Source organism: the organism of the source record quoted next, unplaced genomic scaffold, assembly GCF_019419815.1.
Source record: "Pyrus x bretschneideri cultivar Hongxiangsu unplaced genomic scaffold, Pyrus_bretschneideri_v1 Contig31, whole genome shotgun sequence".
Taxonomy (NCBI): domain Eukaryota; kingdom Viridiplantae; phylum Streptophyta; class Magnoliopsida; order Rosales; family Rosaceae; genus Pyrus; species Pyrus x bretschneideri.
Window position 1 is genome coordinate 4,740,580 of NW_025999624.1, and position 144,179 is coordinate 4,884,758.

The 144,179-nt window shown below is 37.2% G+C and overlaps 12 protein-coding genes, 2 long non-coding RNA genes and 1 pseudogene across 28 annotated transcripts in view; 10 read left to right on the forward strand and 5 right to left on the reverse strand.

The window, feature by feature from the left end:
- Positions 1–792: 792 nt before the first annotated feature.
- On the forward strand, positions 793–1,125 carry LOC125480075. Its single transcript, XR_007260484.1, has 2 exons — positions 793–841; positions 927–1,125. It is a non-coding gene; the product is annotated as an uncharacterized LOC125480075 (long non-coding RNA).
- Positions 1,126–10,633: 9,508 nt separating this feature from the next.
- LOC103963908 (E3 ubiquitin-protein ligase BIG BROTHER) lies at positions 10,634–15,486 on the reverse strand. Of its 2 annotated transcripts, XM_048590207.1 has the most exons (10): positions 15,279–15,486; positions 15,078–15,109; positions 14,310–14,403; positions 14,045–14,214; positions 13,505–13,751; positions 12,832–12,866; positions 12,441–12,485; positions 11,724–11,851; positions 10,955–11,063; positions 10,634–10,846 (listed from the first exon to the last, which is right to left on the reverse strand). In XM_048590207.1, the coding sequence occupies exons 4-10, from the start codon at positions 14,183–14,185 to the stop codon at positions 10,790–10,792; spliced, it is 762 nt and encodes a 253-aa protein (XP_048446164.1). In that variant the 5' UTR covers positions 14,186–14,214; positions 14,310–14,403; positions 15,078–15,109; positions 15,279–15,486; the 3' UTR covers positions 10,634–10,789. The 2 variants fall into 2 exon arrangements, with proteins under 2 accessions (XP_048446164.1, XP_009375062.2); XM_009376787.3 differs by lacking the exon at positions 15,078–15,109 and having other exon boundaries at positions 15,279–15,485.
- A 19,148-nt stretch (positions 15,487–34,634) lies between these two features.
- On the forward strand, positions 34,635–36,877 carry LOC103963910 (pentatricopeptide repeat-containing protein At2g22410, mitochondrial). Its single transcript, XM_009376789.3, has one exon. It carries the CDS (start codon positions 34,831–34,833, stop codon positions 36,838–36,840), a length of 2,010 nt encoding a protein of 669 aa, XP_009375064.3. The 5' UTR covers positions 34,635–34,830; the 3' UTR covers positions 36,841–36,877.
- Positions 36,878–37,660: 783 nt separating this feature from the next.
- Positions 37,661–40,930, reverse strand: LOC103963909 (annotated as a pseudogene).
- A 5,410-nt stretch (positions 40,931–46,340) lies between these two features.
- LOC103963911 lies at positions 46,341–48,845 on the reverse strand. Its single transcript, XM_009376790.3, has one exon. The coding sequence runs from the start codon at positions 48,040–48,042 to the stop codon at positions 46,702–46,704; it is 1,341 nt and encodes a 446-aa protein (XP_009375065.2). The 5' UTR covers positions 48,043–48,845; the 3' UTR covers positions 46,341–46,701.
- A 5,438-nt stretch (positions 48,846–54,283) lies between these two features.
- Positions 54,284–55,188, forward strand: LOC103963912 (protein TIC 20-v, chloroplastic). Its single transcript, XM_009376791.3, has one exon. It carries the CDS (start codon positions 54,299–54,301, stop codon positions 55,040–55,042), a length of 744 nt encoding a protein of 247 aa, XP_009375066.2. The 5' UTR covers positions 54,284–54,298; the 3' UTR covers positions 55,043–55,188.
- Positions 55,189–68,126: 12,938 nt separating this feature from the next.
- On the forward strand, positions 68,127–69,798 carry LOC103963913 (fasciclin-like arabinogalactan protein 1). The gene has a single exon (XM_009376792.3). It carries the CDS (start codon positions 68,291–68,293, stop codon positions 69,524–69,526), a length of 1,236 nt encoding a protein of 411 aa, XP_009375067.2. The 5' UTR covers positions 68,127–68,290; the 3' UTR covers positions 69,527–69,798.
- Positions 69,799–75,178: 5,380 nt separating this feature from the next.
- LOC125480042 (zinc finger MYM-type protein 1-like) lies at positions 75,179–77,307 on the forward strand. Its single transcript, XM_048590260.1, has 4 exons — positions 75,179–75,196; positions 75,378–75,456; positions 75,592–75,900; positions 76,655–77,307. The coding sequence occupies exons 1-4, from the start codon at positions 75,179–75,181 to the stop codon at positions 77,305–77,307; spliced, it is 1,059 nt and encodes a 352-aa protein (XP_048446217.1).
- A 2,200-nt stretch (positions 77,308–79,507) lies between these two features.
- On the reverse strand, positions 79,508–85,173 carry LOC103963929 (nudix hydrolase 10). Of its 4 annotated transcripts, none has more exons than XM_048590334.1 (9): positions 85,096–85,173; positions 84,452–84,654; positions 84,144–84,209; positions 83,416–83,553; positions 82,990–83,082; positions 82,842–82,892; positions 82,713–82,747; positions 81,996–82,104; positions 79,508–81,856 (listed from the first exon to the last, which is right to left on the reverse strand). In XM_048590334.1, exons 2-9 carry the CDS (start codon positions 84,617–84,619, stop codon positions 81,647–81,649), a joined length of 870 nt encoding a protein of 289 aa, XP_048446291.1. In that variant the 5' UTR covers positions 84,620–84,654; positions 85,096–85,173; the 3' UTR covers positions 79,508–81,646. The 4 variants fall into 4 exon arrangements, with proteins under 4 accessions (XP_048446291.1, XP_048446292.1, XP_048446289.1 ...); XM_048590335.1 differs by lacking the exon at positions 85,096–85,173 and adding an exon at positions 85,003–85,085; XM_048590332.1 differs by lacking the exon at positions 85,096–85,173 and adding an exon at positions 84,957–85,085.
- On the reverse strand, positions 79,601–80,053 carry LOC125480043 (splicing factor 3B subunit 4-like). Its single transcript, XM_048590261.1, has one exon. It carries the CDS (start codon positions 80,051–80,053, stop codon positions 79,601–79,603), a length of 453 nt encoding a protein of 150 aa, XP_048446218.1.
- Positions 85,174–93,743: 8,570 nt separating the features above from the next.
- LOC103963915 (NAD-dependent protein deacetylase SRT1) lies at positions 93,744–101,623 on the forward strand. 2 transcript variants are annotated; one of them, XM_009376795.3, is made up of 14 exons: positions 93,744–93,979; positions 94,951–94,980; positions 95,082–95,174; positions 95,902–96,021; positions 96,412–96,512; positions 96,692–96,800; positions 97,459–97,538; positions 97,991–98,069; positions 98,180–98,233; positions 98,474–98,570; positions 99,318–99,400; positions 100,151–100,218; positions 100,800–100,902; positions 101,044–101,623. In XM_009376795.3, exons 1-14 carry the CDS (start codon positions 93,881–93,883, stop codon positions 101,380–101,382), a joined length of 1,455 nt encoding a protein of 484 aa, XP_009375070.2. In that variant the 5' UTR covers positions 93,744–93,880; the 3' UTR covers positions 101,383–101,623. The 2 variants fall into 2 exon arrangements, with proteins under 2 accessions (XP_009375070.2, XP_009375071.2); XM_009376796.2 differs by lacking the exon at positions 93,744–93,979 and having other exon boundaries at positions 95,897–96,021.
- A 14,228-nt stretch (positions 101,624–115,851) lies between these two features.
- LOC103963930 (nuclear transcription factor Y subunit B-1-like) lies at positions 115,852–116,710 on the forward strand. The gene has a single exon (XM_018651567.2). The coding sequence runs from the start codon at positions 116,144–116,146 to the stop codon at positions 116,708–116,710; it is 567 nt and encodes a 188-aa protein (XP_018507083.2). The 5' UTR covers positions 115,852–116,143.
- Positions 116,711–121,661: 4,951 nt separating this feature from the next.
- LOC125480056 lies at positions 121,662–122,159 on the forward strand (the record flags this gene model as incomplete). The annotated part of the gene is made up of 1 exon (XM_048590297.1): positions 121,662–122,159. A coding segment is annotated over one exon (498 nt), but the record flags the coding sequence as incomplete, so codon positions are not given.
- A 13,238-nt stretch (positions 122,160–135,397) lies between these two features.
- On the forward strand, positions 135,398–137,626 carry LOC125480068. Its single transcript, XR_007260479.1, has 2 exons — positions 135,398–137,091; positions 137,198–137,626. It is a non-coding gene; the product is annotated as an uncharacterized LOC125480068 (long non-coding RNA).
- Positions 137,627–140,554: 2,928 nt separating this feature from the next.
- LOC103962123 (LRR receptor-like serine/threonine-protein kinase EFR) overlaps positions 140,555–144,179 on the forward strand; it is an 8,464-nt gene continuing 4,839 nt past the window's right edge. The window contains exons 1-5 of one of the 10 annotated variants that reach the window (XM_048590342.1): positions 140,555–140,858; positions 141,010–141,075; positions 142,001–142,162; positions 142,993–143,400; positions 143,526–143,852. In XM_048590342.1, coding sequence (XP_048446299.1) covers positions 143,729–143,852 — 124 coding nt within the window. In that variant the 5' untranslated portion in view covers positions 140,555–140,858; positions 141,010–141,075; positions 142,001–142,162; positions 142,993–143,400; positions 143,526–143,728. Of the gene's footprint in view, positions 140,859–141,009; positions 141,076–141,339; positions 141,472–142,000; positions 143,401–143,525; positions 143,932–144,016 lie in introns of those variants that run through there. The other 9 variants (XM_048590343.1, XM_048590341.1, XM_048590348.1 and 6 more) reach the window with 9 other exon arrangements.

Sequence of the window (144,179 nt, forward strand, 5' to 3'; positions counted from 1 at the left end):
TTGGTCAGATTGTGAATTTCAATTTTGATTATCTTAATGTACTATACGTGTGCTATGGTAATTTTAAAAATTATTTGTTTTCATTCTTAGGACATTTACAAGAATACCCACAAAAAATGAAGAAGGAACCTATTGATAAGATCTCAAACAGACGTGTCTGTATTTTTACACCTGGTTGGGAGATATCTGTTGGAGTAAAAACTACTGATCTAAGCCAACTGATTCTCAAAGAGTGGAAAAAGAAGAAGCATGAGCAGTATGTATCCTAAATTATATACAAATTTGTTACAAGAAATCTAACATTGTATATACCTTCAATATATAGGTGGCGCATGAAAAAGGCTGTGGAAGAATTAAAACCTTCAACAACTCCTCATATCATATGTATTTGGAATAAAGTCCAACAAATAAGGTACAACACCATTTCTTACCTATTTATTTTTAATGGCATTCTCTATATCATTCTACAAATTAATTATCTCAAATTATAAAATAAAATAAAACAATTTATGGGTGCAGAAAAAAGATTAACAGTGGCCAAACAACTTTTCTAAATACGGTAAGTCTTCTCTTATTTTCATACAAAAGTATACTATAAATTCAAATTGCATTCAATTTTCAAATATAAATAAAATTGCATTTTTTGTCAATTTTACAAGCATCACACCCGTCTCAAAGTACAAAGGTTGAAGTACAAGATTAAGGTAATATTTCTTATTATTTAATTTTGTAAATATTGTTACAATTTGATACCTCAAACTTGACAAATATATTTATCTTTCAGTATTCTACAAATAACTGGAGTAAAAGTATTGCCATGAGAAAATTGTCAAACTTAAAGGTATTTAGGTTAAGTTGCTTACAATCTTTATAGTTGGGATTGTGCATTATTGTTAGACTTCTTATTTTATCATCATTGCTTGCAGATTAACCATGAAAATCTAAAGCATCAAGTGCAAGCAAATGGGTGGCAAGCATGGCTTTGATTTCACACGTAGGCGCTATGTTTACATATGTACATGTTGTCCATATTTTGCTTTGCTTCATATATTAGGAGTTCATCCCTAGCTAGCCTATAACTTTGATTGAAAACTTATGAATCTGAAACATTTTGATTTAAGGACATTAAGTGTTGTCAATATGTATTTAGAAATCAAATTACATGTCATATTTTCAAATTTTTTTATTTATAAATAGTATATGTTTCCCATTTTATCTTCGTTGTTGTTTTAAAGAAAAAATAGTAAAAAATGTATGAGAGATTACTCACATATGTGCAAATTGGATGGAATATATGCTCCTAAATTATTCAACAAATGTGGCAATATGACAATATGGCATGCGATAACACCATTATCACTTTGGAATGATGGGATGATTGTACGGTAACACCATTATCTCATCAACCTTTCTTCAACTCAAGCAATTGGAACTACGTAGCCTGGCCCATGCTCTAATGTTGAACATCTCAGTCCCAACCCAAAATGGCACACCCATAATTATGTACTCACTCCTCTAACTGCATCAACTATCCCATTCACACAACCATTGAACAAATGATCTGCCAACCTGCTCGAATGACGCCAAATATTGCCCATAATACCTTTTTGTCCACCATAATAAAAAAATATTGCCCATAATTAAGGAACCTAACTCTTGATCTTCTGTACAATATATAAGGGTAAAATGGTACTGATGGAGATAACAAAATTCTAACTAGACTGAGTAACTTAATTACCAAAGTCATAATAATGATCAAGCATAGCTCATTTCGTGAAATCAAATTCTATCAGCCAAACAAAAAAAAAAGACACCATAATAATTAGCAAGCAGAAAAAAAAAAGAAAAAAAAGGTGGATTGGTTAGTGTACAATTCATAAATTTCATTTTTGGGTACAATGGGTAGGTGCAAAAAGACTAAGTTAGATGATTGAACATAATAAAAAATTGAAAATAATAAGAAATTGTTGTGATGGACACAAACACATTTTATAAAATAATCACTTAAGAAATATAAGAATATCTAAAACAACACATCTTTGGGGCGCGTAGCGCCCGTGATGCAAAAATATCTCTCGCACGCACGCTAGTGCGTGCAGAGAGGCTAGTATATAATAAAACTAAAACTAAAGATGTGGTATGTCCAAGTAAACTGCCACATAGAGTAACATAGAAATTATGGTAGAATAACAGGGTAATAACAGTATTACTCATATTTTCATCATCAGAAGTACGGCATTCCCAGTATATATCCAAGTGTTTATTTTGTAATTATGCGTACAATATTCCAGTTATATGGGGGCATTTTCTAATTATTCCTCATTTATTCTTTGACCTTAAATTCCGGATTCTTTTCCTAAAGATCTTAGAGATTTTGTGATCGTGATCGTTCATCATACACTGTGCGATCAATTTTCGTTATGTACTATTTATATTTAATTTTAAATTTTAAAATGATTTTTGACCGCACGATGTACGATGTATGATGAACGATTACGATCACGGGATCGTTAGATTTCTCTGGAAAAGGATCCGGCTTAAATCCATACACATTTTCTGCAGGTCAGCAAAAAATAATCCATGTCTATATCTCTGCAATTCCTTGATCGGATGATCTCACAAAATCCTAGTCTAGTAAATTAAACAAGTGAAACCAAATCCATAATTTTAGACAGCAGCTCTAAGACAAAATTAGTATGTAAAAGATTGGGAAGAAAGACAACCCGCGTTTCAGGTTAGGAAGCTTGTTGCGTACGCGTTGGAAAATAAAATTTAAAATTGAATATCATATTCGTTTTATTATATATAACTATTACATATATAAATTTGTCTCTTTTGCCTATTTATTTTATAGTAACTTTGACACAAATAACATAACTGTCTTTGGCTGCAATGAGAGAGGATCCTCGGGAATCCTCTAACACATTCGTTCATTATGCATTATGTAATCAATTTTCGTCTAGTATTATTTATATTTAATTTTAAATATAAAAATTTATAATGATTTCTAACCGCATAATATACGATGAACGGATGTGATTTGAAGATCCCGGAATCCTCACAAAGAGAATCCGACGAGGATCCTCACTCTGCTGCAATACTGTTAGATTAATTTTTAGGGAACTGTTATTAACACTCTAAAAATCTCATTCTACACTCCTCACAAGTGTATTTTTTTTTCTAATTATAGAAAGTTTAGAATGCTAAATAAGATTTTTAAAGTACTAATAACAATTCCTAATTTTTATTATAGTTAAATGTAAGTGGCATCTCGGCGAAGAACGGGCAAAAGGCAAAATGTTACATGGATCCCAAGTTTGTATGCTTATTGCATGACATCAGAGTAGGTAAAGGAGCTGGAACGCAGCTGCACAAATACAGTTTTTATTTTTTATTAAACAGTATCTTTACATTAAAAGGTGAAATGAGTTAACACATAATGAATTAGACATAATAGTTTGATTTGAACTCATCATTTACAGGAATCAAACTAAAAAATTTTCACTTATTAATGAAAAAACATACCACTAAATTGTAGTGTTAAACGACCCACTTACAAGCCGACAAAAATAATTTTTAAAGATAAATGTACCTCTCTTAAGTCTGAATTATATTAACAAGGTAACATGCAATCCATTATTATCAATTAGGAATGTGGTGGTCAATGCAAGGAAGAGTCGAAAGTCAAAGGCTGAAGCCTGCCGGTGTTCATTTTCTTGTTTGTTCGTAACCGTATATGCTGGGTCAGCATTACTCCACATTACTAATTTTCTGTAATATCTTCTTAATCCAATATTTAGTAAAATAATCTGACTGCTACAGAATGGCACCGACAACAAAGAAATTTAGTAAATTGACTATATAAGTACATATAGTGCATAGCTGGTTTTTTATTATTTTTTATTATTTTTTTATTTTATACTGACCCCTAATATAACTAGTTGACTAATTTGCATAAGAATTTTTGTTACCGACTTCGCTGATTAAATTCATGACTAGTTATGTTGTTTTTGGGGACCTTGGAAGCATTAGACTATGAGCTTCCAAAAAAGCAAATATTATAGATTAAAAATTCTTTGTTGTTTGCCTTTTGTCTTTGATTTGCTTCATGAGCTTTGTATGAAGTACTTATCTTCATAAGTGCTTGTCTTGAAAGTTTCTTTGTTATAAATATGTAGAAAATTTTATAGAAGACTCGAACTGCATTTGGTAAGCATTTAAAAGTACTTCTTAATAGGAGTGGGTTTGGAAAACCGAAAACCGAATAGAATATTGAACTACAAACGAAAACAATTGAACTAAAAAAAAATCAAACCGAACCAAAATTGTTTGGTTTGGTTTCGGTTTTCGGAAACCGAAGTAGCACCTAAATTGGCGTCGTTTTTTGGTTTTGTATAACTCGAAAATGATGTCATTTTTTGTCTGCTTATAACCCTACGCCGCTCATGTCCTTGGTTTTCTTCTGTGCCATCTCACTCTCATCGACTCACTCACTCCTCAAAGCCGTTCCAGCGTGTTCAATCTCCTAGGGGATTGGGTGTGAAATCCCCTCCACACCCCCACCCCCAAAAAAAAAAAAAAAAAAAAAAAAACTCCTCTAACTAGGGGTGGGCACACTGCGGTTTGGTGTGGTTCTACCCTCAAACCGTAACCGAAATAAAAAATATCAACGGTTTGGTTCGGGACGGTTCCATTTAAATTTATTACGAAAACCATACGATTCTTTTTAAACTGGTTTCCGTTCGGTTTAAACCGGTTTTGGTTCAGTTCATGCTAGTTTACGATTCTGAATACTAAATCATTTGAGTACCAAATCAAAATGGTATTCAAAGTTTACTTGATTTTTTTTTTCTTGTGTTTTTGCATGCTTGCATTCAAATACGACTTCTAAAATGGTTATACAAAGTTACAAACAAAAAATATCCTTTTGAAATACTAAATCAAAATGCAAATGTCCTTGACACCAAGCAAATAAAAAAGGAAACATAATTCAAATGTACATATACATTTATAATACAAATTACGTACAAATACATCCACTATGCAGTAAGAATGTTAATACGAATACAATAATTTAAACTTAAAAGGGACTTATCAAGAGATTAAAAAAATACCCAAGAAAAAGGGAAAGAAAAAAGCAAGATGTAACTGAACACATTAAGATCATTTTATTCCAAGAAAGAGATGAAATCAAAACCTAAATGTCAAATTTGGAATTCTAGGAGAGAAAATGACCTCCTTTTTTCAAATATGTGCCTTATCTCAATAGGTGAACTATGCAAGTGAATGACCTAATTGAGATATGTTGTCGCACTAGGTTAAACCTGTTTGGTTTTCACCACTTATTTAGTGACACCTGTATCAGTTATTAAATTTAATTAATTATTTATATTCATGATTCGATTCGGTTCTAAGTTGTTCTACCAACATGAAAACCAGAATCGGAACCGATATGAACGGTTTGGTTCAATTTTTGAACCTATGTTGATTTTTTTTGTCATCACAGTTTTTTACGATTTATTTTGTCGCAGTTTGATTCGGTTCGTAGTTCCACCATTTTTATGCCCACCCTTACCTCCAGCCCAATTCAATTCACTGGGCTCCAGGGGAATCCAGTTGGTCACCTAGGCAAAAATCAATAGGCCTAGCCCCTAGGTGGAGTGACGCAAGGTTTACGTCACCATGACGTCATCTACTATTAAAAAAATAAAAAAAAATTAATTAAAATTAAAAAAAAAAATACATATATATATATATAAAAGAAATTATTTGCTACCCCACTCGTAAGGGTGGTGCACCCTTACTAACCCGAGGGGCGTAGGGCGTGCTTAATGTTACTTTAGAAGAGTGGTGAACAGATTCAAATAACATGCCTCACTTGACCAAGGCTCCATCACCTATTAATTGCTTTAATGCCTTGAGCAGTTATTGTTCACTAAGGGGATTGAGTTGCCTATAGCTCAGGGGAGGCTATCAACGCTGGAACTGCTCTCAACTTAGTCACCCTTGCAAGCTTCCTCTCGACATTGAAGTCACCCAGCTCACCGCGACGTCGTCGCTTCTCGATGTCGACCTCGCCCGCCTCGCTGCCACCCCTGTGAGTTTCCTCCCGCCGTCTCGACAACCGACCTCACCCAGCTCGATTCGCCGAGGCATGATTTTGGTATTTGCAAGATGTTTGAGCTTGGTGAATTTTTGTTCTAAAACTATCTACACCACTCTTGTAATATATAAAGACAATTTGTGTATCATTCAGAACGGAAGTATTAATGAAATTATAATAAGAATGGCAAGATAAAGCCTTTGCTCAAGTTTGATGCTGGGATAGAGGATTTAATTAAAAGACTTACTTGGGCTGACCAACTATTGACCCTAGAAATTTCATAACCTATGAGGAGCGCAGGCTAAGTAACTAACGAGCTCACAACGTCCTTCTGTGGATGGTTGTTGATGTGGGTGTGCCGATTCGCTACTGAGCTCAGTTGGGCGAATGAGATGAATGTGGTGGTGCGGTACCGAAAGCGCATGCTGACTTCTGCAGCGATTGACTTCGGCATAAGAAGGAATACTCTTGGCCTTGGGTTCTAAAACCTGAAGAAAAGGTTTTGCAATTCACTACTAAGTTCATGACCTTCTGCATCGGGTTCGGCCTCATCAACTATGTTTATTAAAATATAAGTGTGTCGAATAGGAATCAAGTTGTAGGTAATAGGATTTTTACCACCTGCAAAAGTAAAGATAAAAACATTTTAAAATACTTGCAAGAGAATAAGGTAGTTGTAGTATAAACAACTCAAGTAATGTCATTCTCCATAAGGATTGAACGAATCATTTGTATTTAAACAAATCCTTACTAATTATTTGAAACAAAGTTTCGAAAAGGTTGATTTTGAAATTTAAAATCACAAAAACAAATTTTAAATAAAAACAATTAAATAATTGGCATAGTAAAATTTACTAAAAGAAAATGGTTTTGAAAATCAATTGAAGCACTAGGATTCCACCGTCACCATTAACAATCCTATGCAATTTTACTATTTATTTATGAATTTCCACATACATGCTTTAAAGGTTAGATTTTCCTAGTGCATATTTTCCTCGTGATGTTCAAGTGAAAATATATATCTAACGCAACATGTTTGATGTTCAGATCAAACATATACATGCAAGACTCATTAAGTTTTGTGAAAACCCTTTGAAAAGCCATGCAACCCCTAAGAGCGTGATGTTCGCCTTAAGGGAACTTATAATTGCTAATCACAAGAAGCCCTCCTCAATTTCAGGGTGATGTTCCAAGTTTCCAACATAAATTGCATCAAATTACTTGTTTAAATACCCTAATGGTCGTGAATCATTAAGACAATTTGATAGTTTAAACACGGTGATTAATAATTCAAAGCAAGCATGCATCCATTCATAAGTAAATTAATAAAATCACATATTCATTCTAAGGCTCATGGCCTCGTTCGAGAAAAAGGACTAGTTACGCAAAATCATAATAAAAACTAAAGAAGATGTCATTAACTAGAAAAATGATTGAAAACACATTGTAGGTAAAAAGTCTGAAATTCTCCAAAGCTTTACTAAGTTCTCTCAATGTGGCGTATAGAACTTTAATGGCTAAAAAACCTTATTTATACTACTACAAATTAAAATCCTTAGTAGAAAATGATTTTTAAAAACTAGGAAATATAATAGCTAAAGGATAACTTAAAAATACAATCCAAATATGATTAGGAAATCTGCCCATCAGAGAAATAGCTACGTTTCTAGATCTTCAGGGCTCCAAAATGACTTGAATTGATAAGAACCTCCTCTTCAAGTTTCAAAAGGGACCCAAGTCCAAACTCCATCATCTTCCAGCCCAAAAGTCGCAAATAAATTCTGTAACTCAATCTACCAGCACCACGTGCTGGGCACAAATCAATTTGCCACGATCAGATGCTTTGGGAAAAAAATTATGAAATTTTGATACAACCTTCTTGACATACTCACAAATCCTCTATAATTGGAATCACTCAAAAATTTCACCGTCTAATGACTTTATGGTCAAAATGGATTCACACGTCCTACATCGAAAATACATAATAAAGCATCAAAATCTCGCCAAAATATACCAAGAATAGGAGAAAATATATAGTATAAAATCGATTCATCAGTAGGGACAGAAGATACTCAAAGGAGGTGAGTGTATTTACGGTAAAAGTGGTTTAGTCGTCTAAATGCTTAACTCTGAAATGCACTTATGAGCAACTGCTTATAGAACACCTCACTTCGCAGGGTATACTGATGAAGTGACATCTTTCGGTGAAAGAATCAAAGGCTCTTTATTAGCTGAGACTTAGGATAAATAATCAACCGAAATAGAAGTGGTGTTGTTTAACCAAATTGAAATTACTCCTAGGCTGACTAATTCTACAGCTCCAAAGATGTTCAACCAAACTGAATTTTTGCTTACAGAGATTAGTGAAGCAGTTAGAGTTTTTCTTAGAATATGAGAAGGTTTTATGCAGAGTGTTTGTTTGTGTGCTGAGTTGGAGGTCCTCTCTATGTTGTAAAACCGCTTGTATTTATAAGGGTTAATTTCATGATGACCAAGTCTTCTGAGTGGTACAATGCTATCAGGACAATGATTCCTTGGCACTTATCTCATCAAACCCCCTTCCTGCCGAGACTGTATCTCTACCTAGTCTCAACCTCTTCGACTTGGACTAGATTTTGAACCTAGTCCCCTTAGATGCTTAATTCAGTCCATATCTGATAAACCATAGGTCTTTGATTCTTGGAATAATTCAAATCTTATCAAAACTCATTCTGATCCTTCAAAATTTCTAATTAATCCAGAACTCGACCGAGTTACACCTAAATCTAATCCTTTAGCAATCTCAATTCCACTAGGATTCGTTTCATCTGGACCCAAATCCTTGATTTCGGGCCCAAACACTAAATACACAATCCATTCAGCTATGCTATGTTTTTTTTTTTTTTGTTACTCCACCCTGAGAATAGTCAAACAAAGAACTCATATTTTTGTTAATCTTCTTTCCTCCCTCTACTTCTGCTAGCTCTATATGTGTCTCCATCTTCAAATAATCACTCCATATTTCCTATACTTTGTTTCCTTCCTTTTCGTTCCAAATGACCAATTTTCAGATTGATATATTAAAAAACTTTAGGTAAAAAAAAAGGAACTGAACCCGTACTGAGTTGGATAAAAAAAAGCTTAAACAGTAATTTTGGTTTAGTTTTCAATTCCGACAAAAAACTGAACTGATTGGAATCAAAATCATGCTTACTTCTTAAAGAAGCACATAACAGAAAACACTTTGAAAATTTGACAAAGTTAGAATCAAAAGTTACTTTGGTTCTATGATTGAAGGGGCATTTTGTCTTGTCATTGGTCTATTTGGGCCTTTTGTTACTAATTGTCATGTACAACTATTTAAGGCCCATTTCAGCATTGTATGCTCTTTTATTTTACTAAACTTTTTATTTTATTTTTTTGAACAAATTTACCAGAAAAACATCCGTAAATGGGTTAAGGATAAATTAATTTACTCATCTCCATTGATTTTTCCAAACTTAAGTTTATGATTGTGTGATCCATTAGATTCTAGCTAGCGAGGTTTTGAGCAATTAAAATTCTTATTAATTGATTATGTATTAAAAGTACTAAAATTCTTCATTTTATGATAACTGGTTATGGTTAATTCGCATGGCTCCCACAAGCTATGAGCAACACCTCGTACTATATCATGTTTACCTAAACTAAGAAAAATGATACAAAATCTATTTAGTTGGAATTGCAATGCATACAATCTCTTTATAATTCATTACTCTTAACCACATTACTAGTGCACTAAACAAACCTGTGTCGATCCCCTAATATGAATTCTCAAGTCCATATGATTCACATGAATATGATTGAAACTCTTAATCATATTCAAACACTTTGACCGGTGATTCCTAAATCATATCTTAGAGCATGTCGGACTCTTTACCACAAGTACAGATTCCTCATTTCCTTCTTGTACATTCTCATTCCTTGTTGGTTGAGTTTTTATGTGCATGTCTTTTTTTCCTTCAGTGCAGTTTCTCATGTCGTTTAATCCAAGCAAGGTTTTCTATAAGCTACTCTTTTATACATGCTACATACTCTTGTCCAAAAATTTCTACACATTTCCATCAAGAACATTAATGCACAACTTTCTAAACACATTTGAAAACAAAATATACATTAGAGACTCTTGTACTGATAACGCGTTGTAAAATAAGCATAACATGACTGCCTGCGAGTGCGAGGCGGGATCCAGTGTGAGAATAGGCATATACCTTGCATAACATTCAATTCCATGGAGCGAAACTCAAAAACATTGTTGCTACCCAACACAATACAAATGAATAGTTGTAGCATGCAGAAATAAGAGGAAGGGAAACTATACCTACTGCAACTAGCTTCCATATTTACAGGATCATTTTTGTACTCCACCATAATTGCGTAACATTACCAAATCACCTGATGTTATGAGTCGATTCTGGAATTTACGAGCAGTTTGTGAAGCTAATGTATATGACAAATGCATAAAACTCATTGAAAACACCATGCACCTCACAGAGCCGCAACACGATATAATGATCGGAATCCTTCACTTCGTAACATTCTCATTTATTAAAATAGCTCAGACAATGCTTCTACAAACAACGTGGAAAAGAAGCAAACATGCACCTCTGTTAACCAAATTTGAAGAAAATTTTTTCGAGGCTCTCTTCTTTAAGCTCATCGGGCCTCCTATTTTGCGCGCTTTGACGCATCACCAAAAACCTCAGTGTAACATATTGGGCAAGCCTGATACAAGAAATACTTGTCAGCTAAAATTGAGGCATTGCTAAAACAACTCCAATAAGTTATAAACACCAATATATTCCTCTTAAAAAATTAACCACAACAGCTTGCCTTGTTGATGCTAAGCCATCTGGTCCCACAACCAGCATGATAGAGGTGTTTGCATGGTAGAGCAATCCGCCGGTCCCCTCGTTTATATTCCATCTGGCAAATCACACATCTACATCCAACAAGGGAATACAAGTAAATATGAAGTACATTTGGAAAGCTGCTCATACAATAGATGGCCTTTACAATCAACAGATGGCATATGAAATGAAAGGCCTCTCGGTAGGAAGCACAGAAAGATGTAATTATGAGTATTCATCAATTTGAAACCATTAAATTTACCAAAATCCTATCCCATCCAATATTGTTGTCTCTGTATATTTTTCAAAGCAAACCACAAAATTGCATAAAACCAAGTAGGTCACTGAAGTATGCAGCTGAAGAGCTAAAATCCAATCCCTACTTTTACGCTCCACAGTGCCAATACATGAAAAATCTAAAGTCAGGTCCAAAATTTACTTCAACATCCTACCAAAAAATGATCCAACATTTTATATCCTTGTGCAAACAGAACCATTCGAGACTCATAAAATCATACAACCTACTACAAGTAATCAGTGTTCTATATGTTCTCCACAGAACACCCTACTAATGTAAACAGCAAAATCCAGGACTTTGAGATTTGATCAAGGGAAAAAGTTGTTCTTATCAGTAGACATTAAACTTCCCACTTCTATATCTAACCAAAAGAGATTCCATAAAACAGGACTTCAGAGAGAGAGAGAGTAATCACGTTTTATCAAATGAACAACAAAATAAGGGCAATGTATACCTCTCGTCTCGTGATTTCTTTCTCGAGAAAAAGCTGCATTTGTACTTTGAGATTGGAAGCAACGAGATCTGATCTTGGGAGAGACCTCGATTTTGAGTGCCAACCGTCTCACCTAACTCAAGTAATTCCTGAACGTAAAGAACATTGTCAGTAACAATATACTAAATATATGTTAAGAAGCAAAATCATAAGCATGCACATAAAAGGTTTTTAGTAAGCACTAGATGTTCCCATACAACACAAGACATTACAGACATACAACTACTAAAACTACCATCACAACTCAAGAACATTGTTCTGCTTTAGAGATTCACTCACTAACAATTATATAGTAAGGTCCCCACCATGAATACAATTCTATAGCCAGATCCAACGTCACATTGACAAGTGAAAGTCAGATACTTAAGAAATTTGCAAGAATCTCCTCATTAAGAACAGAAATTACAAAAGGAGCCGTGCAATGATTGTTTGGCACACAAGCAATCCTCCCAAAAATGAAGTAAATCTGAACCACCAAGAAAACATACACAAAACACAATTTAAATTTGTTCCAGTATAAACCATGGCTAGTGTATCCATTTGTTATCATAAAATCTAAACAATACCTAATCCAGAGAAATGTTAAACAACAATTCAATAGATAAGACGGATTACTTGAAATTATAATACAATTGTGTTATCCAAATTCTCAGGAGGAGAAGTGCAATTAGCTCTAACCTCGTAACTCATGATGTCAGGATCAATGTTGTCTTGCCAAATAACCTGCATATTTCACAGAAAATGCTCCAACTTAGTAATCTATTGAGCTCATTTTGTTTCACATAAAAAGTTTGAAAATGATAACGATGTAGAGAAAAATTCCAGGTATAAAAGCTTTGGTTAAGGTAATTTTTGAAGTTATCACTGGAAACCAGGAAGAGGCCTGCCAAGGCTGTGATGATTTACTCATCTAACACTTCCATTCATGTTAAACCAATCAATTTTACTCAGCCTCCAATATAGGTGCCCATGTGCACATTTGTTGCACATACGCATATATGAATGCATTCGTAATTATATGTATATACATACATTTAGAGAAAGACCCAGAGTATGGAGAAATAAATACCTGGTTATCATCGGAATTTTGATGTCTCCGTGGGCCTGAAATGTAAAGGATGATACTTAGATTGATAGAAAATATTCAAGTCTCAAGTGTATAGAAGTGACTTGGAACAGACCAAATGACATTGGGAGCAAAGAGGATAAAAATGGAGTAAATAGCAGCCACACCAACAACTTTGGTTAGAAACATGTCTGTAGTGCACAGTCCTTAAACATTGTAAGTTTATAATAAACAGTCACTGGGTAACAATCAGTGGTGCTACTACTACCTTTAGGCAACAATACGAAAAATGACAAACTTTATACCAATCAAACAAGTAATTCTTATCTTCTTATTCCCTAGAGGTATTATATAATTCATCTAACTCTATAAGTCACCACTAAGATTAATTATTCTCTATGTCACTGGTTCATCCAGGCCCTGTAATGTTTTAATCCACAATTTAGGAAAAATAGTAATAATAGAGAACGCTATTAGACTTTCATAAACTGTGGAAACTCTATTGCCAGTGAACATACATGGTCACTTATTTGTTCAAAATAATATTTTTACCAGTCTTCAAGGCTTCTTACAGAAAAGAGAAAACCGCAGAGCATAATCATGAAACTCCTCACCACCTGCAGCATCCATCCCCACCCCAAGAGAAGAAAGGAGAAAAGCAACACTACTAACTTACATTCTCTGGGGTTGTGGCGTGTAGAATTATTCGCATTTCCTTCCCATTCTGAGTTCACAGCCACATTCTGTTCATTAGTCATTGTTGAAGCGCTCTGCAAATGCCTTCTTTGTTCCCCACTTCTTGGGTCAGGACCATTGATCTCATAAGCATGACCAAACCCAAGATCATAGTATGAAGTAATATTCCCAGGTTCTGACAACCCAAACTTGTAATAATTTGTATTCATTGTTGGGTAAGCACTCTCCTACAAGTGAGAAGGAAATTGAAATTGAAAGAAATTTAAATAGATGAAAATACAGATAAACATTCCAAGGTTCAAAATTTGCATTATTAATGGTATAAAATTAAATAAAAACTTGCTACTTATGACTTATGAGCAATCCTACTATGGAAACCCATATAAACTCCTTTCCGATGATGTACAACAATCCTACAGATCTAAATTTTGGAAACATAATAATTAAAGACTAACTAAACAAATCACCATGATTAGTGGTTGAAAAGAAAACCTTTGCGCAGATATTTAAGGTAAAGTACCTGAGCATGCGAATCGCCTGAAAAAATAAAGTTCACATGTTCATAGGTAAGACCCTCAAAATACTCCATAAAGCTACCCGCTGAGCTATAAGGACAGTTGGTGTAGGTGTAATGAACCTCCATGTGTGGGTTCCAACTCATTTTCAGCGACCACAAGACAGACGAGTAATCTAAGGGGCACAAAGACAATACAAGAAATGAATATTTTACACTGAAGAAGAGACCATAAGGTTCACAAATAAAACGAATCGGGAGAGATGTAAACCTGATCTTTTGACAAATTCTAGCACCCAATATCATATAAATAATCCCAGACAGGCAACCGAAAAATGCAATCAGTTTCTCACTTTCAGAAATTCCTGCAAATCAAAACGAACAATCAAAAACTCTCCCAAGAGAAAAATTGAGTTGCGAATTAACAGACAGAGCACATAAATCAAGAGTTTAAGAATGCAAGATTGCTGAAACAATGAAATCGAAATTGTTCCAAATTCATATAGCTCCCCTTAGCTTCATACTTCAACCGGCATTAGTAGATCTAAGCAGATGTGTGAAATTATTCATCTCCATTACATCTATCTATGGGAAGAATCAAACTCAATTAGTTACGAAAAGAAATTCATTACTAACAATGAATACAGATATAGTTTGCTTGTACTTAATTAGGAAGCCTCCCGTCATTATAGCCGAAATTTTCCTTATGGTTAACTTAACTCTCTAATGGAATAGTTTTTCGTTTAGACAGACACAAAATAAATGGCTAAAACTAAACGAATCGCTATCGAAACCAAGGCATGGTTATCACCACAACTAAATGTAAACTGCCGATTCCAACCAGATTGTTTTAATTTACAGATTAGCTAGAAACAAATTCCTAATTACGAAACAGAAACAAATTAAGAAATAAAATCACTAATAATTTGATCCAAACACCAAAAAATTAGAAATAATAATAATAATATCGTCGCATTTCCTGTGCTTCCCTATCAACTTTCTCGGCAACCAAACGCGAAAGGAATGCCGCCAAATCTACCTAATTAGACGGCATTGATCTGAAAGAGCTCCCTAATCACACCAAATCAAGCAAAAACCAAGCCGGACAGCAGAGAAAATCCGAGAAAATGCGACGGAAAATGAGATGGAATGTATCAAACGGATCAGAGAAAGCTAAAACCAAAACAAATTAACCAAAAAATAAAAAAAGATTGAATCAACGAGGGATCAAAGAACCGACATTGCTGGATCCTCTCCTCAGAAGCTCTTCTTCTTCAGCTTGTGCTTTTCTTCCCTGCTCTCTCTCTAGGTTGAGGTGAGAGAGGATGATGTTGGTGTATTTAGTAAGGGTGATGAGGAGAGAGAAAATCCCGAGTGACTGCCGTGGCTTTATGCAGTGGTTTCAGTGACACGCCAAGTCCGTTTGATGACAGAAGGTTGGGATCTGCTGTCACGCGTCATATGCTAACACAATCATACCTCGCATCGCATGTCTCTCTGAGTCTGTTGTGTTTCGCCCCCACCCACCCAACCCAAGTAATGACTAATGATCCCACTTTCCCTTTTTTATTGACGTAAATGTAGTCATATTTATTCGAGTAGACTAGTTTCTTTCAGGTATCTGGGTTCGAATTTATCCTTTCTCAATAACAATTTAAATTAGTAGTATTTCTTTTACTTATGATGTGCCAAGTTCGAAGTACTAATAGTATACAGACGAATTTTTAGTTTTCATTTTATTTGGTATCTCTAACACAAAAATGAATTAAAAACTAAAATATCTCAAACATGATCTTCTTTCCGAGCAATTTTTAAGTCTACAATCTAGTTTCAAGCTGTAACATGAAAAAATACAAATTATTCACGAACTTTATGAGCTGAAGGAACCAATGTTCAAGCTTGACTTGTTTCTTAATCGAGTCAAACTAAGCTTGTCTTGTTTCCTTCTCGAGCCGAACCCGATACAAGCTCGAGCTCTTTCATTTCAACTTACAACCCTAGGCTAAACTTATCATTTTATATTCAATTTCTAGGGTCATATTTGTGATACCATATATATTGTTCGCATACACATTAATTGGTTACACAATTCAATAAATGTGTTAAAGCGTGTAAAATGATGTGTTGGGACTCAATTATTGAGCAAGACAAGAAAAAAATGATAAAAAGAGAAGAAAAGCAAGCATGCGAATGCGATGTGTGTAGATCGTAGGATGCGTGAGATGAAACATTGATCATCGGAGTCATGAAAGAGTTTGAAGCATGGGCTCCACAAGTCGAACCAAATGATCCAAATCCAAGATTGTGGTTGGAATTGCAATTAGTGGTTGGTTTACCGAATTGCCATTACATAAAAGGGGCATTAATTTGGTTGAAGACGGATCACCAAAACCATCTAACTCTCAACCCCAAAAGGAAATTAGTGTCGGATAAGGTTCGTTACGACTCAAGAAAAAATTGTTATCCGTTATTTAATATCACAATTTAATGATATTTTTGAGAGATTTTAAATTCGATTCTTGCAGATAACAAATTCGATGCGAGTTTAATATAATTAGCTTTTTGTGTGGCTTAACCACAAATCCTGCACACCTTATAATAAGCAGATACATGTACCGTAATGAGGTCCGAGAAGGAATTGGTTGTTTCTTTCTTGTGACGAAGACCTCCATCCATGATGTGAAAGGGGGTGTAGGGGCCACTATAAGTTTTAAAGTTATGATTGGCGGGGTGGTTCCCTTTAGACACATGATTCAACAAATAAACTATAAACGGAGCATGCAAAAGTTCGTGATGATTGCTTGTTAGTTGTTGCCACTAAGAAACATGTACTTATTTTTTCTCTGCGGGTGGCTGCGGTGCTATTTTCAATCTTACATATTTTTTAACCTTTTGGTTGAGAAATGTACGAAATGACTTCAATATAACCACCTACAAACCATTTTTAATCAAGTGTACCAAACTCTTATCATAATCTTTTGGACATGTTACAAACTCAAATAGCACGTCGAGTAAAGAGTCAAGCATATTATATTCATGTTAGAACGATAGAATAAAGGTCGAACGTAGGGTCGAACATCAAGACATTTTTTATTAGAAAAATGACCAAATGGTTAGAAACAATGTAGCTTTAGGTTAGACAATACAAATATCATATCACTCATTAAACGAGGTCATTTGATATATATAGTCCCCCTCATTTTTCCCACTTCTGAATTTGAAGTAATATTGAAGATCTACCATACAATTCGCATTATACATAATGCAGTTGAAACCTTGCAAATGACGTTAACGTTGAAATTTGACTAAAATACTTACAAGTACTTAATATTATCAACATCTAACGATCGGATATATGCTGTAATGACATCGCATAGCGATAGTATTAAGTACTACGTAGCCAGTTGGCAAAATTTGTGCTGCTTCTCCCAATTATGGGGGAGAAAGATTACTGTAGTTTAGTCGTTGGTGAGCTTTTGGTCTGCCATGAGAGAAGAGCAGGTAGGTCTGATCAAAACGGCAAAGGCTAGGGGCTGGCAAGGCATGTGACATGAATGAGTGATAGAGGGATGGAATCAAAACCTGGCGTGCAAGACAAGTCAAGGACAAGTCATCATATATTCTCTCTCTCTTTTTTTTCTTTTTTTTTTCTTTCTGTTTGCCTACGTGTCGTGACCAAATTAAAGATTGATCTTCTATTTCTGCCCCAATTGCTACCTGGGGTGGGGCCTCAAATACACTTTCTTCTTCCTTTTGATTACCGTAAAATCATCGCTTAGTGTTACAGTTTATTCATCTTCATATATAAATACTGACTAAACTTTGACACCCGTAGATGACGAGTTCAATAGTAATTTATCGTGGTGGACTATTGCGTAATTTAACTTAAATCATTCACTTCTTAATGTAAATATAGCGTTGTTTAAAAAATATCTAAAGTAAAAAAAACAAAGAGATTTTGCCTCTTTGTGATTGGTAGTTGGAACTCCACAAGTGACAAACCACGTTTTTAGATTTGTTGGGACCAAATCTTAGCCAAACAGTTTACCAACATAATTTATTAGGTTGTTTTTTCAAACGATGAAAAAGAAAGCATTTATTCTTACGAACAATGAACAAGTTTGGTGAGAATAAATGCTTTTATTTTTAAGCTTCTTTTGAAGAGATTGTAGAGATAAAAGAAATGCTGTCACTTTTAACTTTTATGTCAATGGCAAATTTCTTGAAAACTAAGCACTTAAGTCACTTTAATTGCCCACATTGGCCTTATTTGGCGCGTTATGTATAATTTTAGTACATAACTAAATATCTGATTCCACCATTTTAGTACACTTCACGCCTGCTTAATTATCCCTTTCCCCTCAAAACCTATGGATAACTAGTCGGGAGAAACAACGCTCACATTCGTGAATTCCTTCCTAGGTTCGATCGCCCAGACTTTATAATTTGCCTTGTGAGGTTGCTGCTAGACTTTATAAACATTTTGAATTTGATGTATGGAGTTTACTATTTTTTTTTCTATTATTGTACATTTGTGTGGTTTCCAATTGGTATAAATATGAGAAAAATTCAACAAACAGACAAGGACTTGTCAAAAAGATTTTTTTTGCTTATCCAGGTGCAGTATCAAACATAATACAAATAATACAGTCATTAGTCGATTGTTGCCTTAGGGCTTTGAGTGGGCAATAGAGAATAGAGCATTTTAATTTCTTCTTAAAATACATTCCTACCTTAGATCAACAAGCTCAATTACAGGAAATAATTTAGGTATAGTTTGATATTGCACCAAACGCAAGACTAATTTAGTCAGTACTATCTGATGACTATTTGTCACGCCCTAATCCCGACATACATTTAAGATCGATACGTGACGTCACCAAATATCTGTATCTCTAACTTACCCCGCCTCTGGGATACGACAAAGCAAAACTCAAAAATCAAATCACATAGTAATTTTTTGTGCACTTTATGGCTGCAACTAACCTCTTCGTTAGACTGCCTACGTACCCTCAATAGGGATCAAGCCATTCGTAGTTCACCATTCGTCAAACTTTAAACTTTTCGTAAAATACTTCTAGCAAAAATCATAGAGTACCACATTACACATCAACCATACACCAAACAACAACTATTACCTTATCATGCACGCATATATGCCAATCCCATGCATATGCATTCCAATTCATCCATCATATAAATCACTATGTTTCACATAATACTGCAATTCATAGTATGCTACATCTCAAAGAACAGTCAACGAAGCACAATTTATTCTCTAGCCACATTGATCAACAAGTCTATCATAATAATAACAATCATATCTAACGTCATTCCACAATCACTCCAATTAATCAGTACTATGAATCACAAATGCATGATATTAACATTTAACTACGTTAATCAATCATCAAGATCACATATCAATTCATGAAATTTAAAAGAGAAATTCAACATAATTCCCTGCACGGATTCCAAGTAATAACAAGGTAAATCCAATTTATAAACACAATGTCTACTGTGAACAATTTATGTTTACTCAAATCTAGGGGCCGGACTAACTTTATGGAAGTGAGCAAGAGTAGAGATTTCAGACCACTCCACAGAATCCAACCAAAATGGTCCTACTTGGTATATTCGCGTTGGGGGACCATACGTATTCAGGGGTGATCATGCTTGATATATTAGCGATGGGTGATCATGCTCGGTATATCAGCGATGAGTGATCACTACTTGCATGATTAGACTATGCATATGGTTATGCTTGGTATACTCGTGTTGGGGGACCATACGCATTCTAGGAATGATCATGCTTGGTATATTCGCGTTGGGTGATCACTACCTAGAGTTATAGGATACAGTCCTACTTGGTATATTCGCGTTGGGGAACTGTTAAGGGTGCTCATGCTTGGTATATCCGCGTTGAGTGATCACTGCCTATATTATTAGACTATGCATATGGTTCTACTTGGTATTTCTACGTTGGGGGACCATACGCATTCTAGGAGTGATCATGCTTGGTATATCCACGTTGGGTGATCACTACCTAGAGTTAGGATGTGGTTCTGCTTGGTATATCCGCGTTAGGGGACCATACGTATTCAGGGGTGATCATGCTTGGTATATCCGTGATGAGTGATCACTACATGCATGATAAGCTTATGCCTATGGTTCTGCTTGGTTTAACCACGATGGGGAACCATACGCATTCTAGGGGTGCTGAGGATTAGTTGTACTTGGTACATTTGCAATGGTGCAGTAAATTCAACACACAACCTACCCATACCTCAACCCCTAGGAGTTACAACGTAGTCACCCGCACCATCAACTACTCATGGCCACCAACTAATATGTCATACTTCATATAAGTTCCACATAATGCTTCTAATATGATTCTAGGATCACATTGTCATAACCTTTATCATACATATTATCAAGAAGGTAAATAAACACATATACATCACAATATGACATCTCATACACGTAAACCGATGTATATATTATCTGGGATAACTCACTAACCAATACAGGCCCACTAAGCCCTACATAGTCTCGAGTAATACTGATTTTAATATTTAAGATCAATTCGTTGTATATTGACCAAAAGTAAGCAGTAATTAGATTAATACATATAAGGTTTCCCAGACCCCCCTACCTTGAATTCGATTAATTTTGTTCCTTTGAAGAACCTAATTGGAACACAACAGTACAAACAAAAGTATAAATACAAGTAACATACATTAATAACCGAACTAAGTGTTTAATCACAAAATTAATATTATCTAAAGAAAATACACTGATTTTGGAATCTTACAACTCAAATAATATCACTCAAATAGTAGTAAACAAGATTAGAAAGGAATTTGGAAAAGAAAATAGGTGTGGTAAAAACAGTACTCTGCTCCTCCACAAAATCTGCAGAAAAACAGCACTATTGGACCAAGTTTAGGCTCCCTTTAGAACATTCAAAACTAAACCAAATTGTGTAATATTATATGGGATTTGAAGCTTGTGTTCTGTACTTTAAAAGCATATAAAGTTTGTAGAAAACGGAGCTCTAAATTGGAAGTTATACTAAAAAGAAAAATGGAGCCTCGAAACTGGAAACCCAGTTTTCCGCTGCTGTTTGGCAGCTCGCGACACAAGTTTAAATAAGGTTTTGATCAACCAAAACTCAACGGAACTAAGTGAAAACAATTGGGTTACCATCATGAACATATGTACTTTCAACACGCTAAAAGTTTTCTCTAAAGGAGCACATAAAGACCTAGAAATTAAGAGCCAAAGAAGGCTACTTGAAACTTGAGTTTTCTTTGCAAAGAAATCAATTTTCTTCAACTTACGTACAGGGCCAGTCCAGAGATTTTTGAAGCCCGGGGCGACATAAAAAAATGTGCCCACATTTCATATAAAAAAATATTTGTTTTCACACGTAAGACATCGATAAAATTATATTTAGAACAACACTTCAAACTCAATAATTTAGAAATACGGAATAATTAATTTATTTTGTATCAAGAGAAGGAAACTAAAAAACTTCGGGCTTACAAGTAGAAAGATTATGAGTTTTGTTTTCCATCTGAACTTTTAAAATGTTTTTGTATAAATCGTGAGTTATTTTTTCTTATTTACCAACCTCGTTAATATAAGACTAAAAAAATATTAATGTTTTTGAGTCTTTAAGGATATGTAGAAGTAATGAATGAACAATAAATTAAACCTTTTGATGGCACATAATATTATTTGCAAATTTGGTCTAAAAATTTAGTCTACGCATTACTCTTTGCTAAAGATTAGACTTGAATTGGAACATATATTTAAAAATAGCAACCCACATAGCTACTAGCTAGTAAATAAATTAACAACCAAACAAAAATTTGTAAAAATTGAAAAAACATAAACATGCATATAGCATTTCGAACTTAGGACCTCTCGTTAATTTTAAACAACAAAAACCATTGCTTCTAATTAAACTTCTTGATCATTTAGCCAAGTTTTATAAATTTATACTATTATGAAAAGAAATTTGTAAAAATTGGAATCTAAATAAGCACACATGGTGTTTTGAACCTAAGACCTCCTCATTCATTTTAAACAACAAAACCACTAATTCTAGTTAAATTTCTTTGTCACTAAACCAAATTTTATATATTTATACTCTTATAAAAACATATATAAATATACCACCCTAATAATTTTAGTGCCCCCAATTTTTTTGGGCCCCGAACAGTTGCCCTGCTCGCACTAGGCCTGGGACGGGCCTGCTTACATAACAACATCCAAAACTAACATGACTCAAAATTAACAAGAATTCGACCTTTTAAACCAAACCCTTGATCAAGAAATTTGATCTACACACCCAATCTGAATTACCCCACTCTAATTCATGTTCAGACTGGTTCATTGAATGATAGAAAACCCTAAATAAAACTAAGAACTCCAAATATATCATGGCAGTTTCAATTCAACTTAAGGAAATTAAATTTGAAAATCAAGATAATCAAGGAACAAGGAATTTACCCTTTAAATCTCTGAATCCTTCCTTCACAATCACGTTCTCTAACTCTCAATTTCTCTGCCAAACACACTTTCTCCGATTTTTGTCTGAAGAAAGAAGAATTTTCTTCCAAAAGCTATGGAAGAGCCACCTCCTACCAGTTTCTTTGCTTATACCCAGCAGGGGAACATTTATGTGTATAATCTCTTGGTTGTCTTGCTAATCTGAAGGACATCGTAGTGACTGGACCAACATGGAGTCCCTCGAATCTGCATCGGCATCAATCGAACGGTGAAAGAGTGTGTCTGAAAGAGAGAGAGAGAGAGAGAGAGAGAGAGAGAGAGAGTCGGTGTAGTGTAGCTTGGGGAAAAGTGTGAGCCGAGAGAGAGACTCCTCCCCCCTAGATTCTTCCTTTATTTTCTTCATCCACTCCCCCCTCATTCTCGAGAAATTTTTAGTTGTGATGGGAACACGGGTAATACACTATGTGTTTTTATATAAGTGGTGGGAAATTTTAGTTTTTAAGTTGTTAACTTTTTAACACACATATCCCACCATTTATATAATGACACATGGTGTACCATCCCGTGTGACGGTCACACTGAAAAATCTCTCCTCATTCTCGATAGTTCCTCCTTTTTCTCTCCCTTTTTTTTTCTTATATTTTGTTTTATTATTTTTTAATTTATATTATTATTTTCATTTTATCAATTGTTAGTAAACTTTCTTTTCACTTTTAAGAGTACTAAAATGCCCTTCACTTTCGTGTTTTGTAAAATCTTTTTATTTTCTAGCCCTAAATTTTGTTTTACTTATTCTTATGCGTTGCCGTAGCCTTTAGCCAACAAAAGTTCTCCGGGAAAGATTAGTTGAGCAAAATCCATAGCACGAAACCTTAAACGAAGATAACACAACTTTGTCAGGCAAAACCTAGTTAACCTGATGAATGACCCAATGAAATCTTTTTGCCCGAGAAGGATATCTCGTCAACCAACAAAGAATTAAATAATGTAGTGAACTTGACCCGACGAAAAAGTAGTCAGACCAACTCTAAGATTTAAAAATAATATAAATTTTGAGCGATGAAATCATCTGTCGGGATAACATTTTTTAATATAAAAAATATTAAAAAACAATATTTATAATAAATAATTTATTCATTCTATTTTTTAAAATTATCATAAATATTTTAAAAAATGATATTTACATTTGAATTAAAATTGTTCGTACGGTTATATGAAAAAAAAAATTAGATCAACGTAAACTACTCGGTATGTGCTCGGGTGGCTAAGGGAATGGCTCTTAAGGCCATCTCCAACCGATTCGACCAAAGGGCCATAGGGCTAAAAATAGCTCAAAATGACACAAAAACCGTGTCTAACCGAGGGTTGGGCCAAAGGGCTTGTGGGCGTCATCGAGCCAAAACCACCAAATCAGGCCAGTGGGCTGGCCATTTCCAGCCAGCCAACCTGATGAGCCCAACCCACTTTTTTTTTTTGGACGAATCACCATTTCTCACGTACTTTTCACCATTTCATACTATCTTACCTCATTTTATTTCAATTTTTCACATTCTATTCTCTTCCAACAATCTTTCCTTTAATTTTTTCAATAATTTTCAAATGGCCACCTCTTTTAATAATCTTCCAATATGTCCGAAAATCTTATTTTAATATGTTAGTTTAATTTAATTAACTATATTAATTCAACTAAAATAATAAATTATGTTTGTCCTATGAACCTTTGGTCTCCTCGGTTGGAGATGGTTTTTTGTTAAAGGGTTATGTTTGGCCTATGACCCTTTGGCCTCCTTTGTTGGAGATGGTATAAAATACGGTCTGGCACTATTCATTAAAATATAATTTCTTGCAGGGCTATAGGGCTAAACATAGCCTTTTGCCCCTTCTTTGGTTCAAGCCATCTCGAATCGACCTAGTTAAAAGGTCATATGGCTAAAAATAGCTCGAAATAAGACGAAAACCATCTCCAATTGAGGGCTAGGCCAAAGGGCTTGTCACCCACCCCCAAAACTTTATGTAATTTCACATTTTCCCTTAAAAATATATGAGATTACATTTTCACCCTCACTCTTCTACCCAATCCGGATCTAATTTATAGATTGTCTCTCAAATTCTCTCATCTTTCTGCCTGCCACATGGCAGCACCCTCACCATATCTCTCCTTCTATCTCTTCTTCCCGAGCACTCTCCCTTTCACTATCAGATCTCTCTCGCAGCTCAGCCTCTCATATCCACGATTGACACACACACTCAACCACACCCAAACCCAAATGATCGTCTGCACCATCACCATCATCGTGCGACTCTCTCTCTCTCTTCGTCTCTGTGAAGCTCTAGGGCACCCAAAACCAGGTCCGGCGAACCCGCACAATTTTCAAGCTAAACTCGGCCACCTTCGACCATCCCACGGTGTATTGAAGGTAAGAAAACAATTCCCCACGCCTTGCATTTCATTTTAGTACTTGAATTATGCCCTAGGGTGGTAGATCGCCATCGACAGGAGTTCGGGAGGCTCCAACCTTCATTCCACCTAGAACTAGGTCAAAAGACCCACACTCGGACAACCCATAACCCACCAAACCCAAGCCCTTCGGGTCATGACCAACATCGGGCCTTTGGCCTACTGAATCTCCAACCTGCAAAATCCTAAACCCAAACAATATTTAAACCGCAAAACCTTTACCTTGGGCCAAGCTTTCAAGCTCAAGGCCAAATGGAACCCAACCCAAAAACCCAAAGGAACTGGCCATCCGGCTATACAAGCTTGGGCTTTCAACCTAGGATCCCAAGCCCAAGCCTAGAAACCCTAAACCCAACACCCTTTGGGCCGGACTACAAAGCCCAAACCCGAAACCCCTCAACCCAAATCCCAAGCCCGTTGATCAGCCCGTGACCCGACCCGGACCTGTTAACGCTGACTGTTGGCTTTGACTTTGATCGATCAACGATCAATGTTAACTTTTGTTGATTTTTTTTCGAGTTTTGTCCGAGACCCTTCCTAGGCTAATTTCGTCATCCTAGGACCATTTTTTACTCCCGTTTTTTGAAATTCAATCATTTGAGTAGAGTTTTATTAATTGGACCCTTTGTGTTCTTAGGTGTGATTATTAGCTACAATTATGTCCTTCCTATTTCGTATGGCTCTTTGACGACGGAGTATTTGTGAGTGGATCCCTTCTAAAATGTATGTTTTAATAGTAGAAATGCATACATGAAAAGCATGATTTAATGGTTACGTTTTATGAGTAAATTAGATTTACACTTTATGATTATCATGTTTTCCTGAGAATATTTTGGATTACCATATTTTATCAAATTTATGTTCTTTGTAGTATATATGATGGATGACTATATACTATTTATGAACATGTTTTTACACTACTTTGTAGTATATATGATGGATGACTATATGCTATGAAGATGTTTTGATATATATGTACCTAAGTTTGGAAAGACTATGTTCAATGATTTTGTGCATATCTAGTGGTCACTGTTCTGCTTATGGGCAAAGATACTATTAGATGGCTTTGGGCTGAGGGAGATATATTTGGATAGCTTCGGGTTGAGGGAGATATATGTAGATGGCTTCAGGCCAAGAAATATATGTATTGGCTTCGGGCTAGGAGATATTAGCACAACAGGCAACTATGACACCACTACTTAGCACACTATATATGATATATGTTTTATGAAGGTTTTATGGCATGCTAGGGTTTTTGGAAAACCTACTACATATTATGCTATTGAGTTTTCATAAAACTTTGGGGGTTAGTACGTTGATAATTGTTTCAGTATTTTATATATATATATATATATATATATATCTACTTGGTCCACTCATGTTTGTTTTGCGCCCCTCAGGACATAGGAACGAAGCCTATGATCTGCGTTATGAGGTATTCCTCTAGCAGTGATATCTTATCATCCTCTCTGCTTTGACATATATTGTAATAGCACATCTCTATTTTACCTTCCGCTTGTACTCTGGATTAGTTGTATGCTCTGAACATGTCATGCGTTACCATTAGATTCATTGTTGGCAGTTGAATATTATTATTGTATTTTGTAAAACTTATATTTGAATATTACTTTGCATAGTTATGTGCAAAATTTATATGCATGTTATACTTGTTCTCGGCATATGCATTCATTAAATGGCTTATGTCACCCTAGGGTGTCGGCCAGCACGTGGCCATCCCGATGTCCCTCGGACATCGGGATCGAGGCATGTTAGATTGGTATCAGAGCATACTTAGGACTTCATTCTTCCATTTGGTAATCATAGGCTTTCTTGTATCCATAATCTTTCATCTTTCTAAATCTTGTTTGCCTCTTATTAGAATCATGGACCATCCTGGTGGGAATGTACCTCGACAACCTTGTTCTGGTTTAATGGGAGGAATTCAATAGTTAACCTCTGCTTTACGGAATGCTTTCTCTAGGAGTAATAGACTAAGTCGTACATATATGGAGATTGCTTGTAGCCATGACGTTACGAAACTTAAGGCAGTTGGAGCTTGTGAGAATGCTGATGATTGGTTGGAAAAGATGGAGGATACCTTAAAGAGCATGAAATGCCTAGTGTCCGAATGGGCAAATACTGCTGGTTACTTCCTGCAAGGGGACGCGAGGTTTTAGTAGAAGTCAGAGAAGGGCTCTCCCTGAGTATTACTGAGTTTAATAGTACTTTTCGACGTCTGTCGAGGCACCACGAGGGAATCTATGGGAACCAGCGAGAGATGATAATATAGGTGCAGATTGCTATGAACCTGGAATATCACGAGTTTGTGGTAGCACAGAGGCATGCATCAAACAAGGAGATGATTGAGATGACCTTGAGGATTGAATAGTCGAGGTGGGATAGACTTAACCAGGATCAGCCTTAGAGTCAGAACCAGCCTCAGAGTCAAAACCGGCTTTGGAACCAGAATCAACAGGGTCGTGGATTCCGATCCTTGAGTATGAGGGAGCATTCTACTTCTTCTCGTCCGTCGGCCCTAGACACTCTCAGTCGTTCAAGCGACAAGGCCAGGCAAGCGATCTTTCAACCATTTTAGCTCGGCAATAGCACTTTGTACACTTTGTGGTTTACACCATCGGGGAGATTGCAGGGTGAATTTTGCAAGGTGTCACAGGTGTGGTAGCACGGGGCATTATATCCATGATTACCCTTCAGCATCACCATCAGAGAGTTATACTTCTGGCTCAAGTTAAAGTGGGGGTGATTATTCAACTACTCAGAGGTATGGCGGCAGTAGTAATTAGAGTACCTAATTTTCTGCCCAGCGACAACCACAGTACTCTAGAGTAGCTTTGGGCAATCGTGCCCGGGGGAACTGAGCGAGCCGTAATAACCAGGGTGATAGGACATGTGGCGACCGTAATAGTGGATTGGGACGTTAAGTTCATGGGCATATCAACACCATAACTCAGCAAGAGGCGAAGTAGGACCCCCGAGTCATTACTAGTACGTTACTTGTTTGTGGTAATTAGGCTTGTGCACTGATTGATTCAGGTGCCACGTATTCATTTATATCTTCACCATTTGCACAGGCTGTTAACCCGTAACCTACATCACTTAGTTTCTATATGTTCATTCAATTGCCACCTGGAGATCTTTTCTGTGCATAGTGGGAGTATAAGTATTATCCAGTTGTTGTCGAAGGGGAAATCTTGGAGGCCAATTTGATTCCCTTCAAACTAGTGAAGTTCGACGTCATTCTAGGAATGGATTGGCTATTTGGGCATAATGCTTTTGTTGGATGCAAAGAAAAATTTGTGACTTTCAATCAGCCTAGATAACCGTTAATCACATTTCAGGGTGAACAACAGATCCTTCAAAATAGTATCATTTCTGCCATCCAGACAACTAAATTGTTACAGAAGGGTTGTGTGGGATTTTTAGCCCATATAATCACACGGGATGAGCCTTCTTTGTGTGCTGAATATGTGTCAGTGGTGAAAGAATTCACCGATGTATTTCCTGAGGATTTGCCAGGGTTACCACCTGCGAGGGAAATCAAATTCACCATTAATTTACTTCCAGGTACCAACCATATTTCCTTGGTACCTTACCGAATGGCACCAGCGGAGTTAAGAGAATTGAAGATTCAACTTTAGGAGCTTGTGGATAAGGGTTACATCTAGCCTAACATGTCTCCCTAGGGCACAATTGTATTGTTTGTCATAAAGAATGATGGGTTGATGAGACTTTGCATCGACTATAGGCAACTGAATTGAGTGACGGTGAAGAACCGTTATCCTCTACCTCGTGTTGACGATTTATTTGACCAACTGATGGGTGCTCAGGTGTTCTCAAATATCGATCTTCATTCGAGTTACCATCAGTTGTTGATCTGGAATGAAGATGTACCGAGCACTGCATTCTACACTAGGTATGGACACTATGAGTTTCGTGTCATGCCTTTTGGGTTGACGAATGCACCCAAGCTTTCATGGATTTGATGAACAGAGTTTTCAAACTGTATCTCGATTAGTCTATAATTATGTTCATTGATGACATCTTGATATACTCCAAGAATAATGTTGAGCACATGAAGCATTTGAAGTTGGTGTTGGAGAGATTGAGGAAAAACCAGTTGTATGCAAAGTTCAGTAAGTGTCAGTTTTGGCTGGACCAAATTAGTTTCCTCGAGCATGTGGTCTCTGCTGAGGGAATTAATGTGGACCTTCATAAGGTTTTGACAGTGTCTACATGGGAACAACCGAGGAATGTTACTGAAATAAGAAGCTTCATAAGGCTGGCAGGCTATTATTGACGTTTCGTACAGGATTTCTCGGAAATCGTTTTGCCTTTTACTCATGTCTTCGTCATTGCTCTTTCGAATGATGGCAGTGAGTTTGAAATCTACAGTGATGCATCTTTATCGGGAATGGGTTGTGTTATGATGCAGCATGGGAAAGTCATTGCTTATGCTTCTACGCAGCTAAAAAACCACGAGAGAAACTACCCTACTCATGATTTGGAACTCGGAGCAGTGCTCTTTGCTCTAAAAGTCTGGCACCATTACTTGTACGGTGAGAAGTGCTGTATCTTTACCGATCATAAGAGTTTAAAATACGCCTTCACCCAGAAAGAACTGAATTTGAGGTAGAGAAGGTGGATGAAGCTCATTAGTGATTATAACTACACTATCGAGTATCATCCTGGACACATCAATATCGTAGCGGATGCACTTAGCCGGAAGTCTTATGGACAGCTTGCCTCCCTTTGAGCTATCCATGTTCCGTTATTGTTTTCTCTTCGAGAAACTGACGTCATCATGATGCCAGATCCACAAAGAACCTTGTTAGCATACTTCCAAGTTAGACCTGTTTTGGTGGATATGGTAGAGGAAGCTTTGGAACTTGATCAACAGTGTGCAAACCTAAAGAAGCAGGAACTGGATAGGTTGAGACGAGATTTGAAAATCTGAAGAGATAGAGTCTTGGTGATGGAAAATAGGCTGTTTGTGCCTAAGGATAATGAAGCGGTGAAGAAAGAAATCTTGATGAAGCCCACATCTCGGCGTATGCTATGCATCCAGAAAGCCACCAAGCTATATCACACTATCCGTCCATTATACTACTATTATGAGAAGAAACGAGATGTGGCAGAGTATGTGAAGAGATGCATTATTTGCCAGCAGGTGAAGGTAGAGAGGCAAAGACCTGAAGGGTTAATGCAGAATCTCCCGATACTAGCATGGCAGTGGGAAGACATGACCATGGATTTCGTGTATAGGTTGCCGAAAACGCAGTCGAGGTTTGATGGTATTTGGGTGATTATAGACTGACTCAGCAAGACTGCTCATTTCCTGCCTGTTTGACAGACCTATACACTAGAGAAGTTAGCAAAGTTGTTCATCGATAACATTGTTAAACTTCATGGTATACCTATCACTATCGTTTTAGACAGAGATCCAAGGTTCACTTCTAGGTTTTGGAGAGCATTCAATGACGCCATGGATACTCAGCTGTTGTATAGCACTACCTATCATCCACAGACCGATGATCAATCGGAAAAAAAGATTCAGATCTTGGAGGACATGTTAAGAGTGTTTGTTCTCCAGTGAAAAGGTAACTGAGATAGTTATTTTTCGTTGGTTGAGTTTGCCTATAACAACAGTTATCACTCCAGTATTGGCATGGCACCATTTGAGGCATTGTATGAGAAGACGTGCTGAACACCGTTGTGTTAGACAGAGGTTGGTGAACGGTTGTTAGTGATGCCAGAAATTGTGGACAGTACCAATGCTAACATCCAGTTGATAAAGAGGAACCTAAAGGCAACACAAGACCAACAGAAAAGAATTGTGGAGCGACATTCTAGGGATCAGAAGTATAAGATCGGTGACTTTGTCTTCTTGAAGTTGTCTCCCTGGAAGGTTGTGGTTCGATTTAAGCAAGGGAAGTTGAGCCATTGATATGTTGGTCCCTATCAGATTACAGAGAGAATTGGTGCAGTTGTCTATATATTGGAGTTACCACCAAAGTTGGCACAAATTCACAATGTTTTTCATGTTTCCATGCTTCATAAGTATGTGCCAGATCCCTCTCATGTTATTCAGTTGGAATCGCTAGAAATGAATCAGGATGTGAGCTATGTTAAGGAACCAGTGGTGATCATCAACCGGTAGGAGAAAACTCAGAGGAAGAAAGTCATTCCATTGATGAAAGTGTTGTGGAGAAACCATGCAGTCGAGGAAACGACTTGGGAAACGGAGAAACTGATGAGAAGCCAGCATTCGTATCTATTTATTCGAGATTGTAATTTCCGGGATGAAATTCTTTTAGGGAAGTAGATTGTGAAACCCCACCCCTAAAACTTTATGTACTTTCACATTTTCATTTAAAAATATATGAGATTACATTTTCACCCTCACTATTCTACCCAATCTAGATCTAATTTATAGATTTTCTCTCAAATTCTCTCATGTCTCTGCCTGCCACGTGGTAGCTCCCTCACGTATCTGTCATTCTCTATTCTCTCCGAGCACTCTCTCTCTCACTCTCGAATCTCTCTCGCAGCTCACCCTCTCCTCTTCCCGATCGACACACACACTTACCCAAACCCAATCCCAGACAATCGCTAACACCATCACCATCATCGTGTGACTCTCTCTCTCTCTCTCTCTCTCTCTCTCTTCGTCTCTGTGAAGCTACAGGGCACCCAGAGGGCACCCAAAACCAAGTCAACCAAACCCCCACGATTCTCGAGCTAAACCCGGCCACCTCCGGCCACTCCATGGTGTATTGAAGGTAAAAAAACACTTCCTCTTGCCTTGCACTTCATTTTAGTACTTGAATCGTGCCCTAGGGTGGTAAAACGCTGTCGACCAAAGCATAGGAGGCTCAGCCTTCATTCCGTTGAGAACCGAGTTAAAAGACCCACACCCAGACAACCCATGACCCACTAAACCTAGGCCTTTTGGGCCATGACCAACATCGGGCCTTTGGCCCGCTGAACATTCAGCTCACAAAACCCTAAACCCAAACACTTTTTATTTAAACCCCAAAACCCTTACCTTGGGTCGAACTTTCAAGCCCAAGGCCCAATGGAACCTAACCCAAAAACCCAAAGGAACCGGCCTTCGAGCCGTGTGAGCTTGGGCTTTCAACTCAAGATCCCAGGCCCAAGCCCAGAGGCTCAAGCCTAAGAACCCTAAATCCAGCATTCTTTGGGCCGGACTACAAAGCCCAAACCTGAAACCCATCAGTCCAAACCTTAGGCCTGATTGACCCGACCCAGACCCGTTGACTCATTATGACCGTTGACCTCAATTAACGCTGACCGTTGACTTCGGTCAACGTCTGATCGGTTAACGGTCAACGTTGACTTTTGTTGATTTTTTTCGAGTTTTGTCTAGGACCCATCCTAGGCTAATTTTGACGTCCTGGTCCCATTTTTCGAAATTCAATCATTTGAGTAAAGTTTTATTAATAAGACCCTTTATGTACTTAGGTGCAATTATTAACGACGATTCCGTCATTCCTATTTTGTACGGCTATTCGACGACGGAGTATTTGTGAGTGGACCCCTTCTAAAATGCATGTTTTAATAGTAAAAATGCATACATGAAAAACATGATTTAATGGTTTGGCTTTATGAGTAAATTAGATTTACACTTTATGATTATCATTCTTTACTGAAAATATTTTAGATTACCATATTTTATCAAATTTATGTTCTTTGTAGTATATATGATGGATGGCTATATACTATTTATGAACATGTTTTTACACTTCTTTGTAGTATATATGATGGATGACTATATGCTATGAAGATGTTTTGAGATATATACACCTAAGTTTGGAAAGACTATGTTCATTGATTTTGTGTGTATCTTGCGGTCATTGTTCTGCTTATGGGCGAAGATACTTGTAGATGGCTTCGGGCCGAGGGAGATTTATGTAGATGGCTTCGGGCTAAGAGATATATGTATTGGCTTCGAGCTAGGAGATATTAGCACAACGGGCAACTATGACACCACTACTTAGCACACTATATATGATATATGTATGAAGGTTTTATGGCATGCTAGGGTTTTCAGAAAACCTATTACATATTATGCTATTGAGTTTTCATAAAACATTGGGGGTTATTACGTTGATAACTATGTCAGTATTATATATATATATATATATATATCCACTTAGTCCACTCATGCTCGTTTTGCGCCCCCTTCAGGACATAGAAACGATGCCTACGATCCGCGATACGAGAACGAGGCCTATGATCCACAATATGAGGCATTCCCCTATCAGTGATATCTTATCATCCTTTTGCTTTGACATATATTGTAATAGCACCTCTCTATTTTACCTTTCGCTTGTACTCTGGATTAGTTGTATGCTCTAAACATGTCATGCATTACCATTAGATTCATCGTTGGCAGTTGAATATTATTATTGTATTTTGTAAGACTTATATTTGAATATTACTTGGCGTAGTTACGCTCGAAATTTATGTGCATGTTCTACATGTTCTCGGCATATGCATTCATGAAATGGTTTGGGTCACCCTCAGGTGTTGGTCAGCATGTGGCCATCTCGATGTCCCTCAGGACATCAGGATTGGGGCGTGTCAAGCCCCATCTGGCCAAAACCACCACATCAGGTGGGGCCTAACACGTGGAAATGGCTAGCTCGGTGGCCTGATTTGGTGGTTTTAGCCAGGTGGAAATGGCTAGCTCGTAAGCCCAGCCCACCTTTTTTTTTTGGTCGAATTATTTTCCTATAAATACTTAAGTCATTCCTACACCATTTCTCACATACTTTTCCCCATTCTATACCATCTTACCTCTTCCAATAATCTTTCCTATAATTTTTTCAATAATTTTCAAATGACCACCTCTTTCAATAATCTTCCAATATGTCCGAAAATCTTATTTTAATATGATAGTTTAATAATTAACCATATTAATTCAATTAAAATAATAAATTATTTTTGGCCTATGCCCCTTTGACATTCTTGGTTGGAGACGGTTTTTTGTCAAAGGGCTATGTTTGGCCTATGGCCTTTTGGCCCCTTCGGTTGGAAATGGTATAAAATATGGCATGATATTGTTCATTAAAATATAATTTTTGCAGGGCTACAGGGTTAAACATAGCTCTTTGGCTCTCATTCGATTGGAGATAGCCTGAAGGTCGGCCGAGAGCTAGGGAATCCTATTGCCAGAAGCTAACAAGCATTAGGATACGGCAATGAAGTACATGCGTACTAATTTTCGGTCGCGCGCAACACTTATGTCAGTGCGCCGCGTCTTCTTGTAGGTGCTCACCTTCTTTCTTTTGGCACACTAGCTCCATCTCCTAGGCCGCAAAGTTTCTTGCCTTCCATTGCCCAACCCCGTCCATTAGCAACTGTAGAGACACCTTTGGATCATATCTTAGCGCCTTCATAGGCACGTTCAGTTGATGCTGGAAGAGGTTGGTGAGATATTCGTTCTTCTTCTGCATCATAAAAGCCTACAAAATAAATAAATAAACAAAGGAAACCAATTAAGATTATCAATCATAATTTAAATCTTATTTATTGTAATGAAATTGACAATCAAAACATAGAGGGTGATATACTTACAAAAATGTGGTTCCCGATCCCGTTGCCATAATGGGCATGCGTCTCCCGCCAAACCTCCGGAAAGGCGAACCAGCAGCCCCCAATTTTTTCACGACACACACTACCCACCACAATTTCCAACCCTCAATTTCCGTTTTCTTTCATTTCATTTTTTACCTGTGAAGAATTTATGCTTAATTGGAGCTGATTTGTAATGTTTAAGCTTGTTGGTAATTTTTGGTGTGAAGTTTCAACTTCAGTCCCAAATCCCCTACAACGTCCCCTCTTCTCTCTCTTCCACACTCGCTCCCTCTCACCCCACAAAGACAAACCCACCAGTTGGAACACAACCCACACTTCAGTTCGAACAAACCCACTACTCTCCCTGTTCGAAACATGCAAATCCATGTCCCAGCTGAAGCAAATCCAATCCCAGATGATCCTTACCGGCTTAATCTCCGATGGGTTCGCTTCGAGCCGCCTTATCGCCTTTTGTGCGCTTTCAGAGTCTCGAAATCTTGATTATTGTATCAGGGTTTTATGCAATGTGCAGCACCCAAATGCGTTCTCGTGGAATGCGGCCATTAGAGGCTATTCGGAGAGCAAAAATCCGAGGGAAGCGATTGTATTGTATAAGAAAATGTTGAGGAATGGTGGGTCGAGACCGGATAATTATACTTACCCGTTATTGATGAAAGTTTGTGCTAATTTATCGTTAAGTTTTGTGGGTGGTGAGGTTCTTGGGCATGTGATGCATTTGGGTTTGTATTTGGATATGTTTGTTCACAATGCTGTGATTCATATGCTTGTTTCGTGCAGAGAATTGGAGGCTGCACAGAAGGTGTTTGATGAAAGTTGTGTGAGAGATTTGGTTTCTTGGAATTCTTTGATTAATGGGTATGTCCGATGTGGGTTGGCATGCGAGGCGTTGAGGATTTATCGGGAAATGGAGGTGGAAGGAGTGATGCCGGATGAAGTTACAATGATTGGGGTGGTTTCTTCGTGTGCTCAACTTGAAGATTTGAGTATCGGGAGACAATTTCATTGGTTGATTGAAGAAAATGGACTAAGTTTGACTATTCCTCTTGCTAATGTGCTTATGGACATGTATGTGAAGTGTGGGAATCTTGAGGTTGCTCGAGCTTTATTTGACAATATGAAAAAGAAAACTATTGTCTCATGGACTACAATGATATTTGGATATGCCAAATACGGGTTTCTGGAAATTGCTCGCAGGCTTTTGTATGAGATTCCGGAGAAGAATGTCGTGCCATGGAATGCAATGATTAGCGGCTATGTCCAAGCCAAGCATGGGAAAGAAGCTCTGGCTCTGTTTCATGAAATGCAAGCGAGAAATATACGTCCTAATGAAATAACCATGGTTGGCTGCTTATCCGCATGCTCACAAATTGGAGCACTTGAGGTCGGAATATGGATTCATCATTATATTGAGAAACAGGCTCTTTCGTTAAATGTTGCATTGGGGACTGCCCTTGTTGACATGTATGCTAAATGTGGGAACATCACAGAGGCTCTCAAGGTTTTCTGGGACATGCCAGGAAGAAACTCTCTGACTTGGACAGCTATTATTTGTGGTCTTGCCCATAACGGACATGCACATGATGCCATAGCTTACTTTGCAGAGATGATCAAAACGGGATTGGAGCCAGACGAGATCACCTTTCTTGGGGTGTTATCAGCTTGTTGCCATGGAGGTTTGGTTGAAGAAGGTCGTAAGTACATTTCGTTAATGAAATCGAAATTCAATCTTTGCCCCAAAGTTAAGCATTACTCTTGCATGGTGGACCTTCTAGGTAGGGCTGGACTTTTGCGTGAAGCAGAAGAGCTTATCAATAGCATGCCAATGAAGGCGGATGCTGGGGTCTGGGGTGCATTGTTCTTTGCTTGTTATGTTCATAAAAACGTTTTGATCGGAGAAAGAGCAGCTTCCAAGCTTCTTGAGTTAGACCCTCTTGACGGCGGAATTTATATTTTGCTTGGTAAAATATATAGGGAATCACATATGTGGGAAAAAGCAGAGAAGATACAGAATTTGATGAAGGAGCGAGGAGTAGAGAAGAGTCCTGGTTGTAGCTCAATAGAGGTGAATGGCATTGTTTATGAGTTTATCGTCAGAGATAAATCACACCCTCAGTCGAAACATATATATGATTGTTTGATTGAGTTAACAAGACAAATGGACCTTTATTTGCCAAACATTTAAATTAACATCACATCCAATATTATGCCCTTTTTGATCATTTTACTCAGTATCAAACACTATAACATTGCATTTTTTGGTACCCTTATATGCAATCTCATTCTAAAGGTAGTACATATATAGTTTAACTTAACTATACTTCTAAGCGCCACTTAGTATATTATTGTCTAGTGGTATTCCTCTTCACTTGTAAGTGAGAGGTTTTAGGTTCAATTCTTATCGAAGGAAAATTCGAACCAGTTTATTCTGACCGGCCCACTTCCTTAGTTTAAATACATGGTTATATTAAACATCAGGACCAAAGTGAGGAGTTAAGCTAATCTCATGATTCATGAACCATTTTGGTTAAAAGCCTTAAAATAAAATAAATAACAGTTCTTAGTACTTTGCCATGACCACCATGGTAGAAAGCAAAGACGCTTCCTATGATTATTGCATTATGTGGTGCTATTCACTCATTTTTACTTCTCACATATCCTTGTTGAACCTCTTCAATTCATTTGAGCCGACGGTCGGAAATTGAGAGGAGTGTGTAAAAGATAAAAAGGGATGGGTGGAGAGCACTACCCTTGTCATATATAGTTCTAATTGCTTCCCCGTTACTAGTCACCACAGGGTTTAGATAGTGGGTTATAGGTAGTTAATTGTTAGGGGAGGGAATTGATATGGACTGAACTTGCAGCAAGGTACGTAGACATGATTGTTTTCTGCCACTGTAGAGGTAAGGAGAGTTCAGCATTGTTAAATGTGTATGTTTAACGTGGACTGATGCCATCAAAACATTCAAGAAACAAAGAGCGAGAGAGAAGATTATGACAGCATATGAAACACAGCCTCAGATACCAACATTAATACATATAATTAAGCCTAAACATTTAACAGTAGGAGGTTGCAACAGCTCTTATAGCCAGGATAATGCGAACAAAACTCCCAGAATATGGTGTTTAGGGAGACGAAATCCTCTAAACTAGGTTATTCAGTGAGAATCCCATTAATTAATTCCAAAATTTTAAAATATAACTCAAGATATGAAATGATGTTTTCTTTCATCAATATCTGTAGCTATCTGGGGGTGCCGTTGTCCGTTCAGTTTTACTTAAGCTCCACCAGAACCATACTTCTTTCCGAACACTAGCACCTGAAGCTTGTCGTAACCTGCAAGCACACCCGCACCAGCAACTGCACGAAGAATATTAGCACCAGCACCCTTGAAGAGAGACTTCGCACCCTCGTTCTTAAGGATTTGAGAGAAAGCGTCGAGCGAGCTCTTGTACTTGACGGCTTCACCAGATGTCATCATCATCCTTCTACGGACAGTGTCAATTGGGTAAGATGCAAGTCCAGCACCGTTGGTGATAACCCAACCAAGACCAAAGCTAGCAAAGAAACTATCCTGAAATTTCCAAAAAAATGTGAGATAATCCCCATTAGTTTGTGTATATGGACAGTGGAAATATGACTTAGTGCACAAGCAATCCACTTACCTGCAACTTTCCAGTGAGGATCACAGGCTTCAAAGAATCATACATTCCAAAGTACAGACCACGGTACACAATGATTCCGACACAAGAAATGTTGAAGCCACGGTAAAGGCCAGCAATGCCATCTGACTTGAGAGTCTTTTTGTAGACATCAACCAGGCCATTGAATTGCCTCTCTCCTCCCTTCTTTGCAGCCTTGGAATCATTTGCAAGACGGGTACGAGCATAATCCAAAGAGTAGACAAAGAATAGAGAAGAGGCACCAGCAGCACCTCCAGATGCCAAGTTACCGGCAAACCATTTCCAGTAGCCATCCTTGTCCTTTCTGAAATTGAACAGGCTTTTGAAGTAATCTTTAAACGCAAAGTTTAAGGCCTGAACAAAGGGAAAACAACGTAAGCACACTGCTGTAAGACTCACAGATAAAAGAGATAGAGTGCGATAAAAAGATGGACGTAGTTACCTGAGTTGGGAAGTAACGGATGACATTTGCTGTGTTTCCTCTCCACAATGCTACCATCCCCTCAGTCTTTCATTGTTCGGCTAAAACAATCTCCAATTCCCTTGTAGGGTTCAGAAAGCCTGCCAGCCTTGATCATCTCATCCTGATTTTGAATTAAGAGCTTTACACGCTCAATTGGAGCAGCAGCAGTCTTGGATACAGCAGCAGAAACGCCACCCATTAGAAAATCAATTGCAAAGCCCGAAAATCCTTTCTCCTTTGGGGCTTCGATACACACAGGCAAGGCACGTGAACCCACCAACGGATCATTAGCTCGACATGCTTGGTTCATGGGATATTGCAATGCTGCATTTGAATAACTTCCATATGAAAAGCGCCTTTGATTGATAGAAGGCCTCTGGATAACCCCATAGTGGCTGGAACTCAGATGTAGCTCATGACCAGAAAACTTTTCCGTGATAGTTGGGTGCTGGCGCCTATCAGCCATTACTTAGAAAAGAATCAAACACCTGCAAACTCATCCGATCTTGTAATCAGAAAGAAGGCCAAGGGAAAATATCCACTACGATTCCAACAGTTTGACAATGTCATGCAAAATATAGAATTCGATGTTTCCAGACAGCAACAAATAAAAATTATACAAGTGATCAAACAAATTATAACAGAAACTCCAAGGGATTAACAGATCAGCAACAACAATGAACCCTAAGTTAAAAATTTTGAAAATATATGACCGAAACAGTTTTCAACTGTTGAACAATGTTAATCACGTAAGAATAAAAGGAACCAGCTGACAAATTGCTTCTCGATAACTCTAAAGCTATCACAATCCATCTGTTGCATTCCAAAGTTATAAAAACAACGTAAACTCAACATTTCCAGCTTGAAGTTAGCAAGATCATATGGGAATTCGTTGCTTAAAGTTTTAATACATTTCCCTAATAGACCATTTAAACTCATAAATAAATAAATAAATGAATAAAGATATTGGTTGAAATGATCATTTTACAGATCTCAAATGTTGGAATGACTATTGTTCAATCAATATGTCATCAGTATTTAATTTTGATCATATCAGCAATCGGAATAACCAAGCAACCGGGATTTGTATGATCACTTCAGCCAATTTCCCAAAAAACAAAAAAAATTTGGTAACACTGAGTCACTAACTGAATATGAACTTCTAAACATTATGATAAGCTTAATTATATGGTAAAAGGAATGAGTAGAAAGCGAGTGAAAGGAAAACTATATCGTTAAGAAAAAAGAAAAAATAAATAAACAAATCCACGCTTCACATAAAATGATAGGAGTAAGCAAAAAAAGGTTCAAAACCAATGAAAGCAATCGACCAAACGTGGATCACAAAGGGTGCCAAATATTTAGACTACTATTTTGATAGATTGGCACTTCTGAGTCCTGATCCAGCTTATTTTTGTGCTTGGTAATTGAGTTAACCAAATGAGAATGCATTAAACCACCGAAAGAGCACAAACAGTCGACGAAATGGAGTGCAAAAATCGCTACCCTAACCCTAAACAAGAACCAAAGATACATTCAACAAAATAGATATACCGTTTACACCAGTTGATGTATGCGATGCAGAGAGAGGAAGGGGAAGAGTGGTAGATTTATGCGATCCAAAATAAAAAACAGAGATCTGAAAAAACCGTTTTGATGATGGTTTATAACAAAAATGAAAATACAACAAAATATGTGAACTCCGAAAGTTAAGCAACATACAAGGTCAACAACATAAACACCACATAAAAAATATTAGGTCACAGAGAGAGAGAGAGGGGTTACCCTTTGAGCTTGGGAAGCGGAAGGGGAAAGGAGGAGAGGTTAAGGAGGAGATATGGTGGGAAGGCCAATGACACTCACAAGGGTTTGAAACCGAAATGAACACTCCCTCTTATGCTTATGGCCTCTGAATTTTTTTTTATTTAAATTTTTTGCCAATAGAAGAATGATTTTTTATTTTTGCTTCTTTTAAGCAAAGAGTTCTACAATATTTCCCTAGTGGCCCAGTGATTTGGAAGATAATCTACAGCCGTTGATATGGTAAAAATTAAATGTTTGTTTGGGAGAGATGAATGAGTGGACTTGGTGAGTATTGGATGCACCACTTTTTTAGGAAAGTTCTGCATTTGGCATGAAATTATTTTTTAGGAAACTAATGAAAAGAGCTTGAAAACATTGAGTTTTAATGATAAGGACAAAATAAAGGGTAAAGTGAATAGTATCAGGATTGACTTTTTAGTGTAAAAATATGGTTTTTCGTTAAAGTGAACAGTACCGTGAACTTTTCATTAAAACTTCCTTTTTTTTTCCTTACAAATTGGTATGGGATTAAAGTGATTCTTCGAATTTAGTTTGGTTGGTTCTTGGTTTGATTCAACAATTAGGTTGTGTTTACGAAATATCTTAGCTAGTAGCATTTTCGTGCTTTGAAATGACCGTTTTACATTTTTTGTTGACTGGAAAGTTCTTCGCTAGGCAAGTTTTAAGGGAATGTAAAATGCAAATATGATTGTTTTCCTCAAATTTACATCTTTAGGAGATGAATCTTGCCAATCAAGAAAAGAAAAGTAAATGAGATTGTAAATTTACATCATTCTCACTGGTGTAGATTCACATCTACATTTCCTGAAAATATGATTTTTACATTTCAATTTGAAGATGATGCTCTTGACAATTTGAAAAGCCCATTGAGTTCACGAACTAGATATTCAAGAACGAGTATGAAATTTCCTTCTTGTTTGGCAAGTACAATCATGAGAATGCCAATTGTGTTGCGTGGGTTTCAAACTCCCAGAATTCGAAGGCTTCATGGGCATTATTGGGATATGATTTATTGCATATGTGCACGATATTTTACACTAATGCTTCGTGATAGTAAGATGTTGATGCTAATTAGGCCACGTGTCTTGTAAAAAGACGTAGTTATAGTTTCTAATATTCATGTCTGGTTACAAATATTTTGTATTATTCTATTTACATTATATTGTACAGTAGTATCACGTCAATCATAATACTTCTGCTTAAATTTCACCATCCTTATTTTCACAGAGTTAGGAATTTAATTTCATTTTGACCTTTTAAACATATCTATCAAGCCAAAATGAACAACTACTTTAAATGTATCTATCAATCCGAAATGAACCTAACAACTCCAAGAACCTTCCTGGCCCACACCTTAAACCTTAAACCTTAAACCATAAACTTTCCCCACACACAGGAAAGCATGTTGAGAATGACATCTGCGGGTCTTGAATGACATAATATTTCAACATACACAAGACTAGGGATATTCAAAATATAGATCAATGCCCCAAGCACGCACCATTGACAGAATCACCCTTTCAAGTGACATTAGTATTAATTTTTACATAGAGTAAACATCAGAAATATACGTATTCTTGTAGTCTTCAGTGTACAATGAAAAGTACAATCTAGTCTCCTCTAAGCCTTCCTTTTATCATGGTCATACGCATTTTAATCATCACATAGTGCCTATCTTGTACATTGTCTAACAATTTAAAATATGCATATCTCCATGTCTTCTTAACAATTAAAGAACCAAACACTCCCCAAAATCGTACAATGAAACCTAGTGCGGTGAAAATATACAATCATAGAAATTCATGCTCATTGTCCACACCTTGGTTGTTCTTACTATCTGCATCAATGCCCTTTATTGGTAGACACTCATTCGGAAGTGGAGCACCACATAGTTTTGTATTCCCCTCAAACGTAGAAGCATTGCAACTTTGGAGTTGAGTGCTTGTTGGGCTTGGTCCTTCAAGATTATTGTACGACACATTGAAATATTTTAAGAAATTAAGGCTTGCCAATGACAACGGGATGTTTCCAGACAAATGATTTATGCCTGTATTTTTAATCATGTTTCTCATAGATTACACACACCAGGACTACCTGGTGTGAAATTATATCTCCCTAAAACAATGCATACTATTTTATGTGCACACACACCAGAAACGGAAGCATCGATTTTTATCGTGGTGGGAAGTGAAAACGCGAACTTCATGGCCATGGGATGCAAGTTCGACAGCCGCGTCCACGATCAGTCTTTCAGCTCCACCTACCCATCACATTCACAACATAAAAATCTCAATCCCAAAAACTCCTTCACAAAAACAACAGAAGGAAAGGAGAAGAAGAAGTTACCGATACCCAGATCGGGATGAACGATTGCAACGTTCAACTTGGAGCCTCCTTTCTTCCCCGCCATTTTTTCAGCTCCTTCTTTCTCCCCGTTTCTCTGCAGATTCTAATTCATAATCCAAGAGAAACCATTTCTGCTATGATGAACGAACACGATCAAGTGATCCTCAAAAAAAGAATCCGGATAGGATCCTCATCCCTGAATAAACAAATAAGTAATATGCAATGAGCAATTTAGGTCATCTCTAACCAAAAGAGCTAAATATAGCCTCGTCTAGAATTATAACCATGCAAAAAATTATTTTTAAATGAATAGTATCAGGCCATACTCGTATACTGTTTCCAACCGAAAGGGCTAAGCATACACCCCACAATAATTTATTAGTTTTAAGTTTTATATTTTAAATTTATTGGTTAATTTATTTAAACTACCTTTAAATGTTTTTAAATCAAGTCGTTAGATTTGAATTAATTATTGTATTTGAGGAGTTGTGCCCCAAAAAAAAAAAAAAAAGGCTAAGAGGAGGGTTATGTTTGGCTAGCCTGATGCCTCTTTGGCCAAATAATGGTCTGGTAGGCTCCATAAAATTATAGTCTAGTCATCAGTTTGAGAAGAATTTTTAGGCAAATCAGGATATTGTTTGGCTTTTGGATCTTGAGCCCTCTCCTTTGGAGATGATCTAAGGAGAGGAGAGATTGGATCACACATGGCCAATCAATAACTCGATTTTGAACTTGACACAAATGTTATACCTCCTCAACATCATATGCTAGTTGAATTTAAAATCTCTCACTTATAAAGTAAAAATGAATACTACTAAACCTTCGTACTAGTTGCTGGCCTCATTTAGTTATCGAGACAAGTACACTTGTAACCTAATTTAGTGATTGATTCATAAAACCTTTATTATCGAACCCAAAAAATCTAGCGAGGATCTAAGTTGAGAACCTTAACTTGAAAATTACATGTGGGATCCAGTTTGTAATATTTCATAATTTGAATCAACTATTTTTAGGGTCAGTTTGGGAAGAGCAACTTACTTGGCAGGAGCCGTGACATCATGTACCAATAATACAACGTCATGTAGATAGAAATTTACACGTGCCGTTATACCATTGACATGGAACATCACGATAACAATGTACTTGTATTATGTAAGTCCTCCTGTTTAGAGTAATTTTTTAAGAGTCAAATACTTGGGAAGAGGTTACACAAATAAACGCATTGAAAGTGTTTTTTTTTTCACAAAGTGATTATAGCCCTCTTAAGAACACTCTCAAATGAGATGAATCACACTTCAGAGTGACCTTTTAAAGGACATAAATTATCAAATACACACCATATGTGAAAATTGGTACGGAATATACGACCCTTGTAGCTTGTCTATTTTGAGGAGAGCAATTTACATGAATTGGCTACAGCACCACAGTAGCGTCCCAGTTCAATCACAAAATGTCATGTATTAATCTAGCTACGACATTGTGTTATTAGGCCAAGCGCTACTGTGACGTTGTACCAAGTCCATCTAAGTCATTTACCTATTTTCAGGAACTATCAAAGATTGTTCACACAAATCATTCAAATAAAAAATGAAGAAACTTACATGTGCCGTTATACCATTGGCATGAGACATCATGATGACATTATACTTGTATTATGTAAGTCCTCCTGTTTAGAGTAATTTTTTAAGAGTCCAAATACTTGGGAAGAGGTTACACAAATAAACGCATTGAAAGTGTTTTTTTTTTTCACAAAGTGATTATAGCCCTCTTAAGAACACTCTCAAATGAGATGAATCACACTTCAGAGTGGCCTTTTAAAGGACATAAATTATCAAATACACACCATATGTGAAAATTGGTACGGAATATACGACCCTTGTAGCTTGTCTATTTTGAGGAGAGCAATTTACATGAATTGGCTACACCACCACAGTAGCGTCCCAGTTCAATCACAAAATGTCATGTATTAATCTAGCTACGACATTGTGTTATTAGGCCAAGCACTCCTGTGACGTTGTACCAAGTCCATCTAAGTCATTTACCTATTTTCAAGGACTATCAAAGATTGTTCACACAAATCATTCAAATCGAAAATGAAGTACTTGTTAAATTGTAAATCGAATAAATAGACGGACATTGTGCACTTCATAAACCCAACCTCAAACCAACCAACGATGCAGTGAGGCACACCATTAGCTTCACGTCTCGTCCATTTCCGTTGGAAATCCTCAAATACGTGCTGCTTGTGTCTTTGTCAACAAGAGACGAAAGAGTTCCCAAGCACCCGTAATTATTTCACCGTGCTAAGCATGTTATAAGGTTGGAGAACCCCAAACTTGCAGCAAGATTCAAGCCTTCAATAGCAGCACCTCCTCTGAAAATACCTAACTCATCTCGAATCGCTACTCCGAAGCCAGCACTCTCCAAAGAACCACACCAAGCACCATCAGAATTCACCTTAACAAAATTCTATCAGCAGGGCACCAAAACTCATTAGTAGCATTAATATGTGGAGCCTCATGTCTCAAGAAAGCCGATGGCCGTGCAGTCCTATAAACCTCAAATGCCTCTCCGATTATCTAAATTACTCTCTTTGGCTCTTGCGGCACATCATTGAACAAAAACACACACCTTGCTTTTCAAATCTCCCACAAGTAACGCTAGCTAGTGAATGAAAAGTGTCCAGCTGCTCTCCCTTTGGCCATCGCGAATTTTTTTCAAAACCAAGAGCGGTAACTTCATTATTTTTCATCCTGTAATTCATAGTACCAAAGTCCATGCACACTGAACATAGGCCATTCGAGGTGATATGCCAGCTACAAATATTCTCTCATCAGGAACTCGAGGAAGCACTTTAATCTTCCATAAATCTTCCAAACTGTGCAGTTGTTAATAAGTACAACAGCACAGTCACTGAATCCTAAGTGGCCTTCAGCTACAATCCTTTATAATTTGCATGACGATGGTCCTTTTCAGCTCAAATTTTAAAATTTTAAAATAAAAAAAATTAAAATATAAAAACATAAATAAGAAGAAGAGTGCAGTATTTTACACTACAATGTCAAGGTACCAAGCAAAGTAGAAAAACTTCTAGTAAGTCATCTAAACATTCCCACCATTTGACAGCGGTATGTAACACGTTGATTCCATCAGAAATCTCCAAATAGTTACTTGTAACTAGACCATGAAAGAAATCAATGTAAAACTGCAACTTATACAGAATTACTATGTACGAGAAATAAGAGCTAAGCCTATGATCTTCTACGGATTTTGTTGAGGTAAAGACCAAAAGAATCAGACCACAACCAAAAAGGATGCTGAAAGACCTATACTTTACGTGAGGACAGCATCATTCACCTTCATTTCCATAACTCAAATTAACAAGTTTTTTATTGAGACGGTAAGATGATTAGCAACAATGACAGTTTGAAGACTAAACCAAATCAATATATAACACCTACTACATGCCTTAAACAAGTAGAACAATACAATACTAACTTACATCTTTACAGGACCGCAGCCTACATCCACAAAAATCTCTGTTATTCAAAAACTAAACTCGATGGATAGGGGTTTTAGTATTTTTCCATAAAACTAAACAAAAGGGCGAGAGAGATCTCACAAGGTTAGAGAGCTTCAAAGGTCTTCTTGCAGAGTATTGACTAAGCACGGGATGTCTCTCATGATCCAGGTAGTGCTCACACAGACAGCACTTGCACTCTGAAGCTATTAGTGCCTTCCCAAATCAATATGGTCTCTTCCTAGCCCAAGCGAGGAAGGCTCTAAGGAAGCTTCTGACCTCCTCAAATCTATTTCCAGTTCCTTCTGTCTCAATTGCAGCACCCTTCTCTCGTTCACTAATTTCATTCTCTGATTCTCTAGTCTCAACCTCTCCAGTTCCCTGTCTTTCTTGCTACAATATCTTAGCCATCTATACCTCTGCTTCTCAATCTCCAAAGCTTCAGCCTGGAAGCTGACTCTTTGCTCTTGGAGTTGCTGCTTCTGTTTCTTGATCCAATCTCTTCGCTCCCATAAAGACTTCGTTGGGTCTTGAAAAATCTCACCCATTTCAACTTGAAAACTATCGAGAAGAACATATTGCGGCCACAAATGGCCATCTTCTTCCCTAACCCTCTTCCTCTCACCCATTCTTCGCATTCTCTCCCTATCGTTATCGGCATCATTATCATCTTCATTGTCTAATTCATCATCTTCACTATCATGGTTTTCTTCAGCTTCTTCTTCTGCGGATCCATTATTGTCTTTAGAGCACCTCCCAAGAGGTAGAGAATAACCATGGGGATCGAGATCTTGGCAGTCAGGTATCCTCTGTCCATTATGATAAGCACACATTTCTTTATAAAACAAGTGTTTTGAGCTCAGTATCTTCCTAACGTCATCCTTCACCTTGGCAGAGAGGTGGGGCATTGCATCCATAAGAGCAGGGTTCTCTACCACTCTACAACTAGTTCCTCTCCCGAGAATATCGTTCAACCTCTTATACCTTTTGTTCAAGTCATTAAACTTGTCTTCACACTGCTGAGGAGAGACATGACAACCTTTACTAATCATTATTTTCGACACAGTCTTCCACTTACCCTTCTTCTGTAATATCCCAGATTTCCTCTTAAACCCCTCACTGCCTTCAACAGAACCATCATCACCCACGCAAGCAACAACATCTATAAGAAGCCTGACCACATTATCAGTCCACTTCATTCGCTGCCACGGACATCCCTTTTTTCCCTTGGCACCTTCAATGCTCTCATCATCTGTATAATTTTGTTCATCTTCATCACTTAAGTTGTAACCGTTATTGGCATTAAATGAAGCAACAGCCTTCCCTTTGCCAATAATCGAACCAACTTTTGGGATTGACCCTTTCACTTCCACAAGCCCAATGGGATGGCGATCGCCTGCAACGCCCCCCATCACATTCATGTGATGTTGATGTCCTAACAATTGATGACCCAACTGCATCTCTTGGCGTCTAGGAACCGGCGATTCAAGATCTAGTATCCCCCCACTAGGACCAGACAAAAACCCACCTCCCAACTCTGAACCATCCATCTTGCCACACTCAATCACAATGCCCTAATATCCAATTTAATTTTTAACAAAAAGCAAGAGAAAATCGGAAACTAAAAGCTTCGATCCTAAAAATCAACTCAAACCCCATATGCAGACAGTTGGCATATCTCAGCTGGCGACTAAGAACAGATTAGGAAACAAAAAATTCCGATAACCAAGTCTGATGCAACTTGTTGGTTTACCAGAGGCTTTTTCCACCACTAGCACCGAAAACAATGGAAAGGTTTTAACACTCACAGTTTCTTTCACACTCCTCCATTTTCTCACCAACCAAACAGATGGTATCTCGAGATTCCCATAATGCCCAATAGACCAACTAACGGCAATCACTCGATGCCTATTCAGGGATATATCTCGAAACCCAAAACTTGTGACTGAATGTAAACTGAACCCAGAAACTCCAAAAAGATCCAATCTTGATGTTTACCAAGTTGTGGAAATTTTCTTAGAAAGTTGAACAAGGAGTTATAACACTAATTGATCCAAAGTCCAAACATGAAGAGTAAATTAATCCAAATTCCAAATACAGACCCCATATCAAAGAAAAAACATAGATTTTTGGAAGCGTATATACCTTTTCAAGATCGAACACGAGGACTTGAACCAATCAGTGAAGAGAGCTTGAACTGAGGTTTGAGAGAGGTTTCAGCGATGAGTTAAAAGTGGTGACCAGTTGTAGACTGTTTTGAGTTTGAATCGAACGAGTTAAAAGTAGAATGTACGAAGAACTCACCGCCGTTTATTACATCGACTGTCTGTAGCAGAGTCAAATGCAATGAACAGTGGTGGTTGGTAGTACGATGTTCTCCTATTGGTTTCTTCACACGAAAAATCATCCTCGCCAGATTCTTTTCTTAATGATTCTAGAGATTTTGTGATTTCATCTGTCGATCATATATCATGCGGTCAATAATTAATTCAAGATTTAAAATTTAAAATTAAATATGAATAATACTTAATAAAAACTGACCGTACAATATACGATGAACGGATAAGATCACGGAATCTCTAAGATGCTTACGATGATTCTTTTCCTGTTAAGACAACACCACAAGTTTCGAAAAAATAAAAATAGGAAAAAAATAAAATAAAATATGCGGGCTTGAGACTAAATTTGCAGACGTGCCAATTTGTAGCCATAAGCTGAGTGGGTAAAGTTTTTTTCTTTTTTTTTTCTTTTTTTAATTCTTGTGATTGTGTTTAAATTTGATTTTTTTTCAATACAATTGCGATTAAGAAAGGAATGCATAATGGTCGAGGTTTCTCAATGCCTTGAGCACAACAATTTTTGAACGAGCGTAAGTGTGTTGTTCCTGTGAAACTGAAGTATGTTTGTCTCTGACGGATGTGAAGCATGTTGTCTTTGACGGACGTGAAGTCTTTGGCGAATGTGATATGGATTTGGGGATGACGTAATCACTGAATTGATGAGAAATCACATCAACCTAGACAAACAGATGTATGAATCGAAATGATAAGTAATCAATTTACAATGCTCCTATTGCAAGCTGTCGGGGACCTTTTTGCCGAGTTGTGTATGGACCACGATAGAAACTTTCTACTCTCCTGGTTGGTTTCTAGCACTAGTCTTAAAATACTTTAAAGAATTAGCACGTCTTAGAAGTATTTCAGTTAAATTAATTGTTGAGAGTTGTTCCACATTGGTAAGGGATAAGATTTGTTATGTGCTTATATGATATTGGGATACTCCCCATATTACCAATTAGTTTTATGGTGGAATCTCAATTTCATCATGGTATAAAAGCAAGGTTGTTCGCGTGTGAAGCTTAATGGCCACACGCACTCCACGTCACCCAGTTATTGTCCACGTGTAGGCTTAAAAATCCGTCACACGTGCCGGAGCGTGTTGAGAGTTGTCCCACATTGGTGAGGGATAAGGTTTGCTATGTGATTATATGATCTTGGGCTACTCCTCATATTGCCAATTGATTTTATGGTGGAACCCTAATTTCATCATCAATGACTCCAATTTAGCAATGATTACATGATTATGTAAATTGTAACTTGCCTGAATGAAGCGTAGCGTGAAAGCTAAAAGTTCATTGTTTTAGTGTGAGAGAGCGACTATGCGTGCATGCATGGTTTAAAGATAGCTAATCTAGGATTTCTAGTTCTTTGGCAGTTTTACAAAGACTAAGGAAGCTTATGAGGAAATCCAAAATGAAAGGAAAGCTTATCCTTCAAGAACTAGGGTTTCCTGCACGTAGAGAAAACTTGCTCTGCTTGGTGCATTTTTGCCCTTGTGCTTGTTGTCATCGTTCCTCCTCCTTGTTGCGTTCTTTTTCATTTTATTGGTGTAGGGATCCTTTCCGGTTTCACCTAGGGAATCCCTTAGTTTCCTTATTTCTTCCTATTTTGGCTAAGTCTTCTCTTCTTCTTCCATGGGCACATCTATAGCATTTGTCTTTGGTGTAACATTGAAGAATGTTACTAGCCTTGTGACGATTGGGTTGAACACACTGCCCATAGCGTCTTCTTCCAACGTCAGTACACAGACTCTATCTTTGGCAAAACTCCTCCTTGTTTTCCTTTCTTGTTTTTCTGTGCAATCTTGGAAGGGAAGTGTTCCTTTTCTCTCCATTAATGAGGCGCGCAGCTCTATATTTGAACGTGATCTTGTAGGCGGTCCAGCTTTGAGTTTGGTTGTCTCATAAGTGTCCTATTTGGTTTGTAAGGTAAAGAGAAAACTTGGTTTGTTCTCTCTTAAACTTGCCCACGTGAAGCCAAAGATTATGGGTTGGAATTTTGGTGCTCCAAGCATCCAAACGTCTTCCACAACCTCGTTCCACGTAAGGCCAGTAAACTTCGACAACCATCCACACTACAATCCATTTGGCAAGCCCCAAGATGTGGCTTGGGCCCACTTTAACATGTAGCATGGTTGGTGTGATTTATTTACAACGTTAGCATTGTAACAAAGTTTGGTGTGATAAATATGTATGAATTTGCATGGGTTTAGCATGATTATACAAATGTCCAATTTATATATTATATGTTTTTTACACTTTTGCATGAATTTAAGCTTGGCTTGTTACACTTTTATAGTTGGGCTTTGAGAAATGATTGGACTTATATGTGAGATTTTTGAAACCCTGACACAAGCATTTAAAGAGAAAAAGACTAAATGGCGATAAATTAAAGTGCAATCAAATTTTTTTGTCAAACGATAGATTCAAATTATTTTGTCAAATAATAAATTTGTTAGATTAAAGAGCCGACGGAGTTTGAAACCACGGTATGATGCAAGGATAACGCTACTCTCCACCACTATGGTAGATGACCACTTGCTAAAGTGCAATCAATTTAAATGGTAAAAAATAATTAATTGATTTGTAAGAAAGAAAAACAAATTTATTGTCGAAATATTTTCAAAGCACTCAAAGAATTTCACGTATATGTATTTCTTTTGTTGAAAAAGTTACTTCCATTAAAAAAATAAAAATAAAAACTAGTACAAGAAAGAGAGAGACCAAAAGACATCCAACAACAGGAAAAATGAAAAAAACAATACAAAGGCCAAAAAGAGCTAGCTAAACAACAACAGATAAAGTAAAAGACTCAAGCAAAATGAGAGCTCTAGCGCAAGATACAACGGGAGACACACACATACTTAGGCCCATAGGTAACAAAAACAAACAACAAAAAAACTCTAACCTTAAGCAGTATAAACCTACTTGCCACCACCGACACATCCTTGAAAGAAGTCAAACTTCAAACTAGGAAAGTAGACACCGAATTTAAATCCCTTTCATGAACCCCTGCAAATATACACAAAGAAAGTACCATATGGATAGAAATGAGGCTAAGGGAGTATGTAAAATACCTTTACTATGGCCAAAGTGCTAAACACATGGCCTCGATGGGGATCCGGCATGCCAGTTGGGGGAGAGAAAGTGAGAGAGGGAAGTGGATTTGATATCTAATTTCGAATTAGTGACCGTAGATCCGAGCACATGATGGGGTGATGATGGAATATCACGGCTAATAAGGAGGGATGAAAGAAAAGTAAATAACAAAAAGCAGTAAAAGCATGTGAAAAACGCCAGATGAGACCAAGCTTAGAGAAAACAAAGATAAAACTATAAAAAAAAAATCGAAATAAAAGAGGGGAGAAGACTGGAAAGGGGGAGGAAGAGGGGGTGGCATGTTGTAAAAGGGAAAGGACAGAGGGGATGGGAAGGAAGAAAGAGGGAAAGGGCACAGGACATGGGAGTGAAGGAGGAAAATAGGAGGGTGTAGCCAGCCCTCTAGGGGGGTGAGAGGGGGGCGGGGATTGCCACCGGCTCCCAAGCCAAAGGCTAGAGCCGACGGCGAACAGTTTCCTAGGTTTATCTTTAATTAGGACTAAACGCAATCCAAATTGGAAGAGTTTCACTACAAAACCATAACAAACTAGTTAGATTTTGACAAAAAATTTCCAAGGAAACCAAATCAATGTCGAATTTTTCCTGTCGATTGGGCATATTCACAAAAAAAAGTCAAAGTTAATTAGAATTAGGGGTGGATTTTTTTTTGCCAAATTAATGTGCCAACCAAATTGTTAACTGTACCATATCGATTTTGTGCCAATCGATAATGGCACGGTATTGTACCGAAACTAAATTTTGTGGTACGGTATTGGTATTCGATACCATTACCGATGGTATTACCGTACCATACCGAAAATATATTATATATATTTTAATAATATAAATGGTATTCAACTTCAATTCTTGTTCTAAATGCTACTAATAAGGTCAATGCCTCCAATTTTTATTTGGTTTGAAAATTTAATTTCTATTTGGATTGTAAACTTAACTTCTATTTGATTTGGTTTGTAACTTCTATTTGGATTGTAACATTAATTTTCATCATGAATCTTGATGCGTCATTTGACTTATTATACATGTACAAATGTGAATAATGAATGATTGATGAGTTTAGGCTACCTTATATGAGATAGAGGCACAAAAAAAGGTCTTGCCCTTGAATAGGGTTGAAAAATAAAATAAAATGTTGGCCAAGAAAAGTGGCTCAAAACAAAATGACAATTATGATTACCATACCATACCAACCAAACTACTTGACATATCGAAATTTGGTATATCGAAAGTTTGGTGCAGTAGTGGTAAAAGATTTTGTCAAACCAAAAATTTGGTACGGTAATTGGCATAGGTGTTTTGGTACGGTAACCGTACCAAACCCACCCCTAATTAAAATAACAAAATCCCTTAACTTGTTATATGGTTTAATTTTCTAATACATCAAACCATCTTAAAATCCAATATTTCCTTGACAATTTATTTCCTTTTCAATCCGAGGCTCCGATAACAAGAGCTTGACATTTTTTATACACTTTTGCACTCTTATCACTTGAACGAGGGAAAGAGATTGAACTCGGGATATAAGAAATCAAACGAAGCCAAAATGTCTCCTACTAAACTCATATTTGTTTGGTTAAAATTTTAGTTAAAATTGAAGTCTTAGAGCATCTTCAAAGAAGATGTCAAAAGATAAATGTCAAATGTTAATTTGATGGCTGATATGACAATGTTAGATTTTCTTTTTTTTCCAACCGATATGTTTCTTTGTTATAAATGATATTTGTAGAATTCATTTTAAAAAGAAATCAATTAAAATACATTTTTCAAGATCTATAATTGATACATTAATAGGACCCATATAATAAAATAATTAAAAAAAATTTGACATCATCTTTTCTCATATGTCAATCCACATAGGATTGACATATCGGTTAAAGCTCACTTATACCTTCAAATTTGATTACAAGGAATTCCACCTAGGATTTGATATCTCCTTTGGAGATGGTCTTAGACCCTAACTTTGATTGAAATAGAACTGTAGTCTTTGAATTAAAATTAGTCCACGAACATGTCATAATGTAGAACAATAGTTATTTTAGGTAACTCCATCACAACTTATACCATTTATTTGTCCTTTGGACCCTTTATTTCGGATGAAAGTTCTAACAGTGTTACAACAAAAAAGACCATTATTCTACATTATTAAAAATTTTTATTTTAGATGAAAATTCTAATAGTGTTACAGCAGAATGACTATTATTCCACATTACTACAAATTCAAGAACGAATACTCATAAATTTTTAGTTGACGACGAAAGTCCAAAGACCAGTCTCTCCAATCCCCTCTTTATACGACATGTCATTTTTTGTTCGTTTCTGTCTTCCAAGGAGAGGAGATATTCTTTTGGGTCATGACCCAATCTCTCACGCATCTTTCTCTTCTCCTCTTTCCATTCCACCCAAAAACCCAAACCTTTCATTTCATTTCCTCCAAAGAGATGGCTATGTCCGGCCTTCTCTCACCCACCACCCCTCTCACCGTCACCCTTCCTCACTCCAAACCCCTCCTCCGCCTCCACTCCCCCTTCCTCTTCTCTCTAAACCACCACCACTCCATCCTCACTAAACGCACCAACAAAATCAAACCCAGAAGACCACTCACCACAACCCAATCCAAAGGCACCGACGACTCCGTCGACGCCCCCGACCGCCTCATCTCCGCCGTCTGCTACTTCTACCCCTTCTTCGACGGCATCCAGTACGGAAAATACGTGATTACCCAGTTCACCGCCGTCCAAACCCTTATCCAGCCGTTGATTCCAGCCATAAGGGTCTTCAAGAGCTTCCCCTTCAATGGGTTTTTGGTATTTTTAACCCTTTACTTTGGGGTGGTTAGAAACTCAAATTTTAGCAGATATGTGAGGTTCAATACTATGCAAGTGATTGTGCTTGATGTGCTGTTGATTTTTCCGGATTTGTTGGAGAGGAGCTTTAACCCGAAAGACGGGTTGGGATTGGATGTGCTGATGAGCATGGATAGTACTGTGTTTCTCTTCCTTTTGGTGTGTTTGGTTTATGGGTCTGCTTCTTGCGTTTTGGGTCAGGTGCCCAGATTGCCCATTGTAGCTGAAGCTGCTGAGAGGCAAGTGCCATAGAGCTATTTTTTTTTTTTTTTTTGGTAGCTACTTGATTATGTTTTAGCCAAAACAAGAAAGAAGTTCATGTAGTAATCATTTGTTGTTGTAATTGGCTTTATATTTATATGTGTTGAATTATATTTTAATGAGGGTGTTTACTTTTTTGTTTGTTCGAGCCATATTCTAATTTATCTAATCTAAACTACAGTAAGGAGACAAAGGGTTTGTGGGATTTGTAGCTTAGTTGGTTAAGAGCATTTACTTTGCACACGAGATCACGAGTTCGAATTTGGGTGTAGATGAGCACACTGCTCTAGTCAGATTAGCTACACCGAGGTTTTTATTAGAACTTAGTATGAATAAAGAAGTGGTATTTTCTTGTGGGGAAGGTAATCTGATTGAATGAAGAATGAATCATCAAGTATGAAAACTGGGATTCAGTTTGCAAGATCATATCCATATTTCCTGTCCTTTTTGCTGTTAGTGTCACCCAATGTACTTCAAGGGGAAGCAGGAACAGGGAACCGAAAACCCTTCTTGTAGTTTCTATGCCATTTTGATTTGTGTGTCCCAAAAACAAAGCTTGCAACCACAAATGTTTGAAATAATTTTTAAACTTGTTTCTTCTTGTTGCAATTTTGGGTAGTGTTTTACCAATCTTTGATTCGTTGTTCGAGTTATCGATGTTGTAACTTGTATTTAGATATAAGAGTTCTTACCCGTGGCATATATCTTCCTTACTATCAGTTGTATACAACCATTTGTTTATCTGTCTCGTCACGTGATCTCATTATGAAGAGGAATTTCTTTAAATGTTTTTTCCTTCTCAACTAAGTCCCTCATAAGATAACTCATGAGACATGTCATCATCTAAGAAATCTATATAGAAGAGCAATAAAAACAAGACATGAGATGTATTAGCTGTACTAAGACGTTGAAATCAGTGTGAGTTTACGTGACCTCAAGACACGGGATTAGGTTTTTATCCAGTTAAGTTTTGTCGACTTTGGAACAGCCTACAGGCGGCAATGGTAAGAGCTGGTAAGCATGGTAACTTGGCGGCCAATGCCGGCGCTCTACCTTGGTCGCTCTTACGTCTTACGTATGCGCTACCTCACATAGAAGAAGCGGAACCCCTTCATTAGGGTATCGTTTGGTATGCAGACCAGACGGGACGGAACGGAATGGGACGGGACGGGAGGGGACAGGACGGAACGGAACGGAGCGGGAGCAAAGATGCCCTCGGATGGAAACAAGGAGCAAGAAGAAGGAGACGGAGAAGTTATAATTTTGTGTTCCACGGATGTGGAACGAGTCGTTCCAGGGGGGTGAGGTGGAACGAAAATTCACCCAAAATTCGTCCCGTGAAACAGCTCGTTCCACCCATTTTAGGCGCACCAAACGTGGGACGAAACGCCTTGTCCCACTCTATTCCGTCCCGTCTCACATACCAAATGGTACCTAGAGAAACAGGGTGGCAGGTAGGGGGTTAAATCATTCATTCATCATATGCGTCTCCTTCCGTGATCCTTTACAAAGGGAATGTTGTTTACCGGAGTCCGAAAGGGAAATGACTTTTGCACTTCCATTTTCTCATTATTAGTGTTTTTGTTTTTTAATTCTTATTTGATTTATTCAATCTAAACGTAAAAAATAAACAAGAGAGTACATGAGGAGAATAATAGAGTGCGTAAACCATTTCCCGATTACAAACACCTAAACATTCCCAGCCTAATCTTATCATCGCCTAGCATAGAAGAAAAAGAAACAAGGTTGAGTTGAAGGCTATGAAAGTCCGGAGTGGGCTTTGTCGGCCCTAGTTAACAAGATGATCCGCAGCTTTGTGGATCGAGCAAAATATTGGACACAAGCCAGGCTTATAGGTTGAGTTTGAAAACTTAATTAAATTATGAAGGAGGGGTAGAGTGCTGGTACGTGCATATAATTAAGGAGGGGTAGAGTATTGGGTGTGTAATATTCACACACCCTTTTTTATTTTTCACACAACTCTTTTTTACGCAACCCTTATTAATTTATATTATTTGATATTCTTCAATTCATTGATCTGACGGTCGGAAATTAAGAGGGTCTGCGAGAAGTAAAACTTCCACACACCCCATAATTAAAACTAAAAACTCCAAGCTGAAAATGATTATAAGTAGTTTTCTTTTTTGGGTGTTGGTTAACTTGGTTTCATACGCTTAGGGTTGTAAATCAGATCGACCAATTCAAGTTCGACTTGTGTTTAGGTTGTTTTTATGTGAACATATCGTTAAAAAACAAGCCGAGCTTGAAAAAGTCATTCGAACCAAGCTTTTATACGTTTACGATGGGTTTATTTTTTTTTTTTTTTTTTTTTTTTTCCGATCTTGAGGACGTAGATATTCGGCTTGGCTTGGCTCATTTCCAACTCTACGTTACATCCATTCTCCTATTCCTCGCTCCTCCATGGCACATCATCCTTCGTCTTCATATTAAATTCAAAATTATAGCCCATAATACCAAATTTAATGGGAGAGGACCAACATGACTCTAGATCAACTTTGAACTAAAGTGTATTATAAGTTGGAGAATGTTAGGGCGATTACATTTTGTAGACTATATGTAAATCATCTGCCTAATAGAGATGGGATATACTTATACTAATGAGCTCTATTTAGCATCACCTAGATAATTTTTACCCCAAAAATTCCAAGTCTTTGAATATTATAGGTCAACGAGCATAAACTATTTTGGAGATCTAAGAGGATAAAATTTGGGTGTCATGACTCATCAGCAGTATATATTTTGTGGAGTAAATTATACTTTATCACCTCAACTTTAAGTCACATGACTCACATTGCTTCCTCATTCTTGTACAGTTTCTCTCTCTAACCTTTCTTCTCCAAAAAACCCTAAATCTCAAAGCCTTACAGCCCCCAGTCCCTTGCTTCAGCTTGGGGGTTGGCGGCAACCCTCTAAACCCTTATACAATATTTTCTCTTATCTCTCCTTTGCCCTCCCTCACTTAGTCCCACCACGTCGCCCCTCTCCCTCATTGCGCCCCTCCCTAAATCACCTATGTTTCCCTTCTCGTTTAGGCCTTTACATGCCTATCTGGTGCCTTCCTTGGTGCTACTTCACATTCCCTATCCTCTCGTTCTCTCTCCCACCATTTTGCAGACAACCCTCCAAATTTTGTTGGATTTTTCTTTTCAAGCCTAGGTAGCCTTCGTATTTGGCCTTCATTTGTGGTTGTGGGCAAGATTTATGGTTGTGATAGGTCGGATCCACTTCCTACGACTTGTTCTCCATGGTGGTTGTGCGCTCCACGGCCTACAACGGTTGAGCTGCCTTTCCTGGCCACATCTGTGGTGTCTTTTCATTAGAGGTGATAGATCTTTTTAGAAGCGGTGTTGCCTTCACTATGAAAACAATTTTGAGATGTATTTTTTGGTGCTTCGGTAATTGTTGCGGCCTTGCTTTTTTGATTGATGGATTTATGTGGGTATTCGGTACAAAATTTGAAGTTAATGACACATTCCATCACTACTGTCACCCACACAAACTTTGAAAAACCAATTGTGACCACAGGTAAATAATAGTTCATCCCCATCAAATTAACATATCTTGCATACAAAATGAATATCCACAATTTAATTATTCACACCCTCTTCAATGGTATATTCGTAAAAATCATCTAGCACCCCCGAATTGCCGCCTGTAAGTTCAATGTTACTGCTTTGGGTTGTCATTGAATTAGGCTCAGGATTAACAGCTTCATTTTGCTCGGTAACATCATCGTGACCGGTGCTCGATGGTGCTTGTGTACATTCTTTAAGCTCGGTCAGCAAGAACGGTACAATTACAAATCAATGCAAAGTTATTTCAAATATTATAGCCACAAATATATTGTTAACCAAACCGTATTTAAGTTATGTACCTTATGTCTGGCCGTGGACAATTCTTCTTCCCACTCCTGCGTCTCCAATTTTAACTTTGCTTCTCTTTTGTACTTATCTTAAGCGCCCTTTTCTTTTAACTTGAATGGGATCTTTGAGCACCTCAAGTTGGAACTCCTCGGCCCCTCTGCAGTTTGTTTTTTTTACGACTGCAATTACCACCACCTAAACAGTTCAGCTTCATATCCAACGGTTTCAAGGTCTAAGATAGAAGAGCAGTACCTTTCTCCAACATCACAACCTTGTTAATCAAGTCTGAAGCTTTTTTAGAAAACTTGTCACGCCCTAATCTCGACATATGTCCAGGATCGACACGTTACATCATTAAATACCTGTATCTCTAACTTACCTCGTCTCTGGGATAAGGCAAAGCATAACTCGAGAACTGAATCGCATATACTTTATGGTTGCATCTAACCTCCTCATTAGACTACCTACGTACCCTAAACAGGGATCAAGCCATTCGTAGTTCGTCAATCGTCAAACTCTAATCTTTTCGTAAAATACTTCTAGTAGAAATCATAGAGTACCACACTACACATCAACCTTATGCCAAACAACAATTATCACCTTATCGTGCACACAGGTATGCCATTTTCACATACATGCTTTCCAATTCATCCATCATATAAATCACTATATTTCACATAATACCGCAATTCATAGTATGCAACATCTCAAAGAATAGTCAACGAAGCACAATGTTATTCTTTAGCCACATTGGTCAACAAGTCTAATCATAATGACAACAATCACATCAATCAATAACACATATCATAAACTGAAATGCAGGGCTAAAGTGACACAGTTCGGCTGAAGCCTACATCTCTGAAGCTGAAATCAAATCCAAGGAACCAACAAGTCAAATGACGCGATTTCAGACCACTCAACGAAATCTATCAACGTCGGGTTCCGGACCATTCAACGGAACCGAAACACCAAGTAGTTCCAAACCAAGATACGATTTTGGACCATCATTCAACGGAATCTGAGTGGATATGATTCTGGACCATCACTCAATGGAATCGTGGAGTATAAAAGATTCCGGACCATCACTCAACGGAATCACAAAGTAGAAGAGATTCTGGATCATCGCTCAACAGAATCCGAACAGATACGATTCCAGACCATCACTCAACGGAATCACGGAGTTGAAGGGATTTTGGACCATCACTCAACAGAATCCGAATGGATATGATTTTGGACCATCACTTAACAGAATCACGGAGTACAATGCATAACGAACCACTCAATGAAAACCAAGCTGGATATAATTCCTGACCATTACTTAAAGGAATCGTGGAGTAGAAGAGATTTCGGACCTTTCAATAGAATCTGAATGGATACGATTTTAGATCATCACTCAACGGAATCTGACTAAATACGATTCTGAACCATCATTTAACGGAATCACAAAGTAGAAGAGATTATGAACCATTACTTAACGAAATCCGAGCAGATACGATTTCGGACCATCACTCAATGGAATCCGAGTAGATACTCAGTTTCTGATCACTCAAAGGAACCGAGTGGAAGGCGAAGGAAAAATCAACGACTCGAAAAAATAAAACATGAACCAAATACTCAATTTAAACGAGCTAAATGAAACAAGAAGTGAAATAAGGTAACAAGATGTGAAACAAGTGTCAAAGTAACAAACCACATGACAATGGGTTAATGGTCTACTATTAGCCCCCACATTTCAACACATAATGCCAATCATACAACACAAACCACTTTTCAGACATGCATGTTAAATCACATTTCATAATAATAGGTCGATAGCTAATTATTAAAAATCACAATTAAGAAACATAGAACGATGGCTAAGTATAAAATAACAATTCAATAAAAATCACACATATTATAGTCACTAGTATGTAAATCGAGACACACGTCAACCCGATCAGCCCACTAAGCTCCATGAGTTCTTAACAATACTCTAAGATAAATGATATGCTAGAATCACTCGAACTAGTTGACAAAAAAGTCAACTGTCGATCAAGGTCAAGAGTAGGGTCCTCAAACCTAAAAATCTAAATCGGAAGATCCGCCCATCAAATTTTTGATCCGTAACTTCCCAATAGTCTCACTACTCTTCTAGAACAACATACTAAAATTTTATGACAATCCATCAGTTGGATCTCCGCCAATCTCTAAGATTAAGTGTTGGTAAACGTTTGATTTAACAAACTTAGAAATCCAATTCGGGAAGATCTATACGTCGGATTCCAGATCCGTAAGTTCCAATTGTCCTCAAATACTACGAATAATAACCTATTAAAGGTTGGTGACGATCCAACGGTCGGATCGTCGATTCATATAATAATCAAGTGACGGCCAACTAGGCGGTCAACCACAAAACTATATTAAAATATTGGAATTTCACTACACGGATGTCAAATTTGGAATTGGGGCATCAGCCCACGCGCCGCCACACTGGCCGACCGACCGCTCTAACTCGCCAGAAAATTTCACCTACTCCAAAAGTTACCAAATTTCACATAAATGTATATCTTGATGAGTGGAGTGAGTTTATACCTGTGGCGAAGGTCAATTTTTCCAGGAAAGTCCCTAATTTCCCTCGAACCTGTCAGAAACCTAGAAATTGGTGGCTTCGATTTGACTTCTCAGGTGCTCCGTCGCCTCCCTGGTTGGTTGTGGTTTGTTCCTGGGTTCAAGGAGAGTCTAATGGTGGTATAGATCGAGGGAATTTGCTTCAAAAATTGGTGGATTGGCACCAAGAACACCACAGTGTTGACTCCGCCGTACACCACGAAATGGGCCTAATATCGTCAAATTTTTGGGTGATCAACGAAGTAGAAGTGGTATGATGATGTTTATAGGTGTTGGAGAGTCATGATTTGCCGGAAAAAATGACGGATATCGTCAGAAAAGGCTTGGGGAGGTCCGGGTCTGAGTCGAGTCAAAGGCTAAGTTGAAGGGAATCCGGTTTAGGTGGTTTTCTCCTCTCTCCTTTCTCCCCTTTCTCTTCTTCCCATTGGTCACCCTTTTTCCAATTCGACCAACCTCCCTCAATTTTCCTCCTATTCTCCCCCTTCTCTTCCATTCATCCCCCCTTATTTTCTCTCCCACAACCTCCTCATTTCCCTATCACTTGTTGCCATCTGGTAGCTTCTAACCTCTCTTATTTTTTTTATTTTTTATTTTTTTACTTCTAACGTCTGTAACGTCTTCTTTCTCATCCCAATTCACGAACAGCCTTTGCCTATACGCTCGTGGGTCAAGCCTAATTAGAAAACATTAAGAGTGACCCCTGAAGGTCTATGGATTTAATAATTATTTCAAAAATTCAAACTTTGTAATTAAGTAATTAAAATCTAAAACTAATTTAAATTCGCAAAAATACCATAAAATCTCGCAAGTACGAAATACGTAAATTACAATAGTGAAATCCAGGAACGGGATTTTACAAAACTAAGCTCTTTTGGACACAGTAGAATTGACAGCGTGTTTACCCACTCATTTCCCTTCTTTGTCCAAAACAGTGGCGCATTTGGCAGTTTGAAGCCACATTTTCAGTATGTAATGTTTCGACAATAGTTTTATTTGTTTCATTCTCAAATACATCAATATGTGTCAATAAGGAAGTCCCCGAAATTCCATCTTTTTGCATCTACATTTATCGTAACCCGATGTCATATCAGCCACCGACTTTTTCATCTTTGTCAACCCTGCAGCTCTCTCAAGTACTTCATACACTGCCTCATTCTCGTGCCTGGACTGCTCCTTCAAGAAATAAGTCAAACTCTTAAACTCCTCCACTTGGAACTTTTCGAACGTAAGCCGTGTTAAAATTTGGCCATTTGCTCTTCCATTGGCGTGCGAAGCTGCAATGGAGGGGCACAATTTTCATTATTATGGTCACCAACCACCTATTTTTACGTTGTCGTCCAATTAATCAAAGAGTGATTCATGTGTACATATTGCTTGAAAAAGGAATGACTATTTTCAACATGCTAACTGCTCAACATTCTAGCAGAAAAAACGTGCTTACAAAATGTCGGAACCCATTGTGCATACAAGTCATAAATGTCTTGAAGCCACGTTTTATCAACCAACTCACGTTCTTCTACCAACACCTTCCACCTTGCCTCAAGTTCTTCTTTGTTTTCGATGTCCCATATGCAATAATGCAAATCCTTGAAACACCCCTAACCCAACCCTTGTCATTAAATTTGTTACTAATATGCCATATGCAGTACTGATGAAATATGGTTGGTAGTTTGCTGCCGATAGCCTTTGCTATGGCTTTATCTTGATCCGTAATTATGACTTTCGACGGTTCACCCAGCGTAGCCTTAAGCATTTCTTCAAACAACCACCCAATGCTCTCGGTTTTTTCATTTTTCAAGAATGCACAAACGAATACCATGGTTTGACCGTGATTATTAACACCTAACAAAGGAGCAAACATTATCTCGTAGACATTGGTGTTGAAAGTGGTATCAAACACAATCACATCACCAAAAAGGCCGTAACCACGTCATGACTTAGCATCTACCCAAAATAAATTCCTAAGTGCCTTCGTCAATCTTCATCTTGAAATAGAATGAATCATTTTTCCTGTCTTATCCTCAAAATGCTTTATCAACATTTCAGCATCATGCCTAATTAGATGGGCTCGTAATTGCTGTTCCGCATTATACATATCTTGGGGGTGCAATCAATATTTCCAATTCCTCCACTTTACACCTCCAACAAAGCCACTTGTTTACTTATGGAAATATTGGCCTCCGCACGTTGTTCAATCATTGCCTTCTTTGCCTCCGAAACTTGACTGTGTGATCCAAATAAGTATGACGCACTTGACATAGGGTGGTTGTGTACTTCAATGAAAACTGTTACAATTAACTTTTCACAACCACTTCCCCTATTCAACACAAATTTCGCCTTGCACTAAGTTCTAGCATCTCCCATTTTTCCTTTCTTATTAGATTTGGGATTACCATCCTCCATCTTCTTCCCTTGTTTGCAACAAACAAATTCTTTCCTTCACCAACATTCATCATTAATGGAATTTCTACTACTATGCTCCTGAATCCAAACCTCGCTGCAAGTGCATAATTGTTGTAAAACCTATACCCTTCATTTAACCAATCAAACTCCATTATCAATTTCGGTTTCAACTCTTCATCTACTCTTGGTACCAAAATTCAACCCTCCATGCACCTAATTCATCCCTTGCACCTACATCCTCTATGTCGACAACAATTTCTTCTACTTCTACCTCACCCCCCCTCCCCCATCACATTATACTTCAATGTCTACATGCAATAAAGTTGCACAAGCACAACACACAACTTATCACAAGCTAACACAACGTTTACACCTATATATCTAAAATCCACTTTTACTGATTTCAACCAAATCCACTGATATTCACCGACTATTATGGTTTCAAATCCCAGGTTTTATAAAAAAAAAGCCACACTCCAATGGAAATGCATTATAACATAGGCTCTGCAATTATTCAAACACTCACCTTCACAATCTTGGTTTCTTTTGAGGTTGTGGATGAACCAACCAGTGTCAACTCCAATCGAAGCACAACTTCAATCCTCTATAAATTGAGCACGCACACACCTTTCAACGTTTCCCTCGTTTTGCCCCTCTTCCCATATGAAGAAAACCTAATCGACCCCTTCTTCACCGTCACAAACACACCAAGTAAACAAATATTTTTTAAAGTTATGGGACTACCAGGTCGCAGCTGCAACCCAACTTCGATCCACCACAAATCCGTTCCAAACACCAGCTCCCTATGTCTGCTTCTCTTACCCTCTTTTTCCTTCTTCAACGTGGCAACGACCAACCCGCTTGCCCCTTGTTTCCCTCCATCAAACAAAAACATGTCAACTGAATAAAAAATTTTTGAATTTTCTAAATGCAGCGGGTCACAATGACCTAGTTCTACTTTTGAGCTCGTCCATTTTCAGCCGTTAGATCCTTGTTTGTATAGATTATCCGCACACTTCATCCGCACCTTAGACACGCCCTATATTTGTTTGTGTATTTGTAGTTGGCCCACTAAACATATAGCGTAAACTAAATAGGTAGTCAACAACACTGAATTAGCCAAACCGATCTCAAAATTTCGGTATGGGATTCGGGATTGGCTTCTCGATATTTCGGGAATCCCATACCGAACCGAAAATATATAATATTAATTATTATATATATAAATATATTTATACATATATATATTATTCTTTTATAATTGATGCTAGTAGTTTCTAATTCATGCTCTGCAACCTGGAATGCCCTACACCTTGCATATTTTTCCTGTTTTGTTTGATATTCATGTGGATTTTGTTATTGCTGCTGCCATGGCTGATGATTTTAGATGGTTTGATTCTTTTGTCTCTCAACAGATTGCAAAAAGGGTTTAATTAATTTAAATTTTGACTATGATAAAAACAATCAGGCATGCCAGTGTTCAAGTAAATGGTAGTGTAAATGAAATGAAATTCCTAGTTCAAGAATGTGTTCTTGAATTATATATTTGAAGAACAATTCATAATTTCATATTTCAATTTGGGATTCCCGATTTGTCCCAAAATCCCGAAAATATTTCGGGATTCCCGAAATTTGGGATTCCCGAAAATTTGGTTTAGGATTGGTCTTCAAATTCTCGTCTCGAAAAATTTCGGTTTGGGATTCAAGATACTAGTTTCGGTATGGTATCCCATACCGAACCACCCCTAATTAGAACCGAACCTCCTCCTCCTCCTATTTTCTTCTATCAGTCCTGTCTTTTCTCCTTCTCTTCATGTGTGTTACTCTATTGTGCATACCAAATGCGCAATGAAATATCTCAATTAACAAGTTTTGACAATCTTTACCATTACTCAATAATTTCTTACAACCGTTCCGACAAGCCTCTACAGATCACAACAGTTATCGGTATACATGGGCATAAGTTTATGGTCCAATTAAGTTTCTTGTCAAAATCATGGCTCCTATAGATGTTTTATAATTTTAGCTTCGCCATTAACATGCATGCAAACTTGTTCTTCGAATTTCTCAACCACTAACCAGCACAGTATATAATATCTACAGCCAAGGATAACGTGGTTCCAACAATGGTATTGTCGGTGGAAGGATCCAGAGCCGATGTAAGATCGTAGAAATATACCACCACGTGTCCTTATGTTATACGTCAACGTCATGCCAGCCTGGCAATCGTTGGATTGTGCAGCAGATTGCCAACACTTTGACCTGGATCCCTCACACCCTCTTCCCGCTAAACCACCCTCCTTTGTTCCCAAAACCACAAAACTACCCCTCGTACGTGCCGACAGGTTCCTGGCACACGATCGTTAGAATCAACGGTCATGTCCACAGTCAGTCCATTGTTCTTCTCAGCGGTCAACGATTTGACGGCATTGATGACTGACCACTGTTAACATCCGTGGACGTGCATGCAGGCAAGGATTTTTTGGGTCCCACAAATGGCAGACTTTTCAACGTGAGGTAGCTGATTCTATGCGTGCGAAGAGTGCTGTGCCTTGATTTCTGACGAGGAAAATGCCTAATACCACGTGATCTGCCGCTAACTCTCCTTCTTTAACAATTTTTAATTGCTCTCATGACATTGTATTGTTAGATAGGAACGGCACGTAACGAAAAGCTCGTTCATGTAAGTTGTTTTTATTTGTGATGGGCTCAGTATTTAGTTGTGATTAATCTTGTTGTAATGATGTAACTTCGTTGGGGGCGCTTCAATTATTTTGTTTGTAAAATAAAAACAAGAAATTGTTATTACCAGTTTAAAAATCTTATTTTACACTTTAAATTTTCTATAATTAAAAAAAAAAAACTAACGAGAAATATAGAATAAGATTTTTTTAGAATGTTACGAATAGTTCCTTCAAAATATTAAAATTTGTATGGTTTGGAAGAGAAACTGTATGCTCCAAAGACCAAAAAACTTAAATTTATGCCATGTGCTAATGCTAACGTAACAAAGAAACTTACCCCGCCGAGAAAATTTTTCTTGACATCTTATCATCAAATCAAACTCATGAGATTATCAATAATAATTGAATTAATCTACTTAATTGCAAATAACAGTATCTTTTGTAGAAATTTTAAAATTGGAAACATTTTATTTCTTAATGTTCATTTGAAGATCATCTTTATAAAAAAATTATTCGAATAAAAGACAGTTTAATTATCCAAAATGTATCAAATAAATTGACGGTTCATCATTAATATGTTATTAATTTGGACCTACACTATCAATTTATTAACACATTTGGATAACTAAACAATCTTTGATTTGAAGATTTTTTTTTAAGAATATCTACAAATAAAGATTAGGAAATTGAAGGTTTTATTTATAAACTTTTTCATAATAAATATACATTATTTGTAAAGGAATTGTTATTGGTACTTCAAAAATTTTGTTTGCACTCCAAACTTTTATAATTAGAAAACAAAATACACTTGTAAAAAATGTAAAATGAGATTTTTAAAGTACTAATAACCGTTTTAATTTGCAAATAGTGAAATGAGCTTACTTTTTTTTTTTTTAACAAATTAAAGTATCTACATTAAAGAGGTGAGAGAGAGGGCTAAACCTTACAATGAGCTTTCCATAGTAATGTGTTTCAACTTCGTTTTTGACGAGAATCGAACCTAAAACTTTTTACTTACAAGTGAAGATGAATACCATTAAATCGTAGTAATAAGTGATAGTGAATTGAGTTTATTTGAAAATCAAATAAAAATAAAAAGTTAGATGGTTTGATGTTACAACATACACTAAAGGCCTGATTAGTGCTCCCTTTTTATACAAAACTTGAAATCTGAGATACCAAACCTCACCAGATCCCTATTTCTCCATCAAATTTAAATAAAACCAAATATAAACGCCAAACTTTTTCCCCCCCACTTCCTCATCCTCTTCTTCTAGGCATAACTAAAGAACAAAACAACCCAACACAAGAAAGGCAAGGTTATTCATGGGAAGGGACCCACCTGATGACACTTATTTACGGTCTATTTGATCACATTATTTTTAATTAATATCGTTGGTTAATAATAATAAAAAATTTTAATCAACAAAAACACCAACACAGTGGCTTCACTTGTAATATATCTCACATCCAAGTCCCATTCTTATAAACCTCCCTCCTCCCTCTACCTTTCCCCACTCACTCTCACTCCCTCACTTACAGTTACACCAAGCTAACCCACAATCACAAGCTCCTCAACGTCTCTCTCTCCCTCCCTCTAGAACCCTCTCACTCTCTGGAACCCCAAACCCCCCAAAATCCCCAGATCCAAATCCCACACAATGCAGCTCCGCCGGGCCACCACCGCCGGCGCCTTCCTCCTCACGCTCACCCTCCTCACCACCCTCACTGAAGCGCACAACATCACGCGTCTCCTCGCGAAGCACCCCGAGTTCTCGACCTTCAACCACTACCTCACCCTGACCCACCTTGCCGCCGACATCAATGACCGCACCACCATCACCGTGTGCGCCGTCGACAACTCCGCCATGTCGGCCCTTCTCTCCAAACACCTCTCCATCTACTCCATCAAAAACATTCTCTCCCTCCACGTCCTCCTAGACTACTTCGGCGCCAAGAAGCTCCATCAGATCACCAACGGCACTGCCCTCGCCGCCACCATGTTCCAGGCCACTGGCTCCGCCGCGGGCTCCTCCGGATTCGTCAACATCACCGACTTAAAGGGCGGAAAGGTTGGTTTCAGCCCCGAGGACAACGACGGCAACTTCCCTTCCCATTTCGTCAAATCCGTAGAAGAGGTTCCGTACAACATCTCTATCATTCAGATCAGCACCCTCCTCCCCAACCAGGCCGCTGAGGCCCCCACCCCGGCCCCCGCTGAGCTGAACATCACCGGAATCATGTCCGCCCACGGCTGCAAGATCTTCGCCGACACGCTCCTTGCAACCTCCGACGCCTTCAAGACCTACGAGGACAATCTCGGCGGCGGGCTGACCGTTTTCTGTCCGATGGACGACGCATTCAAGGCCTTCTTGCCGAAATTCAAGAACCTGACTGTGGCCGGGAAGGCTGCGCTGCTCGAGTACCACGGCATTCCGGTCTACCAATCCATGTCGATGTTGAAGTCCAACAATGGACTGATGAACACTCTGGCCACCGACGGCGCGAGTAAGTTCGACTTCACCGTCCAAAACGACGGGCAGCAGGTCACTCTGAGGACCAAGCTTGTCACGGCGAGGATCACGGGGACACTCATCGACGAGCAGCCCGTCGCTATCTACACCATCGACAAGGTCTTGCAGCCTAAGGAGCTTTTCAAGGGGGCTTTGACTCCCGCACCGGCCCCGGCCCCGGAGAAACCGGCCCACGCGCCGAAGAAGGCGAAGCACGCGCCCACACCTGTCGCCGAACAGGAGGCCGATTCGCCCGCTGAGTCGCCGGATGAGGACCCGGCGGATCAGACCGCGGATGACAGTAACGGAGCCGTGAGGGTTGGAAGGATGGGGGTTGGGGGTTTTGTTTTTACCAGTGTGTGGTTAGTGTTTTCATTGCTGTAAGTTTTTGGTTTATTTTTAATTTTTACAGGCTTGTTCTGGGTAATAAGTGCGATGTCAATTCGAGGTAAATCTCTTTTCTTTTCCTTTTTTTATCTAATTGGTTTTGTGTGAGTGTGATTTTCTTTTTTATTTTCTTTTTTTTGTGGGGGAAATTTGTAACATTGTGATATTTGTTTGTCGGTGGAAGTTTGGTTAGTACTTTGGTAGAGACCATTTATTTATTATACAATTGTCACATGTTACTTTCTTGTAGTGAGATATTCTTGTAATTTTTTGTGCTGTTTAAAATAGTTGTCTATTTTTTTTCTTATATAAGAATATTCGGAGGCAATTTGGTATGAAGACCCTCTAAATTAGCAGCCGATTCAAGATTCTAACATCACGTGATTCTAATCAAGTTACGTTAGGTTTTAGCCAAGTGACGAGTTGAGACCTAATGCCTATGCTGCGAAATGAGGTCTAAGCAAGGGTTTAAGCAGATTTAAGTAAATTAATTATCACATAAATAAATGTTTAATTACACTTAGAAAATATACTAATGTACTTGTATTGAAAATTTGAATTTATTATTTTATAAAAATATTAGAGTTTTTGCTTTAGTATTTTAGTGTATTTGATAGTATGAGATGAAAGTTTAAGTAATTACCAATTTGTAGTATTTTATGAAATATTTTTAAAATTTGAAAAGTTTTTTTATTTACCTACTGAGTGACTCAATTTGCAACCAACTCCAAGCTTTTAAAATCCCACATACAGTACAGTAGTCCAAAGACTCCAAACTAGATGTCAACATTTGATAAAGGCGAAGAAGAATAACTCCAGCCCACTTGAAGAACTCAAAATTTAAATCTACTCTTATCCGTAGTCTTCTCTTTTCCACCATCTGCCCAAACTGTTGAGCGGTCCTCGGAGGTCAAAGTTATCACATGTGCTTCTTCAGACTTACGGAGACCACCCGGTCCATGAATGAATCCGCCCCTGCCCCAAATCATATTGCAGATGTGTTGATTGAGGATAATCGAAGTTACTAATGTATTTGGTATTGAGTTTGACTTTCTTAAATAAATCATCATACTTTCATCAAAACAAATTGTATTTTCTCATTGCAAAAACGTTACCGAAATGGTTCCCTAGTAAAAGATAAACAAACAACTTATACTTTAGCATATACTTGAAGTGTAATGTAGGTCAGAAATACAAGCGAATATAGTTTACTTGGATTATTAACATAAGATGAAGCATTGTGTCTTGTTCAAGTCAACAACAAAGAAGAAAAAGTGGTTTGTATGTTCGAATTTTTTTCCTTTCTTTTTGGAAATTGTTATTTGTACTTTGAAAAATTTACTTGTGCACATGTAATGTTTGGGAGACTATTAATTTAAAGTATATTTTGTAAATCATATGTTATAGTTGTTGATGATTAAATTATTACTTAAGTGTTGATTAAGCTGCTTAGTTTCTATGAGTAATGTTAAGAAGGCCAACTTTTTAAACTAAATTCGCAAACCATATAATGTGTCTCCAATAAGAAATAAGTACGTTAATAAACACTTAAGTAATAATTCAATCATCAACAACCACATCATTTGTTTTACAAAATTTGGTTTAAAATGTTAATCTCCCTAGCATTGCTCATTTCTATTAGTGACACATCACATAATTTAAAAGTGTGTCTAGATAGCATTACTAATTATGCACTCCAAACCTTCTATATTCCATATGGAACTCCATTGGAGGTGACTTTTTTAGGAAAGGGGTCAAATTGGGCCATTTAGGCTACCGTTGAAGATCAAGATGTCCTTATAAGCACATCAATGTCCCTTATTTACTCGATGTGGGAGTGATACTCTCAACATTATATCATTTGTACCCTTCGTCTATTATATAGGATTTTAATCATAACTAGATCCTAAAATTGACATATCTCGTCAAGATGGTGCCTAAAATTGAAATCGATTTTCTATTTCAATGATCATCTTAATGGAGTGGGTCAACTTCAGAAATTACTTGTGATAAAAACTTATTATATATTGTTAACGTTCAAAACTTGCATGTTAACAAATTAAAACAATAAACCCTTAGTGGACTTGGGATATAGACTAAAATGAAATAGACTCAAAATGGTTCATCTGTGAAATTGGGCCACATCCACTGTGTTGCTTGGATTATATTGATTTCAGGAATAAAAAGAGCTATCAGCTAATAAATGAACTCTCTCTCTGTTTCAAGTCGTTTGACGCCAATACAAGAGGTCCCATTCTTTTATATAGGCCCTCAATGACACCCCCAACCTTGGATCTTCTCAAGTTGGCATTTAATGCGCCACCAACGCAAACTAGTATGTTGACACCTTTTCACCTACCAACCAAACATTGAATGGTGGAGTAACCTACATTTAGTCAAGATGGAGCACATTTTCACAATGATATGGGTTGAGCATCCCGCTTGGCCTTGGTTATCCAACCCTTCCTTTCTGAGCACCATTTTGACCACCTTTACATCCCTTCCTAAGTGTCTACTAATGATTGTGAGTCATAACGTGGCGTAATTGACATATGGGTAGATTTGTCTTCGGAGACTTGTGCCATAAAGCTATCAATCCGCCCATGTTCCCTTGGTAGTTGAAAAGCTCTTCATGTATCCTGGTCGGAAGGAGCAAGAGGTGGTCAACTTTAGTGCTTGGGAGCATCATCTTCTAAGCTCCTTAGACATTGGGCTTTTCAATCTCCTTGGGTTTTTCGTGGCGCCTTTCTCGGATTGCATCATTATAACATTAACATATATTGTCTATCCTGTGCACACATCTTCTATGTCTAATATTTTCATTTCGTCAACTGAGTTGAGAAAACTCATTCAAGTGTTTGTTTCATTGACATGATGGGCTTTTTAGTCGTCTCAGTAGTTAATGTAGGGATAATTTGTGATCTCTAATGACGAAGTCGTCAGGGATGGAATCCGGTGTAACTTGGTTTTTTCGTAGCATGAGTATTTCTGAAGTTTTAGATGTCTAAAATGTGCCAACAAGCTAAAAGGACCAAAGAACTCATGTCACGTAGCGGCCTATTTCAACCTAACTGATGGCATGAGATGAAGTGGGACACAAATAATGAATACATGGAGTAAATTAAGACAGTAGAGTTAGTGTTGGCGAATAAGATCCCACATTGGTCATATAACAAAATAATATACAATTAATGTATTGGAGTTTTTACCCCTAATATAACCAAGTCATTTTGTGATAAAATCGAAGACCTAATAATATGTGGTTAAGTTAAGACACTATTAGTGATGGACTATGCTGAGTCTTTAAGGTTTATCAGTTAGTGTGTAGGATGTAAAGTTAAAGATATTCTACAGAGTATGAGAGGCATAGTAATACAAAATTGATTTGGTAGCTAGATATATAATGTAAGTCGGCAATTAGTTATTGTTAAAGAGCCCTTGAAAGTTATTGTAAGAACGATTATACCACATTAACTTGAAGAGAGAAGTGAAATTCCTTTTCCAGAACAGTATATTCAACTGTAGTAGTAAATTCATTTTTAGATAGAAACGCAAAGAGAGTCATTTTCGCTTACAGCTATTTATTATAGTTGAATGTGTTTAAACTTTCAGATTGTGTCTATATATAATAACAAATAAAATATGGGTTCGTTTGGATGTGCTTTTAAAATTATTGAAAACGTTTTTAGAGAAAATGTTTTTTGGTTCCAAAAGCACTTAAAGGGCTTCCTAGATGTGCTTATTCCAAGAAGCACTTTAAGTGTTTTTCCAGAATTTACTTACATTTTTACTAAGAATTGGTTCCAAAAACATTTTCACCAAAAGCACTTTCAGTCATTTCAAAAGTATATCCAAACGAGCTCTATAACACTAAAAGCAAATGAGAAGGCTTAACAAGCACTCGGGATGGGGTCAAGTTACTCTTGAGTGAGTGCTTGAGTTGCTCTCGAGGGAGTATCGAGCCATGAGAACTAGACAAATGAATTTTAGTGCAACTAAAACAAAAATACTCCATAGTCAATATGAGAAACGATAAGAGCACTCAGGGTCGGCCCTGAGGGTAGTCAGAGTAGGTGGCCGCCTAGGGCCCCTACTTCGGGGGGGGGCCCCAAATTTTTTTTATTTTTATTTTATATAGGGAAATGTTATTGACACTCCAAAAATCTCATCCTACACTCTTCACAAGTGTATTTTTTTTTTTTTTCAAATATAGAAAGTTTGGAATGTAAAATGAGAATTTTAGAGTGCCAATCATAATTATATATATATATAGATATATGTGTGTGTGTATATATATATATTTATATATATAATTTTGTAGTTTGAGTAAAATATCTAAATATAAAATTATAAATATTTTTTTGGAACTTGCCGTGTAGTGTTTAGGGTTGGGGGGGGGGGCATATTTGTTTTTAAATATGTGTGTATATTATTATATAAATATATTTTTGGAGTTTGAATTTAATAAAATATTTAAATTTAAAATCTTATAGTTGTCTTGAAAGTTGAAACTTGGTGTACAAAGTGGTGTACAAAGTGTCTAGGGTGGGGTGAAACTCCAGCAACAATTCACCCTTTTTTTGGGAATTTAATGCACAGAGCAACTAAAGCAAGTCTCCGCCTGCGATTGCGAATTGGTTCTTCTTTCCCACTCCACTTAGAGCAGCTCCAGCGGGAGCTCCTGCTCTAGGGACGGGCTTCGGAACAGGGCTGGATTGCCCGAGGAAGTAAGTCCAGCGTTGGCTGGCGAGGGAGCCCGAGCAGGCTTGAGCGCCAGGCCTGTCGATTCGTGCCAGCCAGAGCACCCGAAGGCAGTTTGACGTGGGCTGACGTCAGGACGACGTCTCCACGCTTTTTGAGGGCCACGTAGACGTGGGTTCCGACGAAACCGACTGTGCCGGTGACGAGAACGGATCTTTGCCGCTTCCTTTTCTCGCGACCACCGTCTCTTGTTGCTACTGCAACTTCAAATTCTGGGTTTTCAACCAACCCCTCTTCCATTTCGGCAAGACCCATTGCTGGATTCTCAGGGCTTGGTTCTCCGTCGGCGTCGGATTTGATTTAACCTTGCTCTTCTCTGTCTCCCTCCTCCTCATATGGGAGCTCGGCAGAGCTCTCAATCTCTTCTTCGTCCACGGTGAAGACAAGTTTTGTGAAAAAAATACTATTATTTTATAAATAAAAAAATAAAAACATACTATTATTTTATAAATAAAAAAATAAAAAAATACTATTATTTTATTGCTTATTACCATGACTATTCAAGTGCAACGGTGGAGATGCAAAAGGCAGTTACTGTTCATTAAGGGTAGTTACTGTTCACTAGATGGATTGAATAGTGAATAACCTGGGGGGAGGGCTCTCACGCTGGAGTTGCTCTTATAGAGGTCAGGCACCCGATCAATGCTTCTCTTCTCTTCTTTTTTTTTTTTTTTTTTTTTTTTTTTTAAATTTAATTTGTGAGTGCTGTGTTTGTAAATATAATTAGGATTTTTTATTCTAGGGTTTATGATTTGTTTATTTTAATGTGTATTGTTTATGCGAAATCAAAGTATTCACTTGTTCAGTGTCTACATTGCAATTATAAAATTCGAACTTATGGATGCACTTAATAAAGTGGTTAAATCCCTTCAAGAAGATACATAGATTATGGGTGCACTTAACAAGGTTGGTTACTTTTGCTTCCTAACTAGTTTTGGTTCAAGATAATTTAAAGCTTCGATGTTGAATTTTACCATATTTTTTATGCGCCTCATTTTGTGTTGTGTCATTTGTATCAAACTGTTGTGTTGGGTAGTGGGTAAAATTTGAATTTTAGTTTGTTTCTTTGTCAATTTGTTGTTTACAGAATATTGAGTTGATTGTTGATTGTGGGGTTGATTTCCTGATTGAAAAAGAGTTGGTTATCATGCCTTCTATTAGAAATAGTAAGCCCATTAACAGAAACAGAAAGTATCTCTCTAGGTCTCAAAAAAGAAGAAATAAGGAAAATGAAGAAGCATTAATAAAGTCTCAGGCTGGATCTCTTAGTAAGTTTTTCAAGAAATAAGACGATAGTTCAGTGAATGAGGAACAAGGGAATCATGACAATAATAGGGAGAAAGATGAATTCACGACTGAGACTGATAACGAGCGATATAAGCTTCTATCTGACGATGGTAGTAAAGAGCAAGAAGATGAACTTCTGATTGAGACTGACATTGAAGAACATGATCAAACTAATGAGAATGGTAAGGATAATGAAATTGTCTTTCCTTTGAATATTGATGATCCAGGGAATTGGGATAAGATTGATCAAAATCTTAGGGACATGTTAGTGGAAAGAGGTCCTAAAAGAGTTGATGATGTTGCATTTCCGAAAGATAATTCAGGTAGGCATTTTTCTTTTGTACATTACATTAGTAAATTGCCTAATGGAGAGACGCAAGATAGGAAGTGGCTGGTCTACTCATGTTCTTTGGATATAGTATTTTGTTTTTGTTGCAAGTTATTCAAGCAAATTGGAATCAAGACTTACCTGGATAATAAGGGTTTGAAAGATTAGAAGAATATTGGTCACATGCTTACAACTCATGAAACTAGCAAGGAACACATTTATTACATGAGTGAATGGATTGAATTGGAAAGAAGATTGTAAAAATGTAAAACAATTGATGAAAGTGAGCAACAACAAATCAGCAAAGAGAAAGAACATTGGAGACAAGTGTTATAGAGGATAATTGCTGTTGTGAAAAGACTTGCAAAAGTTACTTTGGCATTTCGTGGAGACAATGAGAAAATGTATGAAGAGACTAATGGAAATTTTTTAAATGTGATTGAAATGATTGCTGAATTTGATTCTACAATGCAAGAGCACATTCGGCGTATTGACACACATGAGACTCATTACCATTATCTTGGCCACAAGATTCAAAATGAATTGATACAACTGTTGGCAAGTGAGGTCAAAAGTGAAATCATAGCAAGAATCCAAGAAGCAAAGTATTTTTCAGTGATACTTGATTGCACTCCGAATGCCAGTCACGAAGATCAAATGTCTCTTATAATAAGGTGTGGATGTTACAAAAACTCCAATAAAGGTTGAAGAATTCTTTTTAGAATTTCTGAATGTACATGACTCAACAGGGTGTGCACAGTTTGATGTGCTTTTAGGTGCATTGAGCACTCTTAAACTTGATGTTGATGACATAAGGGGACAAGGTTATGACAACAGTTCAAATATGAAAGGCAAAAATAAAGGCGTGCAAAGCAGAGTACTTGACATAAATCCTAGAGCATTTTACACTCCATGTGGTTGTCATAGCCTTAATCTTGCACTTTGTGATATAGTCAACTGTTGTCCTAGAGCTATGTCTTTTTTTGGAGTGGTACAACGTATATATACATTTTTCTTATCCTCAACAAAGCGATGGAAAGTTTTTATAGATCATGTGCAAGGAAGTCACACCCTCAAACTGTTGTCACAAACTCGTTGGGAAAGTCATATTGAAAGTGTTAAACCCATAAGAGAAAGTGCTCAACAAATAAGAGATGCTTTGATTCACTTGGCAAATACTAGTGAAGGTCCTAAGTCAAAGAGTGAAGCCGAATCCCTAACAATCCATGAGCTGGAGAATTTTGAGTTCTTGTTTGGTATGGTTATTTGGCATGAATTGTTGTTTGCTATTAATATTGTTAGCAAAACTCTTCAAAAAGAAGACATGCATATTGATGTTGCTATTGATCAATTGAAATGGCTTATATCCATTCTTGATCAGTATAGAGAAACTGGATTTTAAGAGGCAATGAATGAAGCTTAGAAAATAGCAAGTGAGATGGAGATTGAACCTATTTTTCGTGAGAAACGCATCATTCGAAGAAAGAAATAGTTTGATGAGAGTGCTAGTGAAGCGGCAACACAATCAGCAATTGAAGCTTTTAGAGTTGATTACTTCATTTATATAGTTGATCAAGCTCGTACTTCACTTCATATCAGGTTTGAACAATTTCATAAATACGAAGAAACTTTTGGGCTATTGTTTAATTTGAAGAAGTTAAAAGATGTAGACAATGATAGCTTGAAGGGTTTTTGTATCAATCTTGAAGGATTTCTGAAACATGGTGAGCATTCTAATATTGATGGAAAAGACTTATTTATAGAGCTAAGAATCTTAAGATAAACTTTGCCGAATGAAATAAATCGAGCAATGGAAGTGTTGAAATATATAAGACAAATGGATGGTTGTTTCCCTAATGCATGTGTATTTTGTTAACCATACCAGTTACAGTTGCCTCTGCAGAAAGAAATTTCTCAAAATTAAAGTTGATCAAATCGTATCTTCGATCAACTATGTCACAAGAAAGATTAAATGGGTTAGCTATTTTGTCAATTGAAAAAGAATTGGTTGAAAAGTTAGATTATGTAAACTTAATTAATACATTTGCGTCTAAAAACGGGAGACGTGTAATATTTAAGTAATGCTTGCATATATTTCTTTTTTGGATATGAATTCTGATGATTTTTGATGTAGAAATGAACTTTTTCATGTATTTAGTGAAATCTTTTCTTATACATATAAATGTACAATGAGTTGGGTGTCAAAGAACTTTAAGGCCCCCACTCGAAGGCTCGCCTAGGGCCCCAAATTTCTCAGGGCCGGCCCTGAGGAAAGCCCCTTAAGCAATAAGCAACTCAATCATCTTAAATGAACAGTAATTGTCTGCAATGAACAGTAACTGCAAAGTGCATCTCCTCCCCTAAATCGAATAGCTCAGCAATTCGTATTAAAATATTAGTATTTTTAATTTTATAAAATAATAAAAGATAATTTTATTTTTAATTTCGAATAATAATAAAAGATTAGTTGAAAGTATTTGAAAATATTGAAATGTAGTGTAAAGTGGAAGAACATGGTTACGTATTTATAGAAAAAAAATTATAATATTTTATATTTATAGTTATTTTATTATAATTTTTAATATTTAAATTGTGGCTCACGTCACCCTTACGTCACATAGACAGGGCGCTGAGTTAGGCGATTATTGCCTGACTTTTCCACCGGGCTCGCCTTGGATGGAATTGTCCGAGTGGGTTGAAGTGTTTTGGATAGGGGAGAGACCAGATTGGGTTGCCTATCCCCAAGGCAATAAGAAATGGTGGAATTGCTCTAAGGAGGCTCTCTCAAAAGTGACTCTTTATAAATTCTCTATCATCTCATTTTTTTTGCACAATATGTTATAATATTGACATGAAAATTAACGTTAAACTGTGGTATGTTAAAAAGTTCATAAAATGTCTCACTTTGAGACTCTCCTTATCATTTCTCTAGTCAATATTTATCAACACTGAAAATATGAAGATAGACGATGAATGAATTCGATAAGTGAGTTGAACCCACTCACGTCTTCGCCAGCAAGTGAAGGAGCAATTAATACATGGTTTGTCTTGCAATCGTCACGCATAGCATGCAAAGTGGATAAGTTCTTTGCAAGAAAAGGCCAGATGTTTGTCAGTTTGTCAAAAAGGGAGTAAAGAGACGTATCATTTCAGATTTTAGTGAAGCAAAATCAACCATGCAATTGCCAGGTACAGCAGAAACAACAAGCTCCTTATGCTACATGGCAGAGAGAGATCAACGAACCACCCTGCGTCTCTAAGCCCACCGATTCCTCTCTCAAGAGTAACTTGTAAGACATGCGTACACCGTAGTATATCGTGCAACAATGTAAGAATATGAAGAAAAGTTAAACACGTCTTTTGCACGAGATGTCATGATGTACTCGTACCATACAAGTCATTTTCCTTTCAACAAAATTAAGCTGAATCTGCCTCTTAGTGTACCAAGATATGACAATTCGTGCTCTAGACTTAATCAAGTAATTCATTATCGATCTGAACTTAACCAAGTTGATTTGAGCAGTGTGCTACCTAAGTTTGAACCTTCTCCTTAATTAAATAAATTTGATGTAAAATATATGAAAAAAAAAGAGAGATTCCAATTAATTGAAAAGGGTTTATTTACCACATACATAAGATTTAGATAATTTATATACTCCCACATAAGAAGATCAGAAAATATAAAGCATGCAAACTTAAAAGAAAAGTACAGTAGAGTAAAACAACATGACCATCATAACAGAAAGGAAGATTGAGAAAGGAGATGAATTAGCAGCATGGTTGTCATCAGGGTAAGGCACATATCCTCCTGGTGGAGAAAGGTATTGAGGATTTTGAGGGTATTGCTGGCAGCACTGACCAGGCTGAGTTGGGGGGCACTTTCCTTGACCACGAGGCGGCGGTGGCGGCGGTACTCGTCCATAAGGGTAGCCAGGACTTGAGCTGGGTGGCGGTGCTGGTGGAGGAGGGCCATATAAAGGGTACCCTGGAGTTGGTACGGAGGGAGGACACTGACAAGAAGGGCAGTTGGCACAATTATCAGTAGGGGAAGGATTTGCATTTCTGGTAACCTCCTTAGCAGCCACAACAAGGTTGAAGAAGATATAGAGAGAGAGTGCTGTGACAAACGCAAGTTTTGCAGGAAACATTCTTCCTCCTTGTGGCTAGCTAGAAAGAGAAATGAATAGAAACTAAGGGATACACACACACACACACGCAGAGAGAGAGAGAGAGAGAGAGGGAGGAGAGAGAGAGAGGAGTTATTTGGTGTATAGAAGAAAGAAATTGATAAGATCATATTATTGTAAATTGTAATATAGAGAAGCATGCACCAGCTTTCAACAGTGGTTTTCTGAATCCCGGATTTGGTGCCGCATGGCAGACCATCTGTCATAACAGTGTACAAGTAGCATATAAAGATTTAACTTACTATGCATGCTTTTCTATACATACGGACAACTCGGAAGGAAAGAAAATTAATTAAAAAACTAAACGGTTTCGGTTATAGAGTTTATATAGTTAAGATAATTCGTTAAGGGTGAGATTAACTCTTTAAGTACTCATCCATGCGAGTGGGCTAAGCCGAGTGGCTTATGGAGATATATTTTAAGATTAAATATAAAACTCATTAAGAATAATTAAGAATGTACATAGAGCAAGTATGTCAAATGTAACCAAAATGTCATACACGTCAAAAGAAACACCACAACTCTTAACTATAAACTCATCAAAAATACAATGCAATTCATCAGCTACGGTTGACACACATCTAACTAAAATGCAAAATAACACTCATCAGAACTAAACTTTGTCAGTAGTAGTAGAGTTGCTGTAAAGGCACCACAATGAACAAAATTCAGTTTTCTCCTCATGGTTATTTTCCATGCATACAAACCACAAGAAACATAAAATCACCTCCTCGACTTTGCTCAAAATTAGTGAGTTTGAGTCGGAAGTCATAGACATTACAAAGCTCTACTTGATAGAGCGAAAGAGCGATCACAACCAGAAAGAGTTTTATCTCTAAAGTAAAAGAGGGACCACATCCAAGGATGCAAATGGTTATTTAATGGGATAAACAAAGAAAAATAAAGAGGGAAGAGACCAGAAAGAATTGCCGTCGACGCTAAGGCCAAAAGTAAAAGTTAAAAACTTATGGTTCTTTTTTCTCTCTATAGCAGAGAAGAACTAGGGCTCAAAACTATTAGTGCTTAGTTGTAGAGAAACAATTTTACGTGTGATTCTGACAACGTCATAGTTATTAATATATCCATGTTATAGCATGAATGAGCCATAATGTTGATATTTTACCCACCAAAGTATGTTAATAAATAAATGTATGCTATGCAGATAACAATGACACTAAAAAATATCTCGTGAAAAATGGCAAAATTGTAAATAACGTCAATCTAATTTTGGTTTAAAGTTTCTAGACATACGGAGAGGAGGATCCCAACACCGTAAGTAAACCATGTTAACTTGTGTTAAACATCATCATCTGTCTTCACTCTTCATTTGGTCTCCTGAATTGGATTGAATGTATCAATTCCTATTCCACTTTCACCTTGAATATAGTTATCTATTCCCATCAAATCCTAGCGACCAAGCGAGGTCTATTAGTCCTGTGTCTAGAGACAGTGACAAATATAAAACAAAAATAGAACAACCTACACGGAGATATTATAAATTATCGAAAATTATTGAAGCGTCTATGACTGATATATAGAAAATTATCGAAGGATCTATGACTGATCAGAAGAACATAGGCACTGCATATCCTGCCTATTTAAATACAAATAACTCAACTTATGGTCAAAAACTGATGTTATAGGCAGTGGAGAAAATCCAGCATATTCTCTGTCTAATTTTGCCGAGCAAAGTTCAAGAATGTACTTGAAGAGCTCATGTTTCTGGGTGACTGGTTGAGCTGCAAACTCCTCAAGTGGAATCCACTGCATGAAATAAAACAACGTCACAGATTTGTAGTGAATGCATATGAATTTCAGTTTGTTTAACAAAAACATTATTAATCTACCCAAATTAGATTTGAGCAGTATTCAAAGTTCAAACACATCATCGTCGAAAAGTTACCTTGGCTGCCTCGATCTCCAGTTCTTGCTTTTGGATGTCAAAGGTTAGAGGACGCAGCATGCACACGAAGAATAGATCCGACTTCTCAAAGAATGCCTTGTGTGCTTGCCTAAAGGTAGCAGAAAGAAGAATGTGTCACAACATTTGAAGTTCAACAAATTTGGTATTTGTTAGAATAAAAGCCTCCGATGAAGCCAAATAACTGTATAGAAAACATTATGCTACACGTACATGATCGGTTCCAGAGTTTCGAGAGAGGTACTCTCATAGGATTTATTTTCATCAGAAGCATGGCTTGAGTTATGTAACTAATGTAGCAGAGTCACAGCCATTGGAGCCAGACCAGATTAGTTAGATAATCACTTGCTTAATGGGAATATTATCGCCAACCCATTTACTAAACATAATTAAACAAGAAAGCAAATAGAATTACACAAATGACAACAGATCACTGCAGGAGTGTGGTTTGAACCCGTTAGTTACACGACTGAGACTGTTAACGTCAATGTTCACGGCCAAGCCCCCTTTCAGTCACATCCTTGATAGCCAATGATATTGGTTCACAGGTAAGGTACAGGAGAATTTGGTTCTTTATAATCATATTTTGCAGCTCTTTTATGGGATGTATGGCTTAGTTTTTCTCTCTCCAGTCAAATTTGATATCTTACAAGATTTCAATTTAAACGCACATGAATTCAAGAGTGCGCAAACTGGTACCTGAATGCTAAAATCTCCAGAAATTCTGCGTCGATCTGAAGAAGTTAAAACCAGTGATCTTCATCACAACATAAATAGTGGTAACATAAACTACAAGGCTTGCATGAATAATATAGATTGATAACTTACTCCTGTTTCTTCTTTGACTTCTCTTATGACAGCTACAAATATATCTTCACCCTGCAATTGAAGATCTAATTTGATGTCCAATACTCTAGGGCATCATAGTATTTAAATAACTAAAGTACTTCTTCTTTGAGGACGTTAGGGTACACACCTCGTCAACGACTCCAGTTGGGATTTTCCACACCCCTGTTCCTTGGAACCTGCCACTCTTTTCCTGGACTACAAGCATCTGTGCAGAAGAAAACTAAGTTCGAAACCAGCAACAGATGACAACAGGGTTGTTATACGGAAGACAAATGATAAGCCTACCAAATAATAAACAAAGAAGAACAAGAGCAGCGAACAAGGTGGAAAAGTTTAACATACAGCAGTATGCACACTCACTGAATTAGAAAAACGAAATATTTGGTTGAATTAGAGCGAATTGGCAGTGAAATAATCTGAAGGCGCAAGGAAAGGTGAGACAATTTATTAGTTATCTAATTTGAACTGTTGCTCCAAATCATTCAGAGACCAACAGCTACTCAGCCTTTTACTTTATCCAAACAATTAACAAATAGTAGATGAGAGCGAGTACCTCTTTTTTATCATTCAAAACAATAGCACCAACACCTACTCGATGTGATGCATTTGCAGGTAGAGTATCATTAATTTCAGGAATCCAATAAACAAGCATGAGGTAGTGCGGCTCAGCATGATGGTACCGAAAACCCTCCTGCAATCAACATAATAGATTCAAGCCAACTCAACAGATTTGTTCAGATTAATGGACAGAATACGACATAATGCTCATCAAATCATATCTGTAGAGTACCTTAATCCCTGGTTGTTACCTTTTTTTTTTTTAAATTGATTGTAATTAGTTTCTTCAAGCGAAAAACTATTGTGCCAGAAACTATGCAGGGTATCAGCTTCATTCTTCTTTTTTTGTTGTATATAATATATAAGCATTCTGAGAGTTATGTATTGTGTAGATTCAGTTTACCGACCGGGCTCTAAGTAAGAGTGTAGTTTCATTTACTAGTCTAAAATACACAAAATCTTGCTTTTTGTGATAAACAGTCGCAACACAGAAGATCACGAATTACACGAAAATCAACGATGAATTTATAAATCAAATCATATATGATCTGTGGTATATTGGACGCAGTGCAAGCAACATAATTATTATTGGCAAGAAGGTCTGCTAGTTCCTCAGATGGTCATGTCCCCTTTATAGTGCAGCTCATAACTCACAACCAGCCTTTTGAATTGAAATTACACAAATTTGTACGGCGACATTTAGGCTGAATAGTGTGTGGTTACCTTAACTGCAGTTTCAACAAGATTTACGAGTTCAATGGGCAATTTTATCCAAACACCTTTCTTTCCCTGCGAAGTCAATATGAAAAGTTGTAGTACAGACGAAAGAAACGGTCACAATATCCATCAAGAAAGAAACAAACGCTGTTCACAAGTTCATTATTGCATATCAAACAGCTGGTGTACTGAAATATTTTATCAATATCATAGAAAGCATATCATATAGGCAAATAGAATAGATCATCAAACTATTAAACCAAGATTGTCCAATGAACAAGTTCATATCCAATGAGAAGCATAGATAGCAGCACCTCTTCCCTCCATTGCGAGATTGATGCCCTAAGCAACGTAAGAAAGTCCTGAGGGTCCATAGCATCCTTCATGTCTACAATAACTCCTCCATGGGCATCATTGATTGCAGGTAGTAATTCAACACCATTTTCACAGACCTGGTTCGATGAATTTACAGAACTCGGCATTGTTCTAACCACAACAGTCACAAAGACAACAAAACCTGAAAGCAAACATCCAGAGAAGCAAAATAATGAAAACCAAACTACGTTACACCTCTATTGTTTATAACGATTGTGATCTCAAAACCGAATATCCTAACGGAAATACAATCAAATAACGGCAGCCCCATTTGTCAAGTTAGCAGTGATTCTTGATGAAAATTACTGTGGTAGGCAGCCGTACTTCACTAGTCAACTCTAAACAAGAGCAGCAGATATAAGAAGCTCGAAACTGAGATACGCACATACACATAACATATTTAAATTAAAGATGAAATCAGCACAAAAACAACGAAAAATCTACCGTGTTCCAGAGTATTGAAAACTCCCAACTTTTTAACCATTTATACCTTCTTCTGTTTTTTTCACCAATGATTCAATGTTTAATAGACCTGAAATATAAAATACTTTGAAGCACCATAAAAACTTCGAAGAAAACTTACTTGCGGACTACGAGCCTTCGACTCGATATTATTGTCACTGTGTTGTGTGGTGTATTTGAACTCCAAGTCTCTCTTATCAGTTGTGGGCGTTTTGGGTATTTAAGGGGGTAAGGGTGTGGATGCGGGAAAACTACTCTGCGGTGAAGTGGATGGTGACGTAGTTCCACTTGTTTCAAGGACCAATGGCATCTCTGCTCTGGGTCCCACTGTTGACATGTAGCCAGCATACGTGGAGGGAAGTTAGTGGGTAGACATCAATTTGGATTCCATCCAGATCTAAATTGTGAGAATTCTAAGAATTCTTGCATTTTAGTTATTCATCGTACATTGTGCGATCAGAAATTATTTGATTTTTTTATTTAAAATTAAACACAAATAGTATTTGACGAAAACTGATCGCACTGATATACGATAAACGACTAAGATGTAAGAATCTCAAAGATCTTTACAAAGTGGATTTGGGGAAAATCCTCTTCCGTAGGCGCCAACTATTAAATGATGATGTGTCCGCTTAGATTTAACATATTTACTGACGTGGATGCCACCTCTATGGTACGTGGACAAAGAATAAATAAACTAAAATTAATTATTTTAAAATGTCAAAATTCACAAATTTAATTAATAACATACGATTATCTAAAGAAATCATTTTTCTCATGATTCAGATTCGAAGGATGATGAATAAGAAGAAACTGAAGCAGCTTTCTTTGAAATATGGTACAATAGATGATTGTGTATTTCAACTGTTGACACAATGGAGATGATTATGTATTTTAAAATATAAAGCGTCAGTGGTGTGGTTGTAGGGTTTGGATTAAATCTTATTTGAATTTTTTTTGTGAGTATTCTAGAGATCGGTATATCTTATTCGTTAATTGTACATGGTAAGACTAGAACATTTTTAATTTTTAATTTAAAATTAAATATAAACAATATCTAACTAAAGTTGATCACATAATATATGATAAATATATATAATATGATAATCACTAGGATCCTCACCAAGAGGATCCTCATCTCTACGGTTTATGGTTGTGTGGTCTTATGGTTGTTGTGTATGTTTAATTCTTTATTGCTGTGTCCTTAAGTGGGTGGAGTTAAATTAGGAGTTTTAGCATTGACTGTGGGGCAAAAAGAAATGAACTTGGTAACTTCTTCGGCAAATGACCGGAACAAATCCACTTACAAAATTCACCATGTGGTTCAGATCATGAACAAGGGAATTAATGAAAAATACAATCAAGGTGAATTTATTTTCTTAAATTGGCATTCTGCTGATCTACAGTTTTTAGTAATCAACAAGTGTAGAATTTAATTGATGAAATGGGGGAAAATGTGAGAGGTTCCGGATTCGATACTTCGAACTGGTAAGTCTGCTTGACTGCGGCGATGGGCAGGGTGAAATTCTTCATAGCCTCTCTGAGCTCGGAATGAGTGAATTACTGTGACTTACCACCAGTTGTTCCCCTTATTTAAAAAAAAAAAAAAATTGATGATATGGAGAAACATGATCCAAGAATTGTTTATGGTTCACAAGATTAAGAAGACTGTTGGTGAAGGTTCAACTAACCTGAGGACCTAAAGCGTCAATGAAACGGCTTATATGTTCCTTAGGGCTACCTTTCCCCCCGTGAAAGAGGACAAGGTTAAGAGTCTTGTATCCCTTAGGATAAGGCATGTGGAGAAAGCTGACCAGGTACGTATGGTGGCTCAGGAGCATACTTCCAGCTCTTCGAGCTCTTGCGCAACTTCTTTTCCAGTATGGCAATAACATCTTTTTGAGTGACAAAGGATGACATATTTTCAGAACATTTGCCTGCAGCAGTAGCTGACTCTTCCTGGGAAGTCTTTTCCTTGAGCTTTGGAATTCCAGATGGCCCACGAAATCATTAAGACCAGACCGATATTGAGAGATGAAAGGTTGGTCGCAAGGTCTAATGACAAATCCATCACGAATAAGGATTCAGGGAATTACAGTAGAGCTCCCAAAGGAGAGCAAATCCAAGAACATCGAGCAAAGTGGCAATCCTAGAATAGATGAAAAGTAGATTCCAAACGGAGTTGTAGTAGATGTAGGAAGCATCCAATGAAATCCGTTTTTTTAGAGAGATTGACTCTCTTGGGGATAATGTCCCTGCACACACACTAGGCAAGCATGCAGACCTTGGGGGGATTTTTGCGTTCCAGATATTAGACCAGAGAGTTTAAGTTGAGCTCACACCAGCTGAGGTAGAAGCCCATTCAAGGTCGGCATGATCTTCCTAGCAACGTGATATGCCGATTTGACAGAGATGACACATTTATGTTCAAAATACCACTTTAGACAATCACCCACATTTCTAAGACTTAATGGAATGGATCAAATTAGATCAACTTCAACATAAGAGAATAGGCCCTTGAGAATCTCTAATTTTGCTCAAGATAGACAAGATTGTCTTTATTAAATGGACAGGGCATACAAATATTCCCACGTGTAGCATAGCAGCCCTAAAAGTTGCCTAAAGCTCCCCTGCTGGTGGCATGGAAAAGTCAAACGTATTAAATATATGATTAATTTCTAAATCCCATCTTTAATACAATAAGATCAACCATATTAAGGAATCCTTATCACAATTAATTAGGGATATTCTAACCATTATCCGAAGATATTATCTCCTAATTAATATATTGAGAATATACTTTCTTGATACATCCAACGAATGACAAACCTTGGCCATTGGGATGCCGCCATGTGATCACTCATATATTTCATGTATTTATATCATCCATTTGTAGTCTCTTTGTGATGTTTTTGAGTTAAAATGGTTGCATTTTATCTTGTTTTGTGTTAGTATGCAGTTACATGTACTTTAGGATCAAGTTAAAGGGAGAAAAAGTGAAAACAAGCCATTTCTGGAGCTAACCCTTACAAAAACATGGAGAGAAGTTCAAATAAAAGTTTCTCATGTGTTACTAACATGTGAGTATGGGTGTGCAAAAGCTGCTAACATGTGAGCATGGGTTGCAAAGCTATGGAAAGACAGCAGAGCATGAGTTTTACAAACAAATATTTCCATGTGCTTGATGGGATAGCTATGTAAACCATTTGAACCCCATATTCCATTATTTTACAACAAAATATCTTGCAGCCTCTTTTACCCCATAAAAGAGGGCCTTTCAAATCACTTAGAGGAAGCTCCTCCTTAGGGATGCCCAAAGCTCTGTCTCTCTCTTCTCTTTCTTTAGCCTTTTTTCCAAACACAACTGATCTCATTCGAATCCCATTCCATCTAGAACATTCTTGGAGAAGTTCAACATCAGAATTGCTTCAAGGGGTTTCTTCTATGAACTTTAATTTCACTCATGTTATTCTTGATATTTATATATTTTGTAGCTCATGTTATGTAATTAAGTTCATAGTTGGGGATTTCGATGTAACCCTGCAAAACTACTCTATGTTATTAAGTTAAAGTATTCAAACTACCAATATGTGCTCTTGTTTCATTCACTGGTTTTATAGTTTAATTTGTTTGATAATATTAATGTTTGATCACCATTATGGCTGCTTATGAATTATTTGATTAAGGTTATAGTACACATCATGCTTAATCTTGATAGACATGTGAACGAATGAAGAAACTGCTATGCATACATCTTGCCATGTGATTTCTTAGGTTCTTTGAAGTTTTCTTGTTCTGAATGGATTCTTATTTGGTAATCTAAGTTGAACATCACAACTAGGTTGCAAATTAGGAGTACTTGATCACAACCACATATCAAATGGAAGATCATAAATAAGTAAAACAAAACCCTGTTTCAGATTGGAGAGTTGAATATGTTTTGTCTTAATTTTCATGGAATTAGCTTGTAATGGTGAAATCGATTTCCCTAGTTCCATTGCCATCGTTTCTGAATCATTCTATTATTCAAATTTACATCTCTGCATTTTAAGTTTTTGTACTTTTCAAATCAAAATCCAAACTCAATTTGTTAGTTTCATTGTTTATTTATGGTTCACATAAAGCTCGTAATTTGTAGAGGTCCAATAAGTCCCTATGGTTCGACACCCTTACTTGTGCTACTATATTATCCTTATATTTGCACTTGAAAGGAATAACAAACAAAATGGTGCCATTGCCAGGGACTGATCTCAGTCCGATCTAATTGCTCTCTTTATAAACCCTATCTGTTTTTGTTTTCTTAGTTTAGATTTTTCATTTACAATTTAGTTTATTTTGATTTCAGTTTGTAACCAAGATGTATGGCAAATGTCCATTATGTGCTAAAACTAGCCATCATCTTTAATTTTGCCAAGGAGAGATGAGTTTCCTATATTTGTTCAAGAGCACTCACAGCGCATGTGTTTCTCTAATCAAGGGCCACTACAATCATTGCCAAATACATACAGCCTTGCTTGGAGGAACTTTGATCATAACTCTTGGAAAAACATGGAAGCTCCAAATCAAGCATTTGCACCTCCACCACATCAGCCCCCTCTTGACACTTCATTGGAGGACACTTTGGAGCTACTTGCTCAAAGCACTTTGCAATTTCAACAATCAATGAGTAGCATGATTCAAGAACACTCCATTGCACTCACCAAGTTGGAAATTCAATTGTGACAGATTGTCCAAGGGCTAAATGAACAACCATGTGGTGATGGTCAAGATGTGAATGTTGAACAATCATTGGAATCTAGATGTGCCTATATACATAGAAAAGTTCTTGAATTTGAATCTTTTTCCCAATCTTCTAATTCACTTGAATTTTTTTCAAACATTGTGTTGGATTATCCCTTTTGTTTTACATTTTTACATGTGCCATCTTTAGAATCTTTGAGTGATGGTTTATTGCCATATCAAGAGGAAAATGAATTGAAGTTGGATGACGAATCATTGTTGCCCATTCACCATAAGAAAGAAGATTCGGAGCTAGACAATGAGATGGTTGCCTAGAACGAATTTCATTCATCCTTAGCAATCACGAACCCATATGTTGAAACCATTGCTCCAGCCACATCTTCAACAAACCATCACAATCGAGTTCTTGTGGCAATTCAAGGATATGGTTTTTCACATGGAAGGACAAAAACGCCATCACAATCGAGTTCTTGTGGAAATTCAACGCACCATATTCAGGGTCCCCCCCCCCCCTTTTTTTTTCATGTGTAAGACAAAACCCTAACCCCATGGCCGACCATGTACACTGCACGATAAGTACTTTCAGCTCCTCCAAAATTTAGTAAGTTATGTGCTTACTATACAAGTCTAAACGCTCACTCTTTTTAGAGAAACTAACTTAGACATCGGAGATTCACCTGCATAACCTGCCCCCACCTCGTGAGGGTGAGAGGCTTAGATCTTTGATCAAAGATGTTGATTGTTTTGCAGGTATATTTTTGTTAAGATTGAAGGCGGCAAAAAATTGTTACCACACTATTCTTATTTTTGTCTCACTCACATTAAGAGTAGAACTCTTACACTTCGTCCATTTTCTTATTTCTTGATCATGTCACATTGTGGGTGATATTTGAGTTCACTCTCCACCAATACTATCTTGTTCCTCGCCTTATGTGCATGTGGATATGTTGTTGGGTTGAATGTATGTTTTAAATTCCTTTTTATCTTGGTCCATGTCTCAACCCATGTCCTTAAGCTTAACCCATGCTCATGACCTCAATCCCTTGCATAATTACGACTCCTTGCAGACCCAATTAAAATAAAATATAATAACAAGGTGAAGCCCATACAACATCCAAAGTGCTACTTCGTAACTCTTTTTACACACATTTTGTAAGGCTCAATCCGTAACTTTTTAGAAGGAAATTGAACCGTCTCTATTTCAATTTACCATTTATAGATCATGCTTGCACAAAATTAGGCAAATTAAAACCATTAAGATATTTATATGATTATTGGATCAAACGGTACTCATTTTAGTGTTTTTTTGTATAATTGTAGTGGTCCATTTTCTTCACTACCAACGAACGTTTTAATGATTTTGGATTGTCTAAATTTTTGCAACAATGATCTATGGATGATATATTAAAATATAGATAGTTTGGATCCTGAGAGAAGTTACGAAACAAGCCCAAAAAAATTGTGTTAAAATATGTGCCAAAAAAATGGGTCCCCCAATCTGGACTATGTATATATATGTTGATACATGGAAGTGAGATAATCTACTTGGAGAGAGATGGTTGGATTAAGCCACACAATATGCCAATTGCTTACTCGGTATCAAACTTAGCATAAATTAATATGTTATTGTCATCCACATTAGTCGAATATGAAAGATTTCACTTACAAATAAAAAAAATACCATTAATGTTGGAGGACTTTTAGGTCGAGGTGAACTTGGGTTTTGAGAACATCTTCTTGTCTCCCTTGTACTAAGTTCCGGATATCTCGAAAAAAGTTAGATTGCATTAGGAAATATCTCAGTTGGATCAACGACTCGAAGATAACATGATTTAGGCAAATAATGACTTGATCAAGAGTAGTGTGGAGTGGAAGTTAGAAGTTCATCAGTTTAGCATGAAGAGAAAGAGTTGGCATGGTTGCATGGTTGCATGGTGTTTTCTGGGAGATAATTTGGGTTTCCTAAGGTAGTAGCAAGGCTTATGATGGCTAGGATTTTAGTAAAAGGTTGTGGGAAATACTAAGGTTGTATGGATGATGATTCTTGAGGCTTAAAGGATATTTCTGAGCTAATAGGGTTCATTTGGTATGTTTCTTGGGTGTTACTTCTTGACTCTGTTTCTCTGCATTCTCTCTATCTTCCCTGTGTTACCTGTAATCATTTTCCTTTCTCTAATGGTTTTTCCCTCCTTATGTAAGTGAAGGGCCTTTCTCTAGGCTTAAAGGAAATCTCCCTTTGTGGCTTGGTCTTCTCCTATTTTCTCCCTAACTCTCCTATTATTCCCTTTTTTATGTAACATAACTGCACTGTTGAGCCTTGCAGTTTGCTTCTTCCCGAGGCACGGCTTTCCCAGGTTGGCTTTCCGCATGCGCTACTTTTGGTAGCGCGCCTTTTGGCTTTTGCGCGTTGGTTGTCTATGCAAGCTGGGAAGGAAAGTCAGCATTAAATGTCTGACTTGCTAGGTTTAGCATACATTTAATGCAGGAATTTGGTTTGGTCCTAACTAAGAAGGTTGGCTTGCTAGGGAAAGAGGCAAACTAGGCTAATTCTCTCTCAAACTTACCTACGTGGAATACAAAGGCCATGGGCTTGGACTTTTGGGCTCCCAAGCAACCCAAAGTCTTCTACAATCTTGACTCCATGTAGGCCAAATGAACTTCAGTAACCATCCACACCACAATTCACTTGACAAGCCTTAGACATGTGGTTTGTGCTTAGTGTGATTAGTGACTAGCTTGATAAATAGGCATGGCGTAGATCCAGGTCTAATTACTGTGGCACGACATGTTACGATGTATATTTCTTCCTCGATCCCTCACCTTTGTATGTATTTGGGCTTGAATACAGGCTTGCATGACAATTGGGCTTTAAAGCTTGGTTGGGCTTGCGTGAGGCATTTTTGGGCCTCAACAACTAAATTATAGTGCTAGTTGATTATGTATATATTTTTTAGAAAACACAAATCATCACTTTTCTTGAAGAGTGCATTTTTGCTTACAACCCTATTTATTATTGTTGTGAGTTTACATTTTAAGATTTGTGTTTAACCATTGCACAAATCTTGAAATCTAAACTCATTAAACCGTGATAACTAAAGTGATGAGTATCTATATCAGTTGATATTGGTGAGCAAAAATATTCTCTTTCTTCAACAGCTGAAATTGAAGTTTAAACTCATATATTTATGGAGAAAAAGATTAATCCTAATTAATCCTTAGACCATCTCTAAATGAGATGTCAAATTTTAAACCTAAAATTTAAATTTTAAGGCTTACATGGCATTTTGACATATTTTAAATTTTTGATCTCCAACCGATATGTCAAATTTTAAACATAAAATAATAATTCGTATGTATTTTCTTTGCATTGGGAATGAAAAGAAACAAAAGGATAATAGTTTAAATCAATAAAAAATTAATAAAAAGTATTTAATAATTAATTAAAAAGATTTGAAGTTGCTGTTAAATTTGGTAGCAAGGGAGAGAGATCTCAATCCATGTCATGCCACATTAGATTTGGCTTCTCGGTTGGAAAACATTAATGCTGTATTTTGTTATCGTTTTTTCTGATTTGGATATTTTGACATCTCTTTTAGAGCTGCTCTTAGAACATCTCTAAAGGAGATGTCAAATCCTAGATGGAATTCCATATAATCAAATTTGAAGGTAAAAGTGAGCTCCAACCGATATGTCAATCCTATGTGGATTGACATATGAGTTTTCATATGTCAAATTTGACATATGAGAGAAGGTGATGTCAATTTTTTTAATTATTTTATTATGTGGATTCTATTAATGTACTAATTATAGATCTTGAAAAATGTATTTTAATTGATTTCTGTTTAAAATGGGTCCTACATATATCATTTATCACAAAGAAACATATCGGTTGGAAAAAGAGTAAATCTAATATAATCACATCAACATCAAATTAATATTTAACATTTATCTTTTAATATCTCTTTTGAAGATGCTCTTAACCATCAAAATTGCTGAGACAAAATTACTTGTATTGCAATAGAGAGGGAAGAAACAGGAAAAAAAAAAAAAAAAAAAAAAAAGAAAGGCAAAAGGGCCTCTCACTCTCCACCTTTTGATCAAAACTTTCACAGAGAGGAGAGAGAGAGGTACAGGGCGAAGGTGGTATACGAAGCATCAGAGTGACCATGTCCTTGGGTTATGCAGAGAAGCTTTCCTACATAGAAGATGTGGGCCAAGTCGGAATGACAGAACATTTCGACATGCCTCAAGTTTTGCAAGAAAAAGTGAGAATCTTTTCGGTTTTGTTTTAAATTGCTACTTCTTCTTCTTAAAGTTGATGTCTTTGTTGATCTTCTGGAGTTCTGATGAATAATAGTTAGGTTTTTTGCTTACATTTGCTGCAATTATGGCATTTTTTGCCGGGGAAGATTGATTTGTTCCTAAAATTTACATGCTGATTAAGATCTGATATCTGGGTTGAGGCATTTATTTGCATTGTGATTAAATTTTACTTGGTGTTTTGATCAATGAGTTGAGCTTTGTTAACCCATTTCTTGGTTGCGGCATTACTTCCATACCTGTGTTTTGGTGATCCCAAACATCTATAGTCTTAAGGAGGTATACCTTATCAGCTTAACAGTTAACACATTCGGTTGTAATGTAGTTGAAGTATGCTGGTGGAGTGAAACAAAGATACAATCTTTTCCTTCTCTTCTATGATTGATTTTATTTCATATTTATTTATCTTCTCCTGTAGTTTTTCTGTGATATGGTTTTTGCGCATTGGTAGCTCCAAAGTGGTGCTTTCCTTTAAAAATCTTATATCCAACAAATTAGGTGTGCTGATGGTTGTACCTGAACCATGATTGTACTATTTTGATATTAACCCAATACATGCTTGGTTTTCTTGGATTCAACTTTTAAGGCAATATGGTCAGATTTGTCTTGTTCCTTTGTTGCATTTTTCTGTTGGTATTCATGACTTACATATCTTTTGAAGAATTTAGAAGTCTTGGATTATCCATTAGTTCCCATAATTGTGACATTGCGATAATCTTTATTGATACTTTACAGATTTATTTAAACATTTTTTAAAGGTACTATGATATGCTTGCTAACTGCAATTTCCATTGCATATTTTTGTGCTGTGTGTGCTTAGCTTCATGAATCATGATCTTTCATTCGTGTGTCCTAATATATGCGTATTATGCTAACATCATGTGTATGCATCTATTTTCTTTTTTGGCAATGGGAGATTGAGCGGCTTGCCATGTTGGTGCAAAAGGTTTGGACCTACACATTCCATTTATCATGATACCCACTATGTATATTTCATATTTGATATTAGTTAATCAAGTTCTCTAAAAAAAATCTCTGTACTTGCAGAGTAAGCATCTGGTGGTGTTTACAGGTGCAGGAATCTCGACCTCTTGTGGTATACCTGATTTTCGAGGTCCAAAGGGAATTTGGACTCTGCAGGTGAGAATCCCAAAACCTCATATCAAATATGTAGAGTTAAAGTTTCTATTTGGGATTTCTTGTTTAAAAGTTAATGACATTCTTTTGGTGCGCTTACTCTTTGATTGGAGGGGAGTTTTGTATTGAAAGTAATTTTGATTTGAGTTTTGAAGGTCTTATGTTAATTATGATGGACTTCTTATCCAAACCAGATGTATCTTTTTTCACAAATAAAGTTCGTTTCTTATAAGAAAAAAGAATCCCAATCACTCTTTCATCGTTGCAAAATAACAATTTTCTAGTTATTTTTTTATAAACACATCAAACATGGATTCATGCTCGGATACTACTTATAATTGACTATTTGAGCCATTCTGAACAAAAAGTGGATTTATAAGATTAAGCTTACAGAAAAGGCATGTGCTACATCAACCATTGAAATAACTAACTTAGAGAGGAGCAACTGATTTCAAATACTCAAGGATCTTATTTTCTGTCTTTAACTCTTCTGGTCTTCTAGCGATCTTTTAGAACTTGATTTTGGAACGAATTCTGGTAATGTAGTCATTAGTTACATTTGCATAAGAAACTGAGTAAAAAAAAGTCCTCATTGTTTCGCCCTTCTTGGCTTATCCTAGCTGTAAGAGACACAAGCATAATTATATCAAAATAATAATTACAAAAGATAGAAGCAGTCATACATCTGCGGAGCACTGTGGATGTTGCTGATTTCTGTTTACTAGTGCAGCGTGAAGGCAAAGCCTTGCCTGAAGCATCATTGCCATTTCATCGTGCAATGCCTAGCTTGACTCATGTGGCTTTGGTTGAACTGGAGAGAGCTGGAATTTTGAAGTTTGTAATTAGCCAGGTACACATTACTTCATTCTTGGGCTACCTTGCACAATTTCTTTATGTTGAAAATTATTGATAATTTTTTTCAGATTTGTTGTTCACATGGCTTAATATCTGTCATGCTTTGGATGCTAGCATCTTCAAGTTTTTAAGGCTACATTTCTCCAGTGTCATATTCCTATATTGGGACTGGGGGAAGGACATTTTCTTTTTACTATTAGAAAGTTTGATTATGTTTTTCTTTTCTGCTGGGGCAGGGACACCTTGATAATTCCTTTGTGTTTGTATTATTTTTCTGCCTGACCATGTTACTATTTCTGCCCTATTTTCGTCTTTCATTCTTACACCCCCATAAATACCTCATTAATGTCTACATTTTTATTACCTTTTATGTTCTGAATGCCAGAATGTTGATGGTCTTCATCTTCGATCTGGAATACCAAGGGAGAAACTTGCCGAGTTACATGGTAACTCCTTTCTGGAAATCTGCCCTTCTTGTGGAGTAGAGTAAGGCTTTCTTTTTATATCATCCTGTTATCGTTGCCTTTCCTCATCATTTTTCCCTTTCTTGGGATTGAGGTCGGAAAAGGTTTAGTCTACAGAAGTTAATATTTTGTTTGCTTCATAACTTGGCTCTTTTGTCTTTCTTTTATCAAAATTTAATTTCGTGATTTAAATTTGTTAAGATATTTGAGGGATTTTGAGGTTGAGACTATTGGACTGAAGGAGACTTCAAGACGGTGCTCAGATGAAAATTGTAGAGCAAGGCTTAAGGATACAGTTCTTGACTGGGAGGTATTGCTTACTAATAATTTATGTTCTGTTTGGATGCCCATGAAGAAGAAATTTATTCTTGGCTTTCATTTTATTAATCGGTCAGTTTAGTTTTGATTTAATCTTTTTTTCCTATCATTAGAAAAAGGTTATGCTAGGTGTTTGGATTAAGCACATTCACTTAAGTGTTTGGTTTCGGAAATAGATCCTTTGCCTCATTTTGGGTATCATTGTGTAATTATTTGTGGAATGTTCATCCTAGTATTATATAACTTGATTGGTTGGGAATTAGTGTTTTTGCTTATTGTAATTTTGTGGTAGGCTTTACCGAGGAGGTGGTCGTTCATCTCTGTTTGTAGTTCTGTTCTGTGTACCTCTAAAATTTGTGTTTCCTATATAAGAAAATGTTCAATACGCAAGGCATGTAGTTAGCAAAATGTAAGTACATGACGGCCCATGTCAGACGGTGGAGGTTGATTTACCACATTAGTTTTGTCCACGTGGGAAATCTTTGACCAAGAGTCAAAAGTAAAATATATAATTGCATTCAATTTGTACATCACTTTCAGCCATATAGGCTTGAGAAGTAGGGAGAATTTCAGGGATCGTGGCTTGTTCATGCATTTTTTGAAAATAGATGTTTGTGAGAAGCACTCATTTTCTTTTGATTTCCATGCAGGATGCATTGCCCTCAAAGGAGATGGATCTGGCTGAGAAGCACTGCAGGATGGCTGATGTTGTATTATGTTTGGGGACAAGGTAATAAAAGAGTTACCTAATTTAACTGTCTCAACTCTAGCATAACTTTCGTAAGCATCTCATTTCTTGGTTTGGTCGAATTGTTTTTATTTCTTTGCCTCAAATTATCCAGAATATATGGGGCCTTTCATACCTTATGAGGGATGCGGATTAAGTGGGCCTGCACTCTCACAATTTTTTATTTGGAAATTGTAATTTTTCAAAAGTTTATGTTGGTTCATCTTCTTCTATGATTTATATTTGCATTTAGTAATATTTGAAGTACTTTATATAATGATAATATGTGATAATTACTATTACTTTGTGGCTCTGATGGACCTCACACAGAACGCTTAAGCTTAAAGCCTAATTGAAAATTAATCATGTTACTGAAACTAGAGCAAGAAAGGAATGAATCAGGCTATAAATGGTTTAGGGCATGAAGTTCTTCCTGATTGGTGTTATTTCCGCAGTTTGCAGATCACTCCAGCATGCAATCTTCCTCTGAAATCGCTCCGTGGTGGAGGAAAGATTGTAATTGTCAACCTTCAGGTAATTATTACCTTCACGATTACGGCTGTTGTGTATGGGCTGTAAATATTGGAGATGTCACTTGAAATATATTAACAGTTCTTTATTACATGCTTTATTCTACTTCACAGAAAACTCCAAAGGACAAGAAAGCAAATTTAGTGATCCATGGACTCGTTGATACGGTATTGAAATGTATATGATCAGTGTAGTTTTTACTAGACAAGCCTTAGTCACCTTCACTGTTGATGGAAGTCTTGTTATGACCCATTATGCATATCGCACATGCGTGCATCCCATCAAGTCTTATCTAGGCTTTATCAATAGATGCATGAATCAGAATGCAGAGCTCTCATTTGTTTATTTTATTTCAACATTCTGATTCTGTCTCCTACACTCATATTACTTATCCATTTCTGCAACAGGTTATTTCAGGTGTCATGGACTTTCTGAATCTGAAGATTCCTCCATTTGTCCGGATAGATCATGTTCAGATCATTCTAACTCAAGCCTTGAGTTTAGGTACGGATTCATGCTTACTGTGTTAACTATTTTGAACAAGGTGAAGAGAGACACATGCATGCTTGTTTTAAATTTACAACTCTGTATTATTAATTTATATGTCATTGTTGTCAATATCATTTATGTCATCGGGTTTGCTATTAGATCTAACACTGAATTTCATTCTTCTTTTTCCGCTGACCTTTTCCAGCTTTGACATCCATTTGTAACCGCTGTTCTGCAGAGCAATATTCTAGTGTTAGTTTTATATACATTTTTGGTCCGAGGACATAAATGACATTGACATATAAATTATGTGTGGGGTGGTTGTCTATCAAGGTGTCCGAGCCTTGGTTTGCGGGAGGTAATGGGTTTGAAACCTCCATCCCCATTCTGCAATCCATTGTTGGTTTGCATGATGGTGGACAGGGCTGCACCTATATGATTATCTCTCAGCATTTCTTAGCCTATCCACATGCAGAATGTGTTAGCTGGATACACATTGTTGGCCCTTAAAAGCTTAATCTTTTTGGGTAATGCCATAGTGGTTGTTTAGCACTAAATATTGTTTGCATGTCTACGTTTGCAAATGCTTTGTTTTATTTCTGGTGATAAATACATTCTAAGACCCTATATATGGGAATGGACTACTCTCTAATTACTTGTTTTAGTTCCTACACATGATGTAAGAAGTCCCAGTAGTTCCTTGAGTTGTCCTCAAATCAGTACACACTTTGGTTTCATCTTTCTCACCTAGTCCATTAACAGATAAAAAGAATGTGAACTGGAGCCTCCGCGTTGCAAGTATACATGGACAGAAAGCTCCATTGCCATTTATCAAATCCATTGAGGTGAAATTACTTTAAGACACTTGTTCTGTTTATCTTGCTACTTGCTTCCTTGTCATTTTACCGACAGACCACATCTTAAATTTTTCATCTTGATTTTTTTGTATTTTACAGGCCTGTCTATAGAATCAAAGAACTGTAAATTTAAAACGGTTGACCCTTGTCTTTTATATCTATAAGGATGAACCTGACATTTTTTCGTATAGAATCGACTTAGTGAATGTAGGGAAGTTATGAAACCCTGCTGTAAGCAAGAAATCACTACATCTTGTTGGATATAATATATCTTTCGTTTTTATTCTAGCACCGCGATAAGAAACTTGTTTACTGCTGCCCCTCAGAAATGATCTGCTTATTCCCTAATGGTTATATGTTTTTTATATATAGCTTTTCCAAATTCATAGATGCATGTTTGCCTGCTTGTCATTTTTGGACTGACCAGATCTTTAGGTACATGGTTTTGTTTTGTAGTCGAAACTTACGGCTTTGCTCCACCACCCAAGCCATAGTAGACTAATATTTGAAGCAGTTGACCTTCGCCCACAGAAATCTCTTGTAACATTTCCCCTTTTTTTACTCTAGCACTGAGTACAGTAACATTGCATTAATCTCGAGATTGATCAACTTAGTGTGTGTGTGGGGAGCTTAGGGACACATTCCTCTTCTACAAGACATCACCTTCATAATTATTCTTTTGTTATATTTCATTTTCCCGTATTTGGTGGTAACCCTCGTGTGATGTTTACATCCTAGATATCCTTCTTAGACAATCAAGGGTATAAATCAGCTATTCTACAGAAGGAACCATTTCAATTGAAAAGGTAATGCTAAACTGAATTGCTTCTATTCAATTTTGAATTTCAAATCGGATAGGTCCATACATACTTGAAGTGATTGTAAACTATGTCAACTATTGATTTTATTCAAGATGAGAAAATTGTATGATCGTTTCATAAAGATTTTTACAGTCCTCTCCAGCAGTTTGATTTTTGTGATCGGAAATTTGCTTTGTAGTGTGAAATATATTCTAGTGGCTTTAGTTGTATTTCTCAATGGTGTGATCTGCATGGAGACTCCCATAGTTTAGGTCTGTTTGGTCCCTTTTTGTTTTTTTATCAAACGCATGCAGTAAAGGTGTAAGGGAGAGAGATGAGGTTGATGAGGAAGAGAGGAAGAAAACATAGAACCAAAGCTAAAAACAAAATGTTCTTAAATTGCTTAGATTTTTGTTTTATGAGCCACTCTACATATATTTTCTCATCTCTCCTCGACATAGATCATCACTCCTCACTTTCTTGTTCTTAGAAATTAAACTCCAGTCTCATGTATGTGGATGATATAATACGTATGTGCTATCCTAGCGACGTCACGTTCTCACATTTTTGTATTCGATATGTATCAGGAGAACCTTGCAGGGAAAATCGTTTGATATGGTTTTGAAAATCAACTTTATAGATAGTTGTGGTTGTCCATCCACAGAAATTGTTGTACCTCTTAATCTTAAGGTGAGTAGTTAGAAGTTTGAACCTTGTCTCTTATATGCTGTTGGTTGTGAGAAATTTGTTATCGTTGATTTTGAAATCAAGTATATCTCCCTTTTTTGTTCTAAGGGAACCCTGACGTTACTGTGACTTATTGTTGGCCAGGTTCCAGAAGATAGTCTTCAGCTTGATAAGGATGCCATATTGCAAAAGCTCAGACACACGGCAGTTCAAGAATCATGCTGTGGACAGAATGCAATTGTTGAGAGAAATGTCATCCTGGCCCCAAAGACTGAGGTCATTGCACATGCCATTGTGACGAATGTTGTCCGGTATAGGATGACTGCTGAAGCCTTGCAAGCTGGTTCCCTAGGTAATGCTGTTAAAAGGAGAAAAGAAAGTGTCAATGGTTTTGAAACATCAAGGAAGAGATCAAAAGTGCACAGGCGCAAATCTAGGTTTCAGAAATTGAATAGTTGGTGGTTAGGCGAAAAGAACTTGTAAACGGTACTGAAAAGCTAGAAATCGATGTAAGGTCATAGGCGTCTACGTTTTAGAAACTGACTGGTTGTGTTTGGTTTTCTTGTAAATATCTTATCCTCATTAGGACTGACGAAAAGCATGATTAGTAGGAACTGGGTGAATTTTGTTAGATGCTGCACCTCAGTCTCCCCAGCTATGAATAGCCCTTGTTATAACTTAATCGGCAAATATGATAATCAAAATCATGGTCTTTGGTTGCTTCTGTAATGTTTTTCCTCTCTCTCTCTCTCTCTCTCTCTCTCTCTCTCTCTCATTGTCGTAGGGCTTAGAGATTATAAGCTTTTGGGTGAATGGAGATTCTCTGTTGCCAAAGAGTGGAGTGATTGAAGAGGCTCTCTCCTCTTCGTTGTAAACTTGTTTCTTTTGTCATAATCCCTGACTGTTTCAGTTTGCTTAGACCGCGGTTTTGAAATAGGGTACTGCTATCTACACCCCTATTCTTATCTCTCACACTGTCACACACCCCTTTTAATATTACACCTGATGCTTGAACCAGGCTGGCCGATTCAGTTTCAGCAGCCGGAAAATGTAGTGCTAAGTCTGAGACAAACTGAATCAGGCGGTCGCTATCCAACAAACGTCACCTGTCGGAGAAACAAAGTATTTTTTTTTTTTTTTTGGCATATCTAATTAGGTGTATGAAACACGAGTGGTGGATCGGATCACAATTCGAAAAATGAAATCTTATTGATGGTCATTAGAACAATGTATGAGTGCAACTTGTAACATTTTTGTATTATCAAATGATTTTAAAAATTGTGCATATGCTTTGTAAATTAGAGTACAGAGTACATGATCATCAAATAGTAGGATGATTTGCCTACAAATAACTTTTTTTTTAAGACAATACAAAAGGAAATTACATTGCAATGACAAACTATTTCATAGATTAAAATATCAACATTTCTTCCAAAAAAATAAAAAGACTCTTTTGCCCTAAACTTTCAGATGTCACTAAATAGGAGCATTAGTATCTTAGTGTTTAATGTTGAAATTACAAGGTTTTTGATGTATATATGCTTTATTACTAGTCGATCTTTGTGAGATTGTGGAAGTAACATATATCGTTGTTTTTGGAAGATTCACCTAAAAATAAAATAAAAAATACATTGTTCAGGAACAGAAAAAGAAATTACATTACAATGACAAACCACTTCATAAACTGGGATAAAATTGTAGTTTTTCTCCACAAAAAGCCAAACTCTTTCACCCTAAACTTTCAAGTGTCACTAAACATGGGCATTTGTGCCTTAGTGGCTAATGCTGAAATTACAAGGTTTTTTATGTATACCTCATTTGCTACTTGTCAGCCTTTCGCGAGCTTCCGAAAGTAGTAATATATATCATAGTTTTTGGAAGATTTATCTACAAATAAAAAAACATATATTTTTTTTTCAGGAATAGAAAAAGAAAAAAATAAATAAGTAAAAAAACCAAAACCAAACTCTTTCACCCAAAACTTTCAGGTGTCCCTAAACATGAGCATTAGTGTCTTAGTGGCTAAAGCTGAAATCACAAGATTTTTTAAATATACCTCATTTACTACTAGTCAATCTTTGTGAACTTCTGCACGTAACATATATTGTAGTTTTTAGAAGATTTGCATTACAATAACGAACTACTTCATAGACCAAGATAAAATCGTAGTTGTTCTCCATAAAAAATGAAACTCTTTTACCCCAAACTTTCAGGTGTCACTAAACAGGAGCATTGGTGCCTTAGTGGCTAATGCTGGAACTTACAAGGTTTTTGATGTATATCTCATTTCCTTCTAGTCAATTTTTGTGAGCCTTTGGAAGTAACATGTGTTGTAGTTTTTAAAAGGTTTGCCTATTTTATTGACTGATGTTTAGTATGGGAGTGATAATGAAGCCTTTGACACTGAGAATTTGGAACCTGAGATTACTGCTTATGCACTTTTTGGTACCCCAGCTCCTAAGTCAATTAAAACCATGAAGGTTCTTGGTAGTATTAAGACTTGTCATGTGGTAATACTCATCGATTCTGGAAGTTCCCACTACTTCGTGGATTCTGTTTTGGTCAAGAAAATCAATGGACAATTGAATACAACTCACTCCTTTAGTGTTAAGACTACGGATGTGGGAAAAGTGAACACTACAGGTTCTTTAGGGGCTGTTTCACTCAAGATTCAAGATTATCAATGTACTACTGATTTGTATGCCATGACTCTGGGAGGTTGTGATGTGGTGTTAGGTGTTCAATGGCTAAGGACATTGGGTCCAGTCCTTTGGGATTTTGATAAATTGTACATGAAGTTTAGAAGGGGCAATACCACTTTCTGTCTTTCAAGTCCAGAAGCGCCTAGTGAACACATTCAAGATGTTTCTATCTTTCTTATGGAAAAGTTACTTCACCAAGAATCATTTGTGGGTGCTTTCTCTTTCAAATTCAACAAGAAGATATGGTTGAACATAAGCATGTACTATCTGTAACTCAATCTCATCAGTTGGAACAACTTCTCCACGATAATGAGGTAGTTTTTCTTACTACTAGTTGTTTACCTCCTCACATATCCCATGACCACAAAATTCCTTTGATAGAGGGTAGTAAACCACCTAGTATGTGACCTTACAAATATGGTCCTTTACAGAAAACAGAAATTGAAAAGTGTGTACAAGAATTATTAGGTGCTGGTTTTATCAGGGTGAGTAATAGTCCATATTCTTCTCCAATTATTTTAGTAAGGAAAAAGGATGACACTTGATGGATGTGTATGGATTATAAAGGCCTTAATTTGATCACTGTTAAGGACAAGTTTCCTATTCCATTAATTGATGAGTTGTTTGATGAGCTGTATGGAGCTCGGTTTTTCTCTAAGCTAGACCTAAGATCAAGTTACCATCAAATTCGAATGCAGCCAAGTGATATTGAGAAGACTGCATTTCGGACTCATGATGGGCATTATGAGTTTTTGGTTATGCCCTTTGGGCTAACCGATGCTTCAGCCACATTCTAATGTCTCATGAATGAAATTTTCAGACCTTATCTTTGAAAATTTATTCTAGTATTTTTTTTATGACATAGTGGTGTACATCAAGTCTTGGGAGTCTTATGTGGAGCATCTGAGAGTGGTCTTTCAACTTTTGCAAGCCCATAACTTGTTTGTCAAGAAAACTAAATGTGCATTTGGTCAAACCCAAGTTGAGTATATGGGCCATATAGTTTCTAAAGAAAGGGTTGGAGTTGATCCTTCAAAGTTGGAGGCTATTGCTAATTGGCCTATTCCCACCTCCATTAAAGCATTAAGAGGATTTCTTGGATTGAAGTGCTACTACAGGAAATTTATTCCTGGCTTCAGAAAGATTGTTAATCCTCTCACAGCATTGAGAGGATTTCTTAGTGTCCCCATTTTTCTTGAATTCCCATAGCTTGCATTTTTGCAAGTCTGCAAATTTACAAGATAAAAATCAATGGCTCTCAAGGCCGTTCATGTCTCTGATGTTTCAAACCTCGATCAAGTCACAGAAAATGCTGCCATATTGGCCGTACATTCTTTGTGGTTGTCTCAAGGTCTCAGCATTTTGCCATCGAATTAATTACTTGGAATTCAAGAAACAAAAAAGCAAGAAGAATCTGACTTTTGTAATTGGGTTGCCAATGTACACAATTCAAATACATAAATATAGATACATTAGTTATTATAAAACTTAGACCTGTACGTAATTTCCTTTGAACTTGTACGGTAGACGAATCTAGTTATGGTGGAATGTGAAAAATTCTACCCACACATGAAGTCTAGATATATGTAAAAAAAATTTACCCCAAATTTGGACAGAACTTAATTAACTCAAAACTTTATTAATGACAGTAAATCATATTAGAGTCAAACTGCATTATAATTAAATTGTGAAATCGTAAATATTAGTTTAGTACATGAAATTTTAAGAGAATGTACATGTTAAAGACTTGAAGCTTATTTTTGTCTTCCACTCGAGAGGGCTCTTGAGCAATAAGTTTCATGCATGATACACAAATTGAGGTCCATGGGTGTCAAGAAATGCTTCGATGTTTTAATCATCTTCAAGATCCACAATATCATTAATGGCTACATTTTCTAGCCCTCGAAGTTGCTTAAATGGATCCACAGGCCCCTGGTATTTTGAGTACGAGTTTTTCACTCTAATATCACTGCTCGTTTGACTCTTTTTGTGCCACATGGTAGATACTGGTTTCATAAGGTGACCTTCACACAAATGTACCTACAATACACAAAGTCATCAATCAATTTAGAGTTATCAAATAAGATAAAATAAATATGTAAAATGAAATAAACATATCTTATACCTGAATAAAATAATGATCTTCAATTAGATAACCAATGGCAACCTCACATAGGCCAGTATCACTTGATTGAGATGATGACTCTAGAGAGTATGGAAGAAACGTAATTCATTGTGTCATGCTCAAGTGCATCAAAACCACGTTATAACATTTAGCAATTATATGCCCTATATTTGGCATGGTCAACCAACTATACTCTGGTGCAAAAAAAATTGAAATCAAACGAACAAAAAATTCATAAATTGAGTCATACCTTGGTTGGAGGATTCAAAACTTCAAAATCACCATTTATCAGGGTTTTAGCCGGAATGAACGTAGGATAAATAAAGAATGATCGTAGGGTTTAATTATAGTGCTTGGGTTTATTGATAAATTTGAGTTTTATTATTAATTTCATATTGTACTTAATAGTAATTATGCAATAGGGTAAAATAGACAATTAAAATTTAAAATTTTAAGTTGGTTGTAAAAAGATGTTGCATTGGTTTAAATAAAATTTCCCAAAGTGATAAGTTGACAGCAACCGTCAAACGCTGTCGGAAAGAATTTATGGGAAATTGATCCAAATGCGGAAATTATAAACTGTCTGTAAAACATGCCAAATTCTATGTGTCGTATTCATAAATATGGGACATTCAAAGCAAAACGAAAAAAATTGACACATTCAATAACGAGATTAACAAATATACAGAATCTTAAATATTTTACCTGATACAATTTTTGACATTAAACAATGAATTAGTAAATGAATTTACTGAACATATCAAACTAAATGTTTTTATTTTTTTTTTACTAAGTACAAAATGAAAAATAAAAAGAAGAGTATAGATACATGACCATCAAATATCAAGGTCATATGCCCAAAACATTTTACATTTTTCAGGGAATACAAAAACAAATTACATTGGGATGATAAACTTCATTATAACGGGGATAAATTAGTAAAGGTAATGCTAGGAAATCTAAATTTATGAACTAAATAATGTGTCACCAATATGAATAAGTACGTTCATCAACATTTAAGTAATAATCCAATTATCAATTTACATATTATTTAGTTTATAAAATTTTATCTATAAATTTAATCCTTTTAGTATACCCAATTTGTTACTTTACAATATATAACTCTAAAATCTAAATTTTTAAGTGTCGGTAAAGATGAGCATATGTGCCTTGGTGGCTAATGTGATTTTCTCGTTTACAACGGCAGTTCGCCACATGTACTCCACCCCTGCTGGCTACTAGCTATAAATTCACTAGACTAGACCTCTGCCCTTTCAATGGACACAAATAAAAAAACATAAAACAAATTAGAGAGAAAGAGGGGCAGGGGTGGGGGAGAGAGAGAGAGAGACAAAGGGAGTGAGGCCTGGCAAACGGGTCGTGTCTGTCGTGTTCGTGTCGTTTTCGTGTAACACCTGTTATCTTAACGGGTCGTGTCGTGTCACACCCGTTATCTTAACGGGTCCTTAACAGGTCGTGTCACTTTACCCAACGAGTAAAGTGACCCGACCCGTTATGACCCGTTATGACCCGTTAAGAAAAAAATATATTTTTTTACAATTTGCACATACCACACATTACGACATAAATATTACTTGAAAACATTAAAACATTTCTCGTTCAAGTACTATATCTACACTCGAAAATGAAAGCCTAATAAAAAAAATAATACATACTACTAATCTATTACAAATATTAAATGTGCAAGGATAAAGAGTTTTTGTTTTTAAGATTGTAAGTCTTTCTTAAAAGTTTACACCTCCATTTACAAAATCTTCAATTTACATCGAACATCATGAAATTATATTGGAACTTTGGCTTGATCTATTGCCTTCAAGAGTTATGTTGAAGATGTTTTCAGTAAGATTTTCCACGTCAGAACTCTCTTCCGCATAAACTAAGTATAGAAAAAGCAAACATTAAAAATCATTCAATTATGAAAAGTTAAACAAAATAATTATGAAAAGAAATAAAATAATAATACTATACCATATAAAAATATATTACCTCCTTTTCCAAATAGCCAATCCCGTGTGCACAACAAAGCTTGAACTGTTTCTGGTAATAATGAACTACGATACTGATCTAGTACTCTACCCCCAATACTAAATGCAGATTCTGATGCAACAGTTGAAATGGGAATCGTTAACACATCTCGTGCTAACTGAGAAAGTATCGGATAATGAAAACGCTCCATTTGCCACCAAGAAAGAACATCTATGTCTACTTTTCTATCTATTCTTTTATCCTCCAAATACTTCTGCAATTCATTTTTTTCAATCGAACTTGAACCATCATAATTATTATCAAAATCCTACATCATAAAAAAGCATGCATCATGTCAATTTCAAATATAATTTCAACACTTATTATAGTACTAATACTACAATCTACAAATATATAAAGTAAATAAAAACAAACTTAGGTTACCTCAAAGATAACATCCACAGATTCTCTTTGATGAATAGGCACTGAATTCACTGCAGTATTTGAATTATCAAGATGTGAAAGTTTTTCCAAGTACACACCAAAGAGATCATTCAATTTGTCATCAACCTTTGCAAATTCAACCGAATTCACACCATGAAGCTTTGTGTAAGCCCAATCCACAAAATGCAATTTATAACGAGGGTCTAAGATGATTGCAATTGCCAAAATCAAACTATACTCAGACCAATACTTCTCAAACTTCATGTACATGTAAGTCCCCATCTTCTTCATGAAGCTTTCAGAGTCATTCATGGCTGCCTTAATTTGAAGTTGGATTACAAAGACCTTAGGGAAGAACAAATTTGATGTGGGGTACTTTGTCCCAGAGAATAAGCAAGTAACCTCGTAAAAGTACCCCAAAAACTTGGAAATCTTCATTATTTTATCCCACTCTTCAGAAGATGGACAACTAGTAAAATTGGAATCACTCAACCCTAAATGAATCAAAGCATATCGATAGAAAATTGCACTATCTAGCATAATATAGGTTGAGTTCCATCTAGTAGGGACATCTTGCCTCAACCCTCTCCTACTATCCAATATCCCTACTTGTCTAACACATTCACAAAACTTTAGTTTCCTAGCCTCAGAGCCCTTTATATACTTGATGCATTCACGAATTTTTATCACCGAAGAATCAGTTTCTTTAAGTCCATCTTGAACTATCAAATTCAAGACATGAGCACAACAACGCACATGAAAGAAGTCACCATTCATCACGAGAAGACTTCTAAGATTCAATTGATTCTTCAAAATGCTAACAAAAGAAATATTTGAAGAAGCATTATCCAAAGAATAGAAAATAACTTCTTCTCAATCCCCCACTCAGTCACCAATGCATTAATTTTCTCAGATAATGCAACACCATTATGAGGAGGAGGCATGTGACAAAAACTTAAAATTCTCTTATGCAATTTCCAATCTTTGTCTACAAAGTGAGCAGTAAGAGCAAGATACCCATCAGTGCATTGCGAGGTCCACAAGTCTGATGTCAAACAAATTCTACCTTCAACCGAGGCTAACAAATTATGAAGCCTTTGTTTTTCATTTTTGAACATCCTCAACGCACAAGCTTTAATTGTATTTCTACATGGTAATTTAATATCAGGAGATATATATGCAAACAAAGCCCTAATTCCCTCGTGCTCAGAAAAACTAAAGGGAAGATTATGCTTGATTATGGCCTCTACCAATAACCCACGGAATACCACAGGATCAAAGTTTTGGGAACAAAACTCAGACACCGACAATACTCCACTAGTCTGTCCAGGGCATGTTTTCAAATGTCTATTCATATTACCCGTCCCATGATGACTATCATCTATTACTAGTTTCTTACAATCTTTGCATTGAGCTCGACTTTTACCATCTTCAAAAACAGTAGTCAATTTGTTGAAAGTTTTCCAAACAGGAGACCTGAGTGTTCGCTTACCTAATTTGATCACTCTAGCCTTTTTCTTTGCCGGACTTGTATTTGTATCTTCTGTATTTTCACTTCCATGATCAGGTTGCATTCCCATTGTCACTTCCACTGACCCTCCATCACTAAGATTCGTAAAATCTTGCTCTACAGCATCCATTGCTTCAACCTTCAAGAAAGAAAAACAAAATTTTAAAATCTTGCTCATACCAATTTCATATCATATCCATTTCAAATTCACATATCCATTTCAATTTCACATATATAAGTTAAAACTGCACATATATAAGTTATAACTGCACTGTGCAGTGTGCACATATACTGCACTGTGCAGTGTGCACATATACTGCACAGTTTCATATCGTACGCATTTTGCTTTTCAAAGCAAAGAATTCACCCTTTTAAAAGCACATATATTCACTTTCTCCCTACCCTAAGAAAAATTACTGCACTTTTGCCCAAGGAAAAAAAAACTTACTTCACATATTCAGAGAACAAACTCCACAGAAACAGAGTAATCAATGGATACTCTATAAAAGTATAAAACCCAGACAGCAATTAGCAGGGAGATCCCCGTTCACATTAGACAAACAGAGGGCGAAACAAATAGTCTGCACTCAGCACCTTCAAAACGGCAGGCTTCTCAGACAAACAGAGGGCGAAACATGCATTAATTCAGAAACATGCATTCAACTAGTAAGCAAACAGAGGGCGAAACAAATAGTCTGCACTCAAACAGAGGGCGAAACATGCATTCAAATAGTCTGCACTCAAATAGTAAGCAAACAGAGGGCGAAACATGCATTAATTCAGAAACATGAATTTCAAAATCCCTAATTCAGAAACATGAATTTCAAAATCCCTAATTCAGAAACATGAATTTCAGAAATTTCGAATTCCAAAAGCCCTAATTCAGAGTCCCTATTCATAAATCCCTAATTCATAAACTTCAATTTCAGAAATTCCTAATTCCAAAAGCCCCAATTTAGAAACCCTAATTTAAGAAATTTCGAATTCCAAAAGCCCTAATTCAGAGTCCCTATTCAAAATCCCTAATTCAGAAACTTCAATTTCAGAAATTCCTAATTCCTAAAGCCCCAATTTAGAAACCCTAATTTAAGAAATTTCGAATTCCAAAAGCCCAAATTCAGAGTCCCTATTCAAAATCCCTAATTCAGAAACTTCAATTTCAGAAATTCCTAATTCCAAAAGTGAAAAGCCCCAATTTAGAAACCCTAATTTAAGAAATTCCTAATTCGACAAGCCCTAATTCAGAAACCCTTGAGTTTATTGCAGGAATTTCTTACCTTGTTGACTTGTTGTGCAGTGAGGAGGAGGGCAGACTGAGGAGTGAGTAAGGGACAGAGTGACTGAGTGAGGAGGAGGGTGACAGTCTGGGACCTGGGTGAGGTCGAGACTCGAGGACGACGAGGAGAGTGAGGTCACTGATCTGAGACTGAGGTGAGGTGAGAGGGCCCGTGAGGCGCCGCGTCCGCGTGACGGCGTGAGGTCTCAGAGAGTCGAAGACGAAGTCGATCGAGGATTCGAGTATTTCGAATTTTCGAGAGAGAGAGAGAGAGACAGACAGAGAGAGTCAGTGTTTGATTCAGGAATCAGGAGGAGCTGAGTTAATGAGAGTGTTGATTACCTACACAATGGACGGCTGAGATTAAATCTCAGCCGATCCAATGGTTATCAATTTTTTAAATTTAATAAAATATATATATAATTATGAAATGGACGGCTGAGATTTAATCTCAGCCGATCCAATGGTCATCAATTTTTAAATTTAATTTAATATATATATAATTATTATAGTTTTTACTTTTTACTTTTAGGGATATAAAATTATTAAATTAATGTATATAATTATTAATATGATAGTTGATTCATACTTTTATTAAGTATATAAATTCCACTAGTATAAATATTTTAAATTGAAGATCGAATTCATTCATTGTATTCATATAGGGTCAAGGAGTGTAGTTATAAAAAATCATCAAAATCGGAGTTAAAATAACCGTTAAATCTTGATTTTTCGTTTATAACCGTCGAAAAGCTTTGTCCCGTTACTTGATCTCTGAATGTTTTTCTTTTGTGATTTTTTGCTGATGTGATCTACAAGCATATACAAACAATTTTGACGGTTTTGATCGTTGAAATTAGTTTTGGAGAATTCGTAAAATGATATATTGACTAACACTTAGAGTTTATTTATACTTTTATTAAGTATAACATAAGATTTTGTGGTATCCACTTGTGTAAATATTTTAAATTGAAGATCGAATTCATTCATTGTATTCATATAGGGTCAAGGAGTGTAGTTATAAAAAATCATCAAAATCGGAGTTAAAATAACCGTTAAATCTTGATTTTTCGTTTATAACCGTCGAAAAGCTTTGTCCCGTTACTTGATCTCTGAATGTTTTTTTTTTGTGATTTTTTGCTGATGTGATCTACAAGCATATACAAACAATTTTGACGGTTTTGATCGTTGAAATTAGTTTTGGAGAATTCGTAAAATGATAGATTGACTAACACTTAGAGTTTATTTATACTTTTATTAAGTATAACATAAGATTTTGTGGTATCCACTTGTGTAAATATTTTAAATTGAAGATCGAATTCATTCATTGTATTCATATAGGGTCAAGGAGTGTAGTTATAAAAAATCATCAAAATCGGAGTTAAAATAACCGTTAAATCTTGATTTTTCGTTTATAACCGTCGAAAAGCTTTGTCCCGTTACTTGATCTCTGAATGTTTTTTTTTTGTGATTTTTTGCTGATGTGATCTCCAAGCATATACAAACAATTTTGATGGTTTTGATCGTTGAAATTAGTTTTGGAGAATTCGTAAAATGATAGATTGACTAACACTTAGAGTTTATTTATACTTTTATTAAGTATAACATAAGATTTTGTGGTATCCACTTGTGTAAATATTTTAAATTGAAGATCGAATTCATTCATTGTATTCATATAGGGTCAAGGAGTGTAGTTATAAAAAATCATCAAAATCGGAGTTAAAATAACCGTTAAATCTTGATTTTTCGTTTATAACCGTTGAAAAGCTTTGTCCCGTTACTTGATCTTTGAATGTTTTTTTTTTGTGATTTTTTGCTGATGTGATCTCCAAGCATATACAAACAATTTTGACGGTTTGGATCGTTGAAATTAGTTTTGGAGAATTCGTAAAACGATAGATTGACTAACACTTAGAGTTTATTTATACTTTTATTAAGTATAACATAAGATTTTGTGGTATCCACTTGTGTAAATATTTTAAATTGAAGATCGAATTCATTCATTGTATTCATATAGGGTCAAGGAGTGTAGTTATAAAAAATCATCAAAATCGGAGTTAAAATAACCGTTAAATCTTGATTTTTCGTTTATAACCGTTGAAAAGCTTTGTCCCGTTACTTGATCTCTGAATGTTTTTTTTTTGTGATTTTTTGCTGATGTGATCTCCAAGCATATACAAACAATTTTGACGGTTTTGATCGTTGAAATTAGTTTTGGAGAATTCGTAAAATGATAGATTGACTAACACTTAGAGTTTATTTATACTTTTATTAAGTATAACATAAGATTTTGTGGTATCCACTTGTGTAAATATTTTAAATTGAAGATCGAATTCATTCATTGTATTCATATAGGGTCAAGGAGTGTAGTTATAAAAAATCATCAAAATCGGAGTTAAAATAACCGTTAAATCTTGATTTTTCGTTTATAACCGTTGAAAAGCTTTGTCCCGTTACTTGATCTTTGAATGTTTTTTTTTGTGATTTTTTGCTGATGTGATCTCCAAGCATATACAAACAATTTTGACGGTTTGGATCGTTGAAATTAGTTTTGGAGAATTCGTAAAACGATAGATTGACTAACACTTAGAGTTTATTTATACTTTTATTAAGTATAACATAAGATTTTGTGGTATCCACTTGTGTAAATATTTTAAATTGAAGATCGAATTCATTCATTGTATTCATATAGGGTCAAGAAGTGTAGTTATAAAAAATCATCAAAATCGGAGTTAAAATAACCGTTAAATCGTGATTTTTCGTTTATAACCGTTGAAAAGCTTTGTCCCGTTACTTGATCTCTGAATGTTTTTTTTTTGTGATTTTTTGCTGATGTGATCTCCAAGCATATACAAACAATTTTGACGGTTTGGATCGTTGAAATTAGTTTTGGAGAATTCGTATGCCATCAATCAAGTTCCGTGTGTGTGTGTGTGTATATATATATATTTATTAAGTAGATTTAAATCTATTTATTTTGTACGTATAAATTATAATTGACTGGTACACGGAATAGTACATACATCACGTGTCACGTGTTCATTATAAAAATAGTGAGATATGTCATGACAGTCATGTGTGTGATAAAAAGTTAATAACTTAAAAAAAAAAAAAATTTCTCACCACTTCTATTAATTTTCATTTTTCCCTCTCTTTTTTGTTTCCTTTTCAACTTTTTCTTATCATTTTCACTTTTCCCTCCAACATCTTTCCCTAATTCCCTCACTTTTTTGTTTTATTTTCAACTTTTCTTAACATTTTCATTTTTCCTCCATTTTTTTTTCCAAAAGGGACGGCAAGTTGGCAAATGCATGATCATGCATATTAAATTATTAATTAATATGCATTATAATTTTTATAAAATTTAATATATATATATATATATATATAATATAATTAGTATAGATAGACTTAATATTTTGGGGGTATAATTATTATAGTATATATAATTATTATAATTATTATAAATTTTATAGTTAATTTAATATATATATATATATATTTATTATAATTTTTAGGGGTATAAAATTGTAAAATTAATGTATATAATTATTACAATATTTTTTTAGGGGTTATAAAATTATAAAAATAATATTCTGCTTATCGTGTATCGTGTTTACCCACGTGTATACCCGACCCGACCCGTTATCTTAACAGGTGCTTATCGGGTTACCCGATAAGACCCGATTCGTTATCGTGTCGACCCAAACACCTGTTAATTTCGTGTCGTGTCGTGTCGGGTTAAGTGACCCATAATGGAACGTATGGGGGGTGGTCTTCCTCGCAGGCATGCAAATTCACCAAACCCTGGTAAAAATCTCTCTAAGCAAATTGCATCTGGATTTTCTCTTTTATTTATTTATTTGTTTATTAATGTTTTTCTTCTTGATGATTTTATATATACACCTATCTATATGTGTATATAAATACAAGAGTGGTTTTCTGAAAATTTTAAATTAATTTTATATTATTTATGAATTTTTATTCAATGCATGTCCATTTCTCTTCAGACTTTAGAGAAAGAAATTTATTTTCTTCCTTTATCCTTTTTTTTTCCTAAAAATATATTGTTCCAAGGCCGATCTCAAGGATTTTGCATATGATTCTGCATCTGGCGGTGTTTTGCATGTGATTTTGTGTTTATCTCAGCTTCTTATGTGCTGATATCACATATATACCTCTTAGGGTTTGCATTGTTTTGACAAGATTTTGAGCAAGAATTATTCCAGACGATTTTTCTCACTCGATAATATTACAATTTTTGGCCATCTTTTTAACATTATTTTGCTCTATCTAGCTAGTTTTCTTGTTTTTTTGGTTATAGGTTTAGCTAGCTAGTTTCAGTGTAACGCTTGCTAAAAAAATATGGTTAGTTTTATGTAGCCTCTTATGGATATGAGGTTCAAGTTAGGTTGTTTTGTGATCTGTAATTTCTAAATCACATATATATCTACTGGCCTTAAATGTATATACATGATTTTAATTCGTTTCTGATTAATATGAAAAAAGTTCCATGGTCTGCCTTTGGTATTCATCTTTACAAACCCTTAGCAGGTTCTTCCTTGAGGAATTGATAGGGTTTTGAGCTGGGAAACCAGTTTGGAACAGTGGTAATGGGGATTTAGTAGGACACAGAACGGTCTGAGTACATTGAAAAATCTTTTTAGGATGGACGCCATTTCGAGTGTGGGACCCAATTTTTCGGTTCTTAAAAAGAACCGTTTCATAGACGCAGTGGCACTTGGACACGCAGCGCGTGAGGTGTCAGTTTATAGTTTTGGGCTTAGGTGGACTAGCAAACAGACAAAAACAGAGTGACAAGGTGGAATCTTTTCTCATGATAAGACTTGACCCTTTTCCCTGTTATCTTGACCGAAGTAACCGTTACTTGGATGACATAACCACGGGCATGTGAGCGCGTGAACTGTTACGTGACCCTGAATAATATAACCATATATAAACCATGCCTTCCATACCCATTAAGTTTCAATTAATATTAGTCATTTATGCGCATATCTGTACAGTGATTAATTGGTTGGCTTACATTCATTGTTATTTTCCCGCCTTGCACACAGAAAAATCCAACAACTCTGGGGAATGCCGTCGGAAACACCAGCAACCCTGCCAATGCCACCGGCAGTACTGGAAACAACACTGCACAGAGTACCCATCGGCGAGTTGTTCGTGTGCAGGATCAATACATGCCGACAGCCAACGTGGTACGCATAATGCGTCGCGTGCTCCCTCCGCGTGCAAAAATAACAGAAGCCGCCAAGGAGACCGTGCAGGAATGTGTGTCTGAGTACATCGCCTTCATAACTGCTGAAGCCAACCAGCGTAGCCAGCGCGAGCAGCGCAAGACCGTCTCTGCCGAGGACATCATCTGGGCCATGAGCAAGCTTGGCTTCGAGAACTACATCGACCCCCTCAACGTTTTCCTCCATCGCTACCGGGAGTCTGAGAATTCAGACCGCTCTCAGTTTACGAAGAGGGAGCATCCGCTAATGGACTATGGCCCTGCTGTGCCTTCTGGACCTGCTGGACACCAGTTTGCGATGATGCCTACCCCACTGCTACCGCCTTTTGTGCCGGAGTTTCCTCTAGGTTTCGAGCAGCATGGCCCTCCGATGCTTGACCCTTCGATGATTGAGATGTTTTTGGCTGGTGGTTCCTCCACTGGTGCTGGTGAAGGCGGGTCATCGTCGTCTTTTGGGGCTCAGGACCAGAACTGGCTGAGGGGGTTTGATACGTCGGCTCAGTCCAAGTGATCAGCACATGTAGAGAAAGGTCTTTGGTTAATGATCAGAAACAATAAATAAGTAATTGCAAGTTTGCAATTAGTAAGTACTAAGTAGTTTGTATTAAAATAAAATAAAAAAGCACTATGTTTCTTCAGAAGAATTCCAATTTATAGCTGCCCTTCAAGCTATAATTATTAGAAAGTAAAACTGCTTTATGGCATGATAACTAGGACCCTTTTGGTCCATTGTCTTTGTGTGTAGTTACCAGACTATCTCGAGCCCTAGGTCAAGGAAAGACGCGGGCTTGGCTAAGTGCTATTAGCGTTGATTCAAATGGGTCTGCGCTTCATTTAAGATTGGTTCGATGGGTTCCTGCCTCTAATGGACTTTTTCCCGCTGCTTCTGTTTGGGATTTTTTTGCGAGTTCATAAGCCTAAACTGCCTTGGAATTCATTTGTTTTGCGGTTAGCCATCAAGGGCAAGTTATCAACTCGTTAAAATTGCTGCACATCGGCATCTTGTAGTTGTCTCTTGTCCGCTTTGTCATCCCCCACCCCCCCCATTGTCAAGCACCTTTGTCATGCTACCTCTGTCTACTATATTTGGAAGGAAAGGAACTTTAGGATTTTCAGAAATGTCTCTTGGCCCCTACTGTTACACTCAAGTTGATAGATAAATGTGCTAAAGTAGCTATCATTGAACCTCATTTTTCGGACATAGGCTTTAATCCGAAAGGGTACAAGGGTAGGATCACATAGATCCAGTGGCTCACACGGGATTTGAAGCAGGGACCAATTCATCACTTCACTATCGGCTGCAACTAGCACATACAGCATGAAATATATGCTACAGTGTTTTCTCAATTTGATGAGCGTGTCACGTGTCCGTTGGGCATACACTATAAAAATCTTAAACAAAAGCCTAACTTGGGCACCCGCTTAGTCGCCCTCTCAGCGCCCATCTGGCTTAATAAGCTTTAACATGGATTTCAAATGGAAAAATCTCCATGTTAGACCTTTGTTAGGTCTCATCTTAGACACTTCTATGGTTACATGCATATAGGTATACCTAGTGTATGTTTTGCATGTAAAATCATACATGTGTCTAGTCTCGCACTCCATTGTGTTTCAGAATATACGTCTCATCCTGCTTGCTACCTCAGCACCAGGATGAATCATTTCATGATGTGGTGAAACCGATTCTAGCTTGGTGACAGTCGTATAAATGTGCATTATAAGGTTCTATGAAAAACATTATTCCCAATGAGTATCTTGTAGCTCTTATGTCTAGAAGTGTGACGCAACTATCACTATAGCTACATCTTAAGACTCCTCATTTTGTGCAATTGCAAGTAATCATGAACACATTTGTGTTCCCTCTAATTTAGGGACTTCTTTTGCATAAATAAGGGCATTGATAGAAGCATATTTATGCGCCTTAGTTAGCTAGTTCTTCTGCATTTTTGTTATGTTTTATTCGTTAAAGTAGTCTTTTAAGCTACTTTCATGTGTTTTCAGGTTTAAAGGACATATTACATGAAATGATGCAATTGGGAGCTTTTGGAGCAAAACTGAGCTGGAATGTGGTGTATGCAAATGGAGCACGAGGAATGAACGAGGTTGAAGGTCAAAGGAGCTTAAGAAATGAAGAAATGAAAGTGAAGAGCAAGGAAGTCGGAATTGGTAACCAAAGTTTCTAAAGTTGGAAGTTTCTATTCTTGGAGGTTTCCATTGTCGTGAGTTTCTATTCTTGGCTTTGGGCTTTTAGATGACCTAAACCCTAACTCTTTGTGGACCCTAAGCCTATGCCGCACCTAAACCCTAACCTTAGCCCATTTTAGAGCCATTGCCGTGGGCTTTAGCCCAAGTCCTTTCCCTTGCCATGCAAGGGGGGCATTTTAGGCCCAAATCCATGCATTAAGCCCTTCACCCTAATTGGCCCAAATCCATGCATTAAGCCCTTCACCCTAATTCTTCCTCCTAATTAGTGCATCCCACCATTCCATTCCATAATTTCCATTAGTGCATCCCACCATTCCATTCCATAATTTCCATTAGTGCATCCCACCATTCCATTCACACTTAAATGCCCATTATCCCATTTTTTTAGCTTTTAATTCCACACCATCCCATTATCCTTTACATCCACTAAACCATGCATCCACATTCACCTAAATAAACCCTAAATTACATCCACTAAACCATCCATCCACCATAATTCCCACCATCCACACTTTTTCCCATCCACCAAATACCTTAAACAAACATCCATTAACACCCATTCTCTTCCTATAAATACCCATTCATTCCATTCACCAAATCATCTCATTTTCCATTGTAATACACAAACACTTCCCCTTCTCCATCTTCTCCATTTCCACTCCATTCCACACTTCCATCCCCCCAACCAACCTATCCTTAAACCTTGTGCTACAACAACGAGGAAGAGAAGAGTGCCTAAACGTTCATACAATTCAAGTTTGAATTGTTGGAATGTTTAGGTGTTTCTTTGATTTCAAAGTTTCATTTTAATTCTCTTTGTTTTGTACGTATAAGGAATGGAAGAGAAGAGTGCTTAAACGTTCATACAATTCAAGTTTTGAGTTGTTGAAATGTTTAGGTGTTTCTTTGATTTCAAAGGTATGAGGAACTAATCCCCCTTTAGCTAGGGGGTGATTCGAAACTATGTTTATATTTGCAATATGAATTGATTAACTTTCGTTGGAATTTCATAAGTTGTGGATTCAATTTGTTTAACCGTTTGATTGATAACTTATTTATGAATGTTTATTAAGAATGCGCGATTAATTTTCATGCATAAATATGACGCTAGAATATAAGTGATTTTCACCTAATCGTTATGAACTTATATTCACAAGTAGTGGAGGTTGCTTATAAACAATCGCGTTAAATGAATTCTTGGCACAAGTTTCATGCTCATCATAGTAACGAATGCCTCGTCAACACTTATAGTTTTCATAATACTTAATGATCTTTGATTGTATCTTTATTGTGCTGTTCATGTAAAGGACTTTTGGAGAATGTTGTGAATTGCGTTGCGCAAACCCATCCAATTCATTAACTTAAGGAAAACTTGACGGTTAATTTAAGCGGACCTAATTAATCCGGAGTGTTGAGTTTCATAATTTATCGAAAAACCAACTGAGAATCAATCTTGTATGCAAGTATAACATGTGTGGAGAAGAACCCCTTAGCTAGCCTTCATTCCATTCATTCCATCACAAATTCATATTTACATTCCGCTTAGTTTATTAACTTGTTTTGTTATTTCAATTTTTGTCAAATCAAAACTTTCCCCCCCCCTTTACTTTCTTGTTCTTTAGTGCTTAGAATCTGTTTAGTTTATGTTTTAAAGTATTTTGAATCAAGCCATAATCTTAAATTCGTCCAAAATTAGTTTTGAGTCTTTTGGTTTGTCTTAATATTTTAAATTTTAGTTTTGCATTCTTTGAGTCTAGTTTAGTGTTTTATATTGTTTTTACGTTCTTAAGTCAATTTAGAAGGTTTTAGCAAGCCCTCCTAATCCCCGGTCTAGAACGATCCCTCACTTATCCATTCTACTACAATTGTCAAACGAGGGTTTAATTTGAGTGTCAAGTAATTATCGCATCAAATTTTGGCGCCGTTGCCGGGGATTGAAGATGAAGGCCTTTCCATTTTCACTTATGGACAAGGCCAAAGATTGGCTCTACGAACTAGCCCCGGGAACTGTGACTTCGTGGGAGAGTATGAAGCGTGCTTTCTTGAAGAAATTCTTCCCTACTTCGAGAGTGATTCTCCTACGGAAGAAAATTAGTGGTATTCAACAGAATCATGGTGAGACATTCCCGGCTTATCATGAGCGCTTCAAGGGCCTTGTAGCTTCATGTCCTCAACATCAAATGAAGGAGGAACTTCTCCTTCAATATTTCTATGAGGGCCTCCTTCCTATTGAACGTCAAATGCTTGATGCCTCAGCGGGAGGAGCATTGGTGGACAAAACACCAAGGGATGCCAAGATTCTCATAGCCAACCGAGCGCTCAACGCTCAACAATATGAAGGAGTGGGCCAAAGGGAAGCCCCACGGCAACAAAGTGTAAATGAGGTGAGTGCTATTTCTGAAATTCAATCACAACTTGCTAATCTTACTTCTCTTGTTTCTCAGGTTGTGATTGGTCCAAAAGCACAAGAACACCAAGTTTGTGGCGTGTGCTCAATTCAAGGGCATCCATCCGACAAGTGCCCTCAACTAATCGAGAATGGTGGGTGGGAATCTGCCAATGCAATTGGTTTCCAAGGACAAAATCAACACAACCCATACTCGAACACTTACAATGCCGGATGGAGGGACCATCCAAACTTCAAATGGAGGGAGCCACAACAAGCTGCCCAACAAGGAGGATTTAGGCCAAACCCCCCTGGTTTTTATTCCAAGCCGTATGCACCCCAACAATCCCAACAACCTTCGACATCATCTCATTCAGGTACGTCCTTGGAAAGTAATCAAGCTATGCAATTACTAACCTCTATTTCGCAGGGGTTGCAAAATCAAAACAACCGGATAGAAAATAACGAGAAGGAGATGATGGATATGAAGAAACAAATAGGGCAGATTTCTGAGTTCCTTGGACAGATTAGAGATAAAGGAAAGCTTCCTAGCTCAACCACAGTCAATCCAAAGGGAGGATTCGAATCCGCCAAGGCCATCACCCTAAGGGGTGGAAAAGAAGTTGGGACTGAGCCAAACAATCCCAAATCTGCCCAGGAAGTAGATGAAGAGACGACACAACCTAAGGAAGTGTCTAGCTCACCCACGGAAAGAGTGAAAAACCCAATGCCGCAGGCCCCCAATCACCCTAACTCGGCCAAATCAGGTAATTTAAGTTCAAATTCATGTACTTCACGTCCTAATCTACCCAATGTACCTTTTCCTCGCAGGTTCATGCAAGAAAAAAAGGAAGAAAGCGAGAAGGACATTCTTGAAACGTTCCGGAAGGTGCAAGTGAACATACCGCTTCTCGATGCAATCAAACAGGTTCCAAAGTATGCTAAATTCCTCAAGGACCTATGCAATACAAAGAGAAGAAAGGCAAACAAAGAGGTAGTGAAGGTAAGCGAGAATGTGTCCGCTGTTTTGCAACGTAAACTACCTACCAAGTGCAAAGACCCCGGTAGTTTCACGATTCCTTGTTTGATTGGACATAATCGTTTTGAACATGCCATGCTTGATTTAGGTGCATCCATAAATGTCATGCCTTATTCCATTTATGCATCAATGAACCTTGGTGAGTTAAAACAAGATGGCGTTATAATTCAATTGGCCGATCGTTCTAACGCTTATCCTAAGGGAGTCCTTGAGGATGTTTTAGTGCAGGTCAATCACCTTATTTTCCCCGCAGATTTCTATGTTTTAGACATGGAGGATTCAAGCCATGCTCCATCATTGCCAATCTTGCTAGGCCGTCCCTTCATGAAAACAGCAAGAACAAAGATTGATGTGTATACGGGAACATTGACCATGGAGATTGATGGGGACATTATTCATTTTAATCTTTCTGAAACCATTAAACATCCAATTGAGGACCATTCTTGTTTTGCTATTGATATTGTTGATTCTTTGGCACAGGTGCATTTGGATCAAATGAACGAAGATGCACTTGAGGTAGCCTTAGTCCACGGCATAGGAACAAGAAATAAGTGTGAGGGAATCTTGGCAACCCACGGCATGCAATCTGACCATATTGCCGTGCCCCCTTGTGATGAAGTACTTGAAATGGTCGCTGCCCTCGAGTCATTGCCCTTCCACTCTGGTAAGTCTCCAATCTCACTTTTAGATTCGGTTTTGACTAACAAGTTACTTCCATCAACTGTGCAGCCACCTACACTTGAGTTAAAGCCATTACCTAGTCACTTGAAGTATGTGTTCTTAGGCCAAGATCAAACGCTACCCGTCATCATTTCAAACTTAATCACGGCTCAAGAAGAAGACAAGTTGATAAGGGTGTTAAAAGAGCACAAATCTGCCATTGGATGGACTTTGGCGGATATCAAAGGCATTAGTCCCACCACGTGCATGCATCGCATCCTTTTGGAGGAGGAAGCCAAGCCATCTCGTGAAGCTCAACGTCGCCTTAATCCACCTATGATGGAAGTAGTGAAAAAGGAGGTTATAAAATTACTTGATTGTGGTGTTATATATCCTATTTCTGATAGTCGTTGGGTGTCACCTGTGCAGGTTGTTCCAAAGAAGTCTGGCATCACAGTGGTGAAGAATGAAGAACAAGAGCTTGTCCCCACTCGTGTTGTGACTGGTTGGCGTGTTTGCATTGATTACAGGAAGTTAAATGCCATGACAAGGAAGGATCACTTTCCATTACCATTCCTCGACCAAATGTTGGAAAGGTTAGCCGGTTATGAATTTTATTGCTTTCTTGATGGATATTCCGGATATAACCAGATTGTGATCGCTCCGGAGGACCAAGAGAAGACAACATTTACGTGCCCCTTTGGCACTTTTGCATATAGACGCATGCCATTTGGCTTGTGCAATGCTCCGGCGACGTTTCAACGATGCATGGTGAGTATATTCTCTGATTATGTGGAGAAGATTATTGAGATATTCATGGATGATTTTAGTGTGTTTGGCAATTCATTTGATCATTGCTTGAATAATCTGACTTTAATCTTGAAACGTTGTGTTGAAACGAATCTTGTACTTAATTGGGAAAAATGCCACTTCATGGTTAAGCAAGGTATTGTTCTAGGCCATATCATTTCCGAAAAAGGCATTGAAGTAGATAAATCTAAGATAGACCTTGTTCGCCACTTACCCTCTCCAACTTCGGTTAGAGAGGTACGTTCGTTTCTTGGCCATGCAGGGTTCTATAGGCGTTTTATCAAGGACTTCTCCAAGATGTCCAACCCTCTTTGCCGATTGCTTAAAAAAGATGTGCCATTCAAGTTTGATGAAGAGTGTAATTCGGCATTTAACCAACTTAAGGAGAAGCTAGTCTCGGCCCCCATTATTGTACCTCCAGATTGGAGCCTTCCGTTCAAGCTCATGTGCGATGCATCCGACTATGCATTAGGAGCTGTTCTAGGACAAAGAAGAGACAAGCGACCGCATGTCATATGCTATGCATCTCGGACTCTCAATGATGCCCAATTGAACTACTCCACGACTGAAAAAGAACTTCTAGCTGTGGTTTTTGCTTTAGATAAATTCCGTTCATATTTAATTGGTACTAAAGTAATCGTTTATTCTGATCATGCAGCTTTGAGGTACTTGCTCACGAAAAAGGAAGCAAAGCCGAGGCTTATCCGTTGGATTCTTCTTCTTCAAGAATTTGATATTGAAATCAGGGATAAGAAAGGAAGCGAGAATGTAGTGGCTGACCATTTAAGCCGAATGATCCACGAGGAGAATGAACATGCCGTACCTATCCCTGAAACTTTTCCCGATGAGCAGCTGCTATCCATTGAGGTAAGTGAACCATGGTATGCAGATTTAGTGAATTACTTGGTGGCTAAACAATTTCCAAATGAGCTCAATAGGCACCAACGTGACAAACTTAGGCATGATGCACGGTTTTATGTATGGGATGATCCGTACTTATGGAAATTTTGTCCCGATCAGATTATACGTCGTTGTGTGCATGATTCTGAATGTCATTCAATTTTGAGTTTTTGTCATACATATGCATGTGGAGGGCACTTTGGCACACAACGCACGGCCCTTAAAGTGTTACAATGTGGATTTTATTGGCCTAGTATTTTTAAGGATGCTAGAACGTTTTGCCTAACATGTGATAAATGCCAAAGAATGGGTGGTATTAGTGCAAGAGATCAAATGCCGCAGGTTTCTATCCTAAATGTTGAAATTTTTGATGTTTGGGGTATTGACTTTATGGGTCCCTTTCCATCATCTTATGGTTTCACTTATATCTTGCTAGCCGTTGATTATGTTTCTAAATGGGTGGAAGCAAAAGCCACCCGTACTAACGATTCTAAGGTGGTTGCAGATTTCGTGAAAACTAACATTTTTGCTAGGTTTGGAATGCCGAGAGTAATCATAAGTGATGGAGGGTCTCATTTTTGCAACCGGACCATTGAGGCATTATTGCGGAAATACAGTGTCAATCATAGGGTTTCTACACCTTACCATCCTCAAACAAATGGCCAAGCCGAGGTTTCCAACCGAGAGATCAAGCAAATCCTAGAAAAGACCGTTGGGCCAACAAGAAAGGATTGGAGTTTACGGTTAGATGATGCACTTTGGGCATATCGTACGGCATACAAAACCCCCATTGGGATGTCCCCTTTTCGACTTGTCTATGGCAAGGCGTGCCATCTTCCCGTGGAGTTGGAGCATAAAGCTTTTTGGGCCGTCAAGAAGTTCAACATGCACTTAGATGAAGCAGGAAGCCATAGGAAATTCCAATTGAATGAGCTTGATGAAATACGGCATGATGCGTATGAGAATGCAAGCATTTACAAGCAAAAGACCAAAGCTTTCCATGACAACATGATCCGTGGGAAATCCTTCTCCATTGGGCAGAAAGTGCTATTGTTCAATTCCCGTTTACGTTTGTTTCCCGGTAAGTTACGTTCTAAGTGGATTGGACCGTTTGTTATTACTAATGTTTTTGTTCATGGTGCAGTCCAAATCTAGAGCTTGAAAACGGGACAGGAATTTAAGGTGAACGGGCATCGTTTGAAGGCCTATTATGAGAACTTTGTGGAGCACACCGTGGATGACACCCCCTTGGGTACCGTGGGCTCCAATTTGGAGTAAATGGATTCTTCGTCCGGCTGCAAGACGTAAAAGAAAGCGCTACTTGGGAGGCAACCCAATACAGTGAATAAAGCTTGTTTATTGATTTCCGAGTGATTAAAAAAAAAAAAAAAAAAAAAAAAAATTGGCAGAAAGATGGAGTCTTCACAAAGGTTGTGTACTTGAGGCCCCACTACGCGGCAACACTCTCGGAACAGGAGGTATCGGAGCGGAAGGCATCGGAGCGGGAGGCACCGAAGATAGATCATTCAAGGCCTCAAACCTTGGTGGAACGCTGGATGACCCAGGAAAGAGGTGCCTCTGGAAGAAAGCTGCAAACCGTTGACGGTCATCAAGCTCATCAAGCTTCCTCTTCATGCCTGTTGAATAATTGTTGGCAAGCACGTGCAAACTTCGGTTCTCGTACTTAAGCTGTTTGATCTCCTGCTTAAGACTATCCACCTCCGCCATCAAGGATTCAACTTGTCGGGAGCGAGCAAGAAGGCGTTGGCCCATGTTGGACACAGAGCCAGTGCACTGAACACTCAGAGCCAGGGATTCTTGAACGGCCAACTCATCGGACCGTCCTGAAAGCAGCTGACTGTCTTTGGGAGTGAGGAGGTTCCGAGCCACTATCGTAGCCGTTGTGGGATCTGTCATCACTGAGTCCTCATCTGTAAGAGGGCCATGGGAAGATAAGAAAGACGGGCACGATACCTTACCCTGACGAGACGCGACTGGATCACTGCTTAGACTCAAATCTAAGCAAAGGTTCGATGGGTTGGATGAGCTAGCCATTGTTCACGAAGTTAAAAGAGAAGGGGTGGACGGAGTAGATTTTCAAAAGGGCCGGAGACGAGTTTCAAGAATGGAAAATCTTCAGAGTGTGTAAGTTGGCGGTGATCGATAGCTCTATAAAAAGCCAAGGCAACGCGTCCACCAATTCAAAAAGCCTCGGCTTTTCAGAAATCGCGTTCAACACGTGGAGGCCATCATCGCAACTACACGTCTTTAGCCGACAAGCGCAAAGTTCGGCGACGCTTTATCTGCTTTTCAGAAAACGCGTGCAGCTTTATTGAAGAGGCGTCTTCAAAGATCGAAGAGTCGTCACTATTCCAAAAAGCCGGATTTGCGGGATCAAAATGTTTGTCGACAACGGTAAAAGAACAGTATCACCACTTGCTATTGAATTCCCTATATATGTCGACCTTCATTTTTTTTTGGCAAGACAGAACTGAAGAAAATGCCCAACTCTTTCTCACCTCTGAAGGCGCACTCTCACCAAAGCCTTTCGAAATACTCTATTCTTTCTTCTTCCCCAAAGATGATACCAGATGCCTGGAGTACAGATGACCCAGGAGGAAACAGCACCACAAATACATGTGCTGATTCATTCACCGCTTCTTCAAAAGCAAAGGTATCTCATATCATCAAGGGCAAAAGCAAAGGTATCTCATATCATGCTCTTTCCCTGTCTTTTCCTTTGTCCTTGATATTACTTGCATGGCAAAGTGAAAGAAGCAATCAGCCGGCACTTGGAGTCTATCTGGACTCTATTCCCTGGTTGCTTACCTAGCTTTGCTGAGCTATCCTCTAACCCTCTTCAATACGAATTGGAGAGATTGAACAAAGAAACAGATAAAAGGAGAAAGCTCAGACCTTCGGGGGAGACCAAAGGAAGCCTACTACCCAGTTCAAGAGTAGCACAAAGGAAAATCAACGATGGGAGCAGCGCATTTCAAGAGTAAGCCTGTGGAATCACTCAAGATGAAGCCTCACTGCAATCACCAAGGAGAAGATGGAATTTACACTCCACAACCAGATTTGCATCTCTAAAACTCTTCTCTTTGATAGATACATTCTGCCATGTTTAGTATGTTTAGTTGTTGTTTTATATGTTTTCTTTTGTTTGGTGTGTTTTAAGCTTAAAACATTGAGGACAATGTTTGATTTAAGTGTGGGGGGGGGTAACTAAGTATGTTGATGCAAATTTGTTGGATTTTATCACCCATAACTTCAAGTGTTGTTCCTTGCTGTTTTAAAATGTTTTTAAACTGTTTTAGTGTGTTTTGACTTAAAAACACAAAAATCCCATAAAAATTTGAAACATTGTTTTGAAAAACCCAAAAAGAGTTGTTTTAAAGTTGTTTTTGTGTGTTTGTGTCGTAGGGTACCTTCCAACGCAATGATGAGGATTTGGTTTTTAATTGCATGATGGTTAAAGAAAGTTACAAACATGGAAGGACGTTTGATATACTCTTTGGTTTATGCTTGGTTGTCGTTATAGTTTACGAATTCACATGTAATCACAAATGATAAAAATTAGTTTTTGTAACATGCTTGAAGGAATGAACTTAAACAAACGATACATCCCTGTGAGACTTGAGCCTAAACGTTATTTGGAGAGTAATAATCTGTGCGTCATTGTTTTCTAAAGTCGTTGCATGATCTCATTATTCTTTGCTTGGTTACTACTTAGAAGGCGTTTTATCACTTAGTTCCAAATGCTAGAACTCATGCCCATTTCATTCAAAGCATGTCATTGATTTGCATACCACATATTCAAGATGAAGTTGTGTAGTGACCACCATCAAAGCCAAACAGCCATGTGCCCTTCACTCATTTTGTGTTTAAGTTTAACCCCGTTGAGCCGTGTTAGCCCATGTTCTTTGTTAACCCACATTATCCTCACCTAGCCTAGATTAGGACCATCCTTACCCTTGTTCTCGAAGCATAGTAAGCAATGAATTCCTTTTGATTAATATGTTGCAGAAAATAAGTGTGGGGGAAGGATTATTGATGTGAGTTTATGTGCCATATGCACGGCTAAAAAAGAGTCAAAAAAAAAAAAAAAAAAAAAAAAAAAAAGTTGAAAAGTATTGGTTGTTGAAGTAAGGGCCCAAAACAATGAATTAGGCCCTAAGAGTTGTTTGAGTTTCCCCTATTTGTCTAAAAGTTGATTTTTGCATTCTAAGGGAATTCTAGGTCTTAATTTCATTGCTTTACTTGCTATTGCTTAAAGAACTTTTGTTTATCCCTACCTTTCCTTGTTAGCCAACACCCCAAGCCCCGTTACAACCCTCTACTTCTATCTTGAGTGTTGTGCATTTCAATTGTGGAGTTTGAATTTGGTATGAGCATATGGTGTCACTGGTTCTCGCATCTAAGTAGTAGCATTCTATTCATGAGATCATATCTAAACATGCTTCTTAACTCTAGAAATTGCATTCGTTGTGAAACATATATGTGAGCATTCGTTTTCATATCTACATCAATCTTCTCACATATGACTAGTTTAGGGTGTGGAGTTAGAAAATCTGAGTGAAAATAGAGTGTATATCTTGTAAGGAATTGAGGGAATTCTCTAAGGCATGTTACTACATTCAAAGCATTGTTTTAATTGATTACTTGTGAACAAGTGAGTAGTGGCTTTAATTAAGTATGTGCTTGTGTAAAGAGGACTCAAATATGTAGGGATAACGATCTTTAACATGTCATGTGCATTGGAAATCCCTGAGGCGAACATTGGAAGGTTTAGTTTTTGGTTTTGGTTAGTTTGTTTCGTTTTGTTTTTCTTTCTTTTGTTTGTTTTGCTCGAGGACTAGCAAAAGCTAAGTGTGGGGGAATTTGATAGAAGCATATTTATGCGCCTTAGTTAGCTAGTTCTTATGCATTTTTGTTATGTTTTATTCGTTAAAGTAGTCTTTTAAGCTACTTTCATGTGTTTTCAGGTTTAAAGGACATATTACATGAAATGATGCAATTGGGAGCTTTTAGAGCAAAACTGAGCTGGAATGTGGTGTATGCAAATGGAGCACGAGGAATGAACGAGGTTGAAGGTCAAAGGAGCTTAAGAAATGAAGAAATGAAAGTGAAGAGCAAGGAAGTCGGAATTGGTAACCAAAGTTTCTAAAGTTGGAAGTTTCTATTCTTGGAGGTTTCCATTGTCGTGAGTTTCTATTCTTGGCTTTAGGCTTTTAGATGACCTAAACCCTAACTCTTTGTGGACCCTAAGCCTATGCCGCACCTAAACCCTAACCTTAGCCCATTTTAGAGCCATTGCCGTGGGCTTTAGCCCAAGTCCTTTCCCTTGCCATGCAAGGGGGGGCATTTTAGGCCCAAATCCATGCATTAAGCCCTTCACCCTAATTGGCCCAAATCCATGCATTAAGCCCTTCACCCTAATTCTTCCTCCTAATTAGTGCATCCCACCATTCCATTCCATAATTTCCATTAGTGCATCCCACCATTCCATTCACACTTAAATGCCCATTATCCCATTTTTTTTAGCTTTTAATTCCACACCATCCCATTATCCTTTACATCCACTAAACCATGCATCCACATTCACCTAAATAAACCCTAAATTACATCCACTAAACCATCCATCCACCATAATTCCCACCATCCACACTTTTTCCCATCCACCAAATACCTTAAACAAACATCCATTAACACCCATTCTCTTCCTATAAATACCCATTCATTCCATTCACCAAATCATCTCATTTTCCATTGTAATACACAAACACTTCCCCTTCTCCATCTTCTCCATTTCCACTCCATTCCACACTTCCATCCCCCCAACCAACCTATCCTTAAACCTTGTGCTACAACAACGAGGAAGAGAAGAGTGCCTAAACGTTCATACAATTCAAGTTTGAATTGTTGGAATGTTTAGGTGTTTCTTTGATTTCAAAGTTTCATTTTAATTCTCTTTGTTTTGTACGTATAAGGAATGGAAGAGAAGAGTGCTTAAACGTTCATACAATTCAAGTTTTGAGTTGTTGAAATGTTTAGGTGTTTCTTTGATTTCAAAGGTATGAGGAACTAATCCCCTTTTAGCTAGGGGGTGATTCGAAACTATGTTTATATTTGCAATATGAATTGATTAACTTTCGTTGGAATTTCATAAGTTGTGGATTCAATTTGTTTAACCGTTTGATTGATAACTTATTTATGAATGTTTATTAAGAATGCGCGCTTAATTTTCATGCATAAATATGACGCTAGAATATAAGTGATTTTCACCTAATCGTTATGAACTTATATTCACAAGTAGTGGAGGTTGCTTATAAACGATCGCGTTAAATGAATTCTTGGCACGAGTTTCATGCTCATCATAGTAACGAATGCCTCGTCAACACTTATAGTTTTCATAATACTTAATGATCTTTGATTGTATCTTTATTGTGCTGTTCACGTAAAGGACTTTTGGAGAATGTTGTGAATTGCGTTGCACAAACCCATCCAATTCATTAACTTAAGGAAAACTTGACGGTTAATTTAAGCGGACCTAATTAATCCGGAGTGTTGAGTTTCATAATTTATCGAAAAACCAACTGAGAATCAATCTTGTATGCAAGTATAACATGTGTGGAGAAGAACCCCTTAGCTAGCCTTCATTCCATTCATTCCATCACAAATTCATATTTACATTCCGCTTAGTTTATTAACTTGTTTTGTTATTTCAATTTTTGTCAAATCAAAACTTTTCCCCCCCCCCCTTTACTTTCTTGTTCTTTAGTGCTTAGAATCTGTTTAGTTTATGTTTTAAAGTATTTTGAATCAAGCCATAATCTTAAATTCGTCCAAAATTAGTTTTGAGTCTTTTGGTTTGTCTTAATATTTTAAATTTTAGTTTTGCATTCTTTGAGTCTAGTTTAGTGTTTTATATTGTTTTTACGTTCTTAAGTCAATTTAGAAGGTTTTAGCAAGCCCTCCTAATCCCCGGTCTAGAACGATCCCTCACTTATCCATTCTACTACAATTGTCAAACGAGGGTTTAATTTGAGTGTCAAGTAATTATCGCATCAGGCATACTCATATAAAATCTCTCTAGTTAATGCAAAACACCTCCAAAATAGTTCTATAAGGAGCACCTATGTTTTCACAAGTAGGTGCCTTCTTTCAATTCCATATAAGGTAAAGACAAATATATTTTCATCATTCTATTGAGAATATATTTCAACCATGAGTAAACATGAAATTATTTGCACCTTGAACAATCATTTTTTCATGAAGGATCTTATGCCAACCTTATGGTGATATAAGAACCAAAATGATGTTTTATGACATCAAGAACTTCTTCACTGCTCTACGTTTAGCAATGATTTACGCTCACTTCATAAATTGCCCGGTTCGGACAATCATCCACTTCTCGGATAAGCTACACATCAACGCTTTATGAATAACGGTCATACACCATTTTATCATGAGTGTGACTGATGAGTTTACATACAAACACCTCAAAAATGGGAGGTTTTAGGTTCGAATTTTAGTACTACGATCTAGTGGTATTTCTCTTCACTTGGAAGTGAGAGATCTTAGGTTCAAATCTCATGGATGACAAATTCGATACCAAATTAGGTTGCCCGTTGTGTGGGTTAGCTGAACTTTCCCTTCCCTTAGTGTAAAAATATCGATGTACTAAAAAAAATCATTAGTTAATTTGATTGCCGGCTTTAGTTAGAACCTAAAAGGTCACACACATATAATAAGTTCTAGTACCGTTATATGGATGATGATTAGATATAATTAATTGTTCACTATATTTGATTAATTATTTGGGTTTATGGACAAGGTTTAAATTAGATAGGCATTGGGTTCATTTAATTAAAAAAGGTCCAAGTTACAAATCCAAAGTGGGTAAGTGAGTGGGCTTGGCGGTAGGATAAGACCCAAACAGCGAAGCCCTAAAGATATATAATTGAGATACCATATTGTATGTTGTGCATTATTTTCTACTGCATTTTTAATTATTTGAATTAAAATAATCCAAATAATATGCCCAGAAAGAAACACTCCCGCTGCTGCCGATAGTGATGAACAATCACTGTTCATCATTTTCTCCAAATTTTTTGCGGAAATTCCGAATTTCGCAGAATTGTAAAGGTATGTTTGCGAAGCCATATCTTCTTCAATACTCATCCGATGGGTGTTTTATATGGTTTGAAGCTCACATGGCAGACAACAAATACGAAGCAAAAAATAAAAATCTCAAAAAGATGAATTCCATGTACCATAAATTCTGCCCCCGAAGCGGATGAAAAACCGAAATTTTCAAGAAATCACGAAACCAAGGTTTTTTTTTTTATTTCACTCAAAACCATAGCACATCCTTGCACGAAATTTTGAGAGAATTTTTCTCACACTTATGAGAACCTATTTCTAAAAACAAATCCAAAAAAAGTGATGAATCAAAATGTGAATTTTCCAAGTTTATTCAACCATGGTGGATATCATGGTTCCAGCTCTTTACATTGAATTGTAAAGTGAGAAACGAGCATCATGGCTCTGATTACACTACTGGAAAACTATAAACTAAAATAAAAGAATTCATTTAGAAACATACCTAGTGAAATTAACGAATTCCGGCTCGTTGTTTCATTCATTTGAACCATTGCACGAATTACGAACAAGAGCATCAGCAAAAGGAAATTCGATTGCATCTACCTAGCTAGATTACCTATGTACCTTGTGTCACATCCCGGCCCGGGGCGGGACCACTTCCCGGGCCCGCTCCACCACCGTAGCATGATATTGTCCGCTTTGGGCTTACCATTCCCTCACGGTTTTGTTTTTGGGAACTCACGAGCAACTTCCCAGTGGGTCACCCATCATGGGATTGCTTTAACCCCCTTCTCGCTTAACTTCGAAGTTCCTACGGAACCCGAAGCCAGTGAGCTCCCAAAAGGCCTCGTGCTAAGTAGCGATGGGAATATACATTTAAGGATCACTCCCCTGGGTAATGTGGGATGTCACAATCCACCCCCCTTAGGGGCCCGACGTCCTCGTCGGCACACCACGGCCAGGGTTAGGCTCTGATTGTCACATCCCGGCCCGGGGCGGGACCACTTCCCCGGCCCGTTCCACCACCGTAGCACGGTTTTGTTTTTGGGAACTCACGAGCAACTTCCCAATGGGTCACCCATCCTAGGATTGCTCTAACCCCCTTCTCGCTTAACTTCGAAGTTCCTACGGAACCCGAAGCCAATGAGCTCCCAAAAGGCCTCGTGCTAAGTAGCGATGGGAATATACATTTAAGGATCACTCCCCTGGGTAATGTGGGATGTCACAATCCACCCCCCTTAGGGGCCCGACGTCCTCGTCGGCACACCACGGCCAGGGTTAGGCTCTGATACCAAATTGTCACATCCCGGCCCGGGGCGGGACCACTTCCCGGGCCCGCTCCACCACCGTAGCACGGTTTTGTTTTTGGGAACTCACGAGCAACTTCCCAGTGGGTCACCCATCATGGGATTGCTCTAACCCCCTTCTCGCTTAACTTCGAAGTTCCTACGGAACCCGAAGCCAATGAGCTCCCAAAAGGCCTTGTGCTAAGTAGCGATGGGAATATACATTTAAGGATCACTCCCCTGGGTAATGTGGGATGTCACACCTTGTGCCAATGTACAAAGATCAAACCGCCATAGTTCTTAATAGCCTCCTAATCCTAGAGTCAAGGTGATACCCTAGAGGCTAAACAAAGAGAGAAAATGATTACTATAAGAGTATCAATATTTTCCTCTTAATAGTGTGTGCTCTCCCTTCCCCAAAGCCATCTTTATATATATAGTGGCTAGGAAGGAAGGAGAAAATAAAACGGCCAATGTTAAAAAAAAAAAAAAAAAAAAAGAGAATAACACATATTAATATAATACACCCTATATTGGGTGGATTAATATTGTGTTTTATATAAATATAATAAATATATAAATTCTACAGTTCGTTTAAGTTTGTTCCCTCAAGCATAAAAAAAAAAAAAAATAGAACCTCAGTTTTGTACCCATCGAACGAGATCCTACCAAGTAAAAGGCTAATTCAAGAACATAACTCTTAATAATCATCAAAGCAACATACTCTTCAAGTACTTTTGCAAGAGCACAATTGTGATTATTCAGCCTATACGCTTCATTGGTAATTAGGTAGTGCCAGTTAAAATTCTTTCAAAACAATTTATTCGCCTTGTTCATAAAAGGGCAATGTGTGGTCAACACATTAAAATTTCCTTCCATCGATAGTTCTTCTTTCATCGCCCTTCTTTGGTTTAGAGTTTTGTCATAAAGGATCGCGGTAATACTGGTAAAGATGAAAATACATAAAATGATCCGTCATAATTATTCTTACACACACACTGCATGCCTTGACCGCCAACCCTCACTACTATGAAAAAGGCCAAAAAAATTCTTCTAATTTCCTTATTTTAACCACAGAAATTTCATGACTTCAAGGGCTCAAATTGAAATCCTCCTCTTCCTCATATTTTCTCCACCACGCCGGCCTCCCCTCACTCCTTTTTATCTTCCTTCCGTCTTTTCTCTCTGCAATATCATCTTCCTTTCGTCTTTGAGATGATTGTCACACAATGGGTCTGGCTTAGGCTTCTACAGTCTCTGAGATATATTTGGGATAATTTTACAATGATATTCGTCAGGGTTCAAGAAAAACTTAGCTGCACTGCTATATAAGAGTATCTGGTAAATTTTTTTTTTTTTCTGATTTAAGCACTTAGCTCTTGGATTGCATGAAATCGGTATTTAAAGAATTTTTTTGTATGAGAATGCATTAATAGAATTTTTTTTTTTCCAAAAAATTAACTCGCAGAGCTTCCTGTGAGTTAGATTTGGTTTGGTATTGCTGTGCTTTGAAAAAAAACTGCCTCTGCTGTGTTGTGAGAATAAGCGACTGTGAAATAAAGTGGCAGAGTGTTTGGTAAACTTTTTTTTAAAAGTGCTTTTGAAAAAACAAAAACAGCATGATAGCGTTTGGTAAACTTTTATGTAAAACAACTGTGATCGTGTGAAATGATCAAAACCAAACTTATCTATCATATTTCTTTTTCTCCGTTCCCCCATAACCGAGCTTAATTCTATCTTTTAGAATTTTTCCCTTTTCTCTTTTCTTTTACTTTTCTAGAACACTGTCTCTAGAATCATCTTCATTTTTTTATCCTTCCCGTCCAAGTACCTCTCTGTCTCTCCCTCGTCACTTTTTCTCTCATCACCAAATTCCATTCTTTTCGCCACTTTCTCCCTCATCATAAAATTCCATTTTTTCTCATTCATTCTAAAAAAAACTTCTAGATTTGTCATATGGGTTTTTTGTTTTTTGGATTTTTCACAAGCTGAATTTCATATGGGTCTCGGCAGATCGGTATTTTTTGTCTTCTGGGTTTTGGCTAGCATTGTGGAGTTTGTCGACGATGTCGTAGCGGATGAAGGCAATGGTCGAGCGAAGAGCGAGATTGGGAGTTGAGGAAGCCGAGGATCTGAGTAGAGGAGAAGTGATGCCTTTCGACAACGAGCTCGACGATAAAGCTGGGGGCGACACAAATCTTTAAAGATCTTTGGTAGAGATGAAGCTGGGAGGAGCAAAAAGGGGATGATAGAGATGAAGGGAGGGTACGTGTTTGTTCAATAAAGTTTCACACGTTCTTGTATATTGCCATTTTAGTATGCCCGTAAATTTCCTTTTTCTTTTGATGTTTGGATGCGATTGCAGTGCATCTGTTTGTGGGTATTATTTTTTTTTTCTGGGATTTTTGTGCTTGCTGTGTTTGCATGGCTCTTGGGTTCATCTAACTGATAGGTGGAAAATTTGAGATGAAATGCTTCTGAGTAGGTGGTTTGAAAATCTGTACTTTTTGTGATGTTCATGACTTTTTTGGATTTCAGAGATGACATTTTGTGGTGATTTATGTTTATGTCGTTCTGTTCGAATCAATAATTTGGATATAAGGGTAGGATTGCTAGAAACTTTCATTAAGGGGTTACTGTTCATACGTGTTTTGAGGTTTGCGCAGAAGCTGAAAAGCCAGTTTTTCAAAGCTGCCTTTTGCTGCTTCTGTTTTTTGGCTTTTTTTCACCCAAAACTGTGAAAAAAAGCTAAAGCTGGAAGTTTACCAAACACCAAAGACTCTCCCAGCTTTTTTCATCCCATTTTTTAAAATCACCTCAACCCCAAACCATACCTTAGTCTTAAGCTTTTGATTTAAATTTTTTTAGAATTATTGTAATTTTTTTTTTTTATCTCTGCTGCTGTTTTTGATTTTTGATTTTTGATTTTTTGATTTTTATGCGACGTACATCTGTGTAAGCACTCAAATTAGTTTTTGGAGTGCATTTTGATCAGACCACAACAAAAGAGAAAACGGAAACAAAATTCAGAGCCATAAAAACAAACAAATGCTGGTCTGTCCTAAAAAAGGTTGGTTTGTGTACTTTTGAAGAATATATGGAAAAAGAGAGTATTGATCATGGTGTAGAATCTGATGGTAATGTGGTTGAAAAAGATAAAATGTTGCATGAAAAGATCTCGGAACTCATTGACGAAATATGCAGCGTGAGCTGAGTTGATAAGGAGAAACAAGGAGAAGTGTGAAACAATTGAGTGGCTTTTGTCCCATGTGCATAAGCTAACGGATGAGAACAAAATTTTGAAAATTCATCTGGGAATCCATAAGGATACTACTGATCATACAATTCCAATCCATAAGAATGCTACTGAACATACAATTACAAGGCAAAACAAGCCTCAGTTTTCAAGGTCTAAGTCCACGGGGCCATCTTTCCTTGGAAGGCTCACTGGATGCACTGGCACCTGATCTTAATTAGCAACTTTTCAACTTAATTAGGTAGCTTTATAAGTTTTCAAATGTATCTGTTTATATGCTTTCATAATACAAATGAAGATTCCGAGTAAATTATAACATATTTCAATTTTCAATTTGCTGTGCGTAGAAATGGAACTGAATGCTTCGTTATTTTGATCTTGCATCTGAAGCCGAGTCTGGATTAAGAGAAAGATCTCATGGCAGGAATCATGGACTTGAGGAAGGTGAGGTTAACGAAGTGTGCTTTAGCACCAAGATTGAGTTTTGTTTTTTTACGATTTTTCTATAATCTAGATGCTGAAATACTTGGAGTTGGAATTAATAAGAATCGATTGAAACATGGATTTTTTATTAGATTGGTATGGCTGACATAGTAGTTTAAGATGCACTGCAGTGATTAGGGAATTTCTTTAACTGAACATATTTGTTTTCATGAGGTAGGTAGAATCCTCTGTAATTTAATTAATTAGATTGAAATTTGGAGCCATGTCTGGAGTCTTACACTATGGTGGTTAATGTGGTTTTTAGGTGATTTTTTCAAGTGGGGAAAAAGAGGTGGGTGTGGGATTTATATTGTTATTCTCAGTTGGTATATAAGTACTTGAATGTGCAAGACATGGATACCATACAAGAAATGCAAGAATTGAAATTAGAAGGTATGAAGGCATTTTGCAGAGGGTGGGTTCGAGTATGGTAAAACTCGCCTAGGTGGCGAGATTAATGGTGATGGTTTCGTGACAGTGTAGTTCGCCGTGAAAAATGGCTACGGTGGTCGCCTTGCTGTTTCTGTGCAGCGAGCACAGTATCGAGAGAAAGAGGTGAGGGAAATAGGGAGAGTGGTAGAGAGGGAGTGAGACATGAGGGTGGTGGCAAGGTGGTGCCTCGCCGGAGTGGTGAGTGAGGTGGTGATGGCTGCTCGAACGGGAGATTGATGGTGCACTGGAGAACTTGACTCCTCTCTCAGTCTAGTCTATGGGGAAGAAAACCAAACAGAGCTGTGCATTAGCAAAGTTTGAAATGAAGGGTTTTAATCTTTGGCATGCTCTTTATTTAATCTTCTTTGAATAAAATTCCGATGGACAAGTGAAATAAACTGAATGAAAACTTGGAGAAGAAGTACTGATTTTTAATATCTTCAGTCGGGGATTATTGCGATGCCTTTGACAATTGAAATGTGAATACATTATGTTGCTTAGAACACAAGTCAAAAATTTTTAAACTGGAACAAAAGTCCATTATCTAGACTCGAGTTTTTCTAAAATTGTTTTATAAATTCCAGTGTAGTTAACAAAAAGAATAAACTTATGAAAAATGTTAGCTTGAGGTTGGATTGTAGGTAAATACGTGCTATCCCAGACAATGGAATTGCATCATGAGTTTCTATATTTTCTTGAACAAATTTACTAAAAATGTTTCCAACACCTAGGGGTTCAAAGATATTCAACTAGAATTTTAATCTTCAGACTTTCTCATTGTTGCAGTCTCTAATGGTTTAGTTAATCCTATTAGGCTATTGTTAGATCAATTAAAAGAGTGTTTTAGCCTATTGATAGTGTATTGTCTTATATACTTTCTCATTGTTAGATCAGTTGTGATTCTGTGTAGTTTATGTTTCTGGGTGTAAAATTGTTCATACAATCTCACTTTTTCATCTAATTAGTGAGCCAAAAAGAAAATTTTTAACATTTTAAATCCTAATTATCTCCATTTCAGCCAATGCACATTTTTTCTACCTAAAAGTCTTTGATGCATGTCCTTTTTTTTTTTTTTTTAAGCATTGAAACATACATTGTTCGAAATTTGTTGAGCACTTGAAACTTTAGAAGTTAAGTTTTTCATTCCTTCCTCCTCCACCTCTTCATCCTTGCTCCACCACGAATTGAAACTAAAAGTTGCTCATCCAAATCAATTTCGGTTAACTCAAATCCTTGGAACCCTAAAACCCAAATTTCTCCAGATCATTCCAAAATTCAACGGCAAACACAAAACCCAGATCCTTAAACTCACTTGATAACGTGTCAAAGGCTGGGCATCCAGTTCTCATACGTGGCTCCCGTTGGATCCAGTATGCTTTTGCTGCTGCCGATCTACAGGTAAAGCTTAAATTTACATACAATTTTTTTTATTTTTCTTGATTGGAATTTGGGCATTTTGTTCGTCCCTAATCCCAAAGTTCTGTAATTTATGCAACTTCAATCAAAAGACATGTTTTTTATTGTTGAAAAATTTTAACCCCAGTTTAGATATCCATTTGCTCATTAAAATAGTGTTTTGGGTTCAGTAACCGAACCTCCTTGCTCGGAGGCAGATTGTCTACCCTCCTAGTTGTGGTGCCCTTCCATGCCCTCTTATTTTGTACGGTCACGGTTAAGCCACGTTAATATTTTATATTTTTATTACTTTGTGTCTTATTATCTCTATTAAAAAATTAATATAAAATGTTGATGTGGCTTAATCGTGATCGCACAAATAGGAGGGCATGAAAGGGCACCACAACTAAGAGGGCAGACAATCTGCCTCCCTCCTTGCTCCTCTTTTAACTCTAGAAGGTTTTGCTTTGAATTTGATAAACCTGACACGCCCCAACCCCGATATCCCTAAATATCAGGGTAGGCATATGTTGGCTGACACTCGAGGGTGACGAAGTCATTTTAAACATGCATACAATTAAAACAAATATGCAATTAGAACAATTATACCAAAGCAGAAACGTATTCAGAGCGTACATCTATTAAGAATAATGTGGGAAAATTACTAGGAAATTGTGCCAACCCAAAAATGATACATATACTGAGAAGACTCGAGAATAACTACGCCAAAGTGTCCTAATGCCGGGATCCTGTGCCTCGAATCTAAATCCTAAGGGGGCACAAAACAGAAAAGGTGAGTGGACCATAATCTATATTAATACTAGTAATACCAAAAACCATTTTAATGTGAACATAATAACCCCTTGTTTTGAAAACATATATAATACTACATAGTAGATTTCCTAAAAACCCTAGCATGTTGTGCATTCATTAGGAAAACATATATGTGTAAAATGATATTCGAAGATGGTAGTAAAACCACCCGAAGGCAAATCTGTAAAACCTCTGCCCAAAGGCAAATCCATACCTCTCAATAAAATTATACTCTTTACAGGTATCATGGTCGCCCGAAGGCAATACTTGTCCATCATCCAAAGGTGAAGTTGTACGTTACTGGGTTACGCCAGTGAAGAAACATGGTAGGCCTCATCACCCGAAGATGAAGTTGTACGACTCCGAGTTATGCCGGAGAAGAAACTCTATAACATCTCACACCAACACTAGCAGTGGCTAGTGAAGCTGTCCGACACTGCTTTTAGTAGTGAAGCTTAACAAAGCCCAAGAATTTGGGCCGAGTGAACAAACCCAATTCTATGGCAAACTTGTAAATTATCCTAAAATTTTAAAACGGGCTATGTAAAACCTCTCTGTGTTCGTGAGCTGATACAGTTTTTGGGTGCTAAGTCGAAATTTTGTTGGATAGGAACCCATAAACAAATACGAGGAAGTATGCGAATCATCACTCAGCAAGGGTGATTGGCGGTAGAAATTGGGTTATTCCATTCATTACTGGCTTTATCATATTCATTACCCTCTTTTTCTTAAAAGGGTTTTGGCTTTGGAAGGCGATGGAGATCAGTGACAATGATCAGAGTTCGTTACTGTGTGGATGATCCCAGTGTAGCGCTGGTTTTCAACTCTGGTGCTTTGTATGGTTTTGGGGGCGTGAATTTTTGGGGATTTCGTTTGGATTTCTGGGTAGGCAACACCTCTATTCAACTTAAATTTATTTCCCTCTTTTTGTTTCTCAAGTTTGTTTGATGGAAAGTTTGTTTTATCCTTTACTAAACAGTTGTTAGGATTAATAGTTTTGATTTCTTTTGAATTTATTTTTTATTTTATTTTGAAGCCCTGATTTTTTTCAAGAACTGTCTACCCTGTATGTACACCAGATGCTCCTGACATTTCAAATAAGGTAACTTCCCAAACACTGATGTTTCGCTTTTTTACTGGTATATGTAATCCATTGAGTTCTGTAACTTTACTAATATTCGTTTACTATGCAAGTTAAATTCTTATTTTTCGGTTTGTCAATAATTTTGCTTTTCTACTCTACATCCTGGATTAAGAGGTTGCCACATCAAGGAGTTCAAGTTTTGCTTAATAGATAACAGTTGTTTTTAAGCTAGTCTGTAATCTGTATGGTCTTGATCATGTCTTCTATTTTGGTGGCAATTAGGTGTCACTAGATGGTCTACTAAAGCAGCTAAGGGTATTGAAATCAGTTATTGTTGATTGGTGGTGGGGAATTGTAGAGGGATATGGTAGACATAAGTATAATTGGAATGGATACAAGAGGCTCTTTCAGATGGTACATGCCTGTTTTTTCACTTGCAGAAGCTTTTTTCTCTCAGTGGGCATATAAACACCACCTGTGGTTAATTGTTTTGCAATCTTTGTGGTCATTTTTATTCTTTCCATGGTTTCCTGTAATGCTTGGCAAAGTTTTGAGATTTAGTCTCTACGATGTGGGAACCAAGGAACTCACTTCCCTTTCATGCTCTGAATTCACACTCAGTCTGGAGATTATATAATCTTTTGGGCATGGTTTCTCTCTAGGATAAAGCCTCTGTCTGGCTATATATATGGAATTGGGTTTGTGTAATTAATGTCAAATAATTGAGTTCAATATAGTTATATTCCTTGGCTTAAGCTTTCATCTTTCTTCCTTCATTTTTCAAAAGAGGTTAATTTTATACTCATTTTTTAAGAATTATGCATAGTAGTTGTTAAATAATTGGGGCATTTGAAAGTCCTTGCTTCTGTAATTGTGAGATGATTATTGTGCTTTGATTTATTTAATTATACTATAGGAGTGATGGAAAATTTAATTTATGCAGGTGTTTTCATTTTTTCTTCCTAGCTATCAATTTGGTTTTGCACATTATGCCAAAAAGAACTAGGAATAGCAAAAGAAATCAGATGGTACAAGATCATACTTCTAGAAGTCCCCGCAACGGAACACGGGCATTTTTGCTAGTGTACTCGAAAAGGCTTATAAGGTAAGACCACCTTATCCTTGGAAACAAATTTCTTTTTTAATTTAAGATCTGGTTTTCATGCATTTTATTTTCATGTTGTTTTTGCTGTTGTGTTTAGTTGCTTCATTATACTTGTTCCTACTTTTCCTTCCAAGGACGTTGAAAACCTGTTTGTTGTGGTTTAGGAAAAAACAATTTCTGATTAGATACATTCTCTATATGTCTTGAGGGTGCAAGTGTAGTTTTTTTTCTCGTCCTCCATTATGAAGTTGCTCTCCTCATATTGTTCTGGTTATTTCATACTATCCCCTATGCTACCACCATACATTATGTTAGTGTTCCGTATGATAACAAGTTATGCACTTCATTCCTGACCAGTAAAACGCTCTGCCTCGGTTCAATCAACGTTTAGGTTCTTAACATAAAACTAAATGCAATCTATGTCATTGGGTATGGAGGATGTTCTTCCTGCATATATTGGGAATGAACATGCAACTATTATTTCATAGTTGGAATCTGTCTCGTATGACCCTTTGGTTCTGGACAATTGATGGCTGTATGCACCTTGTCCATGTCACCAAGCCGTACTCGCCAAGTTTTAAATCCCCATTTCTTGTCGATGACAGCTCTCATTGAAGGAGAGTTCTCTTTACCCGAACTCCTTGTCCATGTCTAATAATTGTTTCTTCCTTTTCGGGGTTTTTGTTCTTTCCTAAATTAAAAGCTGAACAGATGGTACCTAATTCATGAAGGTTGATACGTTTCTTAGTATTTGACACTTCGTTGGTGTCTGGACGTTTATGGACGTGTTTGATCCCTGCCAGTGAAAACAGTTGTTTTTGATGAAACAGGGACTCTGACAGTTGGGAAACCCGTAGTAGTCAATGCTGTGCTCTTTACTCAATGGAGGAGTTGACAACTCATTGTTGTTATGCTATTGTAAAATTATTTTGTCAATCATGCTAACATGTCTCTATTTGAGAAATATGTAGGTAAATGGTGATTGGTGAGGTTCATGTGGGAAAATAATGTCCAGGTTGGTCCTGAGGTTGACTAGCATGTTTCAGAACCTGATAATCTGGCTCGAACATGTGTGTTGGTTTCCATTGATGGAAAGATCGCTGGGTCTTTTGCTGTAACTGATCCAGTGTAGCCAAAGGCTGCACAGGTCATCTCTTATCTTCACTCGATAAACATTACAAGCATCGTGGTTCTGGTTTTGAACGCAGATTGATTATATTTCAAATGACTTATCTAGGGTAAAATAATGTCTTATAGAAATCTTCAAACTCATTTTTCTATATTAAGTTTGTTTCTGACTTGATATGTGAGTCATCTATCTTACATAGTGTTTTCTGACTTGTTAAAGTGGATTTGGATGCAGATGAAAGGAATGGCGGTGGCAATGATGGGAGATGGAATTAATGACTCTCCAGCTATGGTTGCAGGAGATGTTGGCATGGCCATTGGTGCTGGCACCGACGTGGCTATGGAAGCTGCTTATAGTTCTGATGAAGAGCAACTTGGAAGATGTAGTTACTGCCATTGATCTCTCTAGAAAGACCATTTCTCGAATTCGATTGAATTATGTCTAGGCCCTGGGCTACAATATCCTCAGCATGCCGGTGGCGGCTGGAGTTTTGTTCCCTTTCACTGGAATTCGTTTACCACCGTGGCTTGCAGGTGCATTCCTGCTTCATCTCTAATCGTGGTATGTTCTCTCTTGTTGCTGTCATATAAGAAGCCTTTGCATATTCAGAGCGTCACCAATGGCAAGTCTGCATGATAGTGTATGTACATATCTGTACTAGTTTTCAACTTCTGGTTGTTACTTCCCTTCTTTGTATTGCTGCAATGAATTTGTACATGCGATCGTGATTAATAATTGAGAAGCATAAGACCGTAACTCTTGGACCGTTTGCATATCATCTTTGCTTTGTTCTGTTCAGAAAAACTGATTAGCCAAGTTTAGATGATTTTCGAATCTGAAGAGTGTTCAACTAGAGCTTGATTATATGTAAACGTCGTCAAAAACATT

Coding starts and splice junctions, on each gene's coding strand:
- LOC103963908 (XM_048590207.1), bottom strand. CDS start 14,185: ATGAGTTGGAACCCACACATGGAGGTTCATTACACCTACACCAACTGT. Junction 12,486..12,831: donor AAAATTCCGATGATAACCAG/GTATTTATTTCT, acceptor TGAAATATGCAG/GTTATTTGGCAAGACAACAT. Junction 11,852..12,440: donor CTGACATCATGAGTTACGAG/GTTAGAGCTAAT, acceptor CTTTACGTTCAG/GAATTACTTGAGTTAGGTGA.
- LOC125480042 (XM_048590260.1), top strand. Junction 75,457..75,591: donor CATGCCTTCTATTAGAAATA/GTAAGCCCATTA, acceptor ACGATAGTTCAG/TGAATGAGGAACAAGGGAAT. Junction 75,901..76,654: donor ATTTCCGAAAGATAATTCAG/GTAGGCATTTTT, acceptor ATGACTCAACAG/GGTGTGCACAGTTTGATGTG.
- LOC103963929 (XM_048590332.1), bottom strand. CDS start 84,996: ATGGTTAAAAAGTTGGGAGTTTTCAATACTCTGGAACACG. Junction 83,083..83,415: donor TTTTGAATGATAAAAAAGAG/GTACTCGCTCTC, acceptor TTTCGAACTTAG/TTTTCTTCTGCACAGATGCT. Junction 82,105..82,712: donor CTGGAGATTTTAGCATTCAG/GTACCAGTTTGC, acceptor TGCTACCTTTAG/GCAAGCACACAAGGCATTCT.
- LOC103963911 (XM_009376790.3), bottom strand. CDS start 48,042: ATGGATGGTTCAGAGTTGGGAGGTGGGTTTTTGTCTGGTCCTAGTGGG.
- LOC103963913 (XM_009376792.3), top strand. CDS start 68,291: ATGCAGCTCCGCCGGGCCACCACCGCCGGCGCCTTCCTCCTCACGCTC.
- LOC125480043 (XM_048590261.1), bottom strand. CDS start 80,053: ATGTTTCCTGCAAAACTTGCGTTTGTCACAGCACTCTCTCTCTATATC.
- LOC103963912 (XM_009376791.3), top strand. CDS start 54,299: ATGACCCAATCTCTCACGCATCTTTCTCTTCTCCTCTTTCCATTCCAC.
- LOC103963910 (XM_009376789.3), top strand. CDS start 34,831: ATGTTTAAGCTTGTTGGTAATTTTTGGTGTGAAGTTTCAACTTCAGTC.
- LOC103963915 (XM_009376795.3), top strand. CDS start 93,881: ATGTCCTTGGGTTATGCAGAGAAGCTTTCCTACATAGAAGATGTGGGC. Junction 93,980..94,950: donor CTCAAGTTTTGCAAGAAAAA/GTGAGAATCTTT, acceptor TGGCAATGGGAG/ATTGAGCGGCTTGCCATGTT. Junction 96,801..97,458: donor ATACAGTTCTTGACTGGGAG/GTATTGCTTACT, acceptor ATTTCCATGCAG/GATGCATTGCCCTCAAAGGA.
- LOC103963930 (XM_018651567.2), top strand. CDS start 116,144: ATGCCGACAGCCAACGTGGTACGCATAATGCGTCGCGTGCTCCCTCCG.